The sequence below is a fragment of the Liolophura sinensis genome, chromosome 3 (genome assembly GCF_032854445.1).
Source record: "Liolophura sinensis isolate JHLJ2023 chromosome 3, CUHK_Ljap_v2, whole genome shotgun sequence".
Lineage (NCBI taxonomy): Eukaryota > Metazoa > Mollusca > Polyplacophora > Chitonida > Chitonidae > Liolophura > Liolophura sinensis.
Window position 1 is genome coordinate 25929762 of NC_088297.1, and position 114005 is coordinate 26043766.

Genomic DNA, 114005 nt, shown 5'->3' on the forward strand with positions numbered 1-114005 from the left:
TATTTACCTGCCTCAACGGTTGATCAAGCAAGGTAAATTCCTGAAATTGTTGAAAATAGAAATCAACATACTAACTAGTGAGCAATGGTACATCTCATCGCATGTTAACAACTGTTAAAAGTGATTCTGTTTTAGAGAACAATTTAATAATATATTGTGCATCTGATACGCTCCATGTCGTGACACTGACACTCGTCGACGACGATTGAAACTTTTAATTTCAATCAGGACAGAAGAACCGGCGCATATGTTCACAGTCACAGCAACAACAACAACTTGGTAGTCAACTAACATTTCATTTTCAGAAATATCCATTTGTCATCCTGCATGTTCCATTAACATTTAAGCAAAGTAGCGATCGACCGTCTGTGACATTTCTGTCAGCGTGAAAACCTGGCAGCATACGGATCGCCCCACTTCGCAGCACTGCAAGAAAAACAAAGACTCCACTGTGACAGATGAAGCGTTGACGGACACATTCGCCTCCCCTTGCTGTTTTCGTCTGGTATTACTTCCCCTGAATCGATGAAGCACCCTGAGATAACTTCGGTGAAGAGCAAGTTAATGGAAACTGGAATGAAGGCGAATTAAGTGCGAGTGACTTGTAAGGGCTTAATTCCGGCAACATACAGTGTAGGCTGTACTTTTACAACAGCACAGATTACAAGAAAACATTTGCTCAAACTGCGTTCGTTGTTTTATAACGCAAATGTTTAGCCTATAATAATGTTTACATCACAAAGTTCCTTTGTGGATGACTTCTGATTTATTTTTAGCGATGTTTCGATGTACTTTCTAACATCGTTATACAGGAACTTTCTGATGTCAATGTTTATATGCCTCTTAAAGAACATATAAAACTGTTAGCACATGTAGCCTAAGCTAACTTCGTCAGAAAATTCTTAGATCTGTTAATCTAATTCCACATTAAAACGCATGCTTAAAGTTCATCCGAGACACGATAAAACGCACGCTTAAAGTTCATCCGAGACACAAAAAACACAAGCTTAAAGTTCATCCGAGACACAAAAAACGCATGCTTAAAGTTCATCCGAGACACGATAAAACGCATAAAGTTCATCCGAGATATGATAAAACGCATATTTAAAGTTTATCTGAGACGTGATAAAACGCATGCTTAACGCTCATCCGAGACACGATAAAACGCATACTTAAAGTTCATCTGAGACACCATAAAACGCATGCTTAACGTTCATCCGAAACACGACAAAACATGCTTAAAGTTCATCCGAGATATGTTAAAACGCATATTTAAAGTTCATCTGAGACATGATAAAACGCATACTTAAAGTTCATTTGAGATATCATAAAACACATGCTTAAAGTTCATCCGAAACACAAAAAACGCATGCTTAAAGTTCACCCGAGACATGATTAAACGCACGCTTAACGTTCATCTGAGACACAAAAAACGCATGCTTAAAGTTCATCCGAGACACAAAAAACGCATGCTTAAATTTCATCCCAGATACAATAAAACGCATACTTAACGTTTATCCCAGATATGATGAAACACATACTTAAAGTTCATCTGAGACACAAAAACGCATACGTAAAGTTCACCCGAGACATGATAAAACGCACGCTTAGCGTTCATCTGAGACAGAAAAAAACGCATGCTTAAAGTTCATCTGAGACACAAAAAACGCATGCTTAAAGTTCATCCGAGACACAAAAAACGCATGCTTAAATTTCATCCCAGATACGATAAAACACATACTTAACGTTCATCCCAGATATGATGAAACACATACTTAAAGTTCATCCGAGATATGATGAAACACATGCTTAAAGTTCATCTGAGACACAAAAAACGCATACGTAAAGTTCACCCGAGACATGATGAAACGCATGCTTAACGTTCATCTGAGACACACAAAAAACATGCTTAAAGTTCATCCGAGACACCAAAAACGCATGCTTATAGTTCATCCCAGACACGATAAAACGCATACTTAACGTTCATCCGAGACATGATAAAACGCCTGCTTAACGTTCATCCGAGATATGATGAAACACATGCTTATTGTTCACTCGAGACGTGATAAAACGCATGCTTAACGTTCATCCGAGACACGAAAAACACAATATGTCGAAGATTAAGTATATTTGTATTAAAATCTGATGCAGGAAACATCGGCAAATCTCAGCCCCATAAAGGTTCAGACCGTACCGGCACTCAAATGTCCTCTAGCTATATAACTAATATAGACTACATATGTACGAGACATAAATGTTTATCAATGTTAAGACAAAGTGTCTTTATTTGTTTACACAATGACCATGTCGCAATGACATTTTCAAACGGTGTTATGTTTTTCTATTTCTTTACTTTTTTGTTTTGGGTTGCTGTTGATGGCGGTTTAGTCGTGACCATACGCCTACATGCTACCTATTTAACGGTAGGTCATTATTTAACAGTGGTTAGTTCTTGTTAGACTTGTAGGCGACGTTATTAATTGGGTAAAAGTTACCGTAGTTTTCATCCGTTAACCAGGCGAGGGGGCTGCTAGAGTTCAGGCAGGGTCTCAGCGGATGTATTAATGTGCTCAAATGTCTTCTTTAAGCTCAACATAAAATTGCCCAAAGAACACACGTCACACATAAAATTGACAAGATTATTGTTGATACTCTCAAAAAACCATAAAATTGTTCATGACCGACGATGACATGAGTTCGAATTCCGCTGTATATGAGCGTCCAGCGGGTTGTGGCATTTCGTCACCACGTTTATCATGTAGGCCAATGCTTGGCCAGGCCCTGTGATTTTTTTCCATTCCCGCGTATGACGAAGTTGTGTAGGCCCTAATGTCACAAAAACAAGACAGGCTAAGCCTGTCAGTCTATATAAACCAGACATTGGTCGTTTTTTTAAAAAAAAATGCAAATAATGACTATAAATAATTAAATGTTCCCCACTGGTATATTTAACGCCGTACTCAAGTATTTTTTTTATTTATATAGCGGTGGACACTGCAGCTAGGTTTACAGGTAAATGAAACGGAAGTGTTTGGACCTACACACTGCAAGCAGTCTTTGTCAGATTGTCCATGCTAAATGATTTAAGCTATGTACTTATAACGAGATAAAACGAGATATTTGTTATTAAGAGTTGGTTTTATAGACGTTTACAGGATGTGTAGAGGTTCAGAGACAACAGGGTTATAACTTGGCCACCGTTACCTGCGTCACAGAAAGTGAGGGAAATTGATGTATTTATTTATTTGATTGGTGTTTTACGCCGTACTCAAGAATATTTCATTTAGACGACGGCGACCAGCATTATGTTGTGAGGAAACCAGACAGGGCCCGGGGGAAACCCACGAGCATTGGTGGGAGGCTCCTGGTTCATCACGCCGTGCTGGCGTGCTGACCCCCTCGGCCACGGAGGCCTCCCGGAAATAGGTGTAAAACATACTTAATTATTAATGAGCGTGGACCCGTATAATGTGGTGGCCGAGTGCTATAGAGAGTCCTCCTCCTACGTAAGCTGGAGACTCAATCTGACGGCAATAAACAGTGATCAGACAAGTAAATGAATAAAATAAATACTTGTTCACATCATAATGTGAAGTGTCACAGTTACAATTTTAAAACCCTTTTTTGAGTGACCCCAACTCGGGGTTGAACCCTGCTCTATCAAATTCACTCCTCTAATCTTAAAGACTCCTGCGTTTATGACGAGTTTCCCTCCAACGGCCTAATCGGTGCTGTAATCTGTGTACTACAAGTACGTGCTTAAACGCGGGTCAATTAATAGCTCTACCTCATCAAGATATGCTGGCTGGAGAAGACTGTGACAAGATAAGACACACAACTGAGAAGCTCTACAGAGCATCTCGCATATAGTCTGGCATCTCGCCGTGTTTTGAGTTCTTTAGCGAGGTCGGCTAAAAATAGCCACGGCCCTCAGCTGACGCGCACTGGGCCTGCGCCGTGCATCGTTCCGGGCGGGGCTACCGACTGGAAATCACCGTGAAAACAAAACTACTCGCGCTTAGACGTAACTGGCGGACTTAACTCATTCCCTTATTTCGTCAGTACGATGTAAGCTACAAACAGCGACTGTGAGAGCGGTGGAATTTACCCTGTCTAAGGTTAGTTCGAATGCCGTTGCTATGTGCTTTCCCTGTGTCTGTACGTGTGGTTGTCTTTGTAACAACTAATACCGTCCGTCTATGTACAGAGGCACGCAAAGACTTCTCATTATAACATATATGTATATACAGGGCCCCAGCTTATGTGTTTATATATGCATAGTGACTTATGCCATACGGATATACACGTAGCTACAGGTACACATGATACAGGCCGGTATACCTGCCCAAATGCACCATGTGTGTACAGCACAAAGTCTCGTACGTCTGTTAATTGCATATTTTCTCCCCTTAAAAGGAGGCTTCTGGTTATGTGATGTGTTAACCTATACTGCATTTAAGATGAGCATTTGGCCCTACCAGCTTACCAGTTATGCAGTCAACAAGTAGCTGGTCTCGTTTTCTAGTCTGGACAGGGTTATATTATGGCCGTTCAGAGACTTCGAATTCCCATTGTGGATTGGTATTGTGTGTATTGATTGACGTATATAAATGTGTATAGACTAGACTGTGAAATAGACCAGTTAAGTGCGGGGAGTTGGTCAGAGATACTGTTGGAATATTGCCACTCGTACACCACTGGTTACAAACTAAACAGACGTATCGATGTCTGTACATTTGGTTACATGTCGGTACAACACATAGACGTTACTTTGGCATGTAGGCCTTTATATGGCTTATCACAGACTAACATGTATGCTAAGACATAGCCACAACTGATAAACAATTGCTGAACTGACGTTACTAATTCATTGCTGCAGGCTGCAAAATATACAGACGAATTCTTACGCATATACCATTTCTAGAAATAGAATGAATGAATTGATGGATGGATGAATCAATGGATGGATGAATTGATGGCCGGGTAGATGAATGGATGCATGAATGATGCATGATGGATGGATGAATTGATGCATGAATCAATTGATGGATGAATGGATGGATGGACTGATGGCTGGGTGATGGATGGACTGATGGCTGGCTGGCTGGATGGATGAGTCAATGGATGAAAGAATGGGTGAATTAATGGATGAAAATGTGAATGAATTGATAGATGAAAGTATGAAGGAATTGATGGATGAATGAATGGATGATGAATGATGGACGAATGGATGAATGATTAAATGAAGGTGTGGATGAATAAATTGGTGAATGGATGGATGTATGAATGAATGAATTAGTGAAATAATAAGCAAATATATGTATTAATTGATTCAGGTATACGATTAGTCATAACTCCGGTTGGGTCGCAGCGAAACCAGCGTAGGTTGAATTCGAACTCTCGACTCCATTGTTGAAGGGCTGATGATCTGAATTTAGGGAATTGATACGGACAACTCGGCTTGCAGAGAAGGCCCAGATCTGATGTTGTGTAGTATATGATAGTTTATGTATGTGAGAGCACGACGCTAAACCGTAGATAATTGAACGGTCAATCGATTAGCCTATATTAGACACTTATCATGAGTTGTGGTATACTGTACGTATTTCTCCTGAGTGATGACTCAACTGGCAATCCTAGTTAGCTTTTTGACTACACTTATATACAGTAATGGTTAACGGATGGAAAGTCCATTGATATAGTTTATAGACTGATGCATACAGTATAGACGTGGATCGTGGACAGTATATATGCCTCATCGGAATGTCACATGACGTCCGTGTTGGTACAGGTGCTGATGACGCGAACATTGCGAACTGTTCGGAATTGTAGTTCACGGATACAGCCAATCAGAATGGACTTTTGTATGTATATGACCTCGATATGATGGAGATGCTGATGATATCCATGTATATAGATGTGTTACTTATATGAATATAAGTTGACGACGTCAAAAGCCGAATTTGACACTTGTGTGCATTTTTTCTCTCACGCGGATCACATGTTTTACGCACTTGTTCATGTACATTTCAAAACCACACATGCGTGAAGTGTTATAGAAGCTATATGTATATATAAAGTCCACTTGGCCTCTGCCATATAACACAGATGTATCATATGATCTAAACTCAGCAACCCTCCAAGCGTGTCAGGCTGGCTCACCTCGTCTTGTCAGATTTTATATCCACACTGTCAGATATTTATATTTCACTCAGTATACGTCGTATTCAGGTCGGGTCTATTTCAGCTGACGTGTGAGCAGATCATTTGGTAGGTATGCATGTATATACGATCTCTGCGGTCATGAATTTATCTATTTACCTCTGTACGTATGTTTGATTGCTTTTTTTAACGTCACACACAACGTAAAACAGGACAGCCCTGAACCGCACCGCACCAGGGTCTTACCTGTCAATCCTCCTGACTTTAGTCAGTAGAGAAAACCGTCGGACGCGGACAAAGAACTTTATAATGTAAAGACAAGTCAACCACAATACAGAGATATTATGTGTTAAGATGAAATTAGGCATGACGACAGCTGTCCTGACGATTCTGGGTTTACATTTTGTTTCAAGCACACAGTCTTATTTACAGGCCTCCTTCAATTATCTTGCCTGAACATGTACTTCCGCGTCAGCGTCCTTGGCCAAGAACGGGTTGAGCAATGCTGGGGTAAATGTTAATGGTGGTCTCCAAAAGCATACTACATGCGCTAAGCTCCAGTTTTTCATACGCGTAAAGTACACTAAGATGAGGAGAGAACTCCCATCGTTAGTGTGTACAGTAATTACCGTACCGTGGATGACAAAATCCAAGCTTCTTGTGTATTGGTATCAATGTTAAGGTAAATGTTAAAGGTGGTATCTCAAACAGTATTACCGGCCCGGATAGCACAGTTGGTAGAGCGTCCGCTTCGGGACCGGTAGATCCAGGATCAATCCTTGATCGGGTCACACCTAAGACTTTAAAAGAGGAAGTTGTAACTTCCTCGCTTGACGTTCAGCATGAAGGGGATAGTGCAACGACTGGTTGACCCGTATCAGTATAATGGCTCGGGCGGGGCGGCTTACTTGCCTTCGGTAAGTCGTCTCAGTGAAGCAGCACTAAATAAAAGAGCGGTGGAAATCCGTCCTGCGACAAGGAGGCACATTACACGTACATGCACCCTAAAGATTCCTTCGTCGTCATATGACTGAAAAATTGTTGAGTACGACGTTAAACCCCAAGCACTCACTCACTCACTCAAACAGTATTGCCTGGGTTGATATGTATACTATCCAAAAAAAGAAACGCATAGGTGTTTTGTTTTATTTTAAAATGAAATAAATACATTTTGTCTTCATTTCATGAGCAAAATGTGTTTTAATATTGTTAATAGTCACAGTTAGCACACATTTTATTCCTCAAAACATTTCTTGGTTGAAAATGTTGAGTTTTGAGGCCGTTTTTGGAGGAAGTAAAAAATACAGCACCACACTGCATCACGTGCAGTCTTACACGCCGAACTTACGCATGGAAAGCATGCAGTGTGTGACTATAAAACCGCAACTTCGGGCCGGAAATTGGCGTCTTTCAAGTGGTGTTTTCAAGCTGATTCAACATGCCACGTCTTGACACTGTCACAAGAAATATTGCCATTGGAAGACTTCAAGCTGGAGAGTCCCAATCGTCCATTTCTAGGCGTCTACACGTCAGCCAGAGCACGATTTCATGGCTTGCTGCCCGATACAACAATACTGGGACAACAAATGACCGTGGGCGTTCAGGTCGACCACGTGTCACTACAGCAGCCCAAGATCGCAACATAAGGGTCCTCCATTTGCGTGACCGTTGTGCTACAGCTGAAAGCACAGCAGCCAGCATACCGGGACTGAGGAGGATATCAGGTCAGACAGTGCGGAACAGGCTGAGGGAACATGGACTGAGAGCCAGGAGGCCCTATGTTGGGATCGTGCTGCGTCCTCACCATGGCGCCAATCGCCTCCGATGGTGTAACAACGTGACTGCATGGAATCTACGCAACTGGCGACGCATTTGGTTCAGTGATGAGTCCAGATTCCTATTGCAGAGACGTGATGGTAGAAACCGGGTTTACAGACGTGCTCACGAACGTTATGCCCCTAACTGCGTACGCCAATTGGACAGATTTGGTGGAGGGAGTGTGATGATGTGGGCAGCAATATCGTATACTGGTCGTACAAATCTTGTCCACGTTCAGGGAAATCTTACGGCCGTACGCTACCGAGACACCATCCTGCAGCCACACCTCTTACCTGTCATTGACGTTCAGCGGGAGTTGTTCCAGTAGGACAACGCCAGACCGCACACGGCACGTGTCACAAGGGACTTCATCGCCGAAAACAATGTAAATGTGCTACCCTGGCCGTCCCGTTCCCCGGATCTTAACCCAACTGAGCATCTGTGGGATGAACTTGATCGACGTCTACGCCAACGTCAACCTCAACCCCAAACGCTTCAAGAGCAAGTTGCATGTTTGCAGGAGGAGTGGCAGAACATTCCCCAGGCCTCTATCCAGCGTCTCATCCAGTCCATGACAAGGCGTGTCAGAACTGTTATTCGTGCCCGTGGTGGTCACAACAGATACTGACATTCCACTCAAGTGGGAGACTCATTGTGAGTGTCTTACCTCAAGTTGATGGCCTTGTTGTCTAGATATGGACCCTTCCTTAATCTGTGTAAAAAATTGTTTGCAGAATAGCAATTCTTATTTAGTTATGCATAATTGAAAAGACTGCATCACCTCCGCAAAAAACCGGGTTATGCGTTTCTTTTTTTGGATAGTATAGTTTTAATATTCATGTGTCTCCTATACAGACCAGACTTTGTTGGCATTGCTTCTTAATTTGTTTTGTTTTTCTGGTGAGCGTTTAAGGTTAAAACAATGAACACGACTCCCTAATACAGGACTCCAGATTTGATTTATTGATTTGATTGGTGTTTTACTCAAGAATATTTCACGTATGCGACGGTGGCCAGCATTATGGTCGCCAGACTTTACAGTGTAGTTCCACAAACTAACAAGTCATGGGAACAACTTAAGTGCGTCAGCGATTATATGATTGTTCCTTAACACATATCCAGTCAAGAATTTTCATTCACTCGAAGGCGGTGAGTCTTATACCCTATATATTGGCCTATACCGCAGCGCTGGAGGTTCTACATGTAATATGTCAGTAAATCTTTGCTTTTATTTCAAATGTCGTACCTTTTGTCGCTCTAGCTCGTGTTAATGTTTATGTACTATTCGGGACAGTCAGTACATCATGGCATATTTGTGCTGTATACACGAGGTTATAACAGAGTTATGTACTGTGAAACATGATTCAAGGGACATAAGACTTGCCCCACTCACTCTTTTGACAGTGTGAGAGTTATCTCCCTGCAAATGTGAATGTGAGCCGGTCGTCGGGGTCCGTTACAATTTCTTGTAAATGCCATTTCAGGAGCGCGTTTTAAACTCGATGCCTGTGACATTTAACCCTCTCAGTACGTAATGTAAATCTCTCCGTACGTAACGTAACAGGCTGTACAGTGCAACACTGGGTCATTCAACCTGTTTGTAAGAGGCCATGGGGTAAAACAATCCCAACACATATATGTGGTCGAACCGTCATTGCCGTCTATGTATTCGTATGGGTAAAAGCAGTTATCAGGCAGCAGCAATTGCGAAATTGACAGACATTGTTTCTGAAAACTTGACTTTTTGAAGCTGCTATGAACGCTACGTGATTGTTTAAATGTTTGTCATGTGGGCAAATTTGAAAGTCTGAAAGTCTTGTGATGAAGCATATAAATATACATCTGCTTTATGTCTTGTTATATGTTTGTTTGTGTGCAGAGAAAGAATCTATCATTGAGATCGCTTAGAGGACAAGTCAGTCTCTGGTCAGATCGGGATATCGATTAGCTGTCCACCATGGGGTGCTGCGCCGGGTGCATGAAATGGACACTGATCGTGCTCAACGTCATCGTGGTGGTAAGTCTTTTTACACGTTTACACTAACAGTTACAATTGATTTAAATTGACAAGGGGCCGTGTTTCGCTGGTTACATGTGACCAGTTGCTAGCTATCACACTGTCGTCGATGGTCTGGATTTATTGTCTATGCTGTAGACGTATTTCACTAGTTACGTGTGACCAGTTGCTAGCTACCACACTGTCGTCGCTGCTCTGGTTTTGTTCTCCATGCCGCTGTTTTATACTGTATTGTATATACTGTATTGGATGATTTATATACTCTATTGGATGATTTGTATACTGTATTGGATGATGTATACACTCTATTGGATGATTTTTATACTGTATTGGATGATGTATATACTGTATTGGATGATTTGTATACTGTATTGGATGATTTGTATATCCGTTTTTGACCATATCCACGATGACATTTATATATACAGTTGACATATCCCAAACCAGGAGTGTTATTTATATAGAATGTACAGCTGACATATCCCAAACCAGGAGTGTTATTTATATAGAATGTACAGCTAACATATCCCAAACCAGGAGTGTTATTTATATAGAATATACAGTTGACATATCCCAAACCAGGAGTTTTATATATATAGAATGTACGGCTGACATATCCCAAACCAGGAGTGTTATTTATATAGAATATACAGTTGACATATCCCAAACCAGGAGTCTTATTTATATAGAATATACAGTTGACATGTCCCAAACCAGGAGTTTTATATATATAGAATGTACGGCTGACATATCCCAAACCAGGAGTGTTATTTATATAGGCTATACAGTTGACATGTCCCAAACCAGGAGTGTTATTTATATAGAATGTACAGTTGACATATCCCAAACCAGGAGTGTTATGTATATAGAATGTACAGCTAACATATCCCAAACCAGGAGTGTTATTTATATAGAATGTACAGCTAAAATATCCCAAACCAGGAGTGTTATTTATATAGAATGTACAGCTGACATATCCCAAACCAGGAGTGTTATTTATATAGAATGTACAGCTAACATATCCCAAACCAGGAGTGTTATGCACATTTAGAGCAACCTCCTGTAAACTAGCATCGCGGCGTAATTCCTACATTCGTTGAGTTCCAGTGAACCAGTGAATTTGTTTGAAATGTGAACGATTGTTGAGGTGTCTCTTCACTGTGGGAAGGTCTGCCAGCATCCTGCGGATGGTCGATTTCCACGCACCAAATTGCTGGCCGCCATCGTATAGGAGAAATATTCTTGATTGAAACACCAATCAAATAAATAAATAAATAAATCTCTTCACTGTGAGGATTGTACAGTTTGTATATTGAATTTATGCTATAAGGTACATGTGTTTACCTGTAGGCAATTGTACTTTTGTGGACGTAATGCTAGGAGCTAATAGCGTTTAATAATGTATTTATTAAAGTGGACTTGACGCCCCACGAGTACTTTGTGCAGTTGTCCCTTATAAGTGCTATAGCACAGGGCTGTATGTGCTGTCTTTCCACACGTCACTGAATGAAGATTGTCCTTAAATGTGTTTGTCCAGGTTTGTCTTGCAACACGTGCCATATGAAAAATAGTCAGTGTGTTAAGAGTAAAGATGGATGAACTGACTTTACAGTTTATATAGCAAATGGTTTTAACGTTTCAAAGTCGCTTTATTTACGTCGAAATCTATAACTTGATAGCAATTATATTATGCTTATTTTATGATTCAGAGTAAATCAGATTATACTTGTCTTCAAATCTGTCCTTAGTTGTGATTTTACTGGAATTTACAAAGAGCGCATGCTTAAATCACGATTTGAAAATATCTTTGTTAATTTCCCCTGCCTTCCGTGGTGTATGATTTTACAGTATCTTCCCAAAAGTGCTGGCTTGAATCAAGTTTCAAAATAACTTTGTTACATTCGCCCAAGGTTGTTTGTCAAAGTTACATTTTCACTGGTTTAATCTTTATCTTCTAATACCGGAAGTTCCTTTCAATTTGATGTTAAAATTAGCAGGTTTCCCATTTTCACTTTTGCCTCGTTTTTAGAAAATAATCTATGTAATGTCCCTTTTCTCTTTTTTCAGTTGCTAGGAGTGATCGCGGTGGGATTCGGGATTTACATCTTACTGGACAAGAGCGATATTTTGGACCTGATCGGGAACACGTCGGAGATGCCGGCATTCCTGGATAAGACGACGATAGTACTGATCGTGGGAGGAACTCTCGTGGCTATCGTGGCCGCCATTGGTCTGTGCGGAGCGTGGAAGAGTAACCGTCGTCTTCTCTGTGTGGTACGTGATTGGATAATAATAATAATAATAACCAGACGCTGTAAAATAATGACACTCGGATTCTATGTGTATTTGTTTATTTTTCTCCAAAATGGCTTTTTTTTGGTTGGAACTTTAAGGTCAAATACGGAAGTCTTGACCGCGAAAAATTTTAACCAGTAGACCCGGGAAAAAAATCCCACCGTACAGAAAATCAATAATTTTAAGATGGGTTGAAATGAATTTAATGGTAGGGTAATATTTATTTAGGGGAAAGTTAACATTATGTACGATGTTCGTTAAAAATATTGTTGGAAGAGACCTGAAGACATTTCCCGGACTGGTCGCGAAATCAGTAGACTGTGGAGTGATGCATTTATTTGATATCTGTCCGTGTACCAAATGCTAGAGGCATATACTGACGTAGATCAGCATGTGTTCCTGCCTACAAAAAGCTGGTTTTAGTTTCACGCTCCCAGTGTCCAGATCCTCTCAAGTTCTGGTGTGGTCAAAAGTTCAGCGATACACATCATCACTGGGTCAATCATACCATAGAGAGGCCAAGTCTGTTTTGACAACGTCAACCAGCTGTCCGCTAAACAACATCGTGAACGTCAAACCAACCGCATGCTATGTACTAGAGCGTCATTATACGGTAGAGAGCAGAGTTCCGCTCCGCGTCTGGTTATACCGAAGGCTTTAAAATCTGAAAAAACCCTTGTTATTAAAGAAACAACCGTTATCCCTTATATTAACGTTTCATAAGATTTGGATTTCTAATTCTTCTAGCTTACATTCATCCAGGAATTCACCCAGGAATGCCTGCAGTCATATACCTGGGGTATTCTTGAATACGACGTAAATCACCATTCCAAAAAACATGGGGACGTCAGAAATGGAGAGTCAGCAGATGAATGGAAATGGATGACGGTTAACATTTTGCCCCGTATAGTCACATTTAAACTACATGTAGTTGGGACCGAAATGTTCGACATAAAACGCCAATTAAATAAATGAATAAACAAACATGTTAGTTTTTAGTTAGTTTTTGAAAATTATGGAACCACACATATCCAAAATTACCCTTTTTAGGTAACCAAATAATTATCATCTAAATCACAAACTTCAAACTATTTGAAGGGACGTCATTTATTTTTCCTAATGTAACTAATTTTGTAGGCCTTGTAAATGTATATGATGTTATGGTAGTGTGGTTTACCAAGGCGCTGGTTGTTCAGTTTTTAGGCACTCTCTACCTTTCACTCTGTGCATCTGTAGACTCATTTACCCTGTATATAAATAAGAATATATGAGGAAACGCTCATGTTTTCAGTATGGCGTGGCTCTGACCTTGGCACTGGTGGTACAGGCCATCGCAATCATACTCGCCATTATCTACAGAGATGAGGTAAGTCCATCCCCTTATCGCCCTAGTCCTGTAGCATAATGACGTCACTGTTTTACAATAATGACGTCAATGTCTTAGCATAACGACGTCAATGTCTTACCATATTGACATCACTATCATAATGACACAACTGTCTTACCCTATTGACGTCACTGCATGAGCCATAATGACGTCACTGTCAAAGTAAACAATCGCCACCAGTCAGGGGAGATAAATGAAATTAAGTGTTATTTTCCTGCCAATCTCTCAAGCAGTTCAATAGGTTGTCCCCAAATATTCACGGACACGAAGGCAAGGAAAGCATAGGTAACCGTTTCAAAGTACAGAAGTGAGAAAGTCATAAAACAAGACTTACGGAAATTCTGGTACAAGATCAGTGCATTTATCCTAAATAGAAGCATGCACACCTATTCCAGTACAACGTACTCTATATAGAAGCATGCACACCTATTCCAGTACAACGTACACTATATAGAAGCATGCACACCTATTCCAGTACAACGTACACTATATAGAAGCATGCACACCTATCCAAGTACAACGTACACTATATAGAAGCATGCACACCTATTCCAGTACAACGTACACTATATAGAAGCATGCACACCTATTCCAGTACAACGTACACAACTTCCAGTACACGTCACGTACAATGCTTGTGTGTGCGTGAATAAAATGATATTCAGTACGTGATTTGAACCACTTTAAAATTGAAATGTAGTGGTAGGTGTGTATTAGTATTTCCTGGCTAGGCGCCTTGCACATTTGATTAGCATATACATGTCAGTATATAACGTTGTGTTGCGAATATACTATATAATATTCCCTTTCCACAATAATATAAAATAAAAAGAACAGTCCTTATTCTGCCCTTATTAGTCCTTATTAGGCCTTATTCTGTTATTTCAGGTGAGTCAATACAAGTCAAACTGTGTTCAGAGTTTCTTCTTCTTGTTCTTCTGTATTTCAGATCGAGGGAAAATTTAGAGCGGCCCTGAAGACGTCACTCTCACAAAGTTACGTCATGCCGAGAAAACCGGACAAAGGCGTTAACGCTTTCTCTACCGCGTGGGACTCCATTCAGTATGAGGTACGACTACAGGTGGTAACAAAATGCCATCATTATGGTAGTGGATTATTGTTACTTTTTATTCGGAATTAACGCTCATTTCCTCGGAGACGGAAATATTTACTGGTGAAGGAAACAAAGAAGTATTCTTCCCGCACATTGGGAATCCTGACACTTTGCTTGCCTGTCAGTTCTTCGTATTCCAGAGTCTTTTGTCTAAAATACTATCCTAGCAAGGTGTGCACAAAAACTGTCCTTGTGTGTCTGGTTGACATGAAATTCAGGACACTATAGTCTGTTTCTTTTAGCGAGTCGCCTTTATTCAGTTGTCTGTAAAATCAATCATACTCGCTACCAAATTGCCTTCAGTCAGTAACATGTAACAAGTGCTACACGTGGACATGTGAGGAGTTCATATTCTTGCAACGAAAGAACACTTTTTCTAATTCATAATGTTAAAGTCCTTAAGTTGAGTTTCGAGGGCAAGAACTCGTCGCCTCGGGTGACGTCAGAATTATTCAAAATCCAGCGGCATGCTGGATAAACCCTGTTACTGACACTGCCATATTTGATATTGTTCACACGTTTTAGTATAATATAACATTAATAAATTAATTTTATTTGATCTCTTGCAGTATATGATCTCACGACAGTATAGATTTAGAGATGGGTGTTAGGGCATTACAGAGATGTAGTCTTTTTGCTGAGACAGTAGTGTAGTCTTTTTGCTGAGACAGTAGTGTAGGATGTGTTAGTGCGTGGGTTTTGTTCTAACCGCTTGTTGATGCAGCCATTGTAAAAGAAATTACTCCCCACGTCCATTGTCCAGCATGTAACTTGCTTTTGAATAATTATGACGTCACCTGAGGCAATGCGTTCTCGGTGTCGAAACTGAGCTTCTGGAGTATAACATCGTGAATTAGAAAAGTATTTTAACTGCATTTCCTTTGTAATAATGTGAATGTTCAACATAGCAATGTGTAGAGCTTGTGTTGTTACGTGTCACTGACTAAAGGCGAGTCGCTAAAAGAAATAGTCTTTTTTTTTTACACGATTCTTACGCCAGAGAGTTGACAACAGTTGTTGGTACTGGCAGCTGGTGCAATATGTGTGCGTACCATTATGTGGACAGCTACACGAGGAAGTTTACAAAGGATGTTGGTATTGGTAGTTGTTGCTATATGTGTTTAGCATTATGTAGTAAATAAACGCGTGGGTCTTCCCTGGGCACTGCCCTGTTTCTTCTCACCGTAATGCTGGCCACAGTCGTGTAAGTAAAAAAAATCGATAAATAAATCAAAATTGGCCTAGGGGTATTATCACAATAGTTGGTGTCGCCCCGAACGTCTGTCCACATGGGTTATTTTTACAAAACTTCATTTTCTGTGATCGTGGTCATTTTTGTTTTTTCAAGGCTGTTGGGATAATTTATGTAATAGTTTGTCATAGAATTGTAAACACCTTGTCTACTGAACCCTTAAGGCAATTTTCATCCAACTTGCACTTATTCATAGAATCCTGTAGAAGGGCCGTAGTATTTTCTTTAACCTTGGTCCATTTTTCAAGGTCGTTGGGCACGTGCGTCCATGACCTCGTAAACACACCATCTCGTGCAGTTGTATTTATGGATGAAGGATATGTAGTGCATTGCACACTATTTTTTATGAACATTTTATATTTAAATCTTATTTAATCACTGTCGTACTTTTCTAATTTGCCAGCTGGAATGTTGCGGTGTGGTAGACGAAGAGGACTACCGTGACGCCACCTACTGGCACAAGACCGACAACTTGACCGCCACCGACACGACTTGGCCGGTTCCCAGGTCCTGCTGTAAATACGCCAATCCCTGGGTGTATCCGGACGATTACGTCGACTTGAAGCCCATGAGCACCTCGTGTTATCCCTCATGGAACACCACCAACACCTGGACAAACGCTGTAAGTCATGGACTGGGCAAATGGGTGCTCACTCTCCATGGGTAGCTACGTTTCATTTGTACCATATTTGAATATGGCTGACTGTCAAGAGTTACATGATGAAGCTCATGTCTTTAACCGCTACGTTAGCTGTCTATGGTGCAGGTGATTTGGAGAGACTTATGGCCCTACGGGATTTGTCGTGTCTTGAACCGCTATGTTAGCTGCCTACAGAGTTATGGCCCTACTGTATTTGTCGTGTTTTGAACCGCTACGTTAGCTGTCAACGGACTTATGGCCCTACTGGATTTATCGTGTCTTGAACCGCTATGTTAGCTGTCTACGGACTTATGGCCCTACTGGATTTGTCGTGCCTTGAACCGCTATGTTAGGTGTCTACGAACTTACGGCCCTACTGGATTTGTCGTGTTTTGAACCGATGTGTTAGCTGTCAACGGACTTATGGCCCTACTGGATTTATCGTGTTTTAAACCGCTATGTTAGCTGTCTACAGAGTTATGGCCCTACTGTATTTGTCGTGTTTTGAACCGCTGCGTTAGCTGTCAACGGACTTATGGCCCTACTGTATTTGTCATGTTTTGAACCGCTACGTTAGCTGTCAACGGACTTATGGCCCTAGTGGATTTATCGTGTTTTGAACCGCTATGTTAGCTGTCTAAAGAGTTATGGCCCTACTGGATTTATCGCGTTTTGAACCGCTATGTTAGCTGTCTACGAACTTACGGCCCTACTGGATTTATCGTGGTTTAAACTTTTTCTGAACGCTTTTTTAACGGTTCATTGTATTGAATTGAAACCTCACTGTGCTTTCACCATGACAAATTATCCAATTATCCAATTTTGAGCCGTTATTGGAGAGTTTTCTTTAATGATGGACTTTGACAGAGTTGTTATCCTGTTAGCTCAAACCGATGGGAACAAGTATACTCCTGCACAATAGTAGTTTTAATAGTAGGCATAGTTATGCGGGGCGTGCCTCGGACTTTGTCAATGAATTTGACCTTGTATCCACTGCTCATTTCCTTAGGGCTAGGTAATATATACTAATAATACTTATTTATTTAAATTTCAGGGATGCTACAAAGAAATGAAGAGTCAGTTATTCAAAGCCAGCTTGATGATAATCGGTGTTGGAGTAGCGACTGTCATTACACAGGTACGCTTACACAGATTCTGTAATTCTCTTTGGTGCTTGTTCTCATCACCTCATACAGAAACCTGTAGTAGAATCGATCAAGTATTAATTCAAACATGAACCCTTTATCTTATAACGTCATAAGATGACGTCATTTGTGGAGAGAGAGAAAACAAAAGAAAAAAAGTTTTTCCTGATAATGGCTGTATAGTATCTTTTTTATCTTGGAAATTAATTATTTGGGTGAAGCAATCGATTCCTAACTTTTCTTCTTTCAGCTTCTCCTCTTGTTATTCGCTTGGGCGCTCTTCTGTGGATGGTGCGGCACCAAAGAGGTGCTAGTGTAACGGGGAGCTGTTGAGATGACCTGGACACAGCGGATTGTCCAAAGCACTGGTTTTCACAGTAACTCGGCACTAGACCAAAATACAGCATGTGGACATCCTGAATGAAAGAACAAGGAGTTCGGCAAACTCGTTGGTTTTCTTATACAACTTGCGTTAATGTACGGACATTTGTTCATAATATTTGTTTGTTTCTGACGCTATAGTTATGGGTACCAAAGCAATGCGTGGTCGCCATCATTGACTTCGGTTACCTTGTTCTCAGGCGCCTGGAGAGGCCCTACATCGTATGCAGTTCAGAAGAGGGAAGATAAGCCAGCATCTGATCTATAGAAAGGTTAACTTAAAATCGTAAGTATTGATAATCAGAATGTTTGCTGTATGGCACCGTTAAATTATGCACAAGTTCTAACAGTTATACCCGATGGTGGATTTTGTTTCAACGACAAGTTTGTCCTTTTTTTATGAATGATCTGGGTAAAGAAATAAACACATAATCTGTCCGCAAAACTGAATATTTCGAAGGCCACAGGTTAGGCTTACGTTCAATATGTTATACTTAAGTAATGGATAATATAAAAGTTTCTAAAATTATTTAAAGGTCCTTCAGCCCAAATTGAGATTTTCATCCGAATACTTGATCGCTATCATTTGGTGGGTATATTTTTCAGTTACTATTTATATTCAGACTGACGTGCTGTTTGTAAATGTCCCTTTGTTTTGATATGTGTACCTGTGTTTTTGTGTTTTTTCTTGTTTTGGTATTTACCATATAACATGTATATCGGATTATTATACCTGTCTGTCTCTAACTTTGCGTCGACTTATACAAGGAACATATATATTATATATCGTCGCTCCAAAGAAAGGTATTAAATGTCGCTTACTCACAGCCATGGAGGATCAAGAATGAGAACACATCCTTAACAACAACAACAACGCCGCCTTCTTCCACAGTGATGATCATCGCAGGAGAAACTCACATTTTTAGTTATATATCTCGTTATCAGTGTCATCATACGACGAAAAAGTAGACCCACTATTATTTTCGGATATTTATAACAACTACGCTGTTCTCAGATAGATGGGATGCTGTAGTTGATGTATGCGGCATTGCATATTAAACCAATCATACTACACAATTTACCAGTCTTCCCAACACCGATCAAGTGCAGTGTTTCCTGTTATGATTGAACAGAGCTGTACTAATTAATTTTAGATGTCGCTAATTGTATGTTCACAGGGACGGTTAGGCTAAACGTGTTCCTTATGTTCCTCATATTTTCTGTCATACATTTTTGGTTTTCATTGTTACAAACCATGTAGCACATAAACTCCTGTAGCGATTACTGTTTTGAAAACGTCTGTGTCATAGACGACTTCAGTATTGATATATTGATATGTACATTCACTTCACAAGACGTCTACAAGTCGTCTCCTTCATGAGCAGCCAGTGGACCTGGCTGAACTATTAAGGCAGTGATGTAGTTTTCAAATCCTGCTTGTTTATAAGGCAGATTCATTCTTACTTTTGAACTTAGATTTCCAGGAAAAAAAATCTTGTACCTAGGGACTTTTACAAACCCATTGGGGCTGCTTGCGTACAGTATTCAGTCAATTGACAGGTCACACGTTACGTTTTTCCGAAGAAGCACAAACGTTTTAACAAAATACTCGCCAATTGTGTGTTAATTCAATGTCGTTTGTTGTTTGTTTAATAAATATTTTCGATACAACTCGAGACAAATCCGCTCATCGTGTTCTTTGAGAATGTGTATATTGGCAATCAACCCCATGTAGCTGATTCCAAAAGGCTTTCAAAATGGTACTTGCTGCTGCCTCGCTTGGCGCTCACCACTGAGAGGTTAAAGCAGGGATACAAAACTGGTTAACCCAGTGTCAGTATAATGTGACTGGTTGGGATATCAGGTCTGGTGTTCGCTATGATACTTCCGTTACGGCGGCACTTTAGCACATGCATTCGCCGTGCCACAATAAAACATAAGTACACACCTAATGACTCCTCGTCTACATATGACTGAAAACCCAAGCAGACATACATACATACATACATTTTAGCAATCAGCTCAGGGGAGAGCATCTGCTCTTACATCTTCACTACACAGGTAAAAATTCTGATTCAAACATTGCAGGCTGGGCTACGGCTTAAGTAAGAAGATGTATCAGGTAGCTGACGAAGGGCGGTGGTTTACTGCGATCACTTCGGTTTGGTACCTGGCCGCCGTCAGATAAGCGAAGACCTTAATTATATTTCAATGATACATCAATATTACGTCACTCCCCATTCAGCCTCTTAATCATGAGTTAATCTCCGGTGACAATAAACCAGATCATCATTTCAGAGGTCTCGGGAGTTCACGCAGATGTAGGCGAGACGTGGGCTCAGGCAAACTACGGTATATGTCAATGTTGAGTCCATGTTGTATGCAGACAGCTATATATCCAATCTGTTAACTACCGTAAAATCACGCCTAATGCCCTAATTCTTTTAATTTTTGGGACACCTGGTGGGCTCACTTTAGTCACTATACAGGTAACTGTAACAGGAATATTTAGTTTCTTTACATTCCACATTAAGATCTTTACTTTTGCAAAACAAGAGAGAAATATAATTCTTTGCTTTCAGAACTACAAATGTCTGTCCAAAAATTAATAAAATTTATTAGGGTGTATGCTCTTGACATATACATAGCTGCGTTATATGTACATGAACTCCGATATGCATTTCGTTCGTCTGTTTCCTAGTATCTTGAGATATTTGCGCATGTATTTTGTACACCTCCTTTTTATGGTGGGCTGTATACCTTTGTACTATGGTTTCCTACAGAACAGTGATAAGAAAAACACACAAAGCAAAAACAGAAATAATGCTTACCCAAAGTCTTTATTAAAGTGACAATTACGATTACAAATGGAAGTTTTGTTTTGATGCACGAACCGCTGTATAAAATTTGCATAGATGATAGCATTGATATTCAAAGGCAAGATTTTCTCTTTTTTTTTTTTGAAACGTATAAATTAGTATTTAAATTTTATACATTGACCAAAGCGACAAATTATTTAAAACATTTAAACAGCGGATGAAGCAAATGACAATAAACCAACATTTTCCCAACAAAGCATGCCGTGCGCAAGCGGCGTAGATGATTTTTTTTAACACCATCTACAAAATGTATGTTAATATTGTATCCGTTGTCAAACCCTCTTTGATTACTAACGCGACATCTTGGCAAATGGCTTGAACGGTTTAAATGAGACTCAAACACATGAGCGAAGTTAATATGAATTAAAATGACAATCGAAGAAAGTATTTTAAAAAGATGTTTGAGATAATTCCGGAATCGTACAACCTTGTTGGGCACATGCGCTTTTCTGAGCTATGATGTATTATACTTCAGGTATCCAGAATGGCATTACTTATCTGTGTTTATGCTGGACCTATTGCATGCCATGGTAAGACATAGTATACACGTATTATGACGTCACAATCTCACAGCTTGGACCTAAATTGTGAATGTCTGGGGGAAATGTATCTCCGTGAAATCGACAGGCACACATTAACACATGAAGAATAAGAATATAAAAAGAAAAAAGATGTCACGAATTTACAACAAATATTATCAATCTAGTTACCAGGTGACTTCAAACATTTTGGCAACTAGATGTCGTTTAATTCTGTAACCATACAGACATGATGCTAACGACAACTGTACTACATCAAGATCTCGGGTAGAAGAGGAATACCTTGACATATTATTAGCTAACAAACGTTTTATGGTAAAATGTGCGGACTACAAAAATATCTGCATCATATTAATATCTACAGATATTCGTTCGCCAAGAAGGATTTTAAGTTCTGTTTTTATGAACCTCCTCCACCCCCCCCCCCCCCCCCCCCCCCCCCCCCCACACACACACACACCCCACCCCCGGTGGTCATAATTCCCGGCGGGCATAGGCCCCGGCGAACGTAAGCCCCGACGGACATACGCCCCGACGTACATAAGCTCCGACGGACATAAGCCCCGACGGACATAAGCCCCGCCCGTAAACCGACTCAAAACGTATACCTTACGCAGTCGCGAGGTTATGCTGTAAATCGTGTAAGCCATGCTGAAATATTTCAGCCAAATAAATTAAGTCTAGTGGTACTACGTAGTATAAACTTATATTTGCTCGACTGAAAGCATTCGATAATAAAATTAGAGACATCAGAAACAGTCATTTGGGCGATATTGCTTTGAAAACGTCCGTGTACAACGCTTATGAGCGGAAAGCAGTTGAACCTGAGGGACAGATTGGGATACACTTTGATGGCAAATTTTTAGATGGAAAATAAAGTCACACTATATGAATTGCCTTCAACAAATATTTGACATCATGTTTGTTTGATTGTCTGATATGTTTTGTCGGTTAATTAAGGCGACGCTTTTGTCCGCCAGGGATTTTGTGATTGGGGTCCACGAGACTTTTGCCCTGAAAAACACCGTCAGGTACAAAAGTCGAGATTTTATAGGCTAAAGTTACCAATGCGGAAAAATCACCATAGTGTTTGTACAGGTAGATGGAGAAGACAGAGTTCTCTCCCATGATGTGAAAAATGCAAATAGCTTGACATAGAAAAAAATAGCTTCACATCGTTATGGCATAGTTCACTGAGCGGAGTTTGTGTGTTTCATGGCACTGTGAAGATGTCACTATAGTGTACGACATCAAAGCTTTGCTCAAACAATGTTCTGCAGTTTTATGTTTTATGTTTCCGTTGGTGCCTTCAGAAAAACAAGTGAGTTATGAGGCTTGTCTCCTTTGGAAAACTACCATGTTACAGCTTCTTTGTCACAGGATTTTCTGCTTCTAAAGTTTACCTTAGATCTGGTGTTTAAAAACACGACGTCATGGAATATAACGGTGAGACATTGTTCAAAACGATGAAAATATGAAAGCTCATCACTATCTTGGGGTAGCCTTATTTTATTGAATGATTCTTTTTCCAAAGTGACTAATTTGTTTCCATCTTTCTCTAAATGAAGTTTCGATCGACCTTCTTGTGTAGCCAGGGTTTGTGTAAGACAGGGTGGCGTCCCTTGACACAAAGGGGCTTTTCCTTCGGACTCCATTTTGAATTGACACACGTGGCTCCGCTCGGACCAATCAGCTTGTAGCCTCGCTCGCACTCGTACTCTAGTTTGTCGCCATGTTTGATATGGACGATGTAAGAGTAGAAGGGAAATTTTCCCATGGAGCCTCGCTTGTAGATTTTCCCATGATCCAGTTCTCCGGGGGATGGGCAGTATGCTGCAAGAGAAAATTTGACAGTCCAATGAGTATTGTTTGTTTGCATTGAATATTTGTTGTACATCGAAATTTATATCATTTTTAGATCATATCGCGACGCACTGCCTCACTGAAACAGTATGCTGGCACTTAACCGGGCTGCAGCACTTCAGTATAGAAGACTACAACATAGACAGTAAAACCGCAGCAGTACCGACAGTGAGATAGGTGGCAAATGTTCCCGCGGAACCGGTAAAGTACGGCCTCTTGTCAATTTACCTCAGTTACGGTTTTATTCTATCTATGGCAAATCCGCTGTTGCAAGTAGCAAAATCACCAAGAAATATTACAAAATACCCAAAGAAGACGATGTGCCAAGCAAGACTACCTATAATAACTTCCACGATTACCAAATATCAATCAATAAGGATTACGATATAACATAACAATCAAGCAAACGAAGCAATCATGATTAAATCAAAAATGTCAAGTGCCGAAGAATTAAGATTACCAAGTACCAAGGGAAATCAGAAGCACTAAGGAGGATTACCAAATTCTAAGAATGATTACAAAATGTTAAGAAGCCCGAAGTTTCAGGTTTCCAATGTGGATGAGTCAATCAAGTGTCCACTTGCACGATGCAGTATGCACAAATAATCGAACTAAATAAATACGGCTGCTTACATTCGTCACACTGTGGTTTCTGCCCCATCCACTTGCCGTAGTGACACCTTAGGAAGCGACCCCGCAGGGTGTGCCCAACCAGGCAACTGTAACGGGCCCTGTCCCCGTGCTCCTGGCCGAAAAACACCCGCCGTCCGTTAGCTACCTTGGGTGGCGGACTGACACAAGGGGCTGGACCGGAAGAGAATGGTAAGGACATCATATTTGCTTGTACTGGCAATGTGACCACACATATTTTAGTGTAGGCCGATATGTTTACATTCGAGTTTTTGTTTCATTTTGCTGATATTTATCGCTTATAATAAATATCAGTGTAATACACAATACGAACGCACACATGTTGGACTAACATTTAGCGATTCTAATATGACCTAGCTTACTTCTACAGGAGTAAAAGACTAAAAAACCTGAACACGCACTGGGATAAGTTAGTACTGCAAAGAAAGTAGTTAAAAAGGCTTTGGAGCCTTGTCAATTCTTTTCATTTAACTGAATAATATGACTTCAATAAGGTAGCATTGGCTGGCTTCGTAGGTCATCGTCAGACAAAACTGTGGGCGCATGTCACGTCAAAGAGAGCTAATCAGAATTCATGGACAATATATGTATACTGTTGTTATATATACAGCTAAAATCCGTTCAAATATAATTCAAATGTCAAACAAATACATTAGAAAACTTCATCAAACAGAGACTATGCGGTGATAGCCAATAAATGCGTACAGGGTTTGCAGTGCGGGATTACCGTCCACGTGCCGTTCTTGCATGTGACTGTCGACGTGTCGTTCAGGACGAGACCGTTTAAACATTCAAACTGGATGGCTATGCCATGGTCCACCCAGACTGCTTCGCGTCCCTCCACGACGGTACCGTTAGCTATAGCTGGGACCTGACACTGACCTGGAGTGGAGAATTTAGATGGGGAAATATCAACAACAGCACAAGACGAAGTTGGTTATTTAAGTGAGTATAATTTTAATTCGAGGTAATTCCATTTCACGAAACTAAAAAATGAATCGTGGTTGCTAATCCTTTGCATAGAGTAACGTTCTGATCTCAGAAAGTTCATACTTCAGAAACGCTCACATAAAAAGAACCATAACAAAACGTCTTGTTGATTGCATCAACAACCGATCAGTGTAAATCTGCTAACTGGACTTAAACTGACAAAAAGATGAAAACTTCAATGAGGCCGTTGTCATGAATAACATAGCGTTTTTCTGATGGGCCGAAAGTTTAACGTGCTGGAGATTTGTGATAGGTTACAGAGCGCTTTAAGCAAAGCGGTTTAAACGAGGCACCTCTGGCGCCTAAAGTAATTGGGGCCTCAGTTGCGTATAGTTCACAAACAGTCTATGGTATATTCCTTTCCTCTGTCATCATATTTTGTGTGAAAGCCGACTAGTAACGCATTACTCCAAACTATGCGAGAAAACAATTGTCAGTTCAGCTTAGACCCGAATCGCCATTACACGGGATCAGGTGCCCGATAACACCTGTTGCCAGAACTTAACTAGGTGAAACTCACCCCAGCACTTGGGCAGTGGGTAGGACCATTCCCCGTTCTCCTGGCACTGCGTGGAAAAGGAGGGTCCGTCAAACACAGTCCGGACGTTACAGCTATAGCGAGAGAGACCAGGGCACAAAATGTTAATAAGCATTCACACGCATGTAATGTCACTGCAAAGGGTCGGACATGGCGCTTATATTTGGGTGGATAGGGCTTGGATCTGGGTGGTTGGGTGGGTGAGTAGGGAAGATTGTTTGGGCGGATGGGTTTGTATGAGTGGGTGAGTGGGTGTGGTTAGGTGGGTATGGATAAGGTTATTTGATGTATGGTCAAACTTTCAGTTGTTACCACAGTATATATATATATATAATATATATATATATATATATATATATATATATATATATATATATATATATATATATATATATATTTTTTCTTCATTGATGGAAAGTCGTTTGATGACCAGAGTTTTGACAAGAACAGCAAGGCTCTGTTTACTCTCCGCGCTGCAGTCTTTCGTATTGATCCAGAATCCACGTTAGCATTCTATCAGATCTGGATTTGGCCGAAAAGAGGTTTTAACCAGTTTGAATTTATTAACAACAAAAAGAACACTCCAGTGTGGTTCTCGAAAGCTAATATAACATAAACAAGGTATTTATGCAAATGGGACAAGTTTACAAGTTGCCAGCATATTCTGATATCTTTACCAAACAAATGACGTCTTTTTTCGCTTATCATCCTGAACAACTCGATGGCTGATTTGTGACGCAAATAACAGCTGATCCTTCTGAAATGCACATTATTATTACTCGGTTAAATCAGTAAAGGAACCCTACGTTTTCTAATCACTTCAGACATTTTAGCAGAAATTCAGAAAAAATATTGAAATTAAGAATACTTTTAAATCACAAATGCTTAAATCTTTACGACTACAATCGATAACTTATTTGATTATCAGGTCTTGGTTTGTTGACCTACCGGAAGAAGAAGACTGACCCCACGGAGGTCTTGTGGCCATCCAGGTATCCATTCCATAATGGCGGTGGTCTGCCACAGTTGATCTCTGACGAGGAAGAGAGAATGAAAGTGAGAATCGGAAAAGTGTAACAAATGCTGCCCACATTTTGCAAGAAATGTTTATTTGTTTATGTATTTATTTTATTAGTGTTATCTGACGCCGTACTCAAGAATATTTCACTTATACGACGGCTGCCGGCATTATGGTGGGAGAAAGCCGGGCAGAGCGATCGCATAGGTGAGAGGCTCCTGGGTTATTGCGTCTCACTGGCGCCTCTAAGAAATATTTAGTTTCTAATGTATAAACAGCAGTTATTACTTAAGATAAAGAGTAAGTATATGGGTTCTCGAAGAAGAAAAACAGCTTCACAACAATGCAATGACTATCGATTTAATATACATCATGGTTGTACACTTGGGTAAACAGTTTGTGAATCGGAAAGGAAGGATCTGAAGGCCTTGCTACGGCAGTCTCTCGCCGACTTGTAGACCGAATTACTATATCGATTCGTTATGGTTAAAAAAAAATGTATTCGTTCCTTGTTTTTAATCTGATTTCTAGTGACTAGCCTAAAACACCGGTTTCAGTGTTGTTCTTGACTTCAGCCAATTTACCTCTTGTCTTTCATATGTATAGTAAATACTAACATTGGCCCTGCGTAACTCAAAGCATTCTTAAATGAAAGGAGCTATTTCCCTCAAATTGAGATTATGTACCTAAATCCATTTCTAAGTACAGGGTTTTCCGACAATGTGACTGAATGCACGTTATACCTTAAGAAGTATAAAATCGAGCATTAATTGTAAAACGACATTCGTCTTCAACGGCATTTAGTGTATACAATTCACACTTTCTCAGTTCTTGTCAAACCTAGCACTGTATAAACTACAACTGATAGTTTCTGTTCTTATCTGGCGGATTGAGATGAATCTGGTGATAAAGCACACTCTACCTTGACACAAGGGGTCGTGCCCGCTCCAAGCTCCATCCGCCTGGCATCGGCGTTTTGCTGAGCCAATCACACGATAGCCTGCCACACAAGTGACCATGATTTCCGAACGTAAGTAAACTGAGCTCCGATTGGTGAAATCGTACCGTAGTCAGGGGCGCTCACTTCCGGGCATTTTACAGCTGAAAACAGAGGAAAAGCTAAATAGTAGAGGATATTGTCTATTTCGGTTGTAATTATTTGCCAACATAAACATTGCAACATTTGCGCGGATATTGAAATTTCATTGTCTGTTTTTTGTTACATTTATTTCTCAGACTTAGTTAAATTTTCTCACAGTTATCTAACCTAGGACTATTGTATATAGGGATGGCAATCGGTTGTAGACATCAAACACACCGCCGTCAAGCAAATGTGCCAAATTCTTGAATACAAATCACGTCGACGTGCTCCTCATGAACTTCTCTTTCATCTGAAATATTTTTGGTATTGTAATTTTATTATTCTCTAAGCTATTTGAGTTTGGTAGGAACCATCATTCGGAAAGACTAAGTTTTTAATTCGAATGTGTTTGAATCCGTTTGAAGCGATACAAGTGTTATTGAAAAGCTGAAGGGGTATATCTCGGTATCTAATAACCCCAGATGTCAGAAATCAAAAGTGTTATAAAAGACCACAGGGGAGCAACGACAGTACGATAGTTGGTAAATGGTCACATGCGTAACGAATGAAATATGGCCGTGTGATTTTCTTCCTCTAACTGTTTACGTAAACTTGTACATACCGCGTTCCCAGTCCAAAGAATAGTTACATGTACGTTTTCTATACGATGCGTTATTATTACGGCACTACCATGCTCAGCTGTGGAAATCAGAACAATAGAGAACCTTTCTCGCCTCAGGTAATTCTGTTCCAAGCTGTGTAGTTCATTATTCTTTCTTGCATTTGCGAGGACGAATTATGTGCAAGCTGGAAACATAGTACTCATGTGTTACTGTACCAAGAGAATAATGGCCATTCCGGCACCATTGTCACCCCGATGGTGACATTCCTAGTCACCACTGGGGAAAGGCTCTCCGACTTTTTCACATCTGTATTCATTTCCATTTTATAGCGTTATGTAATACCCGGTTATTTGATTGGCTGGCAGACTCACCTTGGCAGACTGGCACGGCGCCAGACCATTCCCCATTGGCTGAACAAACCCTGTGAGGTCGTCCAATCAGCTCGTAGCCCTCATTACAGTGGTATGTGACGCGGCTAGGGTAGGTGAATTTGTAACCCTCCTTCCAACCGTTCAGAATATCACCCGGGTAACCACAGCTCCGTGCTACAAAAGTGATTTAACGTCGACGACAAATTTGTAGCAATAAATTGTTTTACCACGAGATATTTTGATTGGTACTCAAATTGTATTCTGATCTTCTTGGAATTGAACCCAACAGCGCCGATTACATGTAAGAAAAATGTCGTCTAAAGGAGAATAAATGTGCAAGTCTATAGCAAATATGTCTGCAAATCAACGACGCCACTCTGAAACATTTGTACTTAGGGCGCCATATTGTTTTTAGAACAATGTGTAAGCAACTGTGACAGATGACTTACCTGAACAGGTGAGTCTAGGTCCGATCCACTCGCCGTCCCCGCTGCACATGGCCTTCTCGTAACCGTCCTTGTAGAAACCAAACTCACACTCGTAGTTTAGCTGAGTGCCCGAGGGGAAGGAGGTCTGACCTCGGGGTGCGTCGTGGTTAGCGTTAGGGAAATCCGGCGGTAGGCCACATGAAACTACGGAGCAGAAATAATTTATGTATTTAGCTGATTGTTGTTTATAACAGGAATGCTCAGGAATTTTTCACTTTTACGATGGCGGTGAGTTTTATGGGTGGTGGAAACTGCTGTTCTCAAGATTCGGTCACTTCATTAGCAAGTCAGAATTGATATGTTCATGGAATGACCACAAAAGGAAATATTGATTTATTAATGAATTTTTGACGAAGACGGTAAACTTAGGATAATGAAAGATGGATTTTGATTAAGTATCTGAAAAACTTATAGCTCCTAAAGTAAAGTGGCAAATATGTGATGGTAATATATACAGCTTGGAAATGACAAAAAACACATAAAAGCCTGCAACTGAGCTATTATCACCCGAGTGAAACAATAACACAGGGCTTACAATTTAGAGTGTAAAAGAAAAACAAGGGTATGTACAGAAAAAGGAAAACATTCACGTTGGTGAGCATCATGTACATTGTATAGAAACAAAACAAAATCACCAGAAGCTTGAAGCTACATGTGGTGCATACAATTATTTCTAAGCACTGAATAAAGACAATGGCACTGAGATCACGTTGTTCAGGGAAGGCTTGTGTTTGGCTATATATACTGACTCTTTTACTTTCAGTTTGAAATAGGTTTAACTTTAATCAAGAGCTTCGTGCGTCAGTTTATATGGACTATGCCCGGTTTTGAGGCAGTGGTCACCTAGAGCAGATAATTTATATTTAAAGCTGCTGACGTCGTGTTCAAGTAACCTGTCAAGTAATGATTGTTACTGTGAGCAAACTGATGGGGTCGCAATGGGGTCGCAATGGGGTCGCAATGGGGTCAGCTCTGGCCCCTGTTATGGCTGATTTCCTCATGAACTTTTTCTACCTTCAGTTTGTGCACAAACAGGACCTTTACTTTCGCCCCTGCTGAATACAAACGATATGTTGACGACACTTTCTTGGCTTTCAATAGAGAAGATGATGTCCACAAAAGCGGCATACCTTACCTCAGGTCACACTAGTATCAAATTCACATCAGAACCTGAAACTAACCAGACTCTTCCTTTCTTAGACATTCTCATCTCAAAGGCCAACTCCACAACTGAAACTGGACTTTCTACTAAGTCAAGTTGTTTCATATCCAAAATCCACAAAATCACCCTCATCAGTACATTACTTCACAGATCTTGGCAGGTATTCAATTCATATAAATTTTTTCTGTCACAATTACAACATCTTTAGAAAACCTTACAAAAGAATGATTTCCATCAGCATATAACGGACCAAACCATTAAACAATTTCTTGACAATAAATTCAAACCTAAGGTTGAGAAATTAAAACAATATGTCCCTGAAGAGAAACTTATCTATCTTAAATTACCATATCTAGGACCAAACACAAACCAGTTTTGTGGTTACTTGAACACTCTTAACAAGCTCATTCCCTGTACTAAAATTGTTTTAATTTCCGAAAAGAAAATCAATCCCACAAGTTATGTACACGAAATAAGAAAAAAAAAACAGATAAAAACACAAAGCCCGTGTACAGCCATGCAGTAGCAAACTTTATTTACCTCGTTCACAGCTGGGCTCCTTTCCGTCCCATTTTCCGTCCGGCGTACAGGTTCGCTCTTTACGTCCAGCCAAATAGTATCCGGGCAGACAGGAGTAGATAGCCTTAGAGCCAATCATATTCGGTGGCACAATCTCCACTTCGCCGAAATCTATAGAGGGTAGAAGCGGACATCCGGCATCTGGGGAGGGAACGGAAGAAAGGTATGAGAGTAATGGTGTGCCCGGAAGTGAAGAAAAGACACGGGAAGTGGTGTCGAAGAATCATGATAAACGTATATATTACCCTATTCACCTTGGTATTCTAGCGGCATTTTCAAATGACTATCTTTAAGACAAAGACAAGACCATGAAGTTAGAAGGTAATAAAAGTGAAATGAACTAAGCTTTGTAGTTGTCCTCGCATAAAGCATTTGTTGATTCCACATCTAACACATCTGTCTAGCATGTGCAAGATCTCAAGCAATTTCGCTGATCAAGCAATTTCATTGATCAAGCAATTTCATTCATCTTCTGCACTGAATGATTACTAGATCTGATACAACACCTGTTTTCATACCGATACGTACGGTACTAATAGCAACCTCCTCTACGTTGATTGTCGCCTACCATGTACTCCTATCTTCTTCTGCCAATATGGTAAAGGCGTTTAATTAATGCGCGCCGAAGTGTCGTAAGTAAACCACTAACATTTCAAATAATTCTTAGACTGAGCAAACTATCGTATGCGATCATCCTCGACCACTTACTGCTAATATTGTTACCAATGCCCCATTAACAACCATAAGACGATAGGAATCCGCAATTGCAAATGTCTTGTCGTTGACCATGTCGAACAATAAGGACTGACATGAAAACGCTTCACTCAGCTTAATCCATATACTCACGTGCACAGGTCATGTTAGGTCCCACCCAGACACCCCCACCCACGCACCAGGCTGTATCGATGCTGCCCTCAGGTGCCGTAAAGTCTTCGTTGCAGGTGTACCGCAACATGGTCCCCAGGGGGAAGTTCTGTGCCCCGGCTCCGTTATGCTGGGCATGGTGTACCAGAGGTGGGGTATGACATTCATAATCACCTGTAATAGTGACACGCAGCACTTTCACTTTCTGTTCCTTTAAATGTATGTTCTTTGTCATTCTTGGATAACATCGTGTACTCGCACAGTCAGGCTAATGTTCGAAATAAAGGTCACGTGTCTAGTGTAGAGAACAAAAGCTCTTGCCCACTATTCATAAAGATTCTACTAATTTGGTTCATAGAGGAATTTATGTCTTTGTATACAACATTCGCATTTAGCGAAGGGAATTCTGAAGACCTTAGAATATTTACTGTTTGCCTAAATGAAATTCATAGAATAGATTGTACAGGAATTTTCAAAGATAAAATGTTTCTTTAAAGAATATTTATAATATCACAAAAACTATAAAAAAAATGACTTCAGGAAGATAAAATGCTTCCTGATGACATCCTTTGTTGTCAAAGGGAGTATAGCTAACCGATTGTTAAATTTTTAACAAGTGACCCACCTATGTTTCTGTTCAGCTCACATCTTGGTTCGTCGCCTTTCCAAGTCTCGTCTCCTTGACAAACCCGATGTGACTTTCCGTGTAAAATGTACCCGTCATTACACTGGTACTTTGCCAGGGCACCGAATTTGTTAAAAGGGATGATCTCGACCAGTCCGTTTTCCACCTTGGTGTTGAGACCACGACACCGCAGATCTGTGACAGAGAGAAAACATGAGTGGCAGGTGTGTCGATGCATACTTACTCAGTAGTATTTTCTGCCAAACTGTTTTTTACACACTTTCAGAGCCATTATATGCAGTTCTTCCAGGGGACCAGTGACCAATGAGGTCGCGAGTTCGAATCCAGCCCTAGATGGTTTGGTGGAGGCTAAAGCAGGTATAAGGCACCCGATGCCGGGCGACTGTTCACTCCTGTCAATCCGGTGTGCACCGGACATGCATAATATCCGGTTTCATCAAATCATAAATTTTACAGCCCTTTTATCCGGTTTAAAAAAAATATTAAACATTTGGTTTAAAAAATGCTTGAAATTCCGTTTTGGCCGTTACTGCCATCAAAAGGCTCTGCTTTGTGGGAGAATACACTCCTAGCGATCAGAACGGACATGGTCAGTGGAGTGATTCGCAAATAAAGTTTTGTCCAAAACGCACAAAATAACCAATGCCGAATGATTGGAGGTTTGACGTAAATGTTTCGCCACTAATTCTTGGGGTGTTCTGTATTTCTTTCAATAAGAAATGAACGAATGTTTATGATCTTATTTATATCGTTATAAAGAAAGATATACAGCAAAAATATTAACTTGAAATTCGTTTGGCACATGGCCTGTTTCTTTAAAGAATAATATCCAAACTTTCTATATAAAACAAAGGAATTAGTCATATTCGTATATTATAGGATACAATAACCTGTATATTTTAGTACAACACAAATACTAATTTCAAATAGTTCATTTAGCACGTTGCTTGGTTTTAAACAAGTGATGTCCAAAGAAAATCAGTGTATCTTATAATCTGCAACGAAGTTCATGCATGCTTGCTAAATAAAACCAGTAAAACTTTCTGAATAACAGACAGTAGACTGCTCTCTTTGGTCTTCCATATACGCTGTTATCTGATTGGATTTATAGCGCCTGTGTAATAGGGGAATGGAGTATCTTTTGTTCCCGGCACACACCGCCTAACGTGAGCAGCTGAAAGCGGCATCTATGTTCCACCCTAATAACTGGATCGATTCCGAGTCAAAATCCGCAACAAAAACTTAGGGATGGCGTTTTGAATGCCTCGTTCTGTTCTTACAGTGTTAAAACGTTCTCGGTGATTTTTTTCCCGTCTGAGGGCAGATGGCCCGTATCAGGCTGTGATGAGTAAATTCAACCTTTCTTCTGACCCCGCCATTTTCTCGCCGGCTATAGAAAGTTCTACAAGCCTCAATCAGCCGACGATTCAGGAATGGACAGCCATTTGGATTGAGGCCCGGATCGATCGGCACGCGCTACTTTTGGCAATTCACCAAAAACACGGCCGACAGATGGCGTTTTGGAAAAACCCAAGGAAGATTTATCGGCGCCCGTAATGAACATGTCTTCTATTCAGAGAGAAAAATTGTTCCATATTCATTCAAACATCTCACCAAGCTGAAGCTAAAAAGCAATTTTCCTGGAGATATTAAGTCAGGTTTTTCAGTCGTGTGTATGTTTTCTACGCGGTGATGAAAAAAAAAATACTTCACCATCGCCGATGGTCATTATTGAGTTTTATTAATAACTGGACGTCATCAATCTAGCGCAAAACCGCATTTATTAAAGAATAAATTGGCACCGGAGTTTTAAAGGCTTGGAATTTATTTTCGCTTTTGGCAGACAGGAGGAATGTATACTAGAGACATATAATGGGTTCCCCTTGTCAACAGGACGGTGAATTAAAAAAGCCTTGACCTAAGACAACGGCTTTTGGTCAGTCTCATTAAACTACGTGTCGAGAGTTTTGTCCATGTCACTAATAATATGCTGGTTTCTTTGTCTGCTCGATATTTAACAACATTGCGTAGTGCATTGATGGGTAGGCTGAGGCAGTGCCAATTTATGGTGGCTCTTCCAGGACGAGATATACGTAGTGGTGCCTTACTGGAACGCCGGGGACGTGGCTCGATGAATCTACCTCTTGGCCACAACCAATCGGTCTCCAACAAGTAAGGTGGCAGGATCGAATCCAGCTGTGCTTCTACACGAATCAAATTTATTATTATTTATAAATAAACGCCGTACTCAAGGATATTTCACTCACGACCACCCGCAGGCTGCTGAACGAGCTTCCCAGTATGGTCGGGGAGGACTAATCAAATAAATAAATAAATAAATAAATAACTATCTACTGGACCACCATGGTGAATTCATTAGATATGACCTGACAGGATAATGGCAGCAAGCCTAAGAGTAGTGTCATGTTGAGATATATGAGGACAATCTCCACTGGCGTATCCCTGAAAGTGTTCTCTGCTAGTCTGAAACCGTTGGTGGAATCCTCACCAGGTGCAGAGATACCTAGCTAGCCTTCTGGGCCCACGTGTACATCATGAACCCCACAAACTCCGTACAGTGCAGTTTTCCTTTACATATTCATTTGATTAATGCTTAAAGCCGAAATCAATATTTTTTTCCCCATTTTTTGACGGCAGTCCGCTTTTTACGCGGAAAAGTGGGCTACCCAAAGTAAACCACCAGCGTCATGTATCTCGACCTCAACGGTCATATCAGCTCTATCAAACCTGGTTAAGCCTCAGAGGGCCTCAGAGCAGATGATTCCATTCTCTCACACCCACCAGTGTACTTGCTAATTGAACAAAAAGCCTTCCATCGCCTTTAACAAGTGACAATACACTCACTTGGGTTTGTACAGCTTCTTTCGTACTCACGGATATATTCACTTAGGTTTATACAGCTTCTGCCGCACTGACAGATATACTCACTGGGTTTTATACAGCTTCTCCCGCACTGACAGATATACTCGCTGAGGGTTATAAGTTTCTGTCTCGCTCAATGATATATTCACTTGGGTTCATACTTGTTCTGTCACACTCACGGATATACTCACTTGGGTCCATACTTGTTCTGTCACACTCACGGATATACTCACTTGGGTCCATACTTGTTCTGTCACACTCACGGATATACTCACTTGGGTTCATACTTGTTCTGTCACACTCACGGATATACTCACATGGGTTCATACTTGTTCTGTCACACTCACGGATATACTCACTTGGGTTCATACTTGTTCTGTCACACTCACGGATATACTCACTTGGGTTCATACTTGTTCTGTCACACTCACGGATATACTCACTTGGGTTCATACTTGTTCTGTCACACTCACGGATATACTCACTTGGGTTCATACTTGTTCTGTCACACTCACGGATATACTCACTTGGGTCCATACTTGTTCTGTCACACTCACGGATATACTCACTTGGGTTCATACTTGTTCTGTCACACTCACGGATATACTCACTTGGGTTCATACTTGTTCTGTCACACTCACGGATATACTCACATGGGTTCATACTTGTTCTGTCACACTCACGGATATACTCACTTGGGTTCATACTTGTTCTGTCACACTCACGGATATACTCACTTGGGTCCATACTTGTTCTGTCACACTCACGGATATACTCACTTGGGTTCATACTTGTTCTGTCACACTCACGGATATACTCACATGGGTTCATACTTGTTCTGTCACACTCACGGATATACTCACTTGGGTTCATACTTGTTCTGTCACACTCACGGATATACTCACTTGAGTTCATGCTTGTTCTGTCACACTCACGGATATACTCACTTGGGTTCATACTTGTTCTGTTACACTCACGGATATACTCACTTGGGTTCATACTTGTTCTGTCACTCACGGATATACTCACTTGGGTTCATACTTGTTCTGTTACACTCACGGATATACTCACTTGGGTTCATACTTGTTCTGTCACACTCACGGATATACTCACTTGGGTTCATACTTGTTCTGTCACACTCACGGATATACTCACTTGGGTCCATACTTGTTCTGTCACACTCACGAATATACTCACTTGGGTTCATACTTGTTCTGTCACACTCACGGATATACTCACATGGGTTCATACTTGTTCTGTCACACTCACGGATATACTCACTTGGGTTCATACTTGTTCTGTCACACTCACGGATATACTCACTTGGGTCCATACTTGTTCTGTCACACTCACGGATATACTCACTTGGGTTCATACTTGTTCTGTCACACTCACGGATATACTCACATGGGTTCATACTTGTTCTGTCACACTCACGGATATACTCACTTGGGTTCATACTTGTTCTGTCACACTCACGGATATACTCACTTGAGTTCATGCTTGTTCTGTCACACTCACGGATATACTCACTTGGGTTCATACTTGTTCTGTTACACTCACGGATATACTCACTTGGGTTCATACTTGTTCTGTTACACTCACGGATATACTCACTTGGGTTCATACTTGTTCTGTCACTCACGGATATACTCACTTGGGTTCATACTTGTTCTGTTACACTCACGGATATACTCACTTGGGTTCATACTTGTTCTGTCACACTCACGGATATACTCACTTGGGTTCATACTTGTTCTGTCACACTCACGGATATACTCACTTGGGTCCATACTTGTTCTGTCACACTCACGAATATACTCACATGGGTTCATACTTGTTCTGTTACACTCACGGATATACTCACTTGGGTTCATACTTGTTCTGTTACACTCACGGATATACTCACTTGGGTTCATACTTGTTCTGTCACTCACGGATATACTCACTTGGGTTTATACAGCTTCTGCCGCATTCTCCGTCACACAAACATTTCTTCTTGGAACTGACACAGTCCGCGTCTGTAGCACATCTCTTCAAGCAGTGTCGAGTTGTCGTGCCGTCGTCCCGTGGACATCCCTCGTCTTCATCTGTCAAAGTGATTGATTGACCAATTGATTAATTGATTGATTATTAAACTATTCATTGCTGTATATTTGATTCGCTTTAGTCATTCATTCATCCTTCCTTTCATTCAGATATTCTTACTTACAGTTATTTCCTTATTTGATTGTAACCACACTCCAAAATAATTTACTCACAAGATGGGGGAAATCGGTCCCTAGTATTTACATACTCAATAAATTATCCCGTTATTTGATGGTTCATTCGTTCTTTCTTTTAATTCTTCTTTTAGCCAGCCTTCCAATATTTTTTTCAGTTCATTAATTTTTGCTTTATTTCGTATAATCACGTACAGATCTAGTTTAATGCGTAATTTTGTGAATACATAACGAATGTAATAAAGGTTTTTATTTAATCACATATAATCACATTCTGACCCTTCAGGTAGACAATGAGTAGAAGGACGAGCCGTAAGACAAGCACCGGATTATATAACTGACAAACATATACGATTTAAAGCAGGTGGGGGTGGGGGTGGAAGGTGGAGAGGAGTTTTGTGTGTACCGATCGGATCTCCACAACACATTTGGCACGTGTCAGGAGATAGTGTAATCGTGTAGGTTCTATCTTCCATATTATAATCTATGCTACACAAGTGATCGATCTTCCACTTCACCACACACAAGTCTTAAACAATATTACGATTATAGAACCATTACACGTACGTATAGAGCTGAACTGTTTGATATGTGGTCACTCATTTCCGGAAGTGGTACGTTTTGACCTCTACAGATCGGAAGTGAAATAAGCCCTCTGGAGATTGCAAGTGTATACAGGTGACTGACATTTTGAACTCTGCTGTCCAGATTTCGCGTAAGCCCAAGACAACTGTAAAGTCATACGCAGGCTCTCTTCTTTATATAAATAAGTATAATCTCACCGCAAAATGAACGTGAAGGATTTACGCCGAAAAGCCAGATCGCGGATTTTTTTTGTTTTACTTCCCAATCCGTTACATCAGGACAATTGTAATATCTCAAATGTTTGGTAAGGAGCCAATCGGGACTGAGCTTCTGAGTTTACAAAGCATCCTACACAAGGTAGCCTTTCCCCGACAAAGAAAGCTTCCAGAGTCAATCAAAGACGTCTATCTTTGGCTTACGTACACATAGATGTTTGCCAAACATTCCGGATTAGCCAAATTCCAGGAATCGAATACATATTGTTTGTATACGGTCTTTCATAAGTCTTTTTTGTATAAGTCTTTCATAAACAACTGTAGACTTCATAGACAGCCGGTCGATTAGGATTACTCGATATTTCAGTGTGGTGTATAGCATTACACGATGTTCCTTTAAGTTGACGAATAGAAACAATTAGGTGTACACAATCCAAATAGCCTAGATATGGTGAAATGGGTACAGATATAAAGAAGTTAGTGTATGTAACGGCATTCGTATGGCAGCTAATTTCAGGAACAGTACAGATTCTCTCCTTCAGCAAGAACATGGAAGTGATATATAACCCATTGTTGGCAACTTTTCTGTTGCTGTAGACGAAATGCAACTATTTGAACAATGGGATCGCGAAATCGAATCCAGCTCTTGCTCTTTTTTATGGCTTTATCGCTGGAGTATTTTCAGGTATCAAAACAATCGCGATCGTGTTTACCCGTCAATTTCTTCAAAGTAGAAACATTTTTCGAATAACTAAATACATAAATAAAAAACAATATATCAAAACATTTACTGTAACCTACATTCAGTATTGTTAATATGGTAAAGCACTGGCATACATCTACCTATAACGTACCTGCTTTAGAGAGACTGCACAGAGAAGCAAACACGAGGGCAGCGAGGCCAAAACGAAACCAGCAAGCCGTCTTCATTTTGTGACGCGCGGCACAGTCAGAACAATGGAAAATGAAACAAGCTGTCCTTTGTCCCAAAGGCAAGTCGAACACACACTTTGTACAATGTAATCGTGAAGATTCGATGTATTTGAGAGTGGAAATCCGTGGTAATTCAGCTGTATACCTCACGAGTAAATTGCCACGCAGAAGTAAAATATTGTACAAGTAGGCTAATATCTTTCGCAGCGCTGACCAAAAATATCCTGTTTGTGCTATAGATAATTGTATAGACAGAGCGTAAATCTGGCGCGCTGAAGCCACAGCGGGTCTATCTAGTCAACCGGATACAACCCATCTTTTAGAAGGTAACGCGATATACGCATTCACTCCGAAGAAATATTTGTGTTCCGCTCAGTTGATGAATCGACGTGATTGTGTGCACAAGTCAGATTATAGCAGAAATCCGCTTCCAGGAGGGGCTAAGCGGCTGTCAGAACTTCCACATGTCCGCCCTGGAAATGTTTCTGTCCAAGTTACAGTCTCTATGTCTCTCTATGGCTGGCTGAGGCCTGTTCGTCTTCAGACGCTATATTGATGTTCCACGCTTGTGTCACCACAAAACCTACCCTACAGCCAAATACAACTAGAGCCCGACTGAAAAACCAGTCACAAACAAAGAAGGGAGAAATTGCTGCTTAAAATCGGCCCTACGGCGTCACTTACTTAATTATTGTCTGTCTCGTCTGCAATGTTTTCAGGAGAAACACCCCGAATGGAGGAGACTGTACGGCCAGTCGTTTATCAAGCACCGCATGTCAGAGACAACCAGCTGGGCGGCTCGGGAAACGTCCCTGACTGCCGGACATACGCATCCAGGACAGCGGAGTAAAGACAACCAAATTAAATCCGATTAATACGGTGGCTAGTTCGGACCATCTGTTGTCATCTCGTGACTGGTGTTTTTTTTTGTGCATACCTGTCACAGTGTGTTTCACGCCATACTTAATAAAATTCTAATTATATACTGTAGGTCTGTTACAACATTGATTACCAGTTCTACGTGAAAACTTCAGAAATGTGTATCCTTCGACTTTAAGCACAGAAAAACTGAAAACGCACTCCGACTATGTAGGTTTCATTGGTTAACTTGTCGGTTCATTGGTGGATTGAATGATTGATTCATTGATTTGCTGATTGACTGATTGATTTATTGACCGATCGATCACTATACAAGCCTGTTAGATCATTCATTAACTGGTCTACATGCTAGTTGGTAGCCTCCGATTTTAAGCACACAAAAACTGTGAAAACGTATGTTTTTTAGTTGACCGGTTGGCTGGTCACTGGCTGACTGACTGGTTGACTGGTTATTTGATAGACTGATTGGCGGATGGATATACAAAGCATAACTTGACAATTTTCGAACGTAAGAGACAATAGACGTGGAAGTCGCCAGGAACCTATACCGACGTTTACCCAGGTGAAAGACAGGCTATATATACAGACATGGACGGAAGAATTTCTAACCTATACCATGTACGAGATCAAATGAATAAATGATTTCTGCTTAACGCCACCTCGGCAGTATTGCAGCCATGTTATAACCGGCACAGGATGCCACATCAAGCTCCAGAGAGTTTCAAGGAGCGTAGTCAAAAACACTGGACGCTGAAAATTTCTATTTCACAAAAGATGGCGATGATTACTGGTATATTTGATAAAGTTTTCGGAAGGTGTAAAAATCAGTTTGCTGTTTTGGCCATGTTTTGACGACAATTTATTGAAGAATCTGCTTTTTCACAATGAACATCCGAAAAGGTTGATTGATTGATTGATTGATTGATTGAGTGATTGATTGATTCACCGTTACCAGACACTGCGGTGGAAGTTGAATGAAAACTGTAGCTGGCTGATTGGAGACAGCTTCATCCCAGACAAAGTTTCTGTAACTGTGTAGCATCTCCAGCATGGCGGCAGTGGAATTGAATTCTCAAAAGCCTTTAAAGGTAGCTCTGGTAATAAATATTAAGTTGCAGTTGATTTGGTCACATGGTAGAGGATATGGCGTCAGTGAGCCTGCTGTAACAATGAACATCTGTGCTGGAGTCAATGACATCAGCACCCTAAAGTTATAGTTAATATATTTATTTACTTATTTATTTATTTGATTGTTGCTTACCGCCATATTCAAGAATTTTATATCTATGCAGTGGTGGTCAGTCTTATGTGTGGAGGAAATCGGCATAAACCATCGACCTTCGGCAAGTTGAGTGTGAACTTTCCCACGAGTAACACAAAGATAAGCACATCTTCATGGTGGAAGTCACGTGGCCTTCAAATGAACGTACAGTACATGTAAACATACATGCATATGCGTATGCTGGAATATGAAACCTTGACATCGCTGACATCCTATTCTCCATTTCTGAGCCAGCCCCGTTACAGAACACATTGTCCAGCTGTTCAGTGTAATGTCACGTGATAAACAAAAACGTGATTTCGGTGTTGTCTGCGAAAGCCTACAATCTGATTAGTGCATGACGGGGGATCCTGTTTCCTTTCCGATAAAAATGAATGGGCCTTTTCGCTCGACGCACGGAAAGGTCGTCCGTTTCCTAAGATCCCTGGAGAGTGTCGAGGGTGTCGGGGGGTAATGAATTGTTCATAAGGGTCGAGTGCCAGAGAGCACCGCAGGGTATACTCTAGCGCGTTTGTCAATTTCCCTTTGGTCCGCGAGGTCGTTTTGGTTTTTTTTTCCAGCTGGCACTCTCTGGGAGAGTGGAACACCTTGTACACGGAAATCCATCAGGTACTGTATTTGTTTGTTTGCGGCGTTTTTCGACGTGACTGAGCTTTTCACGTAACTGTGAACACAATTTTGGCCTTATCATTACCGTTTCTTCAGCAAGCCCGCCTGAATACCCTCCACATTCTCATAATATGTTGCATCTCAGTGGAACATTTGGTCAAAGATGTCAAATTTAACAACGTTCACCCACGACGCCTTCGGCAATCTCAGTGAACTAAAAGTGTGGCAATAAATCAAGTGACTCTGTATGTGCCAGAAGCCTTATCATGCATCAACTTTCAACCTTAAATCTAACTTACTGACAACAGTTTGCACTGAAGCCGATTTGACAAAAGCAGCAACTTGTGGATGGTCATGAGTTTACCTCTGTCGGGTTTTCTCCTACCATACTGCTGGCTGCCGTCGTATAAGTTAAATATTCGTTAATACGGCGTAAAACACCAGTCAAATAAATAAATGAAATTTGAATAATAGGTCTAACATATAACGACACCAACACATCAGCGTCCGATATAAGGTCGCGTGTGAACAAAATCCATGGTCTTTATACCTATACCCGCTATTTAAGTGCCTTCGATTCGATGAAATTCAAGTTTACACACATGAAAACATGTATATGACTTGCGTGGTAAAATAAACAAATATCTATCACACCTTATTCAAGCATGTCTTTCATTTATACGACAGCGGTCATTTTTTTCAGCGGAGGAAATTCGGAGTGGCTGGGACAAACCACTTATACTTTTGCAATTTTCTGACGAAATTTACGTCATATTGGTGGAAGACATGCCAAACTGCATAAATGGTCTTCATCGACATGCCAGACTGCACAAATGGTCTTCATCGACATGCCAGACTGCACAAATGGTCTTCATAGACATGCCAGATTGCACAAATGGTCTTCATAAACATGCCAGATTGCACAAATGGTCTTCATCAATATGCCAGATTGCACAAATGGTCTTCATCAACATGCCAGATTGCACAAATGGTCTTCATCAACATGCCAGTCTGGCCAAATGGTCTTCATCTTCATGCCAGACTGCACAAATGGTCTTCATCGACATGCCAGATTGCACAAATGGTCTTCATCAACATGTCAGATTGCACAAATGGTCTTCATCAACATGCCAGTCTGCACAAATGATCTTCATCAACATGCCAGTCTGCACAAATGGTCTTCATCGACATGCCAGATTGCACAAATGGTTTTCATAGACATGCCAGATTGCACAAATGGTTTTCATAGACATGCCAGATTGCACAAATGGTCTTCATCAACATGCCAGATTGCACAAATGGTCTTCATCAACATGCCAGTCTGGCCAAATGGTCTTCATCTTCATGCCAGACTGCACAAATGGTCTTCATCGACATGCCAGATTGCACAAATGGTCTTCATCAACATGTCAGATTGCACAAATGGTCTTCATCAACATGCCAGTCTGCACAAATGATCTTCATCAACATGCCAGTCTGCACAAATGGTCTTCATCGACATGCCAGATTGCACAAATGGTTTTCATAGACATGCCAGATTGCACAAATGGTCTTCATAGACATGGGAGATTGCACAAATGGTCTTCATAAACATGCCAGTCTGCACAAATGGTCTTCATCGACATGCCAGATTGCACAAATGGTTTTCATAGACATGCCAGATTGCACAAATGGTCTTCATAGACATGGGAGATTGCATGAATGGTTTTCATCGACATGCCAGTCTGCACAAATGGTCTTCATAAACATGCCAGTCTGCACAAATGGTCTTCAGAGACATGCCAGTCTGCACAAATGGTCTTCAGAGACATGCCAGTCTGCACAAATGGTCTTCATAAACATGCCAGTCTGCACAAATGGTCTTCATCGACATGCCAGTCTGCACAAATGGTCTTCAGAGACATGCCAGACTGCACAAATGGTCTTCATAAACATGCCAGTCTGCACAAATGGTCTTTATAAACATGCCAGTCTGCACAAATGGTCTTCATAAACATGCCAGACTGCACAAATGGTCTTCATAGACATGCCAGATTGCACAAATGGTCTTCATCGACATACCAGTCTGCACAAATGGTCTTTACAGACATGCCAGTCTGCACAAATGGTCTTCATAAACATGCCAGTCTGCACAAATGGTTTTCATCGACATGCCAGTCTGCACAAATGGTCTTCATCGACATGCCAGTCTGCACAAATGGTCTTCATCGACATACCAGTCTGCACAAATGGTCTTCATAAACATGCCAGTCTGCACAAATGGTCTTCATCGACATGCCAGTCTGCACAAATGGCCTTCATCGACATGCCAGTCTGCACAAATGATCTTGATAAACATGCCAGACTGCACAAATGGTCTTCATCGACATGCCAGTCTGCACAAATGGTCTTCATAAACATGCCAGATTGCATGAATGGTCTTCATCGACATGCCAGACTGCACAAATGGCTTTCATCGACATGCCAGATTGCACAAATGGTCTCCATCGTCATGCCAGACTGCACAAATGGTCTTCATCGACATGCCAGACTGCAGAAATGGCCTTCATAGACATGCCAGATTGCACAAATGGTCTTCATCGACATGCCAGATTGCATGAATGGTTTTCATAGACATGCCAGACTGCACGAAGAACCCCACAAGTGTGTTGGGCCGCGTTATTTATTTCTTTCTTTATTTATTTATTTCTTTATCTGTTTGAGGTTTAGCGTGGCTGTAATAAATATTACCACATCTATCAATCAATGAATGTGGAGAACACCATCTTTTGCCATGTAGTTATCTGACAAAGTTTAGCTGCAGTAGAACCAGCTGGAGGTAGATTCGAACTGGCGACTGGTAGTTAGGGACCTACAAGGCCTGGATTCACTAAGTGATCTTAATTAGGCTTAAGCCAAAAGTTCAATCATTAGACTTGGTAGGTATGTTCTGTTATTTGAGATGAAAGTTGTTTTACAATAACCGACAAGGAATTTACCTTGTAAAACAATATTTTAACCTGGTACATATAAAATAAGAATTTTAAAGTGATTTAAAATTTTGACTTACATCTAAATCGCTTCGTGGTTCCGGGGTCATTCGTCTGTGTGATGGAGCCGGACAGAGCGAGGTGAAAGCGCATCTTTTGTCAAGCTATACCTGACAAACCTAATAATAATTCAACAGTTCTACCAGCCAGAGGCCGGATTCGAACCCACGTATTGGGTTACAGTGATGATATGTGACGCTTACAGGTTCAATGCTATATTTTACACATGACATATTACACATGATTTTTTTTGTATTCAAGCTTACATAATAGGCCAACAGGAAAACCTTGACAAAACACGTTTGATATTTCTTTTTCTTACACCTTTTATTGTGAGGGCAGTTTGTTATTATGTCTCAAACCTCCGGTCAGTCCGTCATAGTTTGGCAGATGTAGGCCTAGCTAGTGACCTACATGTGAAAATCTATTCGATTTAGTGAAAAATAATGAAGGACGATGAACAAATATCGTAATAAATTTGACCAATATCAGTATCCCTTAAAGTTGAAACAAGAGGATGAGCGCAACATACAAAATACGCACTGGCTGTGTTGAATCTTGCACCACAAAAATAATGACCCCTTGCCAAAGCCGTACCCGCCTCAGACAGCCCGTGACATGGACGGTCAGTGGGTAAACAGTCAGTGTACAAACAGCTTGACGTAACTTGATACTGCGTACGACTGCGAATGAGAGAGAAATGAAATATTTACAAGCCCCAGATAGACAGTTGCATAAATTAGACATGACTCCATGTGAGGAAAGCAAAACGACAATCTGAGGTTGCACTTTGATCTTTCCATGGGTGGAGAAATAGAAATTTGGCACACCCCCTGAACTCCTGCAACAACAACAACGCTGTGTTAAGTAATGCCACATCATAGTAGACCTGTTGATACCAAGGTAAAGTCAGTGTGTGGGTCAAAACGGGATGATTAAGGCTATTTCAGTGGTGTATGTGTCTTATTTAAACAGACATTATTATGTAAAAATCGTTAAAATTGTCATTTGATTTCTTTCTTCAGAGTTTAGTGATATTAGTTTAAAGACAAAAAGACATTGTAAGAGGCAATTTTAGAGGTATACAGGAATAAATTCTAATGACGCACCATTATTGAGGAGACAACAATGGCTTCAGTTTCCTAGCCCTTGGACAAATGATATCATAGGTTCAAATCCAGCTCATACTGTCCAGTTCAGCTTCAGCTATTGGTCCAGAGAATTGTCATGGAGTTCTGTCTGCTTTTCTCTACCCAATAACCTGGCCGCTCTCGAACATAAAATGTACAGTGTATCTGCTTTTCTCTACTCAATAACCTGGCCGCTCTCAAAGATAAAATGTACAGTGTGTCTGCTTTTCTCTACCCAATAACCTGGCCGCTCTCAAAGATAAAGTGTACAGTGTTTCTGCTTTTCTCTACTCAATAACCTGGCCGCTCTCAGATATAAAGTGTACAGTGTTTCTGCTTTTCTCTACCCAGTAACCTGGCCGCTCTCAAACATAAAGTGTACAGTGTGTCTTCTTTTCTCTACTCAATAACCCGGCAGCTCTCAGATATAAAGTGTACAGTGTGCCTGCTTTTCTCTACCCAATAACCTGGCCGCTCTCAAACATAAAGTGTACAGTGTGTCTGCTTTTCTTTACCCAATAACCTGGCCCCTCTGAAATATAACGTGTACAGTGTGTCTGCTTTTCTCTACCCAATAACCTGGCCGCTCTCGAACATAAAATGTACAGTGTGTCTGCTTTTCTCTACCCAATAGCCTGGCCCCTCTGAAATATAAAGTGTACAGTGTGTCTGCTTTTCTCTACCCAATAACCTGGCCGCTCTCGAACATAAAATGTACAGTGTGTCTGCTTTTCTTTACCCAATAACCTGGCCGCTCTCAAACATAAAATGTACAGAGTGTCTGCTTTTCTTTACCCAATAACCTGGCCGCTCTCGAACATAAAGTGTACAGTGTGTCTGCTTTTCTCTACCCAATAACCTGGCCGCTCTCGAACATAAAGTGTACAGTGTGTCTGCTTTTTCTCTACCCAATAACCAGGCCGCTCTCAAAGATAAAGTGTACAGTGTTTCTGCTTTTCTCTACCCAATAACCTGGCCGCTCTGAAATATAAAGTGTACAGTGTGTCTGCTTTTCTCTACCCAATAACCTGGCTGCTCTCGAACATAAAATGTACAGTGTGTCTGCTTTTCTTTACCCAATAACCTGGCCGCTCTGAAATATAAAGTGTACAGTGTGTCTGCTTTTCTCTACCCAATAACCTGGCCGCTCTCGAACATAAAATGTACAGTGTGTCTGCTTTTCTTTACCCAATAACCTGGCCGCTCTCAAACATAAAATGTACAGAGTGTCTGCTTTTCTTTACCCAATAACCTGGCCGCTCTCAAACATAAAATGTACCGTGTGTCTGTTTAACTTAATACTAATTAGATTTTCCATCTGGTAGAGCTCTGAAATTCATGTTTACATGTAGAACTGCGTGTACCATTAGCACACATTAATATTTTACTGGGTGTAACATCGGGAATGCGTGGGTTCAGTCCCAAGCTGGGGCATGCATGGCAATATGGGAAAGGTGGAAACTGAGTTACTTCATAGGTTGATCATACACATGGTGAAGGAAGGTGTCCAGGTATGTGTACATGTCCAGGTAATAGCCCAGTGTCTGTGTGTGTACTGCATCTGGCCTAGTGTCTGTGTGTGTACTGCATCTGGATGGGGTGTTTTCTACATGTACTTGGCATGGACTAATCCCGTTTTTATTTACGGTGGAACAGTACATACATGTACATTAGCTTTATGACAGTATTTATAATAATAATAATTATGCATTTATTTGCATAAAGGCCTTAGGCCTGAATACAATACAGATTGCCAACAGCTTCGAGTCATTTGGGGATGCAGCATAATCATTTTGCTGTAAGCTCTATGCAGACTTGAAGTACTGTAGTCATTTCTTCAAAGTTTGCTGCATTTCAGAGCAACATTTATGATTAGAGACTCCATTCATGTGTAATAAATGCATAGGTTTGTTATAATATTGAAGACAAATTATTCAATGACATTGAAGCATAAAACCTTTATACTTTTTCTCTATATTTCCCAAGTGTTTAAATTGTTGAGAGGTTATGAGAAAATGAAACTGGTGTTTGATCTGCTGTACATGTGAATCACATAAATGACACTACCAGTATCCACACTCTTTTGGGGTACTCTTTATTAAAGCAGTTGCTATGGTGATGTGACAGAAATAAAGAATGTAAACACCTAACTTACAAATAATTAATTATGTTTTGCAGGTTTTGACACTCCTATGTCTGGGAGAGCAAAGAGTAACTCTGAGGCATACTCATTAGACAGTATCTCAGGACTGGAGTCGTTTGACAGTAGAATGGAAGCGTCTAGACAAGCCCCGCTGATACACCTCGGGGATGAGGACCCAGCGCTGTCGGTCCCAGTCCGGGATGTGTCCATGAGCAGCCATGACAGCGGGCTGGCTGACCGGGAGCTGGAGTCTGGTGATCGCTTTGAGACTTCTTCAGGACTTCCACCGTCCATACCTGAGCAGGATAGAGAACAGTCAAGGGAAGGAGTACAGCAACGACCTTTGGCCTCCAAGCACAGGGGACCTTCCCGACAGGGTTTTCTCCCCTTGAAGTCATGCCCAGACGTTTTGCGCTCTAGAGAAGCAGAGGAATCAGCACGAAACTTTGAGCGCATGTTTGGACTTCGGTTATCTGGACGCAGAAGGTGAGACTGAAGCTGAAGTGTAGTAAGAATTTTTGGCATATACATGTGTGTACAAACAATATGTACCTGCAGGTCAGTTTGACTATCTGATCCAGGTCAAGTGGTGAAGCAAAGGCTATTGCGATGAACATATGTGTTCTGGGTTCAACACCCGTCCCGTCACATATGCGTATATATTGTTTAGTGTTTTAGGGTCATGTAATATATTAGTGTGCGAACCCAGCCTTGGCCATTTGTGCAAACATTAAAGACCATTTGTCTTCCATCAGTATGGTGTGTGTATTTCACATGTGGAGTAATTCATCAGTAACTTGCCACTTGACACTCCAGTTTCTCCAGCCACGAAAACAACCATCAAAAAATTATTGTGTAAGGAGTTAAACAGCAATCAGACCTGTGAATTACACACCAAACAAACATGGTTTGGCAGTTGCGCATTTTAGAAATTTGCAGGTAACACAGATACCTACCTTTTTGGAAAATAAGATAATTAATGGACAATAATTTTGTGGGAAGTATTGATTGTATATTGTACAGAGAGAAATAGTTGTTATTGTTGTACATGACAGGAGTAATGTTTGTTGTTTTTATTTATATATATAGTCCATTGTTGTTTTAGTAGTGTCATAATAACTTACCCATGTACAAACATGTATTGCTTTTTTTGTGGAGGAAAAGTCTGGGGGAAACCACCAACATTTTTCCAAATTACTGATTAACTGCAAAAGCATTATTATAACATTTTTATGATGCTGTTGTTTATATAAATTCATATTGTTACATTTTATTTGTACAATGTATACATTTATGGCCTTGACCTAACAACTTTGTTGACAGCTCATGGACATGTATCAGTAGTTTATTCTCCCTAAAAAATTCACCTGAAAAGTTCATCTATATTGGCAAGTAAAGTTCATTTGTTAAAAGTATTTCTTTTGGTGCTGAAATTTTCCGCACAGGATATCATTCTACCCTCTGAGAAAACATCTGCACACCTCAAGGCTAACAGAACTGTTGATCTCAGAGTATCAGGCAAACTGAGTAACTGTCTCGGGTGAAATTTTAGGTAAAGTACATTGACAGTACAGTACATACAGGTATCTCTGAAGCAGGGTGAGAGGCCTGCAGACCATGAAGATTGTGTTATCACAGACTCTTGTGATAGTGTCTGGGGGACAGTATGTCAGGGAACAATATAACACCACCACCCCCCACCCCCACCCCCAAACACACCACAAACACCAAGAAAGGGGAAGTACAAAGTCTAAAGTCTCCTGTCTCTCACATCCTCTTTGTGAGGCCTGACTGGAGTGCCTGTGTACATATGTGTTAAAAGCTGCCACAATGTCAGAGGGAATGTCTACCAGTGGCTGGTTTTACATGAGGGATTCGATTTCTAACCTTCTGAAGATTTTCAAAAGGTCAGCCACAGAAGTTAGGGTTTTTATGTTGAGAGTACCCTGTACTCTGTAATATTGCACTGTGTTGACCAGTGGACTTGTACAGTGTACCTGTCTGCTGGTGATCAGTCCGGGTAATAGGTCAGCTGTTCAAATGGACTGGATACAGTTACCATGGTTACATGTTTGTACTGTAGGTGTCTGATACTGTCATTCTTCAACCTTTTGGCATGATTGCATGATTTTTTTGTCAAGCATATTCTCATGGCCGTATTCTGTGTAGACTGATGAATACTTTCTCTGCATCCGTGAAGAATAGCCAACCCACTCAATGTAGATTGGCTTCAGATCTAATGAAAAAGGCCTTTCACATGCGAAATGGTTGAGGAATTAGTGTTACTTAATGATTTTTAAGAAATTAACAAAGAAAGAAAAATTTTAAAATGTGAAAAAACCTAAAATTTCATTGAAAAATTCCGTTTTTGGTTGTGCCCATTGTGGTAGTGCCCTTTTTGGGAGGGACTGTACCGTAACGCTCACTGGAATTATTTTTAATGATGTTTGCAGAATTAATTAAATATATGTTTATGATGTATCGTTGTTTTTCTACAGACCTCGGCATCCAGTGGGCCGAGTGCAGTCCGTGTCGGAGAGGTTTTACGATGAGTCCGGTGAACAGAGAAGTAACATCCGGCCAGATTTGTATGTTAGTTTTGATGAAGAGCCAAGACGGGCTCAAATAAAACAGTCCAAGAAACTACCCGGCTGGGCTTGGTACCTTCTGTCCAAGTCCCTTGGGGTGAAGTCTCACCCCAGGGAGAAGCCGATCTTTGCCACATTTCTTCACGTGTTGACGTTAACGTTTGGGCTAACATTTCTGGTGACCTACACCTGGCATAAGGTATACGATATCGTCAGCATCATGACCAAGTCCACCGTTCTCACTGGCATGGTGGAGATTGTCATCTGTATCTGCTGGGTCTCCTTGACCATTTATGCCAATAAGTGTGCAGCCAGGTTGTTTAGCAGTAAGAACTTCATCCGCAGCGTACGCCTCCATTCCAAGACAATATTCAAAGTGAGTGCGGTGGGGCTGATGGGCATTCTGGGTGTGTCGTTTATGACTGTGAACAGCTACCACGCCGTCAGCACATTTCAGGACGAACACTGTCTCTCTGTCAACCTCAGCTTTGTCGTGTGTAAAATCGTGTATCCAGCTCGTGTGTCCTTCAACATCTTTGGAATTATCTGGAATATGATTGTGGCGGCCGTTCTTCTGTCTGTCTGTCGCACGCACACAGTCGGTAAGTCAGGGTGTCAGTAGGACATTTGCATTCTTAGCCTCATTTGGCTGTGTGAGTTGCCTTTTCTGAATCTTTTAAATGGAGCGTGATTGTATTAATTAAATAGGGTTTATAATTTCATACTTCATGGAAGTGAGATGTTCTTGAGTGCAATGTTGAGCATCAGGCCAGAAAATAAGTACATGATAATAATAAAATGTATTAAGCATGTAGTCGGTGAGGTCAGAGACCATCCCCTCTGCAATTCTATGGTCCTCTGGGTTTCCATTTTAAATCAGTATGTGTACATTAACATATCATTACACTGTATGTAGACCAGCATTTACATTTCCTTGCCCTTTGAGAATTGGAAATTTTTACTTTGTTTCCTGTCATTGAAGCATGTAAATTACGTGTATGTACCTAGTCCCAAGTATCCAATCAATATGTAGCAGATATACCATGATCACATGATCATTACAGATTATAGTTTTTGAGGGGCGAGGCCCTGTAATGCGTCATTTGTGACCTCATTAACATAAATGGGCTGAGCATTTCAAATCATCAGTGACTTGTTGTGAATGTTTGCGTCTTAGAACTTCCTGAACTGTTAACTTTTCTGTGACGTCCTGGCCCCTCAAGAGTCCTGTTTGCCGACGTATTCTATGAGCCGTGAAAGTGACATCAGGCATCACAGACGCTGCCTGTATCCTGCACTATCAGCTGTCTGAATTTGTCAGACGGAGACTGACACTGCCTGTATCCTGCACTATCAGCTGTCTGAATTTGTCAGACGGAGACTGACGCTGCCTGTATCCTGCACTATCAGCTGTCTGAATTTGTCAGACGGAGACTGAAACTGCCTGTATAAGGGCACTACACCCATTAAATGGCTGGAGAGTGAATTGGGCACAACCCTTTTTAACAATCGTCTTACACGTGTAGATTGAAACCTCCATCCATAATTGGTAGAATTCCGTGATATAGAAAATATTCACACCTTTTCTAGCCATTTCATTGGTCAGTGTGCCTCAATCATATGATGAATGTCCACTTTACTGTTTTGTGTAATCATTTTTTCTTTCTTTTCTCTGTAACAAAGGCATCAGAAGGTTCATTAAGGAACTGGAGATGGACGGGAAGAAATATGAAGACTTCTGGAAGGAGAGGATGTCAGGAAATCCCACACAGTCTTTGTTAGACCTAGATAATCTACACGACCTTGACGCCATGTCTGACGGGGGTAAGATAACCTTCATGACCTTGACCTTGACACCATGTCTGGTATTAAAGATAGCCTGTTTTACCTGAAAAAAATACGCTTTAACAACATCCACAATCGTCAGTAGACAAAAATGTTTGATGTTTGTCATGTTTGCCATACGTCAGTTGTATGACCTATGTGTTTTTGTCTTTTCCAGAGTTTGGGTCGGAGTGGATAGTCTGGCAGGAGAACCATGCTTCAACACCCCCGCAGGATGACAGAGCTGAGGGCGTCCGACAGAGGTCAAGATGCAGCACTGGGGAAACACAACACACAGGGGAGATAACCCGCTCTGTGTCTCAGCTGGGGCACAGGCCCGACAATGAAGCAGGGCTCACTCCAATTGTAGAACCACTGTGGTCGACTAGCATTCCTGAGTCTCCAGGTGAGGTGGGTAGCACACAACCCTCTGTAACTGGTCCCTCTTACCCTGGACCCGTGAGACGATCCAGCGTCCCCGAATCAGAGGCACAGCCAGCTAATGGGCCATCTGGTGACCAGTATGAACAGGTACTCTTCACACGAGATTCTCACATTCTTATAGTGCAAAGGTGTTTTCAAATGGCCTCTGATGTTCTCTGTACACATATGCAATAGTAACGTCATCTTGTGTGGGCCAACTGTCTGAAGGAAGGAAAAAGAAGATATGCTCTGTTCCCAACCTCTTCACTTGTACATATGCAGCTTGAGACTTCTAATCAATGCAGCTTGAGACTTCTAATCAATGCATTTGCAATACCCCTGACTCCAGTAGTACAGTAGGCATATTGAAACTTCAGGCATGCTACTGGCAAACTTCAATGATGCACCAGACAAAATGGATCTCCAATAATGCAACTGACAAATTAAGTCTCCAATATCGCAACTGATAAGTTAGGGATCCAACAATGCAATTGACAAATTGAATCTCCAACAATACAACTGACAAATTGAGTCTCCATTAAGGCACATGACAGATTGATACTCTAAGTCTATTAGCACAAGATAAGTCTTATTCTTAAATAAAGTTGTTTTAGCCCATGACTGTAACCAGTAATCTAAAATGAAATAAAAAAAAAATGAAGTCAGAAAAGTACATAAAATATTACCTAGACTTTTGTGCATTTTGCTTTGTTTGGTGTATGATGACATTGAAAGGATCTGGACTGAAGTGTAACACTGATTATTGGCACATTCTCCTAGGCATATGACAATGAGGATGGCGCCAACGCCCCTGCTGAGGAGAATGGCTACCCCGATGATGAGGCTCCTCCCATAATGACCAACGAGGATATCCTGCTGTGTTACTGGAAGATCTCTGTAAGTAGCAATCCTCATTGAAAATCATGTGGTATAGAAATCCATACAGGGAATCAGATAATTTGTATTTATTACTGAGTTTTTCTATCTGTCTACCTGTGTGAAGGCGTTGTCTTGGGGATACACAGGTTGTGTGTTTGTAAGTTTATCAGTGTAATGAATTTATGATCCATTAGATATCCTTCCTGTCACTTTAATATTTCCTCAAGGTGCATGGTTTATCATGGGACTGGGGCCCTCAGTGGCTCAGTTGGTTAGCGCGCTAGGGCAGCGTAATGACCCAGGTGCCTCTTACCAATGCGGTTGTTGTGAGTTCAAGTCCAGCTCATGCTTGCTTCCTCTCTGGCTGTAAGGGGAAGGTCTGCCAGCAGCCTGTGGATGGTCGTGGTTTTCCCCGGTCTGTGCCCGGTTTCCTCCTATCATAATGCTGGCTGTGGTCATATAAGTGAAATATTCTTGAGTACGGCCTAAAACACCAATCAATTAAATATCTTGGGACTGAAGCAGATGTGGCACTTTAACATTCATTCTTCACTCAGTCTACATTTGTTAAGATGTGTATATACTGTACTTAAAGTTTGTCTAATTACGTGTCCATTTGTTCATTGTAAAAGCCCTGGTACAGGCCCTGCTTTCATTCTTTGCTCAGTTTCTGTGCACCTTAAGATATTCACATAGGATGTTCCTTGGGGCTGGTCATATCCATATCTACATGTAAATGTGTCTCTGAAGTGAATGAGGAATGAGTTGTGGACAAGTGGTTACGACGCTTGTCTTTCATGTTGTCGTGGACAGAGAGTTCTTGGTGAAATAACGAGTCCACGGCACTTGTGTGTGGTTTGCCCACATGTTAAAGACCCCTTGTCTTCTTCCAACAACATAGTGTGCATGACAGCGCCTGAAACATGGGAAAGTTTGTCAGTAACTTGCCAAAGGTTGCTGGTTTAATTATTGGATCTTTTTGTTTCCTCATTAGACTGACAACCATGAAAAGTGACTAATTCTTGAGTGTGGCATTCTACCACATAAATTGTACTGAATAATCCAGAGTGACCTGTGTGTTTGTCCAGTGTCGCATGCGAGTGACATCCATGTGTCTCCAGAGATGGCTGTCCTCGTGGATTGCCTTTGTGGTGCTCTGGTGTGCCAACTACATCATCTACTGGACCAGTCATGACGCAACCATCATCGCCATCGTCGAGTTTATCATCCCACTCCTCATGATTCCTCTGCTGGCGTCGGCGTACGCCGAGGCGAACACTGAGGGGCAAAGGATGATTCGAGTGAGTATAGTCACCAGAGAGTGGGCATGTCTCAGGGGTAGTGTGCATCAGCCCCAGTGGCTGGGATTCTAAGGCTTACCCTCCCACCATAGGGACCTCGGTCACTGTGATCTGTCAAAGGCATCTGTAAGACAGCTTGTGCAGTCTAACTGTGTTCAGCGAAGATCACTTGACTCAAACCAATATGGCATGCATATCTTTTTGTCACGTGGGTATGTCGGCCAGTAATTTGCTTAAGGTCGGGGTTATATTTTACTCTGAGCACTCCGGTCTCCTCACCTATCAATCTCATGGCTGTTGCGTTTGTGAAATGTTTTTGAATGTAGCCTTTGACAACAATCAGATAAATATATATTATTGAGTAGAATCCAATGTGATGTTTTTTATGGAACAGGAATTTATCTGAAATTTATCCATAGGCACCACACATGCACGTCCACAGGCACCACACACTGATGTCCACAGACACCACACATGCTCATCCACAGACACCACACATGCACATCCTCAGGCACCACACTCGCATGTCCACAGGCACCACACACACATGTCCACAGACACCACACATGTATGTCCACAGACACCACACATGCACATCCACAGACACCACACACTCATGTCCACAGACACCAGACACGCCTGTACACAGACACCACACATGCACATCCTCAGGCACCACACATGCATGTCCACAGGCACCACACATGCACGTCCACAGACACCACACATGCACGTCCACAGACGCCACACATGCACGTCCACAGACACCACACACTCATGTCCACAGACACCACACACTCATGTCCACAGACACCACACATGCACATCCTCAGGCACCACACACGCATGTCCACAGGCACCACACACGCACGTCCACAGACACCACACATGCATGTCCACAGACACCACACACGCATGTCCACAGACACCACACATGCACGTCCACAGACACCACACACGCCTGTCTACAGGCACTCCACACGCACGTCCACAGGCACCACACACGCACATGCACAGGCACCCCACACGCATGTCCACAGGCACCACACATGCACGTGCACAGGCACCACACATGCATGTCCACAGACACCACACATGCACGTGCACAGACACCACGCACACATGTCAACAGACACCACACACGCATGTGCACAGGCACCACACACACCTGTCCACAGGCACCACACATGCACGTGCACAGACACCACACACGCACGTGCACAGACACCACGCACGCATGTCCACAGGCACTACACACGCACATCCACAGACACCACACATGCATGTCCACAGGCAACACACATGCATGTCCACAGGCACCATACGCGCATGTCCTCCACCATCTTTAGTCAAATCAATAAATAAATTGATACTTATGATTTCAGTCTATTTGCCCCGTCCAAGAACGCCTCGCCCTGCTGTTCTACCTCAGTCAGCAACCTCTACAGATGACGGTAAGGGAGACTAACACATGATCTCACGAGGGAGCTCAAATCTCCAGGAGACAGAAAATCATGTCTCTCTTGTAGTACTCATACATGTCCATGTCGGTTTAATTTCCAAATACTATATCTTTGATCGAATCTCTTCATTTCCCTGATTTAATCTCTTCTTCATTTTCCTGATTTAATCTCTGTTTTCGTTTCATCCTCTCTTTCTTTGTGTGATGAAAGATGTGACTTCGTGGTTGAGTCTTTTGTTTCACTTTGTGATTGAATGGCTGAAATATGTCATCTAACCTTGGTTTCTACATTCATGTATCACTTACGGGCACAGTTCGGAGGGTTTGATTGCTCATATATATAGCAACAAAACCAATTTAAGATGTGATCAGGATGGCAAAGCATGACGGTCATAGGTGTATTATGGGGTATGTTTACCTGGTGAAGGGTGACACTGTATGTGGTACATAAACCTGACTGACGTGTATGTGGTACATCAACCTGACTGACATGTATGTGGTACATAAAGCTGACTGGCATGTATGTGGTACATAAAGCTGACTGATGATGTGGTACGTCAACGTGACTGACATGTATATGGTACATATCCATGATTGACATGTATGTGGTACATAAAGCTGACTGACATGTATGGTGGTACATAAACCTGACTGACATGTATGTGGTACATAAACCTGACTGACATGTATGTGGTACATAAAGCTGACTGACATGTATTTGGTACATAAAGCTGACTGACATGTATGGTGGTACATAAAGCTGACTGACATGTATGTGGTACATAAAGCTGACTGACGTATGTGGTACATAAACCTGACTGACATGTATGTGGTACATAAAGCTGACTGACATGTATGTGGTACATAAACCTGGCGGAAGTGTATGTGGTACATAACCATGATTGACATTGACATAAAGTGAAACCTTCATGAGTAAGGCGTTAAATACCAGTCCAGTAAATAAACTAATTCCTCGGTGAGGTATGAGATGTATCATTAGGTGTTATGAGATGTCATGAGGTGTTGTGAGGTGTTGTGCGGTGTTGTGAGGTATTATGAGGTGTTGTGAGGTGTTATGAGATGTTGTGAGATGTTATGAGGTGTTATGAGATGTTATGAGATGTTGTGAGATGTTATGAGGTGTTATGAGATGTTATGAGATGTTTTGAGGTGTTATGAGATGTTATGAGATGTTATGAGGTGTTTTGAGGTGTTATGAAATGTTATGCGGTGTTGTGAGGTGTTATTAAATGTTGTGAGATGTCATTAGGTGTTGTGAGATGTTGTGAGGTGTTGTGAGGTGTTATGAAATGTCATTAGGTGTTATGAAATGTCATTAGGTGTTATGAGATGTTATGAGGTGTTATGAGGTGTTTTGAGGTGTTATGAGATGTTATGGGGTGTTTTGAGGTGTTGTGAGGTGTTATGAAATGTTATGAGGTGCTGTGAGGTGTTATTAAATGTTGTGAGATGTCATTAGGTGTTGTGAGATGTTGTGAGGTGTTATGAAATGTCATTAGGTGTTGTGAGATGTTATGAGATGTTGTGAGATGTTATGAGGTGTTATGAGATGTTGTGAGGTGTTATGAGATGTTATGAGATGTTATGAGGTTTAATGAGGTGTTTTGAGGTGTTGTGAGGTGTTATGAAATGTCATGAGGTGTTGTGAGGTGTTATTAAATGTTGTGAGATGTCATTAGGTGTTGTGAGATGTTGTGAGGTGTTATGAAATGTCATTAGGTGTTGTGAGATGTTATGAGATGTTGTGAGATGTTATGAGGTGTTATGAGATGTTGTGAGGTGTTATGAGATGTTATGAGATGTTATGAGGTTTAATGAGGTGTTTTGAGGTGTTGTGAGGTGTTGTGAGGTGTTATGAGATGTTGTGAGGTGTTATGAAATGTCATTAGGTGTTGTTAGATGTTATGAGGTGTTGTAAGGTGTTATGAAATGTTATTAGGTGTTGTGAGGTGTTATGAGATGTTATGAGGTGTTATGAAATGTCATTAGGTGTTGTGAGATGTTATGAGGTGTTGTGAGGTGTTATGAAATGTTATGAGGTGTTATGAGATGTTATGAGGTGTTATGAGATGTTGTGAGGTGTTGTGAGGTGTTATGAGATGTCATGAGGTGTTGTGAGGTGTTGTGCAGTGTTGTGAGATGTTATGAAATGTTGTGAGATGTTGTGAGGTGTTGTGAGATGTTATGAGGTGGTTTGAGGTGTTGTGAGGTGTTATGGTTTTAAGAGGTTGTATTATTTTGGCTTCAGATATTCAACTTCCCAGTGACGTACCAAGGCATTGTGGGTGTGATAGCTGCGTTCTCTGTGGCATTTGCTTCTAGGATTGTTCTGGACGAGGTCTTAGTTAAGTGAGCTGTACCTGGAACTTCAGGAGCTTCTGTCAGAACGTGTTTAGGACCCAGGCCATCAAGCAAATGGATATAATCTGACCTCAGGACCTCACCAGATAAACTTCAGACCCAACCGCAGCCTTGAACGGGGATTCCCCCCACTGTGTCGTTGTTGTTGAGGTCTCATAGTGATTTTAAGCCATCCATGTTGCTCTCTGAGAACATTTACACAGTCGTATGTTGGTTGAAACTCATCATGTGTAGATCAAGTTAGTCAGTAAGTTGCCAAAAGCTGGTGGTTTATTCCAGGCTTCCAGGCTTTACTCATAAGCTAGGACCATCATCGTATTAGTCAGACCAATAATAAATATCTGTTAGATAAATAAACAAATGTGGGACATTAGGAGAGAGATCATTATTCCGTGTGAGCGTTTTCACATGAATTCTAGACCTGTACACAGAACAAACTTATATGATGGCCTACTGTGATGGATGTTTTGTTTGTTAAGAGCTACATGCATCCATTAAACTGTAGGGTATATTTTAACTTTTACACCTTCATGCTTACATGTATATAGTGTCTTTCGTAGTACACTTTTACTTATGTGCAGATGTAGTTTAGACGTCAGTGTTTTCATTTTGTATAAGTTTGTTTTATTTACTCTACTGTTTTTCTAAATGTGTTTAGAAGTGGCATAATATTAACAGATTTTAGATTTTGCACGACTGATTTTCTGATACTAAAGCATGAGGAGATTGTTGTTGACTGTCTTGGTCATTCTTCGTGAAGGTAAATGTCTAGTTGAACTATTGGAGAAGTGGAAATGGATAACCATTTTAGTGTGATCACTAAAAGGTAAGGCATACTGATAAATGAATGAATTGTCAGTCATCCATGGGTATTAATTACAGTAGATTGTCAGTCATTTTATCTGGATTTTCTTTGTTATTTGAAAGTTATTAACCTAACTGAATAGTAATATCGGCCAAAGCCTTGTTGTCTTGCCGAAGGCATGTATAGGAAATTGCTGCTCAGTTTGTAACTCTGACATGCAAAAAAAGTGGAAGTTGAACTGCTTTGCTTTCTTCTGTATATTAAATGAATATCGACAAAAGGATATACATATTCACTTCATTTGGAGTAATGAGCATTGACTTTGTTCGGCGTAATGAACATTGACTTTGTTTGGCGTAATGAACATTGACTTTGTTTGGCGTAATGAACATTGACTTTGTTTGGCGTAATGAGCATTGACTTTGTTTGGCGTAATGAGCATTGACTTTGTTTGGAGTAATGAGCATTGACTTTGTTCGGCGTAATGAACATTGACTTTGTTTGGCGTAATGAGCATTGACTTTGTTCGGCGTAATGAACATTGACTTTGTTCGGCGTAATGAGCATTGACTTTGTTCGGCGTAATGAGCATTGACTTTGTTTGGCGTAATGAGCATTGACTCTGTTTGGTGTAATGAGCATTGACTTTGTTCGGCGTAATGAGCATTGACTTTGTTTGGCGTAATGAGCATTGACTTTGTTTGGAGTAATTAGTATTGACTTTGTTTGGAGTAATGAGTATTAACATTGTTTGGAGTAATTAGTATTGACTTTGTTTTGGAAAAGATATGTTTTTGAACTGACAACTTATGTTGATTTGGATGTTGTATGTGGATAGAAACATTAGTTTGTAAGATTGTGTTAGATTTTGTTTTATAGTGTTACAGTCACATTGTTTTTTTTCAGATGAAGAAGTAAGTAGCCATGATAGAACAGATATATAAATACCATGATCTACCCTACATACTGCAGGTATTATCTGTGCACACCATGTTTTGTCATTTTCTGTCAGCTTGCCAACTTCTAAATGTGTTTTGTTAATTTTCCTTTCCAGTGGTACTTTAACTTGTCTTGTTATTTGTCCATAATCACATGTATGTAAAATAGTTTCTCTATGATTGTAGAGTATACGGTTTTTCAATTTTTACTGACATCTACATGGCGTATTCAATGTAAAGAACATGTCTTGAAGAAATCAGTCAAGAATTTAAGTCTTGTTTTGAGTGAATGTGTCCAAGTACATGTAATTGTACTTACATTTTTCTCATGTTCAACTTAAGGACCATTTCTGAAGAAATCAGTTTGTTATCAATGGGTATAATTTTCACAAATGTAATATGAACTGAACTTTTTTTCCAGACACATGTACAAATGTGAAAAAAACAAAAACAAAAAAACACAAAACCTGTAGTAAAACTTCTATTCTTGCTGACAGCTAGTGATAGGAAAAAATGGAAATGTTATTTTAGGTTTGAAAATTCTGAAATATATTAGGTACCTGTGTGATGTCATGATATTAGATGTGATAATGTTGACCTACAGTGTATGTACGTACACAGGTGTTATCAGGCTTCTCAGTCTCTCTATAATTATCTACATTTCATTTAATGTATTGTTTAACCTTTTTGTTTTTTTACAGAAAGTGCAATGGAAGTTTTTACAGTAAACTGTGATGTTGAATATTGTCTTCATTCATGCTGTAGGATTGGGTAGAAAACCTCTTGTTTGTATTTATGTGTAACATCAAAACGGGGATATGTTCTCCATGTAATTACATAACCCTCTGAGTATGGAGTGCTCTCCTTTTTTATGTGCCAGTTGACTTATGATGTTTGCTGTTTTATTCTTATGTCTCACAAATACAGTAGATAAATCACATGAAGTATTCCACTGAATGCGCTTACTCCCTCTGCATATATAAAAAGCTGTTAGGGTCTGTGTAATTAAGCCCTGCATCATCATACAGACAGTGTGATTTGTAGTACCGCTACAGACTTGTAGGCATCGGCAAACTTGCAACGTGTGAATCCTAGTCAAATGTTCAAAACTGGGGCTGCATTCTGTGACGTTGACGGACTGTGAGTGCATTCTGTGACGTTTACAGGCTGTGTGCATTCTGTGACGTTTACAGGCTGTGTGTAGCCTATTCTGGGACGCTGACAGACTGTGAGTGCATTTTGTGATGCTGACAGACTGTGAGTGCACTCTGTGACGTTGGCGGACTGCAAGGGCATTATGGGACGTTGACAGTCTGTGAGTGCATTTTATGTAAATGTAATGTAATATTGACAGTGTGTGAGTGCATGCGTTAAGTGATGTTGACAGAGTAGATTTCTGTGATGTACTTAACCGGACCAGCTCAGAATATATCTTTGTATAATTATATTTTTGTAAATTTCCACAAAAAGTATATTTTCTATGCTTGATTTAAGCAGGGATCATATCATACAGCTGTGATTAAATATAACAAATAAAACTTATATTCTTGTGAAATTCTGTATTGGTAAATTTGTAAATGACAGTTTGATATAAACTTGACCAAAGTGTTTACACATTAAAAACCTTCGCTTTTCTCTCCAGTTCACTATTGGTGTTGGTGCAGTTGTGTTAAATTTGGTTCCAGCATTTTGTCTTTGCATCTATTGATGTGAGTTGTCATAGAGGTGAGATTGTCAGAACTGAAGAACTGGTGACTAGTTAACGAATCAGTTCAAGCTGACTGTGCCACAGGAAAGAGGCCCTGGACAAGACATCACGGTAATCGATCAGATATGTAGAGAATTGTGACAATCAATATGTTCTTGGTCTCTTTTTTTTTTTTCTGAGGTTTCTTTTCTGGACATCGCAGTTCAACGCAAAACAGATTTTATCGGCGCTAGTTATTCATTCTTTATCAAGCAACACAATTAGTTTTGGATTGTTTTCAGATTTAATCGTCCTCTCTAGCCAGTTAGAAACCACTAACATTAAAGAAGCTGTTAAACGGCCATTGTGTTGTACACAGTCACTATTTGTTAGAAGCTCACTCATTGATCGACAGGAGAGACACAGCCAATGGGATAGCGTGTATCAAAGCAGCATTCATTGGAACCCAGCACGTGTTGGTATCTACTTTTCTTTCTCTTCAGACTGCTGCGCTGACAGGAGTTGTGATAAGGAAGATTTCACATGAATACTACTACGGGTACCTGTAGCATATGATACAAAATATAGTACTGGAAATTTTTTTTTTTTGCAGGAGTAATTTTTCGCGGCAAATTTTGCACAGTATAGGATAATGGTACCGTAATAGTGACGTAAAAAATATCGTACGACAAATGTATGGTAAAAAAACCTGTCGTAGGCCACTTTGTGAGACTGGGCCCTACAGTGTTGTGTTAATGTACAGTATGTGGAGCCAGTCTGTTTCACTGGTGGTTTTAAGTTTCTCACAGGACAGGCAAACTAGGCCTAATGGTTATTCTGTTTTGCCGTGGGAACTACTGACATGTAGGTGTTGTTACCTAAATCACCTGTTTGTATGTCTGTAATAAATCAGAAACTGAACAATACAGAGAAGGGCTTTTGTTGTTTCTCAACGGAATAGAGTTTGGCCTGACAAAATTGCGACAGTCATATTATAGTCCATGGGCCAGACACGATATTGGTACGAACATGTTTATAGGGTCAATAGGAGTAAATTAAGACTTGAAAGCCTTTCTGCAATGGTAGCTTTATCACACATTCTGACAAAATGAAAAATAAAAACCATACAAAGCGTTGCACAAATTACAAAAAAAAAACAGAGAAACGTCAATATATCGTGGATATATTGGGTTGATAACAGTTTATCAAGTGCATCTGCCCAGCGGTGTACTTCTTTTATTTACACCCATTATTACGGTTAGCTAAGATAGGTTAGCTCAGGTAAGTGATCTATAAAAATCTAAAAACTATAATATCAGAGCAAACCCTTGATCAGATTTTTGACTTTCCATCAAAAAAACTGGTAACTGAAAGTTCTGCCAAACACTGATATTTAGGACTAGATTGTTTCGTAGTACTATATGTAAACGTCTATTTTGAAGTTAGACAAAAAAAAGAGGAAAAAAAATACATTATCGTGAAGTGTATGTGAGACCATTTTTTATTACAACGGAGTAAATTGCTTTTAAAACAATGGATACTTGAGTGGCCTTCTCTGACCATATTGTGAACAGTGACATGTGACTGTTACTCTGAAAAAATCAAAAATCTTGCAGTTTTCTTTAGTTTTTGGGGTCATTGGAAGACCCCAACTGTGTGCCATTTGGCATTTAAAAGTTGGATATTTAGACCTTATGTCAACAGTTAACACAACCACGATAGAATGACCTAAAATGTTAGAAAAATATTACAAAACATAAGCTTTGTTTTCTATCGCTTTTCTGGCTGCAAAGAAAACCTGCACTACAAATCCAAACCGAGAGAGAGCTAAAATGTCATTTTCCATCAATAAATCTGCCATTATGTTTGAAAACATTAGCTTGAATTAGTTATTGAATTATTAGAAGTATTCCTAAAGGTAAAGACTCTCTGTTCCTGAGTTGACTGGGGGCTCAAATAGCGGTGATATTGTATGACTGTTGGCAGTATATGAGTTAGCACACCGAACAATAAATATATTTATCAAGGGGATATAACCCATACAAAGCTACCCATCTACAAGGGCTATCCTATCAAAACATGAACTCAACACACGCTTCAACTTAAAAATAGCAAGGGGAATTGGCCACCTTGAGTGGTACCAATATGTGACATTTTAGGCCTTGGTCCATGGAATGAGTGAATGATTGTGGCTTAACGCCACATGAGTAGGCCTAATATTTCAGCCATATCCTGGCGACCTTGGCCCATGGACTATTAGAACCTGGTTACTTCCTATAGCTGTCCATGTCAGTATCACCCATATCCTGGCGACCTTGGCCCATGGACTGTTAGAACCTGGTTACTTCCTATAGCTGTCCATGTCAGTATCACCCATATCCTGGCGACCTTGGCCCATGGACTGTTAGAACCTGGGTACTTTCTATAGCTGTCCATGTCAGTATCACCCATATCCTGGCGACCTTGGCCCATTGACCGTTAGAACCTGGTTACTTTCTATAGCTGTTCATGTCAGTATCACTGCAGCATGGCTGAATTTTGTCCCTGACAGACTTTGTCATAAGAAAAAGCTTAGGATTTGTAGGAATGCCCGTGCGACAAATTTGTTATTTAGTCTCTCTTGATGAACTCAGTGTGTCATTAAAAAAGATAAAAACACACAGTACTAGGGTTCTGTTGAATGTCAGAATGGTAAAATAACACACACTGAGTCCATCTAAATGGACTGATCTTGTATCATACTGTTTTATTTACCACTGATACATGGACAAGTAAGTGATGGTAAAAAAGTTCAGCGGTCCATGGGAAATTGCTCACATCAGGGATCAGCTGACAGCTACATTTAAAAGGCCCTCTACACTGTCCCACCTCCCTTTGTCCGACTATATTGGGCTTGTTGCCCAGCCCCTTTATCTTCAGCACAGCTAGTATGTCTAGAGGGATCTAGCTAGATAGACTCAGTGTGCTAGTTTAAAATTCTGACATTCATCGTAACACTGAGTGCATCAACGTCCCACAAAAAACATGGCGCGGATTTTCAAACTCCCATCTCCTTCTCATTAATGGCAATGTAACTCACCTCCTATATGTAATTTTATGGTGGAATCTCTAATACTATCCTCTTAATTTACTACCCTCATCAATGAAACTAATTAATTTGCTGCGTGGTGGTCACATTGACTGCTTGAAGTCCAGCGAAACCAAGTACCTCGCTATCGACAGCCATTTTGAAGTGCCACGTAACATACTTCTGGGTTTGAAATGCAACTGAGTATTGGTATTGAAATCCTCTGGAAAACTATTATATTTGGATTGCCGTCTGCAGGAACAACTTCAGCCTTCTTAATTCAATCTAAAAATCCCCCAAAAGAACTTGTATTTTTAGTGCAGGTAAGTTTAGGTGCCATGAGCGCGAACCTCATTGAGATCGGCTCCATCCAGTTGGAGGGCGCAGAGTGCGACGATTTGTTTGAGAGTCCGCGATGGGCTCAGTGTTACGATGAATGTCAGAATTTTAGAATAGATTTGGTTTATTTATTTGATTGGTATTTTACGCCGTACTCAAGAATATTATTTTAGAATAGAACACTGAGTCTATCTAGATGGGTTATACCACACCCAAAGTGTGGAGAATAAGTTTTTTCCTCGAGGTTATAAGATATCTGGCACTGACCAGATGCATGAATACTAACGACGTTTGTAGTAGACTGATTAAATGATCTCAGCATGTCGACGGCCAAAGGCGGCTAAGAATAAACAGTAGCTATGTGACTGTTCTAGGCAGTGACATTCGTCCTACCATTGACGGGTGCTGTTAAACATGGCCTGGTTGATAATCAGACTTCATGCGGAGTCTAGTTAACTTCTTGCGAAGTTAGATAAAAGGGTTTTATGTGAAATGTCATTGGCGGTCAGACGTCGTTTTATGGGCCTGGTGTCAACGGCGACACAAAAATGGTAACGAGTACTAAGAGCAGTCGTTTGCATGCATCCACATAGCATTCCATGCAGGTGAAAGACACCCACGATCACCTGATGAACAAAAACTCGCATCGCACAGTCGCACGAGCTACACATCGCAACATGCACATGGTGTGTAGCAGGTAACAAGGAAACAGGAAGGAAATTATTTATACAGTGTTGTACAAAGTGTTAAACTGTACATAATGTGATAAAACACGCAACTTGGCTGTCTTGATACGGAACATCAACGGCAGGATCGAGCGCATGAAATAGTACAGATCTCCTACTCAAGACGTAATGAAGATCTCGGGAGCACGAGATAGCTAATTGACCAATAGAAAGTGTGCAGGAGATCTTTATTAAGACTTGCGCACGAGGGAAAAAAAAACATAACAGACACTTTGAAAGTTGTGTGTCTGTGTGTGTGTTTTTTTTTCTATTGAAAATTTTTTCTAACCACTTCACTTTTATGGCTCCGTAGAGAGCACATGCATGAGTAACGTAGAATTTTGATGCTACCAGTATATACTTGTTTAAACAGCACTCTTATGTATAACAGTTGTGTATGTGATAAATGATTAATCAGGTCATGTAAAACTATGCAAGCTGAAACAGATTTCAGCTTGAAACATACTCTTAAGTGAATGAAAAGAAAACTTGAAAACAACCTGACACTCCTGGGCTAATATATGTACTTACACACAGACAGAGCCCAAAGTCAGGTCTAAGTATAGCTGATCTATGCACTTTCACACACACATACTCACACACATAGCCCAAAGTCAGGTCTACGTATAGGAAATATATGTACTTACACACATACATACTCACAGACAGAGCCCAAAGTGAGGTCTAAGTATAGCTGATATATGTACTTACACACATACATACTCACAGACATAGCCCAAAGTCAGGTCTAAGTATAGCTGATATATGTACTTACACACATACATACACACACACACATAGCCCAAAGTCAGGTCTATGTATAGCTAATATATGTACTTACACACACACATACTCACACACATAACCCAAAGTCAGGTCTAAGTGTAGCTGATATATGTACTTACACACACACATACTCACACACATAGCCCAAAATCAGGCCTAAGTATAGCTGATATTTGTACTTACACACATACATACTCACACACATAGCCCAAAGTCAGGTCTAAGTATAATTTATTTTTATTTATTTATTTATTTATTTGATTGGTGTTTTACGCCGTACTCAAGAGGGTGGAATCCGGGCACAGCCCGGGGGAAACCCATGGCCATCCGCAGGCTGCTGGCAGACCTTCCCACGTGCGGCCGGAGAGGAAGCCAGCATTAGCTAAACTTGAACCCACAGCGACAGCATTGGTGAGAGACTCCTGGGTCATTACGCTGCGCTAGCGCGCTAACCAACTGAGCCACGGAGGCCCCAGGTCTAAGTATAGTTGATATATGTACTTACACACACACATACTCACACATATAACCCAAAGCCAGGTCCAAGTATAGTTGATATATGTACTTACACACATACATACACACACACATAGCCCAAAGTCAGATCTAAGTATAGTTGATATATGTACTTACACACATACATACACACACACATAGCCCAAAGTCAGATCTAAGTATAGTTGATATATGTACTTACACACATACATACTCACACACATAGCCCAAAGTCAGGTCTAAGTATAGCTGATGTATGTACTTACACACACATACTCACACACATAGCCCAAAGTCAGGTCTAAGTATAGCTAATATATGTACTTACACACATACATACTCACACACATAGCCCAAAGTCAGGTCTAAGTATAGCTAATATATGTACTTACACACATACATACTCACACACATAGCCCAAAGTCAGGTCTAAGTATAGCTGATGTATGTACTTACACACACATACTCACACACATAGCCCAAAGTCAGGTCTAAGTATAGCTAATATATGTACTTACACACATACATACTCACACACATAGCCCAAAGTCAGGTCTAAGTATAGCTGATGTATGTACTTACACACACATACCCACACACATAGCCCAAAGTCAGGTCTAAGTATAGCTAATATATGTACTTACACACATACATACTCACACACATAGCCCAAAGTCAGGTCTAAGTATAGCTGATTGTATGTACTTACACACACATACTCACACACATAGCCCAAAGTCAGGTCTAAGTATAGCTAATATATGTACTTACACACATACATACTCACACACATAGCCCCAAAGTCAGTTCTAAGTATAGCTGATGTATGTACTTACACACACATACTCACACACATAGCCCAAAGTCAGGTCTAAGTATAGCTGATATATGTACTTACACACACATACTCACACACATAGCCCAAAGTCAGGTCTAAGTATAGCTGATATATGTACTTACACACATACATACTCACACACATAGCCCAAAGTCAGGTCTAAGTATAGCTGATGTATGTACTTACACACACATACTCACACACATAGCCCAAAGTCAGGTCTAAGTATAGCTGATATATGTACTTACACACATACATACTCACACACATAGCCCAAAGTCAGGTCTAAGTATAGCTGATATATGTACTTACACACACATACTCACACACATAGCCCAAAGTCAGGTCTAAGTATAGCTGATATATGTACTTACACACATACATACTCACACACATAGCCCAAAGTCAGGTCTAAGTATAGCTGATGTATGTACTTACACACACATACTCACACACATAGCCCAAAGTCAGGTCTAAGTATAGCTAATATATGTACTTACACACATACATACTCACACACATAGCCCAAAGTCAGGTCTAAGTATAGCTGATATATGTACTTACACACACATACTCACACACATAGCCCAAAGTCAGGTCTAAGTATAGCTAATATATGTACTTACACACATACGTACTCACACACATAACCCAAAGTCAGTTCTAAGTATAGCTGATGTATGTACTTACACACACATACTCACACACATAGCCCAAAGTCAGGTCTAAGTATAGCTAATATATGTACTTACACACATACATACTCACACACATAGCCCAAAGTCAGGTCTAAGTATGGCTAATATATGTACTTGCACACACACATACTCACACACATAGCCCAAAGTCAGGTCTAAGTATAGCTAATATATGTACTTACACACACATACTCACACACATAGCCCAAAGTCAGGTCTAAGTATAGCTAATATATGTACTTACACACATACATACTCACACACATAGCCCAAAGTCAGGTCTAAGTATGGCTAATATATGTACTTGCACACACACATACTCACACACATAGCCCAAAGTGAGGTCTAAGTATAGCTAATATATGTACTTACACACATACATACTCACACACATAGCCCAAAGTCAGGTCTAAGTGTAGCTAATATTTGTACTTACACACATACATACTCACACATAGCCCAAAGTCAGGTCCAAGTATAGCGAATATTTGTACTTACACACACATACTCACACACATAGCCCAAAGTCAGGTCTAAGTATAGCTGATATATGTACTTACACACACACATACCGGTACTCACAGACATAGCCCAAAGTCAGGTCTAAGTATAGCTGATATATGTACTTACACACACACATACTCACACACATAGCCCAAAGTCAGGTCTAAGTATTGCGAATGTATGTACTTACACACACACACATACTCACACACATAGCCCACTAGTAAACTTCACTGCTATTTTCTAGTTGAGCATACTGTTAAACAATTTCTTCAGCAGATTGACATATACATGCATTACAGATACTGTATTTTTCTCACAGTTTTTGATTCTGATGTTTTTATTGTTATTTGCAGGCCGTGTTATCCCCATGTGACTTGTTTAAGTAGGCTACTTGTATCTAACCAACAAGGTGGGTAATAACTCTTGTGTGTTGTCACATTGTGCGTAATATGACTGGTTCGTAGCTATAAGTCACATTCATGGCGCCAGAAGTCCATTACCTACAAGAATGCACCTTCCCTATAGCTGGTCACCACGGCACAGTACACATGTTACGTCATCTGTAGAAGCTCGCTCCACCTGGCGGAGAAATATGCTAACCTCTTGGGTGGAAATTGTGAACTGAATCATGGGAAATCTAATTGTTGATGTCTGCTACAAGAACTGGCTACACCTTGAAACTGAAACTCTGTGTTTAAAAACCACGATTTCGCTGATCATTGTTGTTATACTGTTAAGAACCTATTGACTATTTTTATATTTCCAAGCAACTATAAAACAATTACTATTAAAGACGACATTTGATCCAAAGTCTCGATCCGTTGTCTATTTCTACACAGCCGCGTTTGGAACCCATCATGCATCAGCCATTTCTCAAACGTTTGCTGTGCAATATAAAAAAAGAAAATACATGGCTGAGGAGATACGTCGCATAATGTGTTAGAGATGGAAGAAAAGTGTAAAGTGGTGTGGAGACTAGCTAATAGGCTAGGTGCATACTTGTAGGAGATACCGGCCCGGATAGCACAGTTGGTAGAGCGTCCCCTTCGGGACCGGTAGATCCAGGATCAATCCTTGATCGAGTCACACCTAAGACTTTAAAAGAGGAAGTTGTAACTTCCTCGCTTGGCGTTCAGCATGAAGGGGAAGGTTGACCCGTATCAGTATAATGGCTCGGGCGGCTTAATTGCCTTCGGTAAGTCGTCTCAGTGAAGCAGCACTAAATCAAAGAGCGGTGGAAATCGGTCCTGCAACAAGGAGGCACATTACACGTACATGCACCCTAATGATTCCTTCGTCGTCATATGACTGAAAAATTGTTGAGTACGACGTTAAACCCCAAGCACTCACTCACTTACTTGTAGGAGATGGACTTGTGATGGCACAAACTAGCACCTTCAACAGTGATGACAGTGGGGTTACCAGCCCTGTACAAAGAGAAGCAAACCTTGCAATCCAGGATCCATAGAATCCTCTGTACTTACTGGAATAACAACACTGTGGTTAAGTGATTTCAAGAATAGTACATGTGATCATGATTAATGGCAGCGAGTGTAGTTATTCCAGTAGTCAGAGGGCAGTGATGTTCCATGAGTTACAAGTCAGAGGGCAATGATGTTCCATGAGTTATAAGTCAGGGGGTACTGATGTTCCCTGAGTTACAAGTCAGAGGGCACTGATGTTCCATGAGTTACAAGTCAGGGGGTACTGATGTTCCCTGAGTTACAAGTCAGGGGGCACTGATGTTCCCTGAGTTACAAGTCAGAGAACACTGAAATTACAAGTCAGAGGGCACTGATGTTCCCTGAGTTACAAGTCAGAGGGCACTGATGTTCCATGAATTACAAGTCAGGGGGTACTGATGTTCCCTGAGTTACAAGTCAGAGGGCACTGATGTTCCCTGAGTTACAAGTCAGGGGGCACTGATGTTCCCTGAGTTACAAGTCAGAGGGCACTGATGTTCCATGAGTTACAAGTCAGGGGGCACTGATGTTCCCTGAGTTACAAGTCAGAGAACACTGAAATTACAAGTCAGAGGGCACTGATGTTCCCTGAGTTACAAGTCAGAGGGCACTGATATTCCATGAATTACAAGTCAGAGGGTACTGATGTTCCCTGAGTTACAAGTCAGAGAACACTGAAATTACAAGTCAGAGGGCACTGATGTTCCATGAGTTACAAGTCAGAGGGCACTGATGTTCCCTGAGTTACAAGTCAGAGGGCACTGATGTTCCATGAGTTATAAGTCAGGGGGTACTGATGTTTCCTGAGTTACAAGTCAGAGGGCACTGATGTTCCATGAGTTACAAATCAGAGGGCACTGATGTCCCATGAGTTACTGAGTGACTGACCACACTTGTGGATAACTGATTGGCTAAGCTGTTTGCACTGTGAGTAATGACTGACCGCACATGTGGATAACCGAGTGGCTCAGCTGTTTCCACTGTGAGTAATGACTGACCACACATGTGGATAACCGAGTGGCTAAGCTGTTTACACCATGAGTAATGACTGACCACACATGTGGATAACCGAGTGGCTCAGCTGTTTCCACTGTGAGTAATGACTGACCACACATGTGGATAACCGAGCGGCTCAGCTGTTTCCACTGTGAGTAATGACTGACCACACATGTGGATGACCGAGTGGCTCAGCTGTTTCCACTGTGAGTAATGACTGACCACACATGTGGATGACTAAGCTGTTTCCACTGTGAGTAATGACTGACCACACATGTGGATAACCGAGTGGCTCAGCTGTTTACACCATGAGTAATGACTGACCACACATGTGGATAACCGGGTGGCTCAGCTGTTTCCACTGTGAGTAATGACTGACCACACATGTGGATAACCGGGTGGCTCAGCTGTTTCCACTGTGAGTAATGACTGACCACACATGTGGATAACCGGGTAGCCAAGCTGTTTACACCATGAGTAATGACTGACCACACATGTGGATGACTAAGCTGTTTCCACTGTGAGTAATGACTGACCACACATGTGGATGACTAAGCTGTTTCCACTGTGAGTAATGACTGACCACACATGTGGATGACTAAGCTGTTTCCACCATGAGTAATGACTGACCACACATGTGGATGACTAAGCTGTTTCCACTGTGAGTAATGACTGACCACACATGTGGATGACTAAGCTGTTTCCACTGTGAGTAATGACTGACCACACATGTGGATGACTAAGCTGTTTCCACTGTGAGTAATGACTGACCACACATGTGGATAACCGAGTGGCTCAGCTGTTTCCACTGTGAGTAATGACTGACCACACATGTGGATGACCGAGTGGCTAAGCTGTTTACACCATGAGTATTGACTGACCGCACATGTGGATAACCGGGTGGCTCAGCTGTTTACACCATGAGTAATGACTGACCACACATGTGGATAACCGAGTGGCTCAGCTGTTTCCACTGTGAGTAATGACTGACCACACATGTGGATAACCGAGTGGCTAAGCTGTTTACACCATGAGTAATGACTGACCACACATGTGGATAACCGAGTGGCTCAGCTGTTTCCACTGTGAGTAATGACTGACCACACATGTGGATGACTAAGCTGTTTCCACTGTGAGTAATGACTGACCACACATGTGGATAACCGGGTGGCTCAGCTGTTTACACCATGAGTAATGACTGACCACACATGTGGATAACCGAGTGGCTCAGCTGTTTCCACTGTGAGTAATGACTGACCACACATGTGGATAACCGGGTGGCTCAGCTGTTTCCACCATGAGTAATGACTGACCACACATGTGGATGACTAAGCTGTTTCCACTGTGAGTAATGACTGACCACACATGTGGATGACTAAGCTGTTTCCACTGTGAGTAATGACTGACCGCACATGTGGATAACCGAGCGGCTCAGCTGTTTCCACTGTGAGTAATGACTGACCACACATGTGGATAACCGAGTGGCTCAGCTGTTTCCACTGTGAGTAATGACTGACCACACATGTGGATAACCGAGTGGCTAAGCTGTTTACACCATGAGTAATGACTGACCACACATGTGGATAACCGAGTGGCTCAGCTGTTTCCACTGTGAGTAATGACTGACCGCACATGTGGATAACCGAGCGGCTCAGCTGTTTCCACTGTGAGTAATGACTGACCACACATGTGGATAACCGAGTGGCTCAGCTGTTTCCACTGTGAGTAATGACTGACCACACATGTGGATGACTAAGCTGTTTCCACTGTGAGTAATGACTGACCACACATGTGGATGACTAAGCTGTTTCCACTGTGAGTAATGACTGACCACACATGTGGATGACTAAGCTGTTTACACCATGAGTAATGACTGACCACACATGTGGATAACCGAGCGGCTCAGCTGTTTCCACTGTGAGTAATGACTGACCACACATGTGGATAACCGAGTGGCTCAGCTGTTTCCACTGTGAGTAATGACTGACCACACATGTGGATAACCGAGTGGCTAAGCTGTTTACACCATGAGTAATGACTGACCACACATGTGGATAACCGAGTGGCTCAGCTGTTTCCACTGTGAGTAATGACTGACCGCACATGTGGATAACCGAGCGGCTCAGCTGTTTCCACTGTGAGTAATGACTGACCACACATGTGGATAACCGAGTGGCTCAGCTGTTTCCACTGTGAGTAATGACTGACCACACATGTGGATGACTAAGCTGTTTCCACTGTGAGTAATGACTGACCACACATGTGGATGACTAAGCTGTTTCCACTGTGAGTAATGACTGACCACACATGTGGATGACTAAGCTGTTTCCACTGTGAGTAATGACTGACCACACATGTGGATAACCGAGTGGCTAAGCTGTTTACACCATGAGTAATGACTGACCACACATGTGGATAACCGAGTGGCTCAGCTGTTTCCACTGTGAGTAATGACTGACCACACATGTGGATAACCGAGTGGCTCAGCTGTTTCCACTGTGAGTAATGACTGACCACACATGTGGATAACCGAGTGGCTCAGCTGTTTCCACTGTGAGTAATGACTGACCACACATGTGGATAACCGAGTGGCTAAGCTGTTTACACCATGAGTAATGACTGACCACACATGTGGATAACCGAGTGGCTCAGCTGTTTCCACTGTGAGTAATGACTGACCACACATGTGGATAACCGAGTGGCTCAGCTGTTTCCACTGTGAGTAATGACTGACCACACATGTGGATGACTAAGCTGTTTCCACTGTGAGTAATGACTGACCGCACATGTGGATAACCGAGCGGCTCAGCTGTTTCCACTGTGAGTAATGACTGACCACACATGTGGATAACTGAGTGGCTCAGCTGTTTGCACTGTGAGTAATGACTGACCACACATGTGGATGACTAAGCTGTTTCCACTGTGAGTAATGACTGACCACACATGTGGATGACCGGGTGGCTCAGCTGTTTACACTGTGAGTAATGACTGACCACACATGTGGATAACCGAGCGGCTCAGCTGTTTCCACTGTGAGTAATGACTGACCACACATGTGGATAACTGAGTGGCTCAGCTGTTTGCACCATGAGTAATGACTGACCACACGGGTGGTTGTTTACAACCTGCAGACAGTCATGGGTGTTCCACTGAGCTCTGTATTTTTTCCATCCATCATAATACTGGCCACCATTGTATTAAATATTCTTGAGTACATTGTAAAACGCCAATCAAATAGATAAATGAAGGAAAGGTATTACCATTTTTGTGTCATACATATTGAGACGTAATTATTTTACAGATGCTGGGTTTGGGACGACAAGCCAGACCAGACAGAATGTGCAACAGACGGAGTATGCCTTTGAGGTGAGTGACAGTTGGGTTGTATTTGGAACATTTTGTCTGAGGTATAAATGAACTGTCTAAACTGTGACGACTGAGTCGAAAAGATGTATACCTATGTAGAAAGAATGAATGAGTGGATCAGAGAAAAAAAATTTAACAAATGGGTCATTTTTTTATAAAAGCAAATAAACTAGTGTAGGTGTGTGGTGTCCCTTATGAATTCAACTGTGTTTTGTTTCAGATGGCATGTTCTAACATCAGGTATGGTGAGGGAGTCACACAGGAGGTTGGCATGGTGAGTGGCAGAAGTGCGTCTTGGTTTTTAGCTTTTTAACAGTATAATTCCATCCCAGCCATATGATACTCAGTCAGATAGTGCATTTAAGTGTTCTCCTCCACAGTGCCGTTAGGAGTAAATCATGTGAGGCACTCAGTGAGACAGTGCATTAAGTTTTCCCCTCCACAATGCTGTTAGGAGTAAATTGTGTGAGGTACTCAGTCAGACAGTGCATTAAGTTTTCCCCTCCACAATGCTGTTAGGAGTAAATTGTGTGAGGGACTCAGTCAGACAGTGCATTAAGTTTTGCCCTCTACAATGCTGTTAGGAGAAAATTGTGTGAGGGACTTAGTCAGACAGTGCGTTAAGTTTTCCCCTCCACAATGCTGCTAGGAGTAAATGGTGTGAGGGACTCAGTGAGACAGTGTGTTAAGTTTTGCCCTCTACATTGCTGTTAGGAGTAAATTATGTGGGGGACTCAGTCAGACAGTGCATTAAGTTTTGCCCTCTACAATGCTGCTAGAAGTAAATTGTGTGAGGGACTCAGTCAGACAGTGCGCTAAGTGTTCCCCTCCACAGTGCTGTTAGGAGTAAATGGTGTGAGGAACTCGGTCAGACAGTGCGTTAAGTGTTCCCCTCCACAGTGCTGTTAGGAGTAAATGGTGTGAGGGACTCAGTCAGACAATGTGTTAAGTTTTCCCCTCCACAATGCTGTTAGGAGTAAATTGTGTGAGGGACTTAGTCAGACAGTGCGTTAAGTTTTCCCCTCCACAATGCTGCTAGGAGTAAATTGTGTGAGGGACTCAGTCAGACGGTGTGTTAAGTTTCCCCTCCACAATGCTGTTAGGAGTAAATGGTGTGAGGGACTCAGACAGTGCGTTAAGTTTTCCCCTCCACAATGCTCTAAGGAGTAAATTGTGTGAGGGACTCAGTCAGACAGTGTGTTAAGTGTTCCCCTCCACAGTGCTGTTAGGAGTAAATGGTGTGAGGGACTCGATCAGACAGTGTGTTAAGTGTTCCCCTCCACAGTGCTTTTAGGAGTAAATGGTGTGAGGGACTCAGTCAGATAGTGCGTTAAGTTTTCCCCTCCACAATGCTGTAAGGAGTAAATTGTTTGAGGGACTCAGTCAGACAGTGTGTTAAGTGTTCCCCTCCACAGTGCTGTTTGGAGTAAATGGTGTGAGGGACTCGATCAGACAGTGTGTTTAGTTTTGCCCTCCACAATGCTGTTAGGAGTAAATTATGTGAGGGACTCAGTCAGACAGTGTGTTAAGTTTTCCCCTCCACAATGCTGTTAGGAGTAAATGGTGTGAGGGACTCAGTCAGACAGTGTGTTAAGTTTTCCCCTCCACAATGCTGTTAGGAGTAAATGGTGTGAGGGACTCAGTCAGACAGTGTGTTAAGTTTTCCCCTCCACAATGCTGTTAGGAGTAAATGGTGTGAGGGACTCAGTGAGACAGTGTGTTAAGTTTTGCCCTCTACAATGCTGCTAGAAGTAAATTGTGTGAGGGACTCAGTCAGACAGTGCGTTAAGTGTTCCCCTCCACAGTGCTGTTAAGAGTAAGTGGTGTGAGGGACTTAGTCAGACAGTGCGTTAAGTGTTCCCCTCCACAGTGCTGTTAGGAGTAAATTATGTGGGGGACTCAGTCAGACAATGTGTTAAGTTTTCCCCTCCACAATGCTGTTACGAGTAAATTGTGTGAGGGACTTAGTCAGACAGTGCGTTAAGTTTTCCCTTCCACAATGCTACTAGGAGTAAATTGTGTGAGGGACTTAGTCAGACAGTGCGTTAAGTTTTCCCCTCCACAATGCTACTAGGAGTAAATTGTGTGAGGGACTCAGACAGAGCATTAAATGTTCCCCTCCACAGTACAGTTAGGAGTAAATCATGTGAGGAACTCGGTCAGACAGTGCATTTAAGTGTTCCCCTCCACAATGCTGTTAGGAGTAAATGGTGTGAGGGACTCAGTCAGATAGTGCATTAAGTGTTCCCCTCCACAATGCTGTTAGGAGTAAATGGTGTGAGGGACTCAGTCAGATAGTGCGTTAAGTTTTCCCCTGCGCAATGCTGTTAGGAGTAAATTATGTGAGGGACTCAGTCAGACAGTGTGTTAAGTTTTCCCCTCCACTATGCTGTTAGGAGTAAATGGTGTGAGGGACTCAGTCAGACAGTGTGTTAAGTTTTCCCCTCCACAATGCTGTTAGGAGTAAATTGTGTGAGGGACTCAGTCAGACAGTGTGTTAAGTTTTCCTCTCCACAATGCTGTTAGGAGTAAATGGTGTGAGGGACTCAGTGAGACAGTGTGTTAAGTTTTGCCCTCTACATTGCTGTTAGGAGTAAATTATGTGGGGGACTCAGTCAGACAGTGCATTAAGTTTTCCCCTCTACAATGCTGTTAGGAGAAAATTGTGAGGGACTTAGTCAGACAGTGCGTTAAGTTTTGCCCTCTACAATGCTGTTAGGAGAAAATTGTGTGAGGGACTTAGTCAGACAGTGCGTTAAGTGTTCCCCTCCACAGTGCTGTTAGGAGTAAATGGTGTGAGGGACTCAGTCAGATAGTGCATTAAGTTTTCCCCTCCACAATCTGTTAGGAGTAAATTATGTGAGGGACTCAGTGAGACAGTGTGTTAAGTGTTCCCCTCCACAATGCTGTTCGGAGTAAATTATGTGGGGGACTCAGTCAGACAGTGCATTAAGTTTTCCCCTCCACAATGCTGTTAGGAGTAAATTGTGTGAGGGACTTAGTCAGACAGTGCGTTAAGTTTTCCCCTCCACAATGCTGCTAGGAGTAAATGGTGTGAGGGACTCAGTGAGACAGTGTGTCAAGTTTTGCCCTCTACATTGCTGTTAGGAGTAAATTATGTGGAGAACTCAGTCAGACAGTGCATTAAGTTTTGCCCTCTACAATGCTGTTAGGAGAAAATTGTGTGAGGGACTTAGTCAGACAGTGCGTTAAGTGTTCCCCTCCACAGTGCTGTTAGGAGTAAATGGTGTGAGGGACTCAGTCAGATAGTGCATTAAGTGTTCCCCTCCACAGTGCTGTTAGGAGTAAATGGTGTGAGGGACTCAGTCAGATAGTGCGTTAAGTTTTCCCCTCCACAATGCTGTAAGGAGTAAATTTTGTGAGGGACTCAGTCAGACAGTGTGTTAAGTGTTCCCCTCCACAGTGCTGTTAGGAGTAAATGGTGTGAGGGACTCGATCAGACAGTGTGTTAAGTGTTCCCCTCCACAGTGCTGTTAGGAGTAAATGGTGTGAGGGACTTAGTCAGATAGTGCGTTAAGTGTTCCCCTCCACAATGCTGTTAGGAGTAAATTATGTGAGGGACTCAGTCAGACAGTGTGTTAAGTTTTCCCCTCCACAATGCTGTTAGGAGTAAATTTTGTGAGGGACTTAGTCAGACAGTGTGTTAAGTTTTGCCCTCTACATTGCTGTTAGGAGTAAATTATGTGGGGGACTCAGTCAGACAGTGCATTAAGTTTTGCCCTCTACAATGCTGTTAGGAGAAAATTGTGTGAGGGACTCAGTCAGACAGTGCGTTAAGTGTTCCCCTCCACAGTGCTGTTAGGAGTAAATTATGTGGAGGACTCAGTCAGACAGTGCATTAAGTTTTGCCCTCTACAATGCTGTTAGGAGAAAATTGTGTGAGGGACTTAGTCAGACAGTGCGTTAAGTGTTCCCCTCCACAATGCTGTTAGGAGTAAATGGTGTGAGGGACTCAGTCAGATAGTGCATTAAGTTTTCCCCTCCACAATCTGTTAGGAGTAAATTATGTGAGGGACTCAGTCAGACAGTGTGTTAAGTGTTCCCCTCCACAATGCTGTTAGGAGTAAATTATGTGGGGGACTCAGTCAGACAGTGCATTAAGTTTTCCCCTCCACAATGCTGTTAGGAGTAAATTGTGTGAGGGACTTAGTCAGACAGTGCGTTAAGTTTTCCCCTCCACAATGCTGCTAGGAGTAAATGGTGTGAGGGACTCAGTGAGACAGTGTGTCAAGTTTTGCCCTCTACATTGCTGTTAGGAGTAAATTATGTGGAGGACTCAGTCAGACAGTGCATTAAGTTTTGCCCTCTACAATGCTGTTAGGAGAAAATTGTGTGAGGGACTTAGTCAGACAGTGTGTTAAGTTTTCCCCTCCACAATGCTGTTAGGAGTAAATGGTGTGAGGGACTCAGTGAGACAGTGTGTTAAGTTTTGCCCTCTACATTGCTGTTAAGAGTAAGTGGTGTGAGGGACTCGGTCAGACAGTGCGTTAAGTGTTCCCCTCCACAGTGCTGTTAGGAGTAAATTGTGTGAGGACTCAGTCAGACAGTGTGTTAAGTTTCCCCTCCACAATGCTGTTAGGAGTAAATTGTGTGAGGGACTCAGACAGTGCGTTAAGTTTTCCCCTCCACATTGCTGTTTGGAGTAAATTATGTGGGGGACTCAGTCAGACAGAGCATTAAATGTTCCCCTCCACAGTACAGTTAGGAGTAAAACATGTGAGGAACTCGGTCAGACAGTGCATTTAAGTGTTCCCCTCCACAATGCTGTTCGGAGTAAATTGTTTGAGGGACTCAGTCAGACAGTGCGTTAAGTTTCCCCTCCACAGTGCTGTTAGGAGTAAATTTTGTGAAGGACTCAGTCAGACAGTGTGTTAAGTTTTCCCCTCCACAATGCTGTTATGAGTAAATGGTGTGAGGGACTCGGTCAGACAGTGTGTTAAGTTTTGCCCTCCACAATGCTGTTAGGAGTAAATTGTGTGAGGGACTCAGTCAGACAGTGTGTTAAGTTTTGCCCTCCACAATGCTGTAAGGAGTAAATTTTGTGAGGGACTCAGTCAGACAGTGTGTTAAGTGTTCCCCTCCACAGTGCTGTTAGGAGTAAATGGTGTGAGGGACTCGATCAGACAGTGTGTTAAGTGTTCCCCTCCACAATGCTGTTAGGAGTAAATGGTGTGAGGGACTTAGTCAGACAGTGTGTTAAGTTTTCCCCTCCACAATGCTGTTAGGAGTAAATTGTGTGAGGGACTCAGTCAGACAGTGCGTTAAGTTTTCCCCTCCACAATGCTGTAAGGAGTAAATTGTTTGAGGGACTCAGTCAGACAGTGTGTTAAGTGTTCCCCTCCACAGTGCTGTTAGGAGTAAATGGTGTGAGGGACTCGATCAGACAGTGTGTTTAGTTTTGCTCTCCACAATGCTGTTAGGAGTAAATTATGTGAGGGACTCAGTCAGACAGTGTGTTAAGTTTTACCCTCCACAATGCTGTTAGGAGTAAATGGTGTGAGGGACTCAGTCAGACAGTGTGTTAAGTGTTCCCCTCCACAATGCTGTTAGGAGTAAATGGTGTGAGGGACTCAGTCAGACAGTGTGTTAAGTTTTCCCCTCCACAATGCTGTTAGGAGTAAATGGTGTGAGGGACTCAGTGAGACAGTGTGTCAAGTTTTGCCCTCTACATTGCTGTTAGGAGTAAATTATGTGGGGGACTCAGTCAGACAGTGCGTTAAGTTTTGCCCTCTACAATGCTGCTAGAAGTAAATTGTGTGAGGGACTTAGTCAGACAGTGCGTTAAGTGTTCCCCTCCACAGTGCTGTTAAGAGTAAGTGGTGTGAGGGACTCGATCAGACAGTGCGCTAAGTGTTCCCCTCCACAGTGCTGTTAGGAGTAAATTATGTGGGGGATTCAGTCAGAGAATGTGTTAAGTTTTCCCCTCCACAATGCTGTTACGAGTAAATTTTGTGAGGGACTTAGTCAGACAGTGCGTTAAGTTTTCCCCTCCACAATGCTACTAGGAGTAAATTGTGTGAGGGACTCAGTCAGACAGTGTTTTAAGTTTCCCCTCCACAATGCTGTTAGGAGTAAATTGTGTGAGGGACTCAGTCAGACAGTGTGTTAAGTATTCCCCTCCACGGTGCTGTTAGGAGTAAATTGTGTGAGGGACTCAGTCAGACAGTGCGTTAAGTTTCCCCTCCACAGTGCTGTTAGGAGTAAATTTTGTGAGGGACTCAGTCAGACAGTGTGTTAAGTTTTCCCCTCCACAATGCTGTTATGAGTAAATGGTGTGAGGGACTCGGTCAGACAGTGTGTTAAGTTTTCCCCTCCACAATGCTGTTAGGAGTAAATTGTGTGAGTGACTCAGTCAGACAGTGTGTTAAGTTTTGCCCTCCACAATGCTGTAAGGAGTAAATTGTGTGAGGGACTCAGTCAGACAGTGTGTTAAGTGTTCCCCTCCACAGTGCTGTTAGGAGTAAATTGTGTGAGGGACTCGATCAGAGAGTGTGTTAAGTGTTCCCCTCCACAATGCTGTTTGGAGTAAATTATGTGGGGGACTCAGTCAGACAGAGCATTTAAGTGTTCCCCTCCACAATGCTGTTAGGAGTAAATTGTGTGAGGGACTCGATCAGAGAGTGTGTTAAGTGTTCCCCTCCACAATGCTGTTAGGAGTAAATTGTTTGAGGGACTCAGTCAGACAGTGCATTTAAGTGTTCCCCTCCACAATGCTGTTAGGAGTAAATTGTGTGAGGGACTCAGTCAGACAGTGTGTTAAGTTTTCCCCTCCACAATGCTGTTAGGAGTAAATGGTGTGAGGGACTCAGTCAGACAGTGTGTTAAGTTTTCCCCTCCACAGTGCTGTTAGGAGTAAATGGTGTGAGGGACTCGGTCAGACAGTGTGTTAAGTTTTCCCCTCCACAATGCTGTTAGGAGTAAATTGTGTGAGGGACTCAGTCAGACAGTGTGTTAAGTTTTCCCCTCCACAATGCTGTTAGGATTAAATGGTGTGAGGGACTCAGTCAGACAGTGTGTTAAGTTTTGCCCTCCACAATGCTGTTAGGAGTAAATGGTGTGAGGGACTCAGTCAGACAGTGCGTTTAGTTTTCCCCACAATGCTGGTAGTTAGCGAAGCTATGCTGATCTACATGTGGTTTATCACATTTGTTTTTGGTGCCTATTCTAGGTCCATTTATGAAAAGTCCACAAAATTGACAACTTCTGTTACAGTGTATGTTACATGACATGTTAATGACTACAAATTTATACTGGTCTGGTTTCAGGACTTCAAGAACCTTGGTCTGAAGAATGTGTGTGTAATTACAGACAAGAACCTGAGGAGCCATACATCAGTTCAGGTGTCACTACAGTCCCTGGATCAAAGTGGTGTCAAATTCCAGGTGTTTGACAATGTACGCGTGGAACCTACCGATACGAGGTACATGATACTTGCTGGGCAAGCCATTGCTCCTAGCGGGCCAAATAGACATTGTAATGGATGACATTCCGTGTGTCAGACGATGTAGATGTTGAACCTACAGATATGAGGTACCTGATACTTGCTGGACAAGCCAGTGCTCCTAGTGGGCCAAATAGACATTGTAATGGATGACATTCCGTGTGTCAGACGATGTAGATGTTGAACCTACACATATGAGGTACCTGATACTTGCTGGACAAGCCAGTGCTCCTAGTGGGCCAAATAGACATTGTAATGGATGACATTCCGTGTGTCAGACGATGTAGATGTTGAACCTACAGGTATGAGGTACATGATACTTGCTGGACAAGCCAGTGCTCCTAGTGGGCCAAATAGACATTGTAATGGATGACATTTCGTGTGTCAGACGATGTAGATGTTGAACCTACAGATATGAGCTACCTGATACTTGCTGGGCAAGCCAGTGCTCCTAGTGGGCCAAATAGACATTGTAATGGATGACATTCCATGTGTCAGACGATGTAGATGTTGAACCTACAGATATGAGGTACATGATACTTGCTGGACAAGCCAGTGCTCCTAGTGGGCCAAATAGACATTGTAATGGATGACATTTCGTGTGTCAGATGATGTAGATGTTGAACCTACAGATATGAGGTACATGATACTTGCTGGACAAGCCAGTGCTCCTAGTGGGCCAAATAGACATTGTAATGGATGACATTCCGTGTGTCAGACGATGTAGATGTTGAACCTACAGATATGAGGTACATGATACTTGCTGGACAAGCCAGTGCTCCTAGTGGGTCAAATAGACATTGTAATGGATGACATTCCGTGTGTCAGACGATGTAGATGTTGAACCTACAGATATGAGGTACATGATACTTGGTGGGCAAGCCAGTGCTCCTAGTGGGCCAAATAGACATTGTAATGGATGACATTCCGTGTGTCAGACGATGTAGATGTTGAACCTACAGATATGAGGTACATGATACTTGGTGGGCAAGCCAGTGCTCCTAGTGGGCCAAATAGACATTGTAATGGATGACATTTCGTGTGTCAGATGATGTAGATGTTGAACCTACAGATATGAGGTACATGATACTTGCTGGACAAGCCAGTGCTCCTAGTGGGCCAAATAGACATTGTAATGGATGACATTCCGTGTGTCAGACGATGTAGATGTTGAACCTACAGGTATGAGGTACATGATACTTGCTGGACAAGCCAGTGCTCCTAGTGGGCCAAATAGACATTGTAATGGATGACATTCCATGTGTCAGACGATGTAGATGTTGAACCTACAGGTATGAGGTACATGATACTTGCTGGACAAGCCAGTGCTCCTAGTGGGCCAAATAGACATTGTAATGGATGACATTCCGTGTGTCAGACGATGTAGATGTTGAACCTACAGATATGAGGTACATGATACTTGCTGGACAAGCCAGTGCTCCTAGTGGGCCAAATAGACATTGTAATGGATGACATTCCGTGTGTCAGACGATGTAGATGTTGAACCTACAGATATGAGCTACCTGATACTTGCTGGGCAAGCCAGTGCTCCTAGTGGGCCAAATAGACATTGTAATGGATGACATTCCGTGTGTCAGACGATGTAGATGTTGAACCTACAGATATGAGGTACATGATACTTGGTGGGCAAGCCAGTGCTCCTAGTGGGCCAAATAGACATTGTAATGGATGACATTTCGTGTGTCAGACGATGTAGATGTTGAACCTACAGATATGAGGTACATGATACTTGCTGGACAAGCCAGTGCTCCTAGTGGGCCAAATAGACATTGTAATGGATGACATTCCGTGTGTCAGACGATGTAGATGTTGAACCTACAGATATGAGGTACATGATACTTGCTGGACAAGCCAGTGCTCCTAGTGGGTCAAATAGACATTGTAATGGATGACATTCCATGTGTCAGACGATGTAGATGTTGAACCTACAGGTATGAGGTACATGATACTTGCTGGACAAGCCAGTGCTCCTAGTGGGCCAAATAGACATTGTAATGGATGACATTCCATGTGTCAGACGATGTAGATGTTGAACCTACAGATATGAGGTACCTGATACTTGCTGGACAAGCCAGTGCTCCTAGTGGGCCAAATAGACATTGTAATGGATGACATTCCATGTGTCAGACGATGTAGATGTTGAACCTACAGATATGAGGTACCTGATACTTGCTGGACAAGCCAGTGCTCCTAGTGGGCCAAATAGACATTGTAATGGATGACATTCCGTGTGTCAGACGATGTAGATGTTGAACCTACAGATATGATGTACCTGATACTTGCTGGGCAAGCCAGTGCTCCTAGTGGGCCAAATAGACATTGTAATGGATGACATTCCGTGTGTCAGACGATGTAGATGTTGAACCTACAGATATGAGGTACATGATACTTGCTGGGCAAGCCAGTGCTCCTAGTGGGTCAAATAGACATTGTAATGGATGACATTCCATGTGTCAGACGATGTAGATGTTGAACCTACAGGTATGAGGTACATGATACTTGCTGGGCAAGCCAGTGCTCCTAGTGGGTCAAATAGACATTGTAATGGATGACATTCCGTGTGTCAGACGATGTAGATGTTGAACCTACAGGTATGAGGTACCTGATACTTGCTGGACAAGCCAGTGCTCCTAGTGGGCCAAATAGACATTGTAATGGATGACATTCCGTGTGTCAGACGATGTAGATGTTGAACCTACAGATATGAGGTACCTGATACTTGCTGGACAAGCCAGTGCTCCTAGTGGGCCAAATAGACATTGTAATGGATGACATTCCGTGTGTCAGACGATGTAGATGTTGAACCTACAGATATGAGGTACATGATACTTGCTGGACAAGCCAGTGCTCCTAGTGGGTCAAATAGACATTGTAATGGATGACATTCCATGTGTCAGACGATGTAGATGTTGAACCTACAGATATGAGGGACATGATACTTGCTGGGCAAGCCAGTGCTCCTAGTGGGCCAAATAGACATTGTAATGGATGACATTCCGTGTGTCAGACGATGTAGATGTTGAACCTACAGATATGAGGTACCTGATACTTGCTGGACAAGCCAGTGCTCCTAGTGGGCCAAATAGACATTGTAATGGATGACATTCCGTGTGTCAGACGATGTAGATGTTGAACCTACAGATATGAGGTACATGATACTTGCTGGACAAGCCAGTGCTCCTAGTGGGTCAAATAGACATTGTAATGGATGACATTCCATGTGTCAGACGATGTAGATGTTGAACCTACAGGTATGAGGTACCTGATACTTGCTGGGCAAGCCAGTGCTCCTAGTGGGCCAAATAGACATTGTAATGGATGACATTCTGTGTGTCAGACGATGTAGATGTTGAACCTACAGATATGAGGTACATGATACTTGCTGGGCAAGCCAGTGCTCCTAGTGGGCCAAATAGACATTGTAATGGATGACATTCCATGTGTCAGACGATGTAGATGTTGAACCTACAGATATGAGGTACATGATACTTGCTGGGCAAGCCAGTGCTCCTAGTGGGCCAAATAGACATTGTAATGGATGACATTCCGTGTGTCAGACGATGTAGATGTTGAACCTACAGATATGAGGTACATGATACTTGCTGGACAAGCCAGTGCTCCTAGTGGGCCAAATAGACATTGTAATGGATGACATTCCGTGTGTCAGACGATGTAGATGTTGAACCTACAGATATGAGGTACATGATACTTGCTGGACAAGCCAGTGCTCCTAGTGGGTCAAATAGACATTGTAATGGATGACATTCCATGTGTCAGACGATGTAGATGTTGAACCTACAGGTATGAGGTACCTGATACTTGCTGGGCAAGCCAGTGCTCCTAGTGGGCCAAATAGACATTGTAATGGATGACATTCTGTGTGTCAGACGATGTAGATGTTGAACCTACAGATATGAGGTACCTGATACTTGCTGGGCAAGCCAGTGCTCCTAGTGGGCCAAATAGACATTGTAATGGATGACATTTCGTGTGTCAGACGATGTAGATGTTGAACCTACAGATATGAGGTACCTGATACTTGCTGGACAAGCCAGTGCTCCTAGTGGGCCAAATAGACATTGTAATGGATGACATTCCGTGTGTCAGATGTAGATGTTGAACCTACAGATATGAGGTACATGATACTTGCTGGACAAGCCAGTGCTCCTAGTGGGCCAAATAGACATTGTAATGGATGACATTCTGTGTGTCAGACGATGTAGATGTTGAACCTACAGATATGAGGTACATGATACTTGCTGGACAAGCCAGTGCTCCTAGTGGGCCAAATAGACATTGTAATGGATGACATTCAGTGTGTCAGACGATGTAGATGTTGAACCTACAGGTATGAGGTACATGATACTTGCTGGACAAGCCAGTGCTCCTAGTGGGCCAAATAGACATTGTAATGGATGACATTCCGTGTGTCAGACGATGTAGATGTTGAACCTACAGATATGAGGTACATGGACTATTCATTTTGGACAAAATAGTGCTCTTAGCAGGGCAGATACATTGCTTTTGTTTGTTCAGAAGAAAGATGAGAAAAATGGTCAGAGAAATTTTTTCCTCGGGACAAAATTTAGGGAAATTAAAAGGAAACAAAAACAAAATGTAGAGTTGATAATGAGATTATGTCCTGCATTGGCCATTTGAGCTAAGATTACTTACTGCAGTTGCAGTTTGAGCTGAGATTACATACTGCAGTGGCAGTTTGAGCTGAGATTACATACTGCAGTGGCAGTTTGAGCTGAGATCACATACTGCAGTTGCAGTTTGAGCTGAGATTACATACTGCAGTTGCAGTTTGAGCTGAGATTACATACTGCAGTTGCAGTTTGAGCTGAGATTACTTACTGCAGTTGCAGTTTGAGCTGAGATTACATACTGCAGTTGCAGTTTGAGCTGAGATTACATACTGCAGTTGCAGTTTGAGCTGAAATTACATACTGCAGTGGCAGTTTGAGCTGAGATTACATACTGCATAATGGCAGTTTGAGCAAAGATTACATATTGCAGTGGCAGTTTGAGCTGAAATTACATACTGCAGTGGCAGTTTGAGCTGAGATTACATACTCCATAATGGCAGTTTGAGCAAAGATTACATATTGCATTGGCCATTTGAGCTGAGATTACATACTGCAGTGGCAGTTTGAGCTGAGATTTCACCCTGCATTGGCCATTTGAGCAGAGATTACATACTGCATTGGCCATTTGAGCTGAGATTACATACTGCAGTGGCAGTTTGAGCTGAGAATACATACTGCAGTGGCCATTTGAGCTGAGATTACATACTGCAGTGTCAGTTTGAGCTGAGAATACATACTGCAGTGGCAATTTGAGCTGAGATTACATACTGCAGTGGCAGTTTAAGCTGAGAATACATACTGCAGTGGCAGTTTGAGCTGAGAATACATACTGCAGTGGCCGTTTGAGCTGAGATTACATACTGCAGTGGCCGTTTCAGCCGAGATTACAACTGCATAATGTCAGTTTGAGCTAAGATTACATACTGCATTGGCCATTTGAGCTGAGATTACATAATGCAGTGTCAGTTTGAGCTGGGATTACATGCTGCAGTGGCAATTTGAGCTGAGATTACATACTGCAGTGGCAGTTTGAGTGACCACCACATGAGCATTCATTCGCTAGGTGACACTTTTGCGATTGACCAACATAATGCTGAGGATGTGAGAGATAACAGATTTGATGTTCAATCCAGCCAGGCGGCATTCGTGTCGTAGTTGTTACTGTGCTGGTTCAGCGTAATGACCCATGAGCCTCTCACCAATACGGTCACTGTGAGTTTGTCCAGCTTGTGCTCACTTCCTCTCCGCTTATAAGTGGGAAGGTCTGTCAGCAGCCTGCAGATGGTCAGGGTTTTCCCTGGGATGTGCCTGGTTTTCTCTAACTAAAATCATGGCTCCCGTCATATAAGTGAAATATTCTTGAATACAGCATAAAACGCCAATCAAGTAAATAAATCAACCTCCTCTTTTACCATTTTGACCCCTTCTTTTTGCCATTTTGACCCCTTCTTTTTGCCATTTTTTGATCCCTTCTTTTTGCAATTTTCATCTCTTCTTTTTATGACCTTTACTTCTCACCACTTTAATCAGTTTCAAGGAAGCCATATCATTTGCGATGTCCTCTGACTTTGATGGCTTTCTGGCAGTGGGTGGGGGCTCTGTGATTGACACCTGTAAGGCAGCCAATCTGTATGCTTCAAACCCTTCAGCTGACTTCCTGGATTATGTCAATGCTCCTGTGGGGAAAGGAAAACCTGTCACTCATCAAGTCAAACCTCTAATTGCAGGTAACTTTAAACATTGACCTTATGTGTCGTTTGAGTTCACTTTATATTTATTAACTTATGAAATGTAAGACTCAGAGTACAAATTGCGACTGCTAATAGTCATTTTTTTGCCTGCGGTTTAACTTCTCCTTGAACAAAAATGTACTCACGCATATGTTATGGGTTCTGCCTATTACCACAACGCCATGCAGACACTACACATCTCATCCTGTTTGTATGAAGATGCAACAATTTTAACTCCACTTTAAAACAAAGAAGGACATTTTATGAACGTGCTCTTTTTCAAAATTTCTGTGAACAGCAGCAGATTTAAGCTTACTCTATTGCCTTATTTAGTCATGCTTTCGTCTAGAATTTACTTTATTATTTTGTTTGTCTTTCAGTGGCAACCACAGCAGGGACTGGCAGTGAAAACCACAGGGGTAGCCATCTTTGATCATGAACCACTTAAAGCTAAAACAGGTACATGTAGAAGTTGTTGCCAGAGCTACATGGCCAGAGCTACACGGTTAGAGCTACATGGCCAGTGCTAGACGGCTAGAGCTACACGTCCAGATCTACACATCCAGAGCTACACAACTAAAGCTACACGTTTAGAGCTACATGTTTAGAACTAAATGGCCAGTGCTACACAGCTAGAGCAACACGGCCAGAGCTACACGGCCAGAGCTACACGGCCAGAGCTACACGGCCAGATTTACATGGCCAGTGCTACACGGCTAGAGCTACATGGCTAATGCTACACGACCAGAGCTACACGACCAGAGCTATACGGCCAGTGCTACACGGCCAGAGCTACATGGCCAGTGCTACACAGCCAGAGCTACACAGCCAGAGCTACATGGCCAGTGCTACACGGCCAGTGCTACATGGCCAGTGCTTCATGGCCAGAGCTACACGGCCATTGCTACCCGGCCAGAGTTACACAGCCAGAGCTACACGGGTTAGTGCTACACGGCCAGAGCTACACGACCAGAGCTACACAGCCAGAACTACACGGCCAGTGTTACAGGGCTAGAGCTACACGGCTAGAGCCACACGGCCAGAGCTACATGGCCAGAGCTATACGGCCAGAGCTAAATGGTCATATTTACATGTCCAGTGCTACACGGCTAGAGCTACATGGCCAGAGCTATACGGCCAGAGCTAAACGGTCATATTTACATGTCCAGTGCTACACGGCTAGAGCTACATGGCCAGAGCTATACGGCCAGAGCTAAACGGTCATATTTACATGTCCAGTGCTACACGGCTAGAGCTACATGGCCAGAGCTATACGGCCAGAGCTAAACGGTCATATTTACATGTCCAGTGCTACACGGCTAGAGCTACATGGCCAGAGCTATACGGCCAGAGCTAAACGGTCATATTTACATGTCCAGTGCTACACGGCTAGAGCCACACGGCCAGAGCTACATGGCCAGAGCTATACGGCCAGAGCTAAACGGTCATATTTACATGTCCAGTGCTACACGGCTAGAGCTACATGGCTAATGCTACACGACCAGAGGTATACAGCCAGTGCTACACGGCCAGAGCTACACGGCTACTGGGACACATATATAGATAGTACACCTCGTTTCTCACACATAAATGCCCCCAAGGCCATGGGTTTCCCCTGGACTTTATCCAGTTTCTTCCCACCATAATGCTGGGCATCGTCATACAAGTGAAATATTCTGAGTATGGCATGAAAGTCCAATTAAATAAATAAATAAGTGAATAAAAAGCATAACTTTTTATTTTTGTTATGCTGCACTACTAAGGTATAGTAAGCAAAATCATGCACATTTAAATAAATATATAAATAAATATAGGAATAAATCAATGTCCCATATCTATTAATTGTATTTTATTTAGGTTATTACTGTGTTATGCCACACCAACGAATGTTCCACACCAAAGAATTTCCTACACCAAAGAATGCTCCACATCAAAGAATATCCCACACCAAAGAACATTCCACATCAAAGAATATTCCACACCAATGAATGTTCCACACCAAAGAATTTCCTACACCAACGAATGTTCCACACCAAAGAATTTCCTACACCAAAGAATGTTCCACACCAAAGAATTCCCCACACCAAAGAATATTCCACAAATCTCCTGACTTGCACCTGAACCAATGGGAGTTGGATTCTAACATGCAAGCTCAGTAATCAGAGGTTCATTTTATTCTCTTTTGAGATAATCCAGTCAACAGCTTGATGAGAGCTTGACTTCAAGACACAGACAGATATTGTTAGAAGAAATTTAAAAGGCATATTGTTAGAAGAACTTAAAGGCAATGAACGGTGGACAGTGCTTTCTCATGTAGTCTTACACGACGTTCATTTGAGACTTCTTCCCAAAATGTTGTCACACTTCCATTGTGTACCAGTACGTGAAAAACTATGATGTTAGCCAAAAACTGATCAATGTATCTATTACAGGTATAGCCAGTCGTGCTCTGAAACCCGTCCTAGGGATAGTGGATCCACTACACACCCTGACTGTCCCGGAGAGAGTCACCTGCTATACTGGATTTGACAGTCTCTGGTTTGTATGCTCCCTCTTCACACCCTGGGCTTAAAGATAGTGTGATGTGTTTGTACTGAATGATGATGTGTTTATACTGGAGATGATGATGTGTTTATACTGGATTATGATGTGTTTATACTGAATGATGATGTGTTTATACTGGAGATGATGATGTGTTTATACTGGATTATGATGTGTTTATACTGAATGATGATGTGTTTATACTGGAGATGATGATGTGTTTATACTGGATTATGATGTGTTTATACTGGATGAGGATGAGGATGTGTTTATACTGAATGATGATGTGTTTATACTGGAGATGATGATGTGTTTATACTGGATTATGATGTGTTTATACTGAATGATGATGTGTTTATACTGGAGATGATGATGTGTTTATACTGGATTATGATGTGTTTATACTGGATGAGGATGAGGATGTGTTTATACTGGATGATGATGTGTTTATACTGGATGGTGATGTGTTTATACTGGATGATGATGTGTTTATACTGAATGGTGATGTGTTTATACTGTGTTTATACTGGGTGGTGATGTGTTTATACTGGATGATGATGTGTTTATACTGGATGATGATGTCATGGAATATGATTTGTGTACATTTACATATAGATGCTGTTCCATACTTGTATTCTAATACATGCTTTTTAGGTGAGTAAGCTGATGACTTATGGCCATTTTAGGTAAATAAGCTGATGACTTATTGGCAATTTTAGGTGAATAAACTGATGACTTATGGCCATTTTAGGTGAATAAGCTGATGACTTATGGCCATTTTAGGTGAATAAGCTGATGACTTATGGCCATTTTAGGTGAATAAGCTGATGACTTATGGCCATTTTAGGTGAATAAGCTGATGACTTATTGGCATTTTAGGTGATGAGCTGATGACTTATGGCCATTTTAGGTGAATAAGATGATGACTTGTCAAGAAATAACATGTTGTTAAGGTTGCAGGTTGTTAAGGTTAAATGTGGTGATAACTTGGCAGAAGTTTTCTTCTGAAGATGTATAAACCTTGTATAAATGTATATAAAGGACATTTTGTCTGAACTAAGGCTGTCTGCATTTCACCCCCAGCTAGAGGGCCTGGGTTACTTAGATTTTATTTACCAGTATCAAGGATGTCTTGTCTGGAATAAGGCAGCCTGCATTTCACCGCCCAGCTGGAGTGCCGGGGTTACATAGATTTTATTTACCGGTATCAGGGACGTCTTGTCTGGACTAAGGCTGTCTGCATTTCACCCCCAGGTGGAGGGCTGGGGTTACTTAGACTTTATTTACCGATATAAAGGAGGTCTTGATTGGACTAAGGCTGCCTGCATTTCACCCCCAGGTGGAGGGCCAGGGTTACTTAGACTGTATTTACCGGTATCAGGGACGTCTTGTCTGGACTAAGGCTGTCTGCATTTCACCCCCAGCTAGAGGGCCGGGGTTACTTAGACTGTATTTACTGGTATTAGGGACGTCTTGTCTGGACTAAGGCTGCCTGCCTTTCACCCCCAGCTGGAGGGTTGGGGTTACTTAGACTGTATTTACCAGTGTCAAGGACGTCTTGTTTGGACTAAGGCTGTCTGCATTTCACCCCCAGCTGGAGGGTTGGGTTTACTTAGACTGTATTTACCAGTGTCAAGGACGTCTTGTCTGGACTAAGGCTGTCTGCCTTTCACCCCCAGCTAGAGGGCTGGGGTTACTTAGACTGTATTTACTGGTATTAGGGACGTCTTGTCTGGACTAAGGCTGTCTGCCTTTCACCCCCAGCTAGAGGGCCGGGGTTACTTAGACTGTATTTACTGATATCAGGGACATCTTGTCTGGACTAAGGCTGTCTGCATTTCACCCCCAGCTAGAGGGCCGGGGTTACTTAGACTGTATTTACTGGTATTAGGGACGTCTTGTCTGGACTAAGGCTGTCTGCCTTTCACCCCCAGCTGGAGGGTTGGGGCTACTTAGACTGTATTTACCGGTGTCAAGGACGTCTTGTCTGGACTAAGGCTGTCTGCATTTCACCCCCAGGTGGAGGGCCTGGGTTACTTAGACTTAATTTACCAGTGTCCATACACAATGCTATCCACTTATCTGTATATCCCAGGTTAAGTGTACATGTGATGTAACATTGGATGTGTTAGGGTTAATTTGCCTGCTTTAAGTATGAAAATACTTTATCAGTTTATTGCCAAAGGTTACTGGTTTTGGCCCCAGGCACTCTGGCTTCGTCCTTCCAGGAAACCATTGTACAAGTGAAACATTCTTGAACACATTGTTAAGCTGCAGTCAAATAAATGAACAAATAAAGACACCCTATTTTTTTCTGTTTTAGCCATGCCTTAGAAGCCTTTACAGCTGTGCCGTATTACCAGCGAGAGCCTCGTCCAGAAAACCCCATATTACGGCCAGCGTATCAAGGTTCAAATCCCATCAGCGACATCTGGACACGGCACACAATGAAACTCTGCAAAGACTATCTGAAAAGGTGGGTCATATTATGTGCACTGTTTTATGTACTTTACGTTAAAGGGGTAAGTCTGTCAAGTTTCCCCAACCCATTAGACTGGCAGACATCATACACTCAGGTGTAATTGTGATGTTTGATATCAGTCTGTTAAATAAATAAAGTCATTTTAAATCAATTTTTTAAAGATCTTGGCTGATGTGATGTCTTATCTGAAGCAGAGTATACAAAGTAAAGGGAAGCATATCTTAGAGCTCATAAAGCACCAATGCTGTCTACTTACTCGTGATTTCAGTACCAGTACAAGTGATAACACATGATCATAGCTGGCATTGTTGTTCAAGCTCCTGTTGGAAGATGGCACTGCGGTTTTAGGAGTTATCATTTGTTTCCCGTTTAAGAGGGCTGGATAAAGTACTCGTGAGTGCTTAGTTATCATACTCTGACACTGTGTCTTCAGCATGGCATTCCAGTGAGACAGCATGTGAACAATATACGCTGTCTCAGTGTAAAATAACAAGCGGACCATGGAAGAACATACATAAAATGGCGTATTAAAAATATGATGGAGAAGAGTTATAAAACTAGACTTAGTTTAGGATAGAATTCAGCTGATATGTGTATGTATGATGTCTGAATTCTCTGTTCCAGGGCTGTTTATGGAGCAGATGACTTAGAGGCAAAAGCTGCCATGCACCAGGCAAGCTGCTTTGCTGGCATTGGCTTTGGGAATGCCGGGGTGCACTTGTGGTATGTTCATGATATATTCATCCCATATGTGATATGTTCATGATGCATTCATCCCATTTGTGGTATGTTCATGGTACATTCATCCCATTTGTGGTATGTTCATGGTACATTCATCCCTTTTGTGGTATGTTCATGGTACATTCATCCCATTTGTGGTGTGTTCATGGTACATTCATCCCATTTGTGGTATGTTCATGGTACATTCATCCCATTTGTGGTATGTTCATGATACATTCATCCCATTTGTGGTAAATTCACAGTAAATTCATCCCATTTGTGGTAAATTCACAGTAAATTCATCCCATTTGTGGTAAGTTCATGATACATTTATCCCATTTGTGGTATGTTCATGGTACATTCATCCCATTTGTGGTATGCTCATGGTACATTCATCCCATTTGTGGTATGTTCATGATACATTCATCCCATTTGTGGTATGTTCATGATACATTCATCCCATTTATGGTATGTTCATGATACATTCATCCCATTTATGGTATGTTCATGATACATTCATCCCATTTGTGGTAAATTCACAGTAAATTCATCCCATTTGTGGTAAGTTCATGATACATTTATCCCATTTGTGGTAAGTTCACAAAGTTCAAATTCATTGCATTTGTGATGCATTCATGGTACCTACAACATACTGTTGTGGTAGTTTAGGGCAGTTTAAATCCACCTATCATGGTCTGATGGTTTGTGCGTGCGAACAATGGGCTGACGGTGAGCAAATCCGCCGTCATCATCGGCGTATCATCTGGGTATCATGTGTCGATGATGGTGGGACCATGGTGTGACAATTAGCGTAAGATTTTATGATATTACCCGGTCATGTTGCTGTCATGGAATGAGTTATCTTGTATGGTGTGATTCTGTTGAAGTCATGGAATGAGTTACCCTGTCTGGTGTGATTCTGTTGTAGTTATGGAATGAGTTATCTTGTATGGTGTGATTCTGTTGAAGTCATGGAATGAGTTATCTTGTATGGTGTGATTCTGTTGAAGTCATGGAATGAGTTATCCTGTCTGGTGAGATTCTGTTGAAGTCCTGGAATGAGTTATCTTGTTTGGTATGATTCTGTTGAAGTCATGGAATGAATTACCCTGTCTGGTGTGATTCTGTTGAAGTCATGGAATGAGCTATCCTGTATGGTTTGATTCTGTTGAAGTCATGGAATGAGTTATCTTGGATGGTGTGATTCTGTTGAAGTCATGGAATGAGTTACCCTGTCTGGTGTGATTCTGTTGAAGTCCTGGAATGAGTTACCCTGTCTGGTGTGATTCTGTTGAAGTCATGGAATGAGTTATCTTGTTTGGTATGATTCTGTTGAAGTCTTGGAATAAGTTACCCTGTATGGTGTGATTCTGTTGAAGTCATGGAATGAGTTATCCTGTATGGTGTGATTCTGTTGAAGTAATGGAATGAGTTATCCTGTCTGGTGAGATTCTGTTGAAGTCCTGGAATGAGTTATCCTGTATGGTTTGATTCTGTTTTAGTCATGGAATGAGTTATCCTGTCTGGTGAGATTCTGTTGAAGTCCTGGAATGAGTTATCTTGTTTGGTATGATTCTGTTGAAGTCATGGAATGAGCTATCCTGTATGGTTTGATTCTGTTGAAGTCATGGAATGAGTTATCTTGGATGGTGTGATTCTGTTGAAGTCATGGAATGAGTTACCCTGTCTGGTGTGATTCTGTTGAAGTCATGGAATGATTATCTTATATGGTTTGATTCTGTTGAAGACATGGAATGAGTTACCCTGTCTGGTGTGATTCTGTTGCAGTCATGGAATGAGTTACCCAATCTCGGGCCTGTTGAAGTGGCTTGGGAAGACCTACACATCTGAGGGTTACCCCAACGATCACCCTATAGTGGTGGGTTTTTGGTCTAATGCTCCAAAGCGAAAAAAGTAAATTGTTAAATTTTTATTGAAACCTATTTCTGAGTTCTTAATAACTTAAATTATGTTCTTATTATAATGCGCTCTCTGATGGGGCAGTAATCAATATGTTAGTGCACATATATGTGTGTTTCCATCATCCCACTTCTGACACCATAATTACTTATGTGTATGGATATACATATATAGTGATCAATGTTACAGTGTCCCTGTCCCACTTCTGACACCATATTTTGCGTTTGTACTTGGATGTGATCAGTGTTCTAGTGTTCCTATCACACCTATGTTCACAGCCCCATGGTCTGTCTGTGGTGATTTCTGCCCCTGCTGTGTTTGAGTATACTGCCCCTGCTTGCCCAGCTCGCCACTTGGAAGCTGCAGAATTACTAGGTATTGGCACTCAAATACAAGTACTTGAAACTTTTATGAAAACTAGCTTATTAAGTGATAAACTAGTTTTCATAAAAGTTTCAAGGAAAAGGAACGCTAAAAATAAAGGAAGCATTGGTAGAAAAGACGGTTAAAAATTGAAAATGCTTTGACTAGATGCAGTCAAGGGTTTGAATTCTGATATGGGTTTTACACGCCATGTTGATAATGCATGTTGTCAATGATGTAAAATTCATTTTGGTTTATACCTAAAGTAGTAAAGTTAATGTCAGATTCATATTATAGGCACACATTACATGATTTTAGTTCACAAGATGGTTTAATGCATGTAAGAAACCTTCCATTTTGATTGTAGGTGCAGACATCAGCAATGTAAAAGAAGCTGATGCAGGGAAGTTGTTGGCAGATACGCTCAGATGGTACATGTGTGATTTGGGCATCCCAGATGGTATTTCCGTGTTTGGTTACACAAAGGATGACATCCCAGCTCTGGTCAAGGGCACATTGCCCCAGGTACCGTAACATTAAATTGTTCAACTATTTATTGTTGAACAGGAATTGTTTACAGGTAGATTATAAACTTGACATTCAGCGTTATTTCCCTGATTTCTCAAGTGTGTTACCTGGTAGCAGATAGGTGTCTGATAAGTTACATATATTGTCTAAAGCTTCCTCACTGCAACACCAAGCAGGACCCCTGTTAACACCGGACCCCATTCTAAAAACATTAATGTACAAATTTGTACGTGTACATGTGTAGCATATTAAATATTTGTTTGAAGTACGTAGTAGTTCCATGCATTTGTTTTTTCTTTTTCTCCAGCATCGTGTGATAAAGCTTTCACCGCGGCCAGTAGATGAGGAATCTTTGACACAGATGTTTGAGAACACACTGAATGTATATTGAGACCTTTTACTGACGGCCTGTGTTATTCATAGATAGAAACACAGGGTTGAAGACACACTGAGAACTTTGACTAACTGACAGTGTTATTCATAAATAAAAACACAGAAATAATGCTACGGTCATTTTAATACAAAGATGTCAGAGAACAAAGCTCATTCTCATTCACACAAAACTCAACTGATCTATGTTCTCACAAATCTGGGATACATGTAAGATCTAGGTACTGAGAACAAAGCTCAATCCCATTCACACAAAAGTCTACTGATCTATGTTCTCACAAATCTGGGATACATGTAAGATCTAGGTACTGAGAACAAAGCTCAATCCCATTCACACAAAACTTTACTGATCTATGTTCTCACAACTCTGGGATACATCTAAGATCTAGGTACTGAGAACAAAGCTCAATCCCATTCAACAAAACTCTACTGATCTATGTTCTCACAAATCTGGGATACATGTAAGATCTAGGAACTGACAACAAAGCTCAGTCCCATTCACACAAAAGTCTACTGATCTATGTTCTCACAAATCTGGGATACATGTAAGATCTAGGTACTGAGAACAAAGCTCAGTCCAGTTCACACAAAAGTCTACTGATCTATGCTCTCACAACTTTGGGATACATGTAAGATCTAGGTACTGAGAACAAAGCTCAGTCCCATTCACACAAAACTTTACTGATCTATGTTCTCACAACTTTGGGATACATGTAAGATCTAGGTACTGAGAACAAAGCTCAATCCCATTCAACAAAACTTTACTGATCTATGTTCTCACAACTTTGGGATACATGTAAGATCTAGGTACTGAGAACAAAGCTCAATCCCATTCAACAAAACTTTACTGATCTATGTTCTCACAACTTTGGGATACATGTAAGATCTAGGTACTGAGAACAAAGCTCAATCCCATTCAACAAAACTTTACTGATCTATGTTCTCACAACTCTGGGATACATGTAAGATCTAGGTACTGAGAACAAAGCTCAATCCCATTCAACAAAACTTTACTGATCTATGTTCTCACAACTCTGGGATACATGATGTAAGATCTAGGTACTGAGAAATTGACATTAGAGAGAGAAAAAAAGGCTGGTTTGTCATGTTCAGCTTAAGTTGGAAGTTATTGTACAGGTATCAGACAAGACAATCATCTGCAGTCATTTTCATTTGCTCCAAGGGGAAAACACTTTATAACCTACTGGGCAGAACAGTCAGAGTAAAATTGGTGTTCACAGAACAAGCCAGTTGGTCCAAACAGCGGGCCAGTCAAATTAACACCACAGTTTTATTCCATGTGAAAGTATAGAGTGTTGTATTTTTACAGTAGCAGAGTCAAATTCAGCTATTTTAATGTTAAAACTTGTCTAAGATTCCTACATGCAGTAGTTATATGGTGCTAATATTAATGCTAATCAACTGTTTACATTACGTGTCGTATTATATGATGGGTTATATTTTATTTTCTCCAGAGATGTGTGGGCACTTATCCATGGATTGTATTATCAAGACAGAACTTAATATTTATATACATTAATACTTGTCTTATCATTCACGTGATTCTTAATGCATGGTAAATTATCAAATTTGCGTCCTTGTTTTTTTTTTTTGTATGTCACGTAATTTCTCTTTAATAACATTAATTAATCATGTTATATTTTTAAAAGCGAAAGTAAATCATTGCTTAACATTTTACTCCAGTATACACATACTTGTAACGTATTGATATTCACATGTGATTGGTTGTGCATTGATCTGTATTTGATTCTTTAGTTGATGACAAATTCAGTTTAAATTCACTCATTTACCTCATGTACATCCAAGGTTTTAATTTAATAAAATTCTGCACTTCATTAAACAGATGTACTGAGTATTGAATCTTATGCATATCTATGCTTAAACATTTGCTCTGACGTCACACTATTGTCTGCAAAGTATTTTTTTTCAAAGAATCCACTTGCGAGTGAGAGGCTTGAACTGTGAAGGGTGATGACGTTTACCACCTGAGTGTGGCTTTGATTGATGTACAGTAGAGCGTGACTAAAAAACCCACAAACACACACAAAGCTTTAAAACATTCCAATATCCCACTGAGTTATCCGGGAAGACCGTGCTGTACAGTCTTCTTCTTTTAGACGATTTTAAACGTTTGTTGTGACGTCAATCCTTGGTCTAATCAATCATAAGAATGTTATACATCCATTCCTTTCTGATCAATGTGACATTTTTGTTCTTCAACTTCATTTCAAATACACCAAATGTTGCCAGAGTGAGACAAGGCAGCTTGGAGTCATCAGTTCTCTTAGGCACAAATATGAACAGGAAAACAGAGTTTGTACTAAGGTGGACAGGTAGGTCTAATTTGTCGCATTCCGATTATGAACATTTTGGATATTTTGAAGCCTGGTTATGTCAATGCAACAGAAATTGTTTAATCTACTATCAGACTTCCCCAGATTATGCGTAAACTTCAATCAATTCAGATTTACTTTCCCGCATAATTAATTCCCACAATCTTACACACCCAGTGTATGCTCATGTAGTAACCTATAACGAGTACAACAGACTGGACTCCCATTGGCTAAAAGCTCTAATGCTTTTGCACTAAAACTTCATGTAACACCATCACGAAAGATCAACAATGCTATGTATTATTTTCAACTATGCAAATAAAGCGGCTGAGCTGCCTTGAAAGTGCATTCGCTGACGCTAATTTTGATGTAACATTATTTTCTCATTTGTTTGAAATGATACTGCACGATTCTTGAAAAAGAATACCACAAACACTTTTTAAGTAGGAGAAACAACTCAGAACAGTTCTGTGCAACGCTCTGCATCTTATGGATTCTCTTTCAAGAATCAACTGATGCTCGTTGTTTCTTCACTACTTAACATGCAGTTTATATTTCTATTTACAACAATCCACAATAAGGCTGTTTCCATGGACATGCAATTACATTTGAGTTACTTCATATGATTACTTGACACATTGTTACAGTGTTTCCACAGCTGATGCTTTGACAACTGCGATTCTACCCCATCATTCTACCCCACCAATGAACCCTTTGTCCTGTATGTTAACACTGGGACGTGTTCTCCACCAATGAACCTTTGTCCTGTATGTTAACACTGGGACGTGTTCTCCACCAATGAACCCTTTATCCTGTGTGTTAACACTGGGACGTGTTCTCCACCAGTGAACCTTTGTCCTGTGTGTTAACACTGGGACGTGTTCCCCACCAGTGAACCTTTGCCCTGTGTGTTAACACTGGGACGTGTTCTCCACCAAGGAACCTTTGCCCTGTGTGTTAACACTGGGACGTGTTCTCCACCAAGGAACCTTTGTCCTGTGTGTTAACACTGGGACGTGTTCTCCACCAAGGAACCTTTGTCCTGTCTATTAACACTGGGACGTGTTCTCCACCAAGGAACCTTTGTCCTGTGTGTTAACACTGGGACGTGTTCTCCACCAAGGAACCTTTGTCCTGTGTGTTAACACTGGGACGTGTTCTCCACCAAGGAACCTTTGTCCTGTGTGTTAACACTGGGACGTGTTCTCCACCAAGGAACCTTTGTCCTGTGTGTTAACACTGGGACGTGTTCTCCACCAATGAACCTTTGTCCTGTGTGTTAACACTGGGACGTGTTCTCCACCAATGAACCTTTGTCCTGTGTGTTAACACTGGGACGTGTTCTCCACCAATGAACCTTTGTCCTGTATGTTAACACTGGGACGTGTTCTCCACCAATGAACCTTTGTCCTGTCTGTTAACACTGGGACGTGTTCTCCACCAAGGAACCTTTGTCCTGTATGTTAACACTGAGACGTGTTCTCCACCAAGGAACCTTTGTCCTGTCTGTTAACACTGGGACGTGTTCTCCACCAAGGAACCTTTGTCCTGTGTGTTAACACTGGGACGTGTTCCCCACCAATGAACCTTTGTCCTGTGTGTTGACACTGGGATGTGTTCCACTGGCTCTGTGTTGATGCGTGTGTTAAAGAACCACTTGATTGAGTGAACAGAAACCATCTTGTCAGTTCAAGGAATCATATTTCCATGCTTACAATATTTTAATAACGCAGTAAATGATGTGGTATCTTAATACTTGCAAACAATCTCTAAGATGAAATAGAATTTCTAAGGAAGTTTTGGCAAAGCAAGTATGAATATAGCAGATACTGCTTAGTGAACTCATGGAGAAATACAAGCATTTGGTATCAAAATTGAACAATACACACTCAAAAAATAATCTGTTAATTTGAAGAGACCATCTGTTGTCTGAGTGATGGTAGAATGTATTCTGTTATTACAACCTAACGATCTGTCGTATTCAACAGAATATCCTGATCGGCTAATACAATCTTTCTGTTGATTTAACATAAAATTTGTGCTGTATTGAACAGAATAATGTGCTGCAATGACATCAATCGGACAACAGACTTTCTGTTAAATTTAACAGATTATTTTTTGAGAGTAACCATAAACAACAAGCTGTTTAACGTGAGTATACAGTGTTTGGATAACTCAACTTTGCTAAACATTGCCAAGCAGGAGAATCTGACTGAAGCTTGCTAAAACATTTATCCCAGAACCATACGATTTTCACAGGGTCAACAGGTTATAATCTTATATAATTGCAGAACCTGTAAAAACACAACACTGTAAGGTTCCAGTTAAAATGAGTGGAAGTTGATCAGCAGCATTAAATGTATTATCTACAGACATAAATAACGGTATAAATATGTCAATATATAATAAAGGTAAAATTGGTAAAACAGTAGTTGCACTGAAAGTTTTAAAAAATGCATAATCTGAATTAATAATGTAAATATTTACAAATGAGATTTCTTCCTTTTTTTTGACAATGCAATGCAGAAAGAAAATATTCATCGTAATTTCACAAATAAATATTTACTGCAACAGTATAAGCAAACAAAACACAATATAGTAAGAATTTATTGCATCAGGACTACCTACTTTTCTGACTAATGCTCGGGCAGAACGTGAAGTATGTTTAAAAGCAAACCTGTGAATTATCTTCAAATCACTATTTTTCTTCCCTAAAACTGTACAAGTGCTTATTAAAATCTCTATCAGACTAAATGTGATATGTGAGGAGCAATATTCGCTGACCATGCAGCAAACATGTTTCTGGCACATTGGTTTAGCCTTTAGCTCCTTAAATTAACAGAAAACTCACAGATTTTCTTGTAAATTTTCTCACAAATATTTCAATAGTCAGGACTAAGTAGAAATGGTAGAAAACCTTTATATGATCAATAACCGATCGACAATCAATATATTATTCAGTAACCTTTTAGCAACATATGTTTATAGCAATCTTTCCCCGAACCATTTACCATTTCACAGTTTCCTATCTTTTTGGAGAATTTTCATTTTTGCATTTGATATGCAGAAGGATCTTGCAAGACTCACAGACAGTATAGGCAAAAGGGCCCTATATTCATGATATTGCTACAAATAACTACCAATAAAACTCCTGTAATTCCTCAACCTGTTTGCACATTTGCAAGGACTTTATTTAAGCACACATGTATTCTGAAGGGATTCGGTACTGACTGATAAAATCATACTTTTTGTGAAGCAAATTCCACCTATGCAGTATACCCACTATTTTTGGATCACATCCCAGAGCTTGACCAGCCAAACGGGGAAGGTCTGCCAGCAACCTGCGGATGGTCCTCCCACCATAATGCCGGCTGCCGTCGGATAAGTGAAATATGTTGTAAAACAACAATGCAAAAAATAAATAAATAAACCAAACATGACCTATCAAGGGAGACAACTTAAGTTGGTAACCTGTCTATTCACCTCAGTAGATCATAGCCTATGAGCTCATCTGCAATGGCATCACACAGTGAAATGAGCTGAAATGGCGGATGTTGACTGATCTCCAGAGCGTGCGGCAGAGAGTCTGTGATCCAGAACGATTTTATGGGCAGCCCCGAATCGATGAACCGCTGCCAGGAGTTGTTAGGGAAGACTCCATGAGTGACATAGCAACTCACGCATGCAGCTCCCTTCTCCATCAAAGCCTGAGAACAGAAAATAAACACTATAGGGAACATTTTGTCACTGAAACCAGGTACTTAATTAAAGAATTTTCAACTAATGGCAGAATATTAAACCCATTTTTGCCATTTTTCCATGGTACCCACACAGAAATTTCAACTTAGCAAATACCCTGCCCATTTAAATTATAACACAGGGTAACAAGTCTGATCCACTTTTATATACACACACACTTTACAGAGCCATCTACTTTTCATCCTGCAGCATGACCTACTCTGACATTCTGTGGCATGATGTACTTTTTCATCCTGTAGCATGACCTACTCTGACATTCTGTGGCATGATGACCTTTTTCAGCCTGTAGCATGACTTACTCTGACATTCTGTGGCATGATGTACTTTTTCATCCTGCAGCATGCCCTACTCTGACATTCTGTGGTATGATGTACTTTTTGTCTTGTAGCATGACCTACTCTGACATTCTGTGGCATGATGTACTTTTTCATCCTGCAGCATGGCCTACTCTGACATTCTGTGGCAGGATGTACTTTTCGTCTTGCAGCATGACCTACTCTGACATTCTGTGGCATGATCTACTTTTTCATCCTGCAGCATGGCCTACTCTGACATTCTGTGGCATGATGTACTTTTCGTCTTGCAGCATGACCTACTCTGACATTCTGTGGCATGATGTACTTTTTCATCCTGTAGCATGACCTACTCTGACATTCTGTGGCATGATCTACTTTTTCATCCTGCAGCATGACCTACTCTGACATTCTGTGGCATGATGTACTTTTTCCGTCCTGCAGCATGACCTACTCTGACATTCTGTGGCATGATCTACTTTTTCCGCCATGTAGCATAACCTACTCAAGACATTCAGCACCATGATCTACTTCATAACTTCTGCAACATGACACATTTTGGATAATACAACCTAAAATATGACACCGTTAAACAATGACCTATTTTTACACTTTGCAACATAAACTCCTCTTAAGTAATGCTGCATCACCTACTTTTACAAACTGCAACATGACCTCCTTACACATAATGCAGCCTGACCTACTTTTACACACTACAACATGACCTCATTTCACATAATGCAGCATGACCTACTTTTACACACTACATGACCTCATTTCACATAATGCAGCAAGACCTACTTTTACACACCACAACATGGCCTTATTTCACATAATACAGCATGACCTACTTTTACACATTCAATGAGTGTCCCTCCTGTCATGACCAGATCATCAACAACAACAACATGTTTCCCTGTTGGATCACCTGTAGAGAAGAAAATAATACACATAATTGTTCTGACCTATTGAATGTCACCACAGAACTGTTCTGACGGTTGTCCTGCTGAACGTCACCACAGAACTGTTCTGACGGTTGTCCTACTGAACGTCATCACACAACTGTTCTGACGGTTGTCCTACTGAATGTCACTACAGAACTGTTCTGACGGCAGTCCTACTAAACGTCACCACACAACTATTCTGACGGTAGTCCTACTAAACGTCGCCACAGAACTGTTCTGATGGTAGTCCTACTAAACGACACTACAGAACTGTTCTGACTGTAGTCCTACTGAATGTCACCACAGAACTGTTCTGACGGTAGTCCTACTAAACGTCATCACACAACTGTTCTGACGGTTGTCCTACTGAATGTCACCACACAACTGTTCTGACAGCAGACATACTGAATGCCACCACACAACTGTTCTGACGGTTGTTCTACTGAACGTCACCACACAACTGTTCTGACAGTAGTCCTACTGAATGTCACCACAGAACTGTTCTGACGGCAGACATACTGAATGTCACCACAGAACTGTTCTGACGGTAGTCCTACTGAACATCACCACAGAACTGTTCTGATGGTAGTTCTACTGAACATGGCCACAGAACTGTTCTGATGGTAGTCCTAGTGAATGTTACCACAGAAACTGTTCTGACGGAAGACATACTGAATGCCACCACAGAACTGTTTCTGACGGTAGTCCTACTACTGAACGTCACCACAGAACTGTTCTGACGGTAGACCTACTGAACGTCACCACAGAAACTGTTCTGACGGTAGTCCTACTGAAGGTCACCACAGAACTGTTCTGACGGTTGTCCTACTGAACATCACCACAGAACTGTTCTGACGGTAAGTCCTAGTGAATGTTACCACAGAACTGTTCTGACGGTAGTCCTAGTGAATGTTACCACAGAAACTGTTCTGACGGTAGTCGTACTGAAGGTCACTACAGAACTGTTCTGACGGTAGTCCTACTGAACGTCACCACACAACTGTTCTGACGGTAGTCCTCTGAAGGTCACTACAGAACTGTTCTGACGGTAGTCCTACTGAACGTCACCACAGAACTGTTCTGACGGTAGTCCTACTGAAGGTCACCACAGAACTGTTCTGACGGTAGTCCCTACTGAAGGTCACCACAGAACTGTTCTGATGGTAGTCCTACTGAAGGTCACCACAGAACTGTTCTGACGGTAGTCGTACTGAAGGTCACTACAGAACTGTTCTGACGGTAGTCCTACTGAACATGGCCACATAACTGTTCTGATGGTAGTCCTAGTGAATGTTACCACAGAACTGTTCTGACCATTGTCCTACTGAACGTCGCGACAGAACTGTTCTGACGGTTTGTCCTACTGAACGTCATCACACAACTGTTCTGACGGTAGTCCTACTAAACGTCACCACAGAACTGTTCTGACGGTAGTCCTACTAAACGTCACCACAGAACTGTTCTGACGGTAGTCCTACTAAACGTCACCACAGAACTGTTCTGACGGTAGTCCTACTAAACGTCACCACAAAAACTGTTCTGACGGTAGACCTACTGAACGTCGCCACAGAAACTGTTCTGACCATTGTCCTACTGAACGTCGCCACAGAACTGTTCTGACGGTAGTCCTACTGAATGTCACCACACAACTGTTCTGACGGTAGTCCTACTGAACGTCTCAGCCATTGAGTAAAATCTTAGAGACTGGAGTAAACCACAAACATTCTCCAAATAAACAAGGTCGAGTGGGGCAATTCAATCACACATCTCCCTCAAGGCACTTGTTCTCTCCACAAAACTGATTTCCTACACGACAACTGCAATGAATTTTCATTTTCATGAGGAAGAAAATGCCTTAAACCTCTTACCATCTTTGACTTTGACATACGAGAATCTCCATTCCTGATCTTCGTGCACACAATTGTCGGAGCTGTCATAAAGAAGTTGTGGAATCGTTTCATCGCTCCATCGTCCGAAAGGCGAAGGCCATATTCTGTCTGTCAGAATGAGACTGTAACTCCTTCTGGAGTAGTGGAATGGCTGACATTAATCTGAAAGATCAAATGTATTGATTGACTGATTTATTGATTGATTGGTGTTTCTATCGGGATTTTACTGTAGCTCCATCTGGAGAAAAGGGATGCCGACATCAATCTGAGAGACTGATTGACTGATTGCTGACTGGTGATTAATGTAATACTAAAGAATATTTCCCTTCCATGATGACATTGACTTTCTTGATGATACTGTATTACAGCCCTCTCACCTAGGAATGATGGTGTCAGCAAAGTAAAACCTCTCCTGAAGAGCGTGGATATCAAATATTGTTATCTGAGCTGGGCCCCCTCGCAGGTCAATGGAATCGCTGACAACAGCGTTGTTAAAGTCTGCAACATAGTTCATGATATGGTGCTCAGGTCTAGGAGTGGAGAAAATAATGGCATCTGGCCCAGTACCAGACAATCATCCTGACATAAAGCCTTATCAAAATCAGCAGGTGCAGGATCTGAAGATGTGACCTCACTGTCTGATGAACTTGTCTTCAAGGATGGTCCCTGTCTTCAACATATACTCATGCACAGAAAGTAAGGATCCTAAAACAGTTGCTTATATATACTAAATATAAAAAGTTTATATATACTGGTTTCTGTCCCTTTCTCAGCACAATTATCTCCCTTTATTGTCACTTTGATCCATCATTCCAATAGTAAGTAAGCCGAGTAATGAAACAGACAGATACAGTTTGTTGTATCCAGCTGTATATACCAGTGAGCAATCTCCTTAGTCAAGTCTTTAATTCCAAAATAAAAGAAACCCCGACTAGCAGGTCAATTCAAGGACTCGTAATTTTGATCTTTTCATATAAGACAAGAATGTAGAACATAGTTAACAAACGTAACCTTGGACCAGCTCTGACAGAATGCGGGTGCAGCTCTGATGGAGAACGAGACCAGCTCTGACAGAATGCGAGACCAGCTCTGACGGAGAACGGGACCAGCTCTGACAGAATGCAAGGACCAGCTCTGATAGAATGCGGGACCAGCTCTGACCAACAACAGGACCAGCTCTGACCAAGAACGGGACCAGTCTGGCAGAGAGCGGGACCAGCTCTGACCGAGAACGGGACCAGCTCTAACAAAGAACGGGACCAGGCTCTAACAGAGAACGGGACCAGCTCTAACAGAGAACAGGACTAGTTCTGACAGAAAACGAGACCAGCTATGACCGAGAATGGGATCAGCTCTGACAGGGAATGGGGCCAGTTGTGACAGAGAAGGGGACCAGGCTCTGAATGAGAAGGGGACCAGGATCTGACCGAGAACGGAACCAGCTTTGACCGAGAACGGGACCAGCTCTGACAGAGACGGGACCAGCTCTGACAGAGAAACAGGATCAGCTCTGAAAGAGAACGGGACCAGCTCTGACCAAAAAGGGGTCAGAGACAGAGAACGGGACGAGCTCTGGCAGAGAACGGGATGAGCTCTAACAGAGAACAGGATCAGCTCTGACTGAGAATGGGACCAGCTCTAACTGAGAACGGGACCAGCTCTAACAGGGAACAGGACCAGCTCTGACTGAGAAGGGGATCAGGGACCAGCTCTGACCAAGAACGGATCAGGGACCAGCTCTGACAGAGAACGGGTAAAACCAATTGCATAAATTCCATTCTTACCTTTGCTGTAGCACCTGCCCTTCCATTTCTACCCTCTCCATCGTCCCCGTAGCAAAATACGGCAGAAGGATGTGAAATGATCTGGCCAAATATCTACCAAGAACAATAAGAATCATCTGGTTAGTTAAAAAATGTCATTTTTCGCATTAAGAGATTTCCAAAATTTCTGTGAACATTATGAATAACGAATGCAGATGTGGACTAAGGATTCCCTCATCAAAACATGGTGTAAGTTCCCACAAAGTTTCATTTACTTGCAAACAAAATATTGCACTTAAAGTAATAGTCACATGTTTGAAAACTCATTCAGAATTTACACTATATATTTACATACACGTAGTGTTGTATACTTGAATGATGATGTGAGCAATCTGGACCATAATTCAGCCATACACCGTATAATTCAGCCATACACTGTACATTCAGCCATGCACTGTACAATTCAACCATACACTGTATAATTCACCCATAAATTGTATAATTCATTCATACACTGTATAATTCAGCCATACATTGTATAATTCAGCCACACACTGTATAATTCAGCCATGCATTGTATAATTCAGCCATACACTGTATAATTCAGCCACACACTGTATAATTCAGCCATACACTGTATAATTCAGCCATACATTGTATAATTCAGCCATACATCGTATAATTTAGCCATACATCGTATAATTCAGCCATACATTGTATAATTCAACCATACACTGTATAATTCAGCCATACACTGTATAATTCAACCATACACTGTATAATTCTACCATACACCGTATAATTCAGCCATGCACTGTACAATTCAACCATACACTGTATAATTCACCCATAAATTGTATAATTCATTCATACACTGTATAATTCAGCCATACATTGTATAATTCAGCCACACACTGTATAATTCAGCCATGCATTGTATAATTCAGCCATACACTGTATAATTCAGCCACACACTGTATAATTCAGCCATACACTGTATAATTCAGCCTTACATTGTATAATTCAGCCATACATTGTATAATTTAGCCATACATCGTATAATTCAGCCATACATTGTATAATTCAACCATACACTGTATAATTCAGCCATACACTGTATAATTCAACCATATACTGTATAATTCTACCATACACTGTATAATTCAGCCATACATTGTATAATTCAGCCATACACTGTATAATTCAGCCATACCCTGTATAATTCAGCCACACTGTATAATTCAGCCATACATTGTATAATTCAACCACACACTGTATAATTCAACAATACATCGTATAATTCAGCCATACACTGTATAATTCAGCCATACATCGTATAATTCAGCCATACACTGTATAATTCAGCCATACACTGTATAATTCAGCCATACATTGTATAATTCAGCCATACATTGTATAATTCAGTCATACACTGTATAATTCAGCCATATATTGTATAATTCAGCCATATATTGTTTAATTCAACCATACACTGTACAATTCAGCCATACATTGTATAATTCAGCCATACACTGTAAAATTCAACCATATATTGTATAATTCAGCCATATACTGTATAATTCAGCCATACATTGTATAATTCAGCCATACACTGTATAATTCAGCCACACACTGTATAATTCAGCCATACACTGTATAATTCAGCCATACACTGTATAATTCACCCATACACTGTATAATTCACCCATACACTGTATAATTCAGCCATACATTGTATAATTCAGCCATACACTGTATAATTCATCCATACATTGTATAATTCACCCATACACTGTATAATTCATCCATACATTGTATAATTCAGCCATACATTGTATAATTCAGCCATACATCGTATAATTCAGCCATACATTGTATAATTCACCCATACATTGTATAATTCAGCCATACACTGTATAATTCAGCCATACATTGTATAATTCAGCCATACACTGTATAATTCAACCATACACTGTATAATTCAGCCATACATCATATAATTCAGCCATACATTGTATAATTCAGCCATACACTGTATAATTCAGCCATATGTTGTATAATTCAGCCATATATTGTTTAATTCAACCATACACTGTATAATTCAGCCATACATTGTATAATTCAGCCATACACTGTAAAATTCAACCATATATTGTATCACAAATATTTTCCTCTTCTTCATTGTTCATTTATGAACAGAACATTACGATATAGTCTTCAATGGTCTATTAGACAACTATTTCAGAAGAATTTCAGTTTCCACTGATTTTCCAGATTTAAATCTTTCCTTTCCTCAAAATATAACACCGGTAGCTTTCTGCCTTGACACAGGTAACAGTAAATTCACTGCCCTTTACACTGCTTAATGGCACTCACCTGGGAAGCATATAGAGCACGGATAACTGTTCAAAGATGATATCTGGTGAGTGGAAACTGCTGAGGAATATTACTGAAATGTCACACAACAGAATAATTGATTTGATTTATTTATATGATTGATGTTTTACGTCATACTCAAGAATATTTCACTTATATGATGGCGGCCATTATATTATGATTGGAGGAAACCGGGCAATGCTCAGGGGGAAACTCATGACCATCCGCTGGTTACTGACAGACCTTACCACGTACGGCCAGAGAGGAAGCCAGCATGAGCTGGACTTGAACTGACAGCGAGTGCATTGGTGAGAGGCTCCTGGGTCATTGTGCCGCGTTGGTCTGCTAACCACTTCGGCCAGGGAGGCCCCCAAACAGAATAAAACTGTAACTGAAATATCACACAAAGAGAATAAAACTGTAACATATCTTTTCTTCTGGCTACGAGACCACTTCTCTTTGATGAAAGGCTCTACCTCAAGTCATAACTAATTTATTCCACATATTATTATTTTTCTCACAAAAGGACAGTGCAAATGGGAAAAGTAAGACTTCGCAGTGCGGCAGCAGCTCCACTGTATTGAAGCAGTCCACTTGGCAAAATATATGAAGTCAGTTCACAATAAACATATGAGTATACCACATCACAGTCAGAATCTTCTACAGATTGCTATAAACTTTATTTTTCTCAGTTTACACTTCAGGATATTAAATTTGAGAAAGCGTGTTGAAATCGACTGTAGGCACTAAGTTACCATCCAGGCCCTATGTAATATAGTTTGCCTTTTATAATTTTAACATGATTGCCAAAAAACTCGTACAGGAGTCTTCTGGTATAGGAGTAGTTACCATCCTTGCCAGCCATGCTGCACACATCATTGATGAAGACATTAGGAAAGCCATCGGGAAATTTACTCCAGCTGATTGTCTCATGGAATTCCACAGGCCTCTGTTTTGATCCTCCCTATCAGACAGAGAAAAATACACTGAAATTGTGGTAACACCAAATTAGACCACATTCACGTGAGAAATCTATAAAACATGGCTAGCTATAGTCTAGCAAAATTAAATTAAACGTTTATGTCTATTTTAACAATTTATGACACCAGATAGTAGATAAATGTATGCCTAAATAGCGGGTGCCGTGCAAAACAGACCAGATAAAATCCGCTGACAGCTAGTGTGCTAGTACTAGTTCAAATTTTGACATTCATCGGGGCAACATGAAACATTACCACATTACTCTTGATCTCTAGTTACAGTGTAACATTAGCTTTCAAAAGATTAAACAATTAAAAAACAGCCCGTGTTACCGCCAGCAACCCTTCTCCATGAGGTTTGAGTTCAGAATTTGACTTGCTGACATCCGCACACCGGCTGACAATCTGACGCGCCAAATGCTTCATGGACGGATGAGCAAACAGAAGGACAGGGTCCCTCGAGGATTCGCCTGACATCCCGCCCTCAAAATAATATTCTAAACAACTAAAGACAAGCAATTGTAAAGCCGATCAGAGTAACTTGTGATTCACAATTTCAGTTTTGTTTTCATTTACTCCATACCCATTCCTACCTCCTTCTGCAGGAGAGCTCTGTACTGAAGGGAAGAAACTATGGTTTTGACAATTACCAACAAACGCAACACTGTATGATAAAATTAAATTTAAATTGTATAATACGACAACGGTGACCACCAAAATACTGGTCACCGTCGTAGTGAAATATTCTTGAGTAGGCCTATAGCTTAAAACGCTGAATCAAATAAGTAAATAAATAAATAAAAAAATAAATAAATATTTATTCCTGTAGGGAATATCTCCTTCATCATCAGGATATTAACCTGCAGCATTTTGTAATTCTGATGATAGTATAGCCAATGCCCTGCTCAAACATCAT

General features: G+C 41.3%; 5 protein-coding genes across 5 annotated transcripts; 3 read left to right on the plus strand and 2 right to left on the minus strand.

Annotated features, from left to right (window-relative positions):
• The first annotated feature begins 3981 nt into the window (after positions 1 to 3981).
• On the plus strand, positions 3982 to 19893 carry LOC135463732 (tetraspanin-18-like). The gene is made up of 8 exons (XM_064741143.1): positions 3982 to 4118; positions 9860 to 9997; positions 12065 to 12271; positions 13584 to 13658; positions 14629 to 14748; positions 16449 to 16667; positions 17740 to 17823; positions 18081 to 19893. The coding sequence occupies exons 2-8, from the start codon at positions 9938 to 9940 to the stop codon at positions 18147 to 18149; spliced, it is 834 nt and encodes a 277-aa protein (XP_064597213.1). The 5' UTR covers positions 3982 to 4118; positions 9860 to 9937; the 3' UTR covers positions 18150 to 19893.
• Positions 19894 to 22700: 2807 nt separating this feature from the next.
• LOC135463509 (protein lev-9-like) lies at positions 22701 to 39441 on the minus strand. Its single transcript, XM_064740768.1, has 13 exons — positions 39263 to 39441; positions 37336 to 37476; positions 32483 to 32677; positions 31840 to 32031; positions 30955 to 31134; positions 29214 to 29396; positions 28765 to 28938; positions 27612 to 27689; positions 26620 to 26704; positions 25654 to 25745; positions 24849 to 25025; positions 24126 to 24296; positions 22701 to 23462 (listed from the first exon to the last, which is right to left on the minus strand). The coding sequence occupies exons 1-13, from the start codon at positions 39336 to 39338 to the stop codon at positions 23188 to 23190; spliced, it is 2019 nt and encodes a 672-aa protein (XP_064596838.1). The 5' UTR covers positions 39339 to 39441; the 3' UTR covers positions 22701 to 23187.
• A 6382-nt stretch (positions 39442 to 45823) lies between these two features.
• LOC135463710 (uncharacterized) lies at positions 45824 to 61060 on the plus strand. The gene is made up of 9 exons (XM_064741112.1): positions 45824 to 46043; positions 48449 to 48899; positions 50912 to 51603; positions 52685 to 52825; positions 53004 to 53356; positions 54029 to 54145; positions 55216 to 55428; positions 56814 to 56882; positions 59160 to 61060. The coding sequence occupies exons 2-9, from the start codon at positions 48463 to 48465 to the stop codon at positions 59262 to 59264; spliced, it is 2127 nt and encodes a 708-aa protein (XP_064597182.1). The 5' UTR covers positions 45824 to 46043; positions 48449 to 48462; the 3' UTR covers positions 59265 to 61060.
• Positions 61061 to 66107: 5047 nt separating this feature from the next.
• On the plus strand, positions 66108 to 99503 carry LOC135463510 (hydroxyacid-oxoacid transhydrogenase, mitochondrial-like). Its single transcript, XM_064740769.1, is given in 14 exon segments — positions 66108 to 66207; positions 75918 to 75982; positions 76203 to 76256; positions 83269 to 83423; positions 89588 to 89784; positions 90168 to 90196; positions 90198 to 90246; positions 92220 to 92325; positions 94652 to 94804; positions 95435 to 95533; positions 97319 to 97409; positions 97729 to 97825; positions 98181 to 98338; positions 98649 to 99503. Coding segments are annotated over 14 exon segments (1437 nt in total). The 3' UTR covers positions 98733 to 99503.
• Positions 99504 to 103964: 4461 nt separating this feature from the next.
• Positions 103965 to 113655, minus strand: LOC135463885 (uncharacterized). Its single transcript, XM_064741345.1, is given in 12 exon segments — positions 103965 to 104792; positions 105989 to 106065; positions 107950 to 107967; positions 107970 to 108056; positions 108059 to 108132; positions 108348 to 108424; positions 108427 to 108468; positions 109755 to 109768; positions 109771 to 109847; positions 112110 to 112182; positions 112959 to 113073; positions 113423 to 113655. Coding segments are annotated over 12 exon segments (1026 nt in total). The 5' UTR covers positions 113567 to 113655; the 3' UTR covers positions 103965 to 104564.
• Positions 113656 to 114005: the final 350 nt, after the last annotated feature.

Coding starts and splice junctions, on each gene's coding strand:
- LOC135463509 (XM_064740768.1), bottom strand. CDS start 39,338: ATGAAGACGGCTTGCTGGTTTCGTTTTGGCCTCGCTGCCCTCGTGTTT. Junction 37,477..39,262: donor GTGCAGTCTCTCTAAAGCAG/GTACGTTATAGG, acceptor TCACTTTGACAG/ATGAAGACGAGGGATGTCCA. Junction 24,297..24,848: donor AATCCCGCACTGCAAACCCT/GTACGCATTTAT, acceptor CTTCCGGTCCAG/CCCCTTGTGTCAGTCCGCCA.
- LOC135463710 (XM_064741112.1), top strand. CDS start 48,463: ATGTCTGGGAGAGCAAAGAGTAACTCTGAGGCATACTCATTAGACAGT. Junction 48,900..50,911: donor CGGTTATCTGGACGCAGAAG/GTGAGACTGAAG, acceptor GTTTTTCTACAG/ACCTCGGCATCCAGTGGGCC. Junction 53,357..54,028: donor CTGGTGACCAGTATGAACAG/GTACTCTTCACA, acceptor ACATTCTCCTAG/GCATATGACAATGAGGATGG.
- LOC135463732 (XM_064741143.1), top strand. CDS start 9,938: ATGGGGTGCTGCGCCGGGTGCATGAAATGGACACTGATCGTGCTCAAC. Junction 12,272..13,583: donor ACCGTCGTCTTCTCTGTGTG/GTACGTGATTGG, acceptor TCATGTTTTCAG/TATGGCGTGGCTCTGACCTT. Junction 17,824..18,080: donor TAGCGACTGTCATTACACAG/GTACGCTTACAC, acceptor TTCTTCTTTCAG/CTTCTCCTCTTGTTATTCGC.